This window comes from Carcharhinus amblyrhynchos, chromosome 13 (assembly GCF_965287045.1).
Source record: "Carcharhinus amblyrhynchos chromosome 13, sCarAmb.v2.hapA, whole genome shotgun sequence".
Lineage (NCBI taxonomy): Eukaryota > Metazoa > Chordata > Chondrichthyes > Carcharhiniformes > Carcharhinidae > Carcharhinus > Carcharhinus amblyrhynchos.
This window is the reverse complement of record NC_137336.1, coordinates 8,595,675-8,739,853: the sequence shown is the minus strand read 5'-3', so window position 1 is coordinate 8,739,853 and position 144,179 is coordinate 8,595,675. Positions and strand designations below refer to the sequence as shown.

The following is a 144,179-nucleotide window of genomic DNA, read 5'->3' as shown; positions in this document are numbered from 1 at the left end:
CCCACTCACCACCGGGGTGATATCTCACTGCTTCCCTCAGTCTGCTCGTCACTTTGTCTTTTTGTGCTCGGTAACAGGCGTCAGTGCTCAGGAATGCAGTGTTATTTTTCTCCATTTACTGCGCTCAGTGTCCACACAAAGGGATTGGGTTAATTGGAAGGAAAAGCTTTCTCAACACTGCCCTGTTGTGTCCTGACCCTGACCTCTGAGGAGAACACTCCACTGAGGACCCGAGGAGAACACTCCACTGAGGACACGAGGAGAACACTCCACTGAGGACACGAGGAGAACACTCCACTGAGGACACGAGGAGAACACTCCACTGAGGACACGAGGAGAACACTCCACTGAGGACACGAGGAGAACACTCCACTGAGGACACGAGGAGAACACTCCACTGAGGACACAAGGAGAACACTCCATTGAGGACACGAGGGGAACACTCCACTGAGGACACGAGGAGAACACTCCACTGAGGACACGAGGAGAACACTCCACTGAGGACACGAGGAGAACACTCCACTGAGGACACGAGGGGAACACTCCACTGAGGACAGGAGGAGAACACTCCACTGAGGACACGAGGAGAACACTCCATTGAGGACACGAGGGGAACACTCCACTGAGGACAGGAGGAGAACACTCCACTGAGGACACGAGGAGAACACTCCATTGAGGACACGAGGGGAACACTGCACTGAGGACAGGAGGAGAACACTCCATTGAGGACACGAGGGGAACACTCCACTGAGGACCCGAGGAGAACACTCCATTGAGGACACGAGGGGAACACTCCACTGAGGACACAAGGAGAACACTCCACTGAGGACACGAGGGGAACACTCCACTGAGGACAGGAGGAGAACACTCCACTGAGGACACAAGGAGAACACTCCATTGAGGACACGAGGGGAACACTCCACTGAGGACCCGAGGAGAACACTCCATTGAGGACAGGAGGAGAACACTCCACTGAGGACCCGAGGAGAACACTCCATTGAGGACACGAGGGGAACACTCCACTGAGGACCCGAGGAGAACACTCCATTGAGGACACGAGGGGAACACTCCACTGAGGACACAAGGAGAACACTCCACTGAGGACACGAGGGGAACACTCCATTGAGGACACGAGGGGAACACTCCACTGAGGACCCGAGGAGAACACTCCATTGAGGACAGGAGGAGAACACTCCACTGAGGACCCGAGGAGAACACTCCATTGAGGACACGAGGGGAACACTCCACTGAGGACACGAGGGGAACACTCCATTGAGGATACGAGGGGAACACTCCACTGAGGACCCGAGGGGAACACTCCACTGAGGACACGAGGGGAACACTCCATTGAGGATACGAGGGGAACACTCCACTGAGGACCCGAGGAGAACACTCCACTGAGGACACTGTGTCATTTCCTATAACTTCACCAACTGAAGTTTGAAAATCCTACACATTGTCTGGTTGCGCTAACATGTAAAGTGCCCAAACTACATTAATTTATTTGCACTTCCTGCCTCTGTTAAAATACCAGCCAATCAAAATGTAAGTGATGGACGGAGGCTGTGCCAACTACGAGTTGCCATCTCATGTTCAAATTCCTCTCCAGAAACATGACCGCAAAACCTCAGCTGAGCCGTCCCCCGTGTGCAGCGCTGAACAAGTGCAGCCTTGCTGCAGGTACTGCTTTTCAAATGATGTATAATCTGAGGCCCTTCCTGTCCTCTCAGACCAATTCGAAAGATCCCAGAACACTGTTTCAAAAAGGCTTCTTCCAGCCCAATAATTATCCCTTACCCAATATTCAAAAAACAAATTATCTTCTCATTATCAAGTTACTGGTTGTGGGATTTTGCTGTGTACAAATTGGCTGCTGTACAACGTACTCTCATCCACCTTCTTCCGTCGGAAAAAAGATACAAAAGTTTGAGGTCATGCACCAACTGGCTCAAGAACAGCTTCTTCCCTGCTGCTGTCAGAGTTCTGAATGGGCTTACCTCGCAGTAAGTTGATCTTTTTCTACACCCTAGCTATGACTGTAAACTTTGTTTGTTAGTCACAAGTAAGGCTTACGTTAACACTGCAATGAAGTTACTGTGAAATTCCCCTATTCGCCCCAGTGCAGCGCCTATTCGGGCCGATGCACCTAACCAGCACCTCTTTCAGAATGTGGGAGGAAGCTGGAGCACCCGGAGGAAACCCACGCAGACACGGGGAGAACATGCTAACATCACACAGACAGTGACCCAAGCTGGGAATCGAACCTGGGTCCCTGGCGCTGTGAAGCAGCAGTGCTAACCATTGTGCCACTGTACCACCCCTGACTATTACACTACATTCTGCACTGTCTCCGTTTATTCTCTATGAATGGTTGCACGCATGAAACAATAATTTTCACTGTATACTAATACATGTGACAATAATAAATCAAATCAAAGACTACACTTCAGAAGAACGTACTGTGGATGTACAGTGCCTCAGGACATCCTGAGATTGTACAAAGTGTAACAGCACTGCAAATCTTACTTTTTTTATTCATTCGTGGGACATCCCTAGTTGCCCTTGGAGGGCAGTTGGAAGTAAACCACATTGCTGTGGTTCTGGAATCACATGTAGGTCAGACCAGGCAAGGACGACAGATTTCCTTCCCTAAAGGACATTAGTGAATCAGATGGTTTTCCCAACAATCGCCAATCGTTTCACGGTCATCAGTAGATTCTTAATTCCAGATTTTTTTTATTGAATTCAAATTCCACCATCTGCCGTGGTGGGATTTGAACCTGGGTCCCCAGAACACTAGCTAAGTTTCTGGACGAATAGTCCAGTGATAATAGGCCATCACCTTCCCGTTCAAGCTAATGTTACAGCCAGCAATTTCTAGACTTGTGACCATGTTTGATGCAGTGGCAGAGCAGGAGGACTCGGCAAACAGTGCAGGAACCTCCTGTGGCCATTTCCCTGCAAAACAGATATGCCACTTTGTATACAGCTGAGGGGAATGGCCTCTGCAAGGAAAACTGTAACAACCAGATTCATTGCGCCAAGGTTGGCGCCACTGCACAGAAGAGGTGTAAAAAATGTGGGGATGTAGTAGTTATAATGGATTCAGCTGTAATGGAAAAAGGATAAGCATTTCGGTGGCAATGAGTGAGACCCCAGGATGGTGCTGGGACCAAGGATATCTCAAAGCTGGAGGGGGAGGGTGAACAGCCAGTGCTCGTGGTACACATTGGCACAAACAATATCGGTAAAAAAAAAGGGATGAGGTCCTCAAAGCAGAATATAGGGAATTAGGAAGTAAGTTGAAAAGGAGGACCTCAAAGGGTTACATGTGCCATGTGCTGGTCAGGGTAGAAATAGCAGAATATATCAGACGAATACTTGGCTGGAAAGATGGTATAAGGGGGAAGGTTTCAGACTCCTGCGACATTGGGGCTGGTTCTGGGGGTAGTGGGACCTGTACAAACTGGGCCGATTAGACCTGGGCAGGACTGGGACTGATGTCCGAGGGGCAATATTTGGAGTGGTTGGGGAAGGTTTAAACTGAAATGGCAGGAGGATGGGAACCCATGCAAGGAGTCAGAGAAGGGAGAATTAAAAACAGGAACAAAGGGGAATAAGGAAAGTCACAGGCAGAAAAATCAAAGGCCAGAATCAAACAGGGCCCCAGTGAAAAATAATGGGAATGGGACCAGTAATGTTAGAGAGACTCACAACAAAGTGGATGAATTAATCAAGCAATAGATGTAAATGGGGATGAAATGGTTTGGATTATGGAAACATGGCTGCAGGGTGAACAGGAATGGAAACTAAACATCCAGGAATATTCAACATTTGGGAAGAACAGACAAATAGGAAAATTGCTGGTTAAAAAGGAAATTAATGCCATACTGAGGAAAGAAATTAGCTCTGATGATGTGGAATCTGTCTGCTTGACACTGCTGCCTCACAGCGCCAGGGACCCAGGTTCAATTCCAGCCTTAGGCTGCTGTCTGTGTGGAGTTTGCACGTTCTCCCCATGTCTGCGTGGGTTTCCTCCGGGTGCTCCGGTTTCCTCCAACGCTCCAAAGATATGCAGGTTAGGTTGATTGGCCATGCTAAATTGACCCTTAGTGTCAGGGGGTCGAGGAGAAAAAATATGAGGGATTATGGGAAGAGAGCCTGGATGGAATTGTGGTTGGTGCAGACTTGATGGGTTGAATAGCCTCTTTCTGCAATGTATGATATAATGTATGATGTGAATCCCAGATGGCGGAGCATGGTGCTTGAATAACCGGACGATGCACACTCAGTTACACACACAGACTGAACCACTGGAATCACGGCAAGATAAGCACGTATAGATTGTTGCCCCTAAGGGGATCGGGGTTATGGGGAAAAGGCAGGAGAATGAGGATGAGAAAAATATCAGCCATGATTGAATGGCGGAGCAGACTCGATGTGTGGGTGTGGCCTAATTCTGCTCCTATGTGTTATGGTTTTATTGTCCCCTTCTAACGGAATATGGAAGCATTGCTGAAGTTATCTGCCGTTGCGATGAATTATAAAGAGCTGTGCAGACTTTCCAGGTCTTATTGGGGGGCTCCACGGCTGCAAAGAGCCCTTGTCTGGATTCATGCCTTGTTTATCTTTGATCGCTGGACTTGCTGGCAGCTTTCTGGACATGGATGACCTCTCACCTGTCCTGTCGGGATGGGTTCAGCTGAATGGGCAGCAGCAGTGTCTGAGCACTGAAACTGCCATTGGCTGCCCTGGCTCCACCCCCACCCCCCAACACACACTCGGACAAAAAAATACTCTCTCTCATGGTGTCATTGTCACAGCACTGCATGAGGCCGCTCAGCCCATCTCATCTGTGCTATCCCTGTGAATCAGCGCATGGTGCAAAAAATAGCATTGTATTCATTGGTATTTAGATGGATAAGATGTGGCTTGTTGGAAGGTTCCACCCACCTAGTTCACTAATGTCCTTTCAGGAAGGAAATCTGCCACCCTCACCCAGTATATGACCAAAGTGTGGGCAGCATGGTGATGATGCAGTGGTTAGCATTGCTGCCTCACTACACTGGGGACCCAGATTCATCTGCTCTCTCTGGTGGTGAATTCTACACTTTCACCACCCTCTGGGCGAAGAAATTTCTCCTCACCTCAGTTCTGAAAGGTTTATCCCTTATCCTCAAACTGTGATCCCTAGTTCTTTTCCTCCCCATCATTGGGAACATTCTTTCTGAATCCACCCTGTCTAATCCTGTTAGAATTTTGTAAGTTTCTATGAGATCCCCCTCTCACTCTTCTAAACTCCAGTGAATATAGAACATAGAACACTACAGCACAAACAGGCCCTTCGGCCCACAAGTTGCGCCGATCATATCCATACCTACCAGGCCATAGAGCTACCTATAACTCCCAATCCCATTAAATCCCATGTACTCATCCAGAAGTCTTTTAAAAGACCCCAGTGAGTTCGCCTCTACCACCACCGACGGCGGCCGATTCCACTCACTCACCACCCTCTGAGTGAAAAACTTACCCCTATAATCCTAATAATATAATCAGAACCGACTTAGTCTCTCCTCATATGACAGACCTGCCATGCTAGGGTCAACCTAGTAAATCTTCACTGCACAAAATATTTCAGGTCGTACCATCCTGACTTGGAAATATATCACCATTCCTTCACTGTCACTAAGGTAAAATCCTGGAACTCCCTCGCGAGCAGTTCTGTGGGTGTACCTACACCACATGAACTGCCGTTGTTCAAGAAGGCAGCTCACCAGCACCTTCTCAAGGGACAACTAGGGATGGGCAATAAATGATCCAGCCAGTAATCCAGTAAATGAGCTTAAAAATGGTCTCATCCGCTCATTGTGATATTTGTTCCGCATTCTAATCACTTTCTGGGTATACCAGTTTCTCTGGAATTCCCCTGCGGATTTATTGGTGTTTATCTTATTTTGATGGCCCTGAGTTCTGGCTCCCAGTAAGAGGAAACGTCTCTACATCTGCCTTTTCGTAACCTTGAAGATGGCAATCAGGTCATCCCTCAACTTCCCCAGACCAGGAGAAAGATCTCTAGCCTGTTCAACCTTTCGCTGCTCGCCGTTCTGAGTGCCTGTTGTCTCGCTGCTGGTAATCTGGCAGAGCTCGACGTGAAGACACCAGCTATCAAGCGTCGCATCGCTCACATTCCCTGTCTGCACTCCATCCCCTGACCCCTGGCAGCCTTTCACAATCTGCAAACCCTTCAAAAATAAACACACAGAATTCACATTTCAATCTTGGCATCTCTTCCTTGCCTAATATGGTCAATGTTTAAGATGATATAAAGGTTTTGGTAGGCTAGCGAGCGAGGAAATACTCCCTCTGGTAGTGGAATTAGGGAGCATAACCTTCAAATCCAAACTGGGTCTGTTACAAGTGTAATCAGGAAGCAGTCCTTCACCCAGAGTTGTGGAAATTTGTAACCTTTTCTCCCCAAAAGACAGTGCAAGCTGAAGGACTGTTCCAGGAGAGAATTGATAGAATCGCCATAGTACAGAAGGAGCCCATTTGGTCTATCGAGCCTGCATCAACAACAATTCTATCCTATCCCCGTAACCCCACATATTTACACTGCTAGTGCCTCTGAAACTAGGGTCAATTTGACACGGCCAATACACCAGACCAGCACAATCTTTCAGACTGTGGGAGGAAACCAGAGAACCCGAACGAAACCCACACAGACACAGGAATAACGTGCAAACTCTGCACAGGCAGTGACCCAATCTGGGAATCGAACCTGGGATCCTGGTGCTATGAGACAGCAGTGCTAACCACTGTGCCGTCATGCCGCCCCTACGTTTCTGTGGAGGGAAACGGATCAAAAGCTGGAGCTAAGGTTCAGATCAACCACTTACTTACTGAATTGTGGACCAGTCTCAAGGGACTGAATGGCTTCTTCCCTGTATAGTCTCACAGCGCCAGGGATCCAGGTTCGATTCCCGGCTCGGGTCACTGTCTGTGAAGAGTTTGCACGTTCTCCCAGTGTCTGCGTGGGTTTCCTCCGGGTGCTTCTGTTTCTACCCACAGTCCAAGGATATGTGAGTTAGGTGGATTGGCCATCCTAAATTGTCCCTTAGTGTCCAAAACTGTGTAGGTTAGGGAGATCAGTGGGGTAAATACATTGGGTCATATGGATAGAATCATAGTTTCATAGAGGTTTACAGCATGGAAACAGGCCCTTCGGCCCAACATGTCCATTCAGGGTTTGGGTAAAATGCTTTATCAGAGAGTTTGTGCAGACATGGTGGCCTCCTTCTGTACTGCAGGGATTCCAAACTAAGGATTGACGTTGAGCAAATAGGGGGATGACAGTACATGGGGAGGGGCAGGTTTTAAGGAATGTTTGAAAGGGGGAGGGAGTAAGACAAGGGCGGGAATGTTACTGTCATTCACGCTGGCGCAATTTTCCCATCCCGCTGCAGTGAACGGTGATCTGGCTGGGCGCCAAATTCTCCGGCCTTGCTGCAGCGGGGGTGTGACGTGAACCGTTGGTAAAAAAGATTGCACCCGGAGACTTTTAGAGGGGGAATCACTGTGCACAGATCCGGAATAAAAAACCATTGAGGGTGAGGTGAAGAAAATGGGAGCTGAGGCAGTTGGCCAGAGTTGGAAGAGCACACGGTTCTTAGGGGGGGGGGGTTGTGGGTCTGGGGAGAGTGACGGAGATCAGGAGGGGGGGGGCGAGGACTCTCTGATGAAGCATTTTACCCAGACCCTGCATGGGAATGTTGGGCCGAAGGGCACAGATCAGCGAGATAGTCAATCTCTTTTCCCAAAACGAGAGGGCATAGGTTTAAGGTGAGAGGGGAGAGATACAAAAGGGTCCAGAGTGGCAATTGTTTCACAAAGAGAGTGGTGAGTGTCTGGAACAAGCTGCCAAAAGTGGGCACAATTTAGTCTTTTAAAAAGCATTTAGACAGTTACATGGGCAAGATGGGTATAGAGGGATGTGGGCCAAATGTGGGCAATTGGGACCAGCTTAGGGGTTTAAAAAAAGGGGTTGGCATGGGCAAGTTGGGCTGAAGGGCTTGTTTTCATGCTGAAACCTCTATGACTCTAGGTTCTGGAGTGACTTGAACACGAGGGTGAAAATTCCTGAGGCAGAAAATTCTGAGAAAGCGCAGCAGACTGAGTCAGTGTCCGCAGTGTGAAAGACAGGCTAATGTTACGGGTGGAATGTCAAAGTCATTCTGACTATATCTCTGTCTCTGCTGAAGCCTCGAGCTAGCCTGGTGTGTGTATCTTTAGCATTTCCTGTTCGCCTGCTCTTTCCAACGTCAGGAATCTACACAGCCCAAGAGGAAGATGATTACAGCAAATTATGGACGCAGGAGATCACTGTTTAACAAACAGTGAGGTACTGATGTAATTATAATCACAGAAACATTGACATTTGCAGCACAGAAGGAGGCCATTCAGCTCATTACACCGGTGCTTACCCTTTAACACAGCAGTCGGTCTCACGTCTCTGCTGTTTGCTTGCAATCCTGTAAATTCCTTATCCATCCAGCCCCCTTTTAAAACTATTGATTGAATCAACTTCACCTCAGATCTTTGAGAGGTATTGTGGTGCAGTGTAATCATAGAATCCCTACAGTGCAGAAGGAGGCCATTCAGCCCATCAGGTTGCACCGACTCTCTGGCAGAGTTATCTTACCCAGACCCTATCACTGCTCTATTCACGTAGTGCCACGCATTTACCATGGCCAATATACCTCACCCGCACATCTTGGGACACTAAGGGGCGATTTAGCCTGGCCAATCCACCTAACCCGCACATTTTGGGATGCTAAGGGACAATTAAGCATGGCCAACCCACCTAAGCTGCATATCTTTAGGGCTGTGGGAGGAAACCGGAGCACCTGAAGGAAACCCACGCAGACACGGGGAGAACGTGCAAACTAATTACCCAAGGCTGGAGCCAAACCTGGGTCCCTGGCAACGTGAGGCAGCAGTGCTAACTACTCTAAGTCATTGCTATCTCTGACCCGGTAATTCTGGGTTTGAGTCCAACACTAGGACCACGGAAGAATCATTCGTAAGGCAGCTCAATGGGCTCATAATGAGCTCGGGAATCCTTCTCCCACCCCCTCGTCCCCCTATTCCCCAGAAGGGAAAAACAATGTGTGTGTGGAGATATGCTAATGAGAACTTCAGGCTGGGAATTCCAACACCAGCCTCTCATTGAGTGTTAATCACCTCTCCTCTGGACTGCGTTGACAATGGTTCTGAGTCTACAATCTATGGTTATTGATTCACTCACAGGAGGGAATCCTTTTTCTCCCCAGTCAATGGGTTATCAATGTTGTATTAATTTCCTCCCCCAGATGGCAGTGAATGTGTGGAATTCACTACCACAGAAAGTAGTTGAGGCCAGAACGTTGTGTTGGGGCTCTTGGGGCTAAAGATATCAAGGGATATGGAGGGAAGGGGGGAGTCAAGATATTGAATTTGATGATCAGCCATGATCAAAATGAATGACAGAGCAAGTTCAAAGGGCCGAATGGCCTACTCCTGCTTCTAGTTTCTATGTTTATTTGATAATTTTGTTACCACAGTTGAACCTTCTCTCTCTCTCTCCCTATCCAATGGGGAATCTTCATGGATACCACTAGCCAGAACATTAAATTGATGGTACATGCAATGCAGCAAGGATAGTCCAACTTCCATCATGTGCCTTATCAACATAGAAACTAGAAGCAGGAGGAGGCCATTTGGCCCATCAAGCCTGTTCTATCATTCATTTTGATCATGGCTGATTGTTGAATTCAATATCCTGATTCCCCCCTTCCTCCATATCTCTTGATCCCTTTACCACCAAGAGCGATATCTACAGAAACACGTCAATATGTTACTTCCTTATTAATCTATTCATATAACGACAACTCATGAGGCAAACCACAAACTGAAACTCATTAAAGAAAAAATATACTTCCCAAATACCTTTTATTCATTCTCTGAATGAGGCTGTCACTGGCTACACCAGCATTTATTGTCCATCCTTAATTGCCCTTGAGAAGGTGGTGATGAGCTGCCCTCTTAAACTGCTGCAGTCCATATGGTGTAGGTACACCCACAGTGTGATTAGGGAGGGCGTGCCAGGATTTTGACCCAATGACATTGAAGCAATGGCGATTTTAGTTCACAATGGCGCGTGACTTGATAGGAAATTTTAATGTATTTATGTATGAATTATACTGTTAAGGGCAGAACCCTTAGGAACATCAACATACAGCGGGATCTGAGTGTGCAGGTCCACAGTTCCCTAAAAGTGCTAACACAGGCGGCCAAGGTGATTAAGAAGGCTTTCTTGCCTTCATCAGCTGGAGCATTGAGTACAGGAGTTGGGAAATCATGTTGCAGCTATATCAAACCTTGGTTAGGCTGCATTTGGAGCATTGCGTGCAGTTCTGGATACCACACTGCCAGAAGGATGCGGAAGCTTTGGAGAGAGCGCAAAGAAGGTTCACCAGGTTATTGCCTGGTCTCGAGGGTGTTGGCTAGGGAGAGAGGTTGGACAAACTAGGATTGTTTTCACTGGAAAGACGGAAGCTGAGGGGAGACCTGATAGAGGTCTACAAAATGATGAGAGGCATAGAGAGGGTGGACAGTCAGAGGCTTTTTCCCAGGGTGCAGGTGTCAATCACAAGGGAGTACAGGCTCAAGGTGAGGGGGGGAGTTTAAAGGAGATGTGCAGGGGAAGTTTTTCATGCAGAGAGTGATGGGTGCCTGGAACGTGCTGCCAGAGGAGGTGGTGGAAGCAGGCACTTTCGTAACATTTAAGAGACATCGGGAAGGGTACGTGGGTAGGGAGGAATGTGGATTGAGTAAGGGCAGAAGGTTTTTTAGTTTAGTTAGGAAACCATGATTGGCACAGGCTTGGAGAGCCAAATGGCCTGTTCCTGTGCTGTACTTTTCTTTGTTCTTTGTTCTAAATACGTAAGTCAAAGTAAGTCTTTTTTGTTATTATAAAAAAGAATTGCATTTATGTAGCGCTTTTCATGGCCACTGAAGATCTCAAAGTGATTTCCGACCAATTAAATATCATCTGAAGTCATAGAATCTTTGAATAGAATCATAGAATCTTCATAGTGCAGAAGTACCATTTGACCCATTGAGTCTGCACTGACAACTATCCCACCTAGACCCTAAATCAGTAACCCTATATTTTTACCCTTTAGTCCCCCTGACACTGAGGTATAATTTAGCAGGGCTAATCCACCTAACCTGCACATCTTTGGATTGCGGGAGGAAACCGGAGCACCTGGGTGAAAGCCATGCAAACATGGGGAGAATGTGCCAACTCTACACAGTCCCCCAAAACCGGAACTGAACCCAGGTCCTGGCATTGTGAGGCTACATTACTAACCACTATGTCACCATGTCTCCCCGTGTTGGCGCTGTTTTTTTTACAGGATGCGGGCATCGCTGGCATGACCCATACTTAATTGCCCCTCGAGAAGGTGGTGAAGAGTTAACTTCTTGATCTCTTTATTGACCCTTAACTACCTTCTGAAAGAGCCTAGCAAGTCAATCAGTTGATGCCAATAAATTCTGGCCCAGCCTGTATTTATAGCAATTTGGTACAATTGAGTGTCTCTCTCAGCCATGTCAAGAGGGACAGCGAAGAGTCAACCACATTGCTGTAGCCCTGGAGTCACATGTAGGCCAGACCGGGTAAGGACGGCAGATTTCCTTCCCTAAAGGCCATCAGTGTTGGGTTTTCCTGACAATCGACAATGGTTTCACAGTCATCAGTAGATTCTTAATTCCGGATATTTTTTATTAAGTTCAATTTCCACCATCTGCCATGGAGGGATTTGAACCCGGGTCCCCAGAACATTAGCGACTGAATGTTTAAGAATGGAACCAGGTGAGAGCAGCCCCACCTAACTAGACAACAGTGGAGAATCCCTCCACCATGTTTCCTCACCCCTACCCTAGCTCTGTAACCTCCCCAAGCCTTACAATCCTCCAAGATTTCTGCGCTCCCCCAACTCTTACACAGTCCCTCTTTTAATCCTTCGACCATGGAGTGCCTTCAATTGCCAGGGGCTTTTAGTTCCGGATTTCCCCGCCTAATTCCCTCCACCTCACTGCCTCATCCTCCCCTTGAGGAGGAGGCTGATCTAGTCAACGGCTGCGGTCACACTGAGGAGGATGAGGAGGAGTAATGTACCCTTGTCACAGAGGATGCTGTTTGTGACTGAGTCACCCAGTCCCCGTTGATTATCCTCTAATAAGGTCTAAAGATATCTGGGAATGAGGTGAGGAGTGATTTCTTCACTCAGAGCATTGTAATTCTTTGGAAGTGTCTATCCCAGAGAGCTGTGGATACTCAGTCATTGAATATATCTTTAGATGTTAAGGGAAGCCAGAGGTATGAGGATAGTGCAGGAAATCTGACTGAAGGGATTCAAACATGGAGTTCTGGGATAGACGGGCACAGTCTTGGGAGCTGGCAACACATCTGAGGGTTCTGTAAAGGAAAGGGACGTTGAAGATGGGGGTAGCAATCTGAGGATTTGATTTGATTTGTTTTATTATTGTCACATATATTAACATACAGTGAAAAGTATTGTTTCTTGCGCGCTATGTAGACAAAGCATACCATTTTTAGAGAGGGAAAAGAGAGAGTGCAGCATGTACTGTTAGAGTTATAGCTAGGGTGAAGAGAAAGATCAGCTCAATGCAAGGTAGGTCTGTTCAAAAGTCTGACAGTAGCAGGGAAGAAGCCGTTCTTGAGTCAGTTGGTAGGTGACCTCAGAGCATCCTTTTCCCCCGATGGAAGAAGGTGGAAGAGAGAATGTCCGGGATGCGTGGGATCCTTAATTATGCTGGTTGCTTTGCCGAGGCAGTGGGAAGTGTAGACAGAGTCAATGAATGGGAGACTGGTTTGCATGATGGATTGGGCTACATTTATGTCCCAATTCACCCCTTTCTTCTACATTTATGACCTTTTGTAGTTCCTTGCGGTCTTGGGCAGAGCAGGAGCCCATACCAAGCTGTGATACAGCCAGAAAGAATGCTTTCTATGGTGCATCCGTAAAAGGAATCGAGTGTTTTCCATAGACAGCACATGGATTGATGGAGTCAGTTATAACACCAACCACAACCACACCTCAGGACAGATTCACCAATGCTGCCTGTAAATTCTAATTCCTAATTTCAAAGGAAAGACTTGTAGGTACATGGACATCTCCCACATTGACCGTGTGTTGTGTCTGAGAGTGCAACAGGATGAAAGTCATTATTTATAAACAACAAGAAGCACTTGCCAAGAACAGGACTGGTGATGTTCAGATATCAGACTGTTTACATAAGGCGTAAAGGAGCTAAACCTACATGTTAATAACTTCAATCTCCTGGGAACCACACGCACTTGTGAGAAACCTGTTTTGTCAATCCAAATTGTTTAGACTGGACTTAGCACGGATTTCAACAGGAAGTTTATAGCCTTCAACTCACTCGTTGTTGTTTTACATCCAATAGGATTTTATTTTCTGTGACATGACATATTCCCTTTTGGGCTCAGAGATTGAAGAGTGTGATGACAGTCCTGCTTTTAACTCTACCCTCCACCATGTTTCCTCACCTCCTCCCTATCTCTGTGACCTCCTCGAGCCCTGTAACCCTCCGAGACCTCTGCGCTCACCCAACTGTTGCATATTCCCGCTTTTAGTCGTTCCACCATAGCACGGCTTCAGTTGCTGGGGGCCTAAATCTCTTCACCCCTTCACCTCCCTCTCCTCCTTTAAAATCGGGTTTCCAACCCTCCAGGATTAGCCTGGAGTCTCCAGGAATAGAAGATCACTCTCCAGGACACAGTCGGGTGCCACCCTAGAGAAACCTCAAGACTTTAAAAAGACTGTGTTTGTTTTGTGATTTTCTTAGAATCTATAGTGCAGAAGGAGACCACTTGGCCCATTGAGTCTGCACTGACAACAATCCCACCCAGGCCCTATCCCAGTAACTCCACGTATTTGCCCTGCTAGTTAGCCTAACTTACACATCCAGGGACAGTGTGGGGCAATTTAGCATGGCCATTGCAGCTAACCCACACATCTTTGGACTCTGGGAGGAAGCTGGAGCACCCGGAGGAAACCCATGCAGACACGGGGAGAACATACAGACTCCACGTAGACAGTGACCCAAGTTGGGAATCGAACCCAAGTCCCTGGAACTGTGAGGCAGCAATGCTGATTAATGCACCACCATGACATTCCCTTCTTTGAATATTATTTCTTACCAGATATTAAATGTTGAAAATGGGGGGGAAAAGGCTGTTTGTCTGACAATCAAGCAGCATCCAATTGGGTAACGAGCTTTTTGCTTTCCAGTTGGTGTTGGAAGGTTAGTGTGTCACAAGGATGGACATGTTGGCCAACTGCGAGTGGTGGGCAAGTCATGTGATAAAACCTCCAAGTCACAGTTGACAACCCTAATTCAAGATGCTCAAAAACCTTAACGCCACGATTAAGATTTTGATCATCTGTCCAAATGTCACTGAATCTCTTACAGTACTGAAGGAGGCCATTCGGCCCATCGAGTCTGTACTGGCTTGCTGTTTTATCCCCGTAACCTCGCACAGTCTTTCTCTTCCGATAGCAATCCAATTTCTGTTCGAGTATCCCGATCAAACCCACCTCAAAGGAAGATCATTCCAGACTCCAACACCCTCTGAGTGAAAAGTCTTTTCCTCCCTTGCATCATTTTTATGATGGTGATTGTATGGTCACCATTACTGAGAGCCATTCTACAATTATTACTGGAATGTTAATGCTATGGTGGGTTTTGAACCTGTGCCCTCAGAGCCTGGGCTTCATGATTACTGCTGCATTGACATTTGCACAATGCCGCTACTCCACCTCGTGTATTAATGCCATTTAATAATAGCTCCTAATTCATATGTTCGTAAGCCCAAGCTTCCTTTGGACAATTGCCCTGCATTGGGAACCCTCCAAAAATGTGATTTCAATCATAAACCTTGGAAGGTTCGAACTGTGTTACATCAATAATTACCCGGAATCAGTTGGAAGAGTTACCACTTAACATCTAACTATTCACAGACCATCTCCCCCGCCCGCCCCAATGGGATTCCCATCACAGGGCACTCGCTCCCCCCCATACTCCCTCACAGGACTTGTACACTCTGACTTCCTGCTCCGCAACAGAACTCCCCACCCAGATAAGAGTGCTTCGCCCCCACAGGACAACTGGTGGAAACTCTCCATCACTAGGAAACAAACGCCAGTTTCTGACTTGCCCCCTCATGGGACCCCACCCCTCTCCTTCCTGTCCACCCCCCTTGCCCCCCCAACCCCAACCCCAACCTCACTCCCTGGGTCAAACTCCCAGCTGTCTCTAGTCACAGAATAAGGACTATTACACTACTCGTAACCCCCACCAGACCGCCTGGGTTTGCAAAGTCCTACAAATTGTTCTGGTTTGAGACAATTCACACCTCTTTAACCTCTGATTATCCCTCGCTCCACACACACGCACTGTCTGTACCTGTAAAGACTTGATTACCTGTAAAGATTCTCATTCCAACCATTCTTCACATTTCAATTTGTAATTATCCTGCAATTGTGTTATATATGCTGCGTTTGTAAACTAACCTCCACTCATCTGATGAAGGAGCTGTGCTATGAAAGCTCGTGACTCCAGATAAACCTGTTGGATTTTAACCTGTGCTTGTGAGACTTCTTACAGAATAAGGAGTTAGCCATTCAGAACTGAGTCAAGGAGAAACGTCTTCACTCGGAGAGTTGTGGACCTTTGGAATTCTCAGCCCTGCTTGTCTGCGGACGCTCAGCCGTCCAGCATATTCAGGGCAGAGATCGATAGATACTCTGGGAATCCAGGAATGCCAGGATGATGCAGGAAGGTGGAGTTATCATTGAATCCCTGTAGTGCAGAAAGCCAATCCACCTAACCCGCACATCTTTGGAGTGTGGGGGGAAACCGGAGCACCCGGAGGAAACCCACGCTGTCACTGGGAGAATGTGCAAACTCCACACGGACAGCGACCCAAGGCTGGAATTGAACTCAGATCCCTGACGCTGTGGGGCAGCAGGGCGAACCACTGTGCCACGGAATTAAGGTGGAACATCAGCCATGATCCTGTTGAGTGGTAGAGCGGGCTGACGGGGCTGAATGGCCTACTCCTTATGTCTTTATGAAACAGAAGCTCAGTGTTGCGCTCTGACTCTCTGGGGAAAGGGGAATAAATCTGTAGATATTTCCCCGAGCAGTTATACTTCTTAAACAGCAACGGTTGTTCTCTGAAATAAAGGATGGCATTGTGCTACAGATTGAAGCTGTTATGGAAGTTTATTTTGTGTTGTAATTGGTGAAATATAAATCAGCGTACCAGACTCCTTCATTCATCTGACTTTGGGCTTTACTGGTCCCCGTATGAAAAGACTAATGAACGAAGACATCCAGGCTTTGTGGGGGAGGGATAGATTTCAACTTGTCCCCACAGGGTATCACGTTGGCGCTGCACATGACCCGCTAGTTACAGAGCACAAGAACTGTGAATAGGATTAAGCCACGCTGCCCTCAAACAGCTCTGCCATTCAGTAGGTTCATAGCTGATTTGACTGTGGCCGGATGATTGGTGGCACAGTGGTTAGCACTGCTGCCCCACACAGCGCCAGGGGCCTGGGTTCGATTCCAGCCTTGGGTCTGTGCGGACTTTGCACATTCTCCCCGTGTCTGCGTGGGTTTCCTCCGGGTGCTCCAGTTTCCTCCCACAGTCCGAAAGATGTGCAGGTTAAGTGTATTGGCCACCCTAAGTTCAATGTACCCGAGCAGGCGCCGGAGTGTGGCGGCTAGGGGGTTTTCACAATAACTTCATTGCAGTCTTAATGTAAGCCTACTTGTGACACTAATAAATAAACTTTAAAACTTAACTCCACTTACCTGACCATCAAAAATCTATCTAACGCTGTGAATAAATTCAATGATCCAAGTCGCTGTCTGTCACAGTGTGAATTCCAAACACTATCGATACTCGGACAGAATTCCCCACATCTCTGTCATGAATGGGAGATGTAATAAGTCTTCGGAGGCAGAAGTCCTTCATCAAAATCCCTTTATTTACAGTTCCAACAGCAGTACACAGAGTGCTCGCAGTCAGCAGTCTACCTCCGGGAGTCTCACAGCACCAGCTTAAAGTCCAACAGGTTTATTTGTAGCAAATTCCACAAGCTTTTGGAACACGCTATTCCTTCTTCCAGTGAGTGGAAGCTCCCAGCTTTTGGAACAGCATGTTGTGGCATTTGCTACCAATAAACCTGTTGGACTTTAAACTGGTGTTGTGAGACTTCTTTTTCCATTTTTACCTCAGTGCAATGCCGGCGTCTCCACATCATGACTTCCGGGAGTGCCAGAGCAACTGGCACGCCCAGTTAAATACAAGGCAAAGACTCCCTGATTGGCCCATCAATTGGATCCTTAATCAAGGAGTTCATATTCCAATAGGCCAACCTCAATGGCCTGATTGAAGTAATTACAGGAGACCCCTAATTTTTAATCTGTGTCCCCTCATCCTTGGCTCTCCCAGAAGGAGGAACACCTTGTCAGCATCCACTCTGTGAAAGCCCCGCAGAATCTTAAATGTTTCAGTGAGGTCACCTCTCAATCTCCTAAACTCCAATAGGTGTGGACCCCAACCTGTTGCACCCAGGGTAGCACGATGAAGATTTGCCCGTGTTTTCTGGTAAGTTGATCATGTCACACCCGAATAGCAGATAATCAGCCTGTGGGGACTAACATTGTGAGCGTGCGTCATTGCATCGCTGTTATTACACTTCAGTTAACAACAGGAAACATTGGAAAAACTCAGCAGGTCAGGCAGTATCTGGAGGGAGAGAAGCAGAGTTAACGTTTTGAGTCCATATAACTCTTGTGCAGAACTGTATGGAGTCCAGGGCAGTCAGAGTCACCCTAATCTTTGTGTACGAAGGGATTTATTTGAAAGCTGATGCCAGTTTGATGTCAGCGCTGCTTCAAGTGGATTCAGCCAAACTTTAACAGTAGACGAGAACTTGGGGTTTGTGTTGTGACATGCACCGACATACTTGTGCAAACATATTAATGTTATCTGGCAAGTAACTGAAGGGAAATTAAATCAAAGGTCTCTCCCTCCCTCCTGGTAAGTAACATTTAAGATTTGACAAAACAAATGGAAAATTAATTTCCTGTAATTACCGAATCCTGCGCTCATTGTTACATCCGGATAGGCCTCGAGTGTTATGGACTGTAATTTCACATTTAATTCTTCCCCAAAGGCGTACGGGTTAGATGGATTGGCCATGGTAAATTGGCCCTTAGTGTGAGGGGGACTGGTAGGGAGTTACGTGGAGTTATGGGGAGAGGGCCTGAGTGGGATTGTTGTCAGTGAGGGCTCAATGGGCCAAATGGCCTTCTTCTGCACTGTAGGGATTCTATGATTCTGCTGCCTCACAGCGCCAGGGACACGGGTTCAATTCCGACCCCGGGTCTGTGCAGGGTCTGCACATTCTCCCCATGTCTGTGTGGGTTTCCTCCAGGGGCTTTGGTTTCCTCCCTGAAAGACGCACTGATTAGGTGCGTTGGCCGTGCTAAATTCTTCCTCAATGTACCTGAACAGGCACCGGAGTGTGGCGACTAGGGGATTTTCACCATAACTTTATTGTACTGTGTGAATGTAAGCCTGCTTGTGACACTAATAAATAAACCTTAAAAACTCTATAGGGCAGAGAGGTGGGCTGGGTAAGATGCTCTTTTGGAGAATTGATGCAGAATCGATGGGCCGAATGGCCTCTTTCTGCACTGTGGCGATTGTATGGCTCCTGGTCACCATTACTGAGACTACCTTTTATTCCAGAGATGGGGAGAGGGAGATAAAGAGATGCAAAGTAAAGTAAAATAAAGTTTATTTATTAGTCACGAGTAAGGTTTACATTAATGCTGCAATGAAGTTACTGTGAAATTCCCCTAGTCGCCACAGTCTGGCACCTGTTTGGGTCAACGTGTCCAGAGGGAATCTCAGAGCCCACCAGGCTGATGGCATCCGCGAATCACCCCCTTGCCCTCGTGCCTCACTGACCCCATCAGATTTGCAAACTTTGAAGCAAAAGCTTGGAATCTAAAAGCAGGATAAGACTGCCGACACACATAGCTGAGTCATGTCGTTATAATAGCCTCATGTCTCACCGTGTGAATCGCTATTTGTTTCAGTGGCGGATATCGTCTGAAAGACCAAAGCAGTGAGATCATTTCAACTCCGCTGAAGGGAAACGGCAACCCTCCCTCCACCCGCCAGTAGCTGAACGCAAATTCCCACCCGAGCCACTTGTTGGCATTGACCCGCAGGATTGGCAATCCTTCAGGATTGTCCAGGTTAAAAAAATTGCTTAGTCCGGGCACTGCCGTGAGCAAAAACACTGGAGCGGGGTGCAGGGGGGGTAGGTGGTGGATGGAAGTCCGAATGCTTTAAAATAAGCTGCTTAGTTATTAAAGATATTGGAACATTCAGGAGGGAAGGTTGCAGACGCAAGGTCACGTGGCAATCCAGGAGTGGGGCCAGCGAGAGTTGGCAACCCTCGATGTGGCTTCAGCCCCCCACTTCCTCCTGAGGACTGTGCAGGCTCCGGAACGGTTCCAGGCCTTTTCCAGATGGGGACCGTTATTCCTTTCTCGAAATCAGCGCTGCTACTGGTGGCGGGAGCCCCTTTGTTTCCAAGACTTTCGGACACCGGTATCGCCTTTCCCACCCCAGCCCAGCCCACCCTTCACTCCCCCCAGTTTCAGCAGTGGGAGACATTGCTTTATCCCTGTGTGTCTCCCTCTCTCTCTCTCTCTCTCTCTGACAAAATGCCACAGCACGCAGTGGCCATTTATCAAACTCTAACTAGCTTCCTGTAAGTAAAGTGTGGTTTAACCTCCTCGGTGCCGGCTTCCTGTGAGAACTGGCAGTTCATGGAATTTCGGGATGCGATGAGTCCGATTGGCTGGGCCAGGCCCAAAGCTATCCAACTCCCGGCCCATCTACAACACCGCTCTTTCTAAACATCCCCACATTTCTTTTATCTCCTTCCAAGTATTTACCCAGTTTCCCTCTTTAACGTTGCCACAGAATCTGCTTCCAGTGGCCTCTGAGGCAGCACATTCCAGATCGCAGTTCTTAAACTTCACCCCCCGAAACAATCATCTTAAATTTGCTCGTTGAACTTCAACCTTTACTATCTCAAAGCCACATAACTACCGGGGAGATGCTCCCCCTCAATTGTGGTTGCACATTCCACTACACTATGGGCTGCACTAGGCTCCTCTGTCAGGCAGCACTGCTGCCTCACAGCTCCAGGGGCCCGGGTTCGATTCCCAGCCTCGGGTGACTGTCTGCGTGGAGTTTGCATATTCTCCTCGTGTCTGCGTGGGTTTCCTCCGGGTGCTCCGGTTTCCTCCTGCAGTCCAAGAGATGTGCTGGTTAGGCTGCATTGACCGTGCTAAATTCTCCCTCGGTGTACCCGAACAGGTGCCGGAATGTGGCGACGAGGGGATTTTCACAGTAACTTCATTGCAGTGTTAATGTAAGCCTACCGGTGACACTAATAAATTGATTAAATAAATGAATACGTAAGTGCTAGAGATTGAACCATAGAATCCCTGCAGCGCAGAAAGAGGCCATTTGGCCCATTGAGTCTGCACCTACTCTCTGAAAGAGCACCCCATTGAGACTCCCCCCATCCTCTTCCCACTTACTGTGATCAATCCACTTAATCTACACATCTTTAGACACAAAGGAGCAATTTAGCATGGTCAATCCACCTAAGCTGCACATCTTTGGACTGTGGGAGGAAACCGGAGCACCCGGAGGAAACCCACGCAGACACGGGGAGAATGTGCAAACTTCACATAGACAGTCACCCAAGGCCAGAATTGAACCTGGGTCCCTGGCACTATGAGGCAGCAGTGCTAATCACTGTGCCACCGTGCCACGTAGTGGTACAGGTAAATCCAAAGGCCTATGTTGATACTCCCGGGGCGTGGGTTCAACAAGTGGAAACTCAGTTAATTTAGAAACAAAACTGGAATTGGGAGCTCGTCTCAGGAATGGTGACCAAAACTCATCTGGTTCTCCAAAAGAAAAGGAAATCTTTCATCCTTACACTGTCTGGCCTACATGTGACCCCTTATCCACAGTCATGTGTTTGATTGCCTGAAATGGCCCAGCAAGCTACTCAAAAGTAATTAGAGATGGGGAACAAAGGCTGACTTTTGAATGGACCTACCGCTCATTAAGATCTTCCTCTACACTCTAGCTATGACTGCAACACTGCATTCTGCACTCTCTCCTTTCCTTCTCTATGAACGGTATGCTTTGTCTGCATACCGTGCAAGAAACAATACTTTTCACTGTATGCTGACACATGTGACAATAATAAATCAAATCAAATCAAACAGTCCTTTCACAGGAGTATTGTTAAACAAAGTATTATCCTGAGCCACATGAGATATCAGACCAGGATTTTCCAGTCTCGTCCGCCATGCCAACGCTGCCAGTGAGAGTGGAGAATTTGGAACTCAGCTCAAACTCCATTCACTGCGGCGGGAATGGAGAATCTCAGCTGCGGGTGAGGCTTGGAGAATCCCTGTCTGGGTAAAATGAACAAACCTTTGATCATAGAAGTAAGTTTTAAAGAGTGCCTTAAAGGATGCAAATTAGATCATGAATGCAGCTGTGTGAAACTGGAAGGAATCTGCATTGATCTGGCTTCTTTCATGATTTCTGAATATTTCACAGTTCTTTATTTTTTTATTTGTTAGTGTCACAAGTCGGCTTACATTAACACTGCAATGACATTACTGCGAAAATCCTCAAGTTGCCACACTCTGATGTCTGTACCATGAGGGAGAATTTAGCATGGCCAATGCACCCAACCAGCACGTCTTTCGGACTGTGGGAGGAAACCGTGCACTTGGAAGAAACCCACGCAGACATGGGGAGAATGTACAAACTCCGCACAGACAGTGACCCAAGCCGGGAGTTGAGCCCAGGTCCCTGGCTCTGTGAGGCAGCAGTGCTAACCACTGTGTTACCCAGCTGGGAATCAAACCCGTGTCCCTGGCACTGTGAGGCAGCAGTGCTAACCACTGTGAGAAAAAAACTTTTTCACACAGCGAGTGCTTTGGGTCTGGAATGTTCCATCTGGAAGTGTGGTAGAGGCAGTTCAATTGAGGCATTCAAGAGGATATGAGATGGTTATTTGAATAGAAACAATGCTTGGGCATGCAGGGAAAAGGCGGGGCAATGGCACTAAGTCATTGTGCACATTTAGAGAGCTGGCACAGGCAAGATGGGCCAAATAGCCTCCTTCTGCACTGTAACAATTCTATGATTCTGTGATAAGACCAGCCTTAAGAACCCAGTTCCTCAGTCAGTGCTTTGGTCCTCGGTCTTGAGATCTCCTCATGTATCTCAATATTACATTTTGCTGAAACATCGTGGGACAATCAGTGCTGCGTTAAGGGCAAATTGGTGTTGTGCTTGAAGAAGGAACACACCAATCAGCCACAGCTCACTGGGTGACACTATCCCCTCAAAGCGGCTGAGGTAATGGGTTCTGTAATGCAATGCTGCACTGTCAGAGGCATTACCCTCCTTAGGAGGGGTTAAACTATAACCATGTTTTCTTGTCACATTGGTCAAGGCAGATGTTAAATGATCTCAGGGCACAATCCAGACTTGAAAAATTAACTCTGTTTCTAATTGAACATAGAACACTACAGCACAAACAGGCCCTTCGGCCCACAAGTTGCGCCGATCATATCCCTACCTACCAGGCCTACATATAACCCTCAATCCCATTAAATCCCATACACTCATCCAGAAGTCTCTTAAAAGGCCCCAGCGAGTTCGCCTCTACCACCACCGACGGCAGCCGATTCCACTCACTCACTACCCTCTGAGTGAAAAACTTACCCCTGACATATCCTCTGTACCTGCTCCCTCTTCACAGATGCTTTCAGACTTGATTTTCCAGCATTTTCTGCCTTTGAATCAAAAAGACTCCCCTGGGTGTCTCAGACACTCAGCGCTATCAGATTCAGAGGCCAGTTATCTCAATGTTGTTTCCCTCAACAACTGACCGCATTTTGACTTCCTTGCGTAACATGATAAGTCGATCGATTTTAATATTATAAAGATTCTAGTTGTTCAGTAACTCTACCACTAGCTCTGAAAACTGAAAATTGCCATCACATAAATCACAAGCTTTATAATTTAAGTTAACCTAGTATTGATTGTACGTTGATGATAAAGGTACACTGCTGAAGGGCATTGTGTAGTTAAGTACCGAGAGCAGTTATAAAGAGAGACTGCTGGACCGCAGGGATAGTAGGTGGGATGCAGACCGAGGTAGTATGACAATGCAACAGGAAAAATTGGAAAAACAGCCTGGCTGCGTTTGCGGAGACAGAAACAGAGTTAATGTCTTAAGTCTGTCTGACTCTGCTTCCATATAATTGCTCTGTCATATGCAACGATGCATTGTATAAATAAACCTATTCTCAAGGTAAGTATTAGTCTCCAGTTTCAAACTTCACCAACTGGTTTGTGATCGAGTTAACATCTGGAAGAGAGGAAATACCCGCTCCAAGAGCTGAATTTTAATTCTGGCATCGGGAAACCAGGCTTCTGGGTTCTGGCACCATGTAGCGTCTGTGTCTCTCGTGCAACATGATCTACATTGGGCTGGCAGTGAACTCGATGCCCAATTAGTGGCACCATACATCACCGGGAGTCTGGAGCTGTCCGCAGGGTACCAGCTACAAAGGCAGACGCAGCCAAGATGGAACCTGCTGTCTGTCACCTTGCAGAGGAGACGAGGTAGGAGATCAGAGGACCAGCAGCCTTGCTGAGCACAGAGAAACGGTCAAGCATCCAAACTGTATCCAAAATGGAGAGGTGATGACCGAGTAACATTATTGATAGACTATCACCATCTGGGACAACTTGATTGGCACCACATCCACATCCACCGACGCTCAGTAGCAGCAGTGTGTGCTATCGACAAGGTGCACTGCACCAATTCACCAAAGATCCTTAGACAGCATCTTCCAAACCCACAACCACTTCCATCTAGAAGGGCAAGGGCAACAGATACATAGGAATGCCACCATCGGCAAGTTCCCCTCCAAACAACTCACCATCCTGACTTGGAAATATATAGAACATAGGTCTGGTGCCGGAGATGAGGGGGTTGGACTATGAAGAGAGACTAAATAGACTGGGTCTGTACTCGTTGGAGTTTAGAAGGCTGAGGGGGGATCTTATCGAGACGTATAAGATAATGAAGGGGATGGATAGGGTAGAGGTAGAGAGATTCTTCCCATTCAGAAAGGATAGCAGGACTAGAGGGCACAGCCTCAAGATAAGGGGGTGGGCAGTTTAGAATGGAGTTGAGGAGGAACTTCTTCACTCAAAGGGTGGTGAATCTCTGGAATTCTCTGCCCGTTGAAGTGGTGGAGGCTGCCTCGCTGAATATATTTAAGTCACAGGAAAATAGGTTTCTGATAGACAAGGGAATTAAGGGTTATGGGGAGAAAGCGGGAAAGTGGAACTGACCCACTTCAGATCAGCCATGATCTTATTGAATGGCGGGGCAGGCTCGAAGGGCTAGATGGCCTACTCCTGCTCCTATTTCCTATGTTCCTATGTTCTTATTACAGCGCAGTACAGGCCCTTTGGCCCTCGATGTTGCACCAACCAGTGGAACAAATCTAATGGCCCTCTAACCTAAACTATTCCAATGTTATCCATATCGCCGTTCCTTCGCATTCGCTGGGTCAAAATCCTGACATTCCCTTCCTAACGGCATCAACCCACAGCACGTGAACTGCAGAGATTCAAGAAGGCAGCTCACCACCACCTTCTCAAGGGCAGCTAGGGATGGGCAATAAATGTTGGCCAGCCACTGACACCCATGTCCCACGAACGAGTGAAGAAGAATTATTATTTCAAACTCAGCTATTGTACTGGGGACACGGGTTCGAATCCTGACCCAGCAAATGGTGGAATTTGAATTCAATAAAAAATATCTGGAATTAAGAATCTACTGATGACCATGAAACGATTGTCGATTGTTGGAAGAACCCATCCGATTCACTAACATCCTTTAGGGAAGGAAATCTGCTGCCATTACCCAGTCTGGCCTACATTTGACTCCAGAACCACAGCAATGTGGCTGGTTCTCAACTGCCCCCCCAAGAGCAATTAGGAATGGGCAATAAATGTTGGCCAGCCAGGGATGCCCATGTCCCATGAATGAGTAAAGCAAAATCTCACACTTGTCAATGGCAAAAAAAAACTCTCAAATGAAAAAACGTTGCTCCCCACATTGAACCTCACAGCTAAGCAGCGACATGTGCCAAAGTGTTGGTGTTGAGTGACCAATGCTCTAGAAATCATCTTCCAGCTCTCCCCAACTTGTTTACAAGCTCCTCAGGAAGGAGTTTAATTTTGAGAATAATTTTGAGAACAAATTCGAGAATAGTCAGGTAATTAATGGGAATGGGTGCAATTAAGATGCACTCAAAAGATCACCTTCAAAAAAGTTAAAGTTTATTTATTAGTGTCATAAGTAAGGCTTACATTAACACTGCAATGAAGTTACTGTGAAAATCCCCTAGTCGCCACACTCCGGTGCCTGTTCGGGTACACTGAGGGAGTATTTAGCACAGCCAGTGCACCGAACCAGCACATCTTTCAGCCTGCGGGAGTAAACCGGAGCATCCGGAGGAAACCCGCGCAGACACAGAGAGAACATGCAGTCTCCGCACAGACAGTCACCCAAACCGGGAATCAAACCCAGGTCCCTGGTGCTATGAGGCAGCAATGCTAACTATTGTGCCACCGTGCCTTCCCATTGAAAAGAGGTGAGTTCCCCAACTCTACATCCCTACCCTCACTGCAGGGTGTCCAAGAAGCATCTAGTCACTGACACCCCATCCAGGCTGGTAATATGCATTGTGCGCCCATTCCTGTTCTTGACCCCATGGACAATGGAAGGTCCTGGCACTAACTGTCTAAATCTTCATTATGGCTGTCCTTTGGCACATAACATAAGGATTGCTAACCCCCCAGGACTGTGCCCCACACCCTCCAGGGATGAATCATCCCTATTTTTATTTATTCACAGGATGCGGGCATCGCTTCTTCATCATAATTAATATTGGAGCTGACAGGAAGGGGCGCAGGAATGGTTCTTCGACCAGGTGAGGTGGATGGGAACAGGAGGTCATGTGAGAATGTCCAGGAACAAGAAGAGTAGCCAGAGCCAATGGCATTAATGTGAACATGTCTCCAGGACACAGACTGATAAATACAGCATGTAGAAGGGCAGAGTGGGAGGCTATTGGTGTCAGTTCAATGACCCCAGAATTAATCATTCCTCAAGTTACTTACCTCCTTCCAAATACCCGTCTATTCTCCCCGGAAAATGAATATTCCCTGGGGGAGATATCATCAGTCAATAGAAATATAGGAACAGGAGGCCATTCAGCCCATCGCGCATGCTCCATCATTCAATAAAATCACAGCTGATCTGCAGCTGAGATCCATTTTTGGCTCTATATTCCTTAATACCTTCATCCAAATCTAGCAATCTCAGTCTTCAATGCTCCAATAAATACTTAATATTCATCTTCTTCGGGGATGGAGATGGTTTCGGATTTCCGCTAATATTAGTGTGAAGCAGTGCATCCTAATCCACTCTTAAATCAACTCCTGATTCCACTCCTAATTCCCTCCTGATTCCACCATTGAATCAACTCCGGATTTCACCCCTGGTTTCACTCCCAATTCCACTCCTGATTTCACTCCCAATTCCACTCCTGATTTCATTCCCAATTGCTCCCCCAATTTCACCCCCTATTCCACTTCTGAATCCACTCCAGAATCCACGCCAGAATCTCACTCCTGGATTCCCGATTCACCCCAGATTTCATGCCTGAATCCACTCGTGAATCCGTTGCAGAATCCCACTCCAGGATCCCATTCCAGAATCCACTCCTGATTCCATTCCCAATCCCACTGCAGAACAGCCAAGCTCTAATTTTAAGACTTTGTCCCTTTCTTCTGCCAAAGAGAATATTTTCTCCCAGCGAGCCCTGTCGAACCTTTTTAAACATTTGGCACATTTCGTGCAGAGCAGATCCCAGGAGGAAACGTCAATTTTTGGTTTTTGAAGAATTTCGAGATTATCAAAGACTGCTCGAGTATCAGGGGTCAGGAACGTGAGAAGCATCAAGCTTGATAGCCAGTGTCTGGACATTGAACTCCCCAGGGTTCTCCTGTCTGCCTCTATTCTGCTTTAATCAACTCCAGGTGTAATGTTCACTTCATGCCCTTGTGTGGAATTAGGTTTAAACCAGGCCATTGGCGCTCTCTCTGTAAGCACACTGTCGGTGTTTGTTGTGGCACCTCAGAACCCTCGCCCCATTCCTGTCAGCAGCCTGCCTATTCTCATTACATTTTCTGGCTGGAATGGTCACCATGCCAGTGGAATTGATGCTCAGCTTGCTTCTTCTCTGGACTCCAGCGATCAGAAACGCAAATCGGAACATAACAGGAGGATGGGAGTCATATCACCCCATTGAGACTGCAAGAACAGAAAGGACTAGCAATTTTTCCTGAGCTCAGAATATCCCAAAGTGGGGCAGCACGGTGACACAGCACTACTGCCTCACAACGCCAAGGACCCAGGCTCGATTCCAGACTTGGGCAACTGTGTGGAGACTGCACGTTCTCCCTGTGTCTGCGAGGTTTTCCTCCGGGTGCTCCGGTTTCGTCCCATAGTCCAGAGATGTTGATGATACAAAGATTGGAGGTGTAGCAGACAGTGAGGAAAGTTTTCAAAGCTTGCAGAGGGACTTGGACCAACAAGAAAAATGGGCTGAAAAATGGCAAATGGAATTTAACGCAGACAAGTGTGAGGTATTGCACTTTGGAAGGACAAACCAAAGTAGAACGTACAGGCTAAATGGTAGGACTCTGAAGAGTGCAGTTGAACAGAGGGATCTGGGACTACAGGTACAGAATTCCCTAAAAGTGACGTCACAGGTGGATAGGGTCGTAAAGAGTGCTTTTGGTATATTGGCCTTTATAAATCGGAGTATCGAGTATAAAAGTTGGAGTGTTATGGTAAGGTTATATAAGGCATTGGTGAGGCCGAATTTAGAGTATTGTGTACAGTTTTGGTCACCTAGTTACAGGAGGGATGTAAATAAGGTTGAAAGAGTGCAGAGAAGGTTCACAAGGATGTTTCCGGGACTTGAGAAGTTGAGTTTCAGAGAGAGATTGGATAGGTTAGGACTTTATTCCCTGGAGTGTAGAAGAATGAGGGGAGATTTGATAGAGGAGTATAAGATTTTGATGGGTATAGATAGAGTGAATGCAAGCAGGCTTTTTCCACTGAGGCTAGGGGAGAAAAAAAACCAGAGGGCATGGGTTAAGGGTGAAAGGAGAAAAGTTTAAAGGGATTATTAGGAGGGGCTTCTTCATGCAGAGAGTGGTGGGAGTGTGGAATGAGCTGCCAGATAAAGTTGTAAATGCGGGGTCACTTCTAACAGTTAAGAAAATCTTGGATGGGTTAATGGATGAGAGGGGTGTGGAGCGATATGGTCCAAGTGCAGGTCAGTGGGACTAGGCAAAAAATGGTTTGGCACAGACAAGAAAGGCCAAAAGGCCTGTTTCTGAGCTGTAATTTTCTATGGTTTCTATGTGCAGGTTAGGTTGATTGGCCATGCTAAATTGACTCTAATGTCAGGCGGATTGGTGGGGTGAATATATAGGGTTATGGGAATAGGGCCCGGGTGGGACTGTGGTCCGGGCAGACTTAAGGGGTTCTATGATCTTCTATGATCCCTGGTATGGATGGATTGTCTGATGAGGAAAGGTTAAACAGGTTAGGACTCTACTCATTGGAATTTTATAGAATCATAAAATCCCTACAATATTGTGAGCAGATTAACGCATTTGCACGATTCCATTGCATGTATTAAATGCAGAAAATGGTCAGGGAAACAAAAGTTAATCGATGAAATCTCACCCCAGTGTGTATATATCCAGACATTTATCCAATTTTATCCAAAATCACTCCAGTTACATGACGATATGAATGTCAGACTCAGTCTGGAAATGTGATCTGTCCTGTCTGAGGTAAGCAAGACCTCCGGGCAGTTGAGTTGGTTCCAAGATGGTACATTTAACAACTGGAATTGGCTCCAAATTCCACATCAGATTCGGTCTTCCAATCTTAGAGTCTTACAGCATGGGCGGAGGCCATTCAGACAGTCATTCCTGTGCTGGCTCTTTGGAAATCCTCTGCAATTTCGGCTCACACACCAGCTTTCTCCTCCAAATAAGATTGTGCTGTGCACTTCGATAACCAGTCAACTCATGGGCTTTACCATTTAACCTCCAGCTGTGAGATACAGGAACTTCCAGCCATTTGACTATTTCCATCCGTCATCCTCGATTCTCCAGACACAGGGAAGTCGGGTGTGTCCCTGCAGATAATGAAGGCAATGGACGTCTCATTAGATTAACCTGGAAGACCCTTACAGATGGCAATGTACTTACGCAATCGTAACATGAAGATTTAACTCTCAGAACAATTCCCTTGGAGTGAATACAATGACCAGTGCACCATGTTTGTACAGTATACTGGCACAGTGGCATAGTGGTTAGCACTGCTGCTTCACAGCGCCAGGGACCTGTGTTCGATTCCCAGCTTGGGTCACTGTGTGGAGTTTGCACATTCTCCCTGTGTCTGCGTGGGCTTCCTCCGGGTGTTCCGGTTTCCTCACACTCCAAAGATACACAGATCAGATGGATTGGCCATGATAAAAATTGTTCCATCATTCTCCTGTGAAGTAAATTGAAATAGTGGCAATGGTGAAAGGAATTCAACTGGCCTCGCTGTCTGGAAGTTCTGCAGGAATAAACACACAAGCCCAATGGTTAGCGCTGCTGACTCACCAAGCCAGGGCCCCGGGGTTCGATTCCCGGCTTGGGTCAGTGTCTCTGTGGAGTTTGCACGTTCTCCCCGTGTCTGTGTGAGTTTGCTCCAGTTTCCTCCCACACTCCAAAGATGTGCGTGTTAGGTGGATTGGCCATGATAAAAATTGCCCCGTGGTGTCAGGGGGACTGGCTGGGGTAAACGCATGGGTTTGTGGGAATAGGGCCTGGGTGGGATTGTGGTCAGTGAAGAGTCGATGGGCCGAATGGCCTCCTTCTGCTCTGTAGGATTCTATGATTATGGAAACCACAGTTGGCCGAGTTGGAATGTGTAAAGCTCCTTTAAGGAACAGGACGTGCTCCTTCTGCGCTGCACCACTCTCCGATCAGAACTGCTATAGAGTCTTGATCTGGCTCCAGTTGTCAAACGCAGCATCTTGGAGTTATTCCAAATTAGGGAAGTTCAGTTTAGCTCAGCCTAATCTCTCAACACGGGATGAGTGGGAATGATTTCATTATGGTCCTCAGATTTACAGACATCTTCAGGAAGCGGGTGTGTCGGGTTGTGCAGAGTTTCATTGTCGGAATGTCCTGGAGGTTAAACAAAGTGCTTCTGCTGCTAACCCATAATGTCCAAGTACTTCCTGCTTCAGGTCAGGCAAAGGCACAGGGCACAGCAGCAGGCAAAGAATGGCAACATCATAAGCACTGAACTATAGTGCACTTGTCGAGGGCTGTTTGTTTGGACAGTGTAGAGGGAGTTTTATTCTGAATCTAACCATGTGCTGTACTTATCCTGGGAGTGTTTGATGGGGGACAGTGTAGAGGCAGCTTTACTCTGTATCTAACCCCGTGCTGTCCCTGTCCTGGGAGTGTTTGATGGGGACAGTGTAGAGGGAGCTTTACTCTGTATCTAACCCCGTGCTGTACCTGTCCTGGGAGTGTTTGATGGGGGACAGTGTAGAGGGAGCTTTACTCTGTATCTAACCCCGTGCTGTCCCTGTCCTGGGAGTGTTTGATGGGGACAGTGTAGAGGGAGCTTTACTCTGTATCTAACCCCGTGCTGTACCTGTCCTGGGAGTGTTTGATGGGGACAGTGTAGGGGGAGCTTTACTCTGTATCTAACCCCGTGCTGTATGTACTTTGGGTGAGTTTGTTCAGGGGGCTGAATCTAGCATCTCCTGTTGGAAAAGCCCTCACTTTGATATCACAAAAACAAAATTATATTTTTGTCAAACTCATATTGTAAAAAATGTATTTAATTGATGAAGACATGGTGAACCTAAAACGTGCCCTACCCCGGCAGATTTTCAAAAAAGATGCTGAGGTTCCATGGTGAGTAAATTGATCTTTAAGTTGCATGCATCTTAATCTGGCTGCACGGTGGCACAGTGGTTAGCACTGCCGCCTCACAGCACCCGAGACCCGGGTTCAATTCTGGGCCTCTAGGTCGCTGTCTGTGCGGAGTTTGCATGTTCTCCCCACCTCTGCCCAGGTTTCCTCCAGGTGCTCCGGTTTCCTCCCACCTTCCAAAGACGTGCGGATTAGGTGGATTGGCCACGTTAAATTGTCTCTTCGAGTCAGGGGGACTAGTTAGAGTAAATGCGTGGAGTTATGGAAATAGGGCCTGGCTGGGATTGTTGTTGGTACAGCCTTAATGGGCTGAGTGGCCTCCTTCTGCACTGTAGGACTCTATGAATCATCCAGATAATATTTTCATCTCCATGACCAACATTCTGGTGTGTGGTAAAGACAAATAGGTTGCCTTTCGAACTAAGTTGCATCTTGCCAAATGCAAATACAAATTAAGAAAGCAAATGTAGAGAAAATTATTGATATATTTAAGAGTGGAAGTTGCTAAGCACAGCTGGTTTTACACAGGAGAATTAGCTTCGCGACCGGTAAGTAACCCAATTTGAAAACACTGGCAATGACCTTTATAAAATATACAAAATGATTTTCTAGTGAGATCGGGTTACAGTGTTCAGTCCCTAATTGAAAATTAAAATTTCATGGAAAACCTTTCATAACGTACCCATTAGTGCCCTTGTGCCAGAATAAAGCTTCATCGAGCTTGCTCCAACTCCTGAAACCAAGATCAAGTAGCAGAAACTCATTAATTTGGGGCTAATATAATCTCAGATAGCAAATGGGCAGATTACTGGGGCTGGCCAGACCAGATACTGAAGCTGCCTGCAGCTGTCGCCATCTCCCTCGGGTAATTTCATTTCTCCGAGCATTACTTTTCCCCCTTCAATATCTTAAATCTCCTTTCCCTTTCCCTGGAGATTGCTGGATGGAGAGTGGTGAAGAACAAGTGATGATGGCATGGAGAGGTTACACATGGGTTGGGGAAACATAGATGGTACAAGATGACCATGAAACCATTGTCAATGGTCGGAAAAACCCATCTGGTTCACTAATGCTCTGTAGGGAAGGAAATCTGCCGTCCTTACCCAGTCTGGCCTACATGTGACTCCAGTGCCAAAGCAAAGTGGTTCACCCTGTGTCCTGTCTGAAATAACAAGCCAGTTCAAGGACAGTTAGGTGTGGATACTGGTGAGGCCGCGGCTGGAGTACTGTGTGCAGTTTTGGTCGCCGCACTTGCACAAGGATATTTTGGCCTTGGAGGGAGTGCAGAGGAGGTTCACTAGGCTGATACCGGAGATGAGGGGGTTGGACTATGAAGAGAGAGTAAATAGACTGGGTCTGTACTCGTTGGAGTTTAGAAGGATGAGGGGGGATCTTATAGAGACGTATAAGATAATGAAAGGGATGGATAGGGTAGAGGTAGAGAGATTTTTCCCGCTTAAAAAGGATAGCAGGACTAGAGGGTACAGCCTCAAGTTAAGGGGGGACGCAGTTTAGAACGGAGTTGAGGAGGAAATTCTTCACTCAAAGAACATAAGGACATAAGAAATAGGAGCAGGAGTAGGCCATCTAGCCCCTCGAGCCTGCCCCGCCATTCAATAAGATCATGGCTGAAAGGGTGGTGAATCTCTAGAATTCTCTGCCCGTTGAAGTGGTGGAGGCTATCTCATTGAATATATTTAAGTCACGGGTAGATAGGTTTTTGACTGACAGGGGAATTAAGGGTTATAGGGAGAAAGTGGGAAAGTGGAACTGATCCACTTCAGATCAGCCATGATCTTATTGAATGGCGGAGCAGGCTCGAAGGGCTAGATGGCCTACTCCTGCTCCTATTTCTTATGTTCTTATGATACTAAATGCTTGCCGAGCTAGCAATACACACTTCCCCTAAATACACTGCTCCTTGCCTTAATAGGGCACAACTACATTTTTTAAATTATTTATTAGTGTCACAAGTAGGCTTACATTAACACTGCAATGAAGTTACTGTGAAAATCCCCTAGTTGCCACACTCTGGTGCCTGTTTGGGTACACTGAGTGAAGATGGCACCAGAGCGAGAAGACTTATTGCGAGCATACCTTCTAATTCTATCTTTTACTTTTGTTCTATGCTTCTAAAACTTCATTCTGGCTCTTTTAAAGTCTCTAACAATGATCTTGCATTAAGTTGAACTTTCTCTACACCCTAGCTATGACTGTGACACTACGTTCTGCACCCTTTCCTTTCCTTCTCTATGAACAGTTTGCTTTGTCTGCATAGCGCGCAAGAAACAATACTTTTCACTGTATGTTAATACATGTGACAATAATAAATCAAATCAAATCAATGCACCTAACCAGCACGTCTTTTGGACCATGGGAGGAAACCGGAGCACCCGGACGAAACCCACGCAGACTCCACACAGACAGTGATCCAAACCAGGTCCCTGGCACTGTGAGGCAGCAGTTCTAAATAATGTGCTAATATACATGTGATGTCAAACATTCTGTGGTGCTTCCAACCCAGGGGATTTTACACGGTGTCTGGGTGGGAGAAAGACCCTGATCTTTCCCCACCAAGTGTGCCGGCAGTCCCAAGTTTTAGTGAATCCAATAGCACACAGTCCTGGACCTTGGAATGTGCCAGTCTGCAAGACTGGCTTAGGGACAACTCTGCAGTCACCATCCTCTGGTGCCATTGCATGAGCTGGTGTAAATGTAGGTCCAGATCAACTCATGAATGGGAATGAGAGAGAGAGAAAAAAATTCTCCCAGGACAGGGAGTGTTCCAGTTATGGCCTGAAAAAACAAACAAGACCCTTTTTCTCTGCTTTCCTTCCCAGCCCATGTCATGGCGTTAATCTTTCACTGTGACAGAGCTGGAAAAGAATTTCCACTTCCTGACTCTGTGATCGGATTGGAGTGTGGCTGGCAACAGATCTCCACCAATCAGAACCTGAATTCCATTCAGAACCTAAGGCACGGGAATGATTAATCTCCAGGCTTTGTTTAAAAATAAAATAATGACTCCCTTTTTCCTGCCGAGATTAGCATATTTCCTCAACCGAGAGAGTAGGTAATTGATTCCCAGGTTTTGCACTGTTATGCTGTATTAAGAGCACTCAGGTGAATAGTTGACAGTACATTAACTTGTCCACTCCTCCATTTTCTGTCTGTCCTCAGGGAGCCTCTTTCCATTTTGCTTAGTATTTCTTGTCCTTGACTTTTCTGCTCCTGCATCTTGTCAATGGTTCCAAACTTTAATTCTTTGCTTTGTTCTATCTGCTACTGGGGGTCAGTTTAGGTCAGTTGACTGGACAGCTGGTTAGTGAGACAGAGAAAGGCCTAAATTCTCTGGAATTCTCTGCCCATTGAAGTGGTGGAGGCTGCCTCGCTAAATATTTTTAAGACGCGGGTTGATGGGTTTTTGATAAGCGAGGGGATTAAGGGTTACGGGGAGAGGGCGGGAATGTGGAACTGAGCCACGACAGATCAGCCATGATCTTACTGAATGGCGGGGCAGGCTCGAAGGGCTAGATGGCCTACTCCTGCTTCTATTTCTTATGTTCTAAAGCGCAGGTTCAACTCCCTGCTGAGGTTATACATGGAGGCCCCACCTTCTCAACCTTGCCCCTTGCCTGAGGTGTGGAGAACCTCAGGTTAAGTTAGCACCGGTCACAGCCTATGGGTCATCTGGGACTAGGGTAACTTTACCTTGCCGGTGTCCTATTCCAGAGACCAGTGACATGAACAGAAGGTCAGTTTCCAGGTGCGGCATGTAATAAAAAATGCAAATGGGATGTTGCCATTTATTGCATAGGGACTGGAGTCTAAAAGTGGAGAAGTCTTGTTGCAATTGCATGGAGTGTTGGTGAGTCCACATCTGAGTATTGTGTGCAGTTTTGGTCTCCTTTTTGGAGGAAGGATGTGGTGGTATTGAAGACAGTTCAGAGCAGGTTCACCAGACTGATTCCGGGGATGAAAGCGTTGACGTACGAGGAGAGATTAAGCAGTTTGAGCTTGTAATCGGTGAAGTTTAGGAGGATGAGAGGGGATCTGATCGAGGTATATAAAATTTTAAAAAGGATTGATAAAGTAAATGTAGATCAAATATTTCTTCTTGGGGCAACCTAGAACAAGAGGTCACAGGTAGGGGAGGAGGAATTACTTCTTGTAGACAGTGGTGAATTTGTGAAACTCACTGCCCCGTAGCACGGTGAGTCATCGAAATATAGAAACATAGAAGATAGGGGCAGGAGGAGGCCATTTGGCCCTTCGAGCCTGCTCCACCATTCATCACCATCATGGCTGATCATCCAACTCAATAGCCTAATCCTGCTTTCTCCCCACAATCTTTAATCCCCTTCGCCTCAATATCCAGCCGCCTCTCGAATACATTCAATGTTTTGGCATCAACTACTTCCTGTGGTAATGAATTCCACAGGTTCACCACTCTTTGGGGGGAAGAAATGTCTCCTCACCTCCGTCCTAAATGGTTTACCCCGAGTCTGAATCATTTTTTAAAGTTTAAAAGTTCATGTATTTATTAGTCACTTACATTCACACTGCAGTGAAGTTACTGTGAAAATCCTCTCGTCGCTACAATAGTGACCTAATGGCAAAATATTTTGTTGACTGTGACACACTTTGGAACACTGAGGTGCTGAGAGAATCTATTGAAATGCAAGTATTTCTTTACAAAGCATTATGTCATTGATAAGATTAGGCTAGGCAGCCAGGCTGTGGCTGTTTTTTTTCACGTTATTGCATTCTCACAAGATTCGGAACAAACAGGAACAATAGGTGGTTCATATAAAAATAGGAATTGTTTCCTCAGTATACTTTAGACAATAAGTGATTTACTGTTTTGTCTTGGGGTTCAAGAAAGAACCTGACAGCCATTGTTTTGGAGAGTATTTCAATTCTTTCCTGGCTGTGAATAACGAGAGATAAGACAGGGAATCAGACATAATGCCAAGACAGGTTATTAAAGGGAAAGTTATCAGGCTCTTTGCCAGGGTGCAGACATATTACAAATTATTACCAACTTTTTGCAGTACAAGGGCAGACCTTTCTCTCCATCTTAGAACAACCATAGAATCATAGAATCTCTACCGTGCAGGGGAAGGCCATTCAGCCCATCAAGTCTGCACAGACTCTCTGACAGAATATTTTACCCAGGCCCACACCCCACCCTAACCCCGTAACCCTAAGTAATCCAAGGGAAACATTGTAAGTCTAGTCTATGCTGATGTTTATGCTCAGTAAAAAGTCTGACAACACCAGGTTTTAGTCCAACCTATTTATTTGATAATATACTCACTAGCTTTCGGGGTTACCCCCTTCGTCAGGTGAATGGAGAGTTCTGGCCTCAGACAGAGCATATAAAGCACAGACAGTTTAGAGATTACTGATTAAAATGCGAATCCTTACACCTAACCTGCTGTTCAAGACCTGAAGTGGCTGATAATGTGAGTGGAAGGAGCACTGATCACAGTTTAAAGAGATGTGTATTGTCTCCAGACAGTACAGTAAGTGAGGTTCTGCAAACCCAGGCAAGTCATGGGGGTTACAGATAGTGCTCCACATGCATCCTCCTACCCTCCTTCAACTCACTCATTACATCCTTCTATCCCTTCCTCCCTCATGTGTTTATCCCTTCAATGTATCTGTGATATTCACTTCTGTTAATCCTCCAGAAGGAACTCTTCAGTTGTAGGCAATAAAATAAAACTTACTCCAACTTATAAATCAAAGAAAAAAAACGTTTTAATAAAGATACTTCATTACTCCAATACTTGAGGCCTCACCCTGGGCCATTCCAAGTTCTCCCCAATTCCCAACAGATTCTTATTGAGTCAGCTGGTCAGCTGATCATCACATCATTCTGTCATTAGTTACATTGTTTATTGGGTCAGCTGACCCTTACAGCTTGTTACCATTGGTCATACTACAACAGATCCAATGTTACCATTGGTTACATTCTAACAACCTCCACCATTCCCTGTGAATCAATCTCTGGATAAAGAGATTAGTGGTTAGCACTGCTGCCTCACAGCGCTGGGATCACGGGTTCAATTCCCAGCTTGGGCCACTATCTGTGCAGAATTTGCATGTTCTCTCCGTGTCTGCGTGGGTTTCCTCCGGGTGCTCTGATTTCCTCCCACTATCCAAAGATATGCGGGTTAGGCTGATTGACCATGATAAATTGCCTTTTAGTGTCAGGGGGATTAGTAGGTAAATGAGGGTTATGGGAATAGGGTAGGGCCTGGGTGGGATTGTGGATGGTACAGACTCAATGGCCTGAATGGCCTCCTTCTGCACTGTAGAGATTCTATTTATTCTAAATTTGTGATTAGAGTTACACATTGGCCCAAATCTTTGGGTCTCCAGAACATCAGTGACCAGTTGTAGGACACAAGCTATGGGACCCAGCACAGGTTCCGGTACTCTCCTCTGCAGAATTTGCTCGGGAAGTTGGAATTTCTGACAAGCAATTTTCCTGTTTCCCTTGGACCTCCGGTTCCTACTCTGAGTTAGACAGTTCCAATGTACTAACCTGAACAGCTATAAAGGAAGTGTTTGACAGAACAAAACATTGTCTAACACCTGGCTAACTGACCCACTCACACTGTGTCCATCACCCCTACTTTAGACCTACTACCTCATTCCCCCTGCCCCAGCAATCAGCTATCCCCTATCCTCAACTACCCCTGAGGCCATCAACCTGTCCTGACCCAGCTACCACCCAACCCAGGTACCTACTCATCCACCTGCCATCTCACTCACCTACGCACTCCACCCAGCCTTCCGACCCATTCACTCACCCACCCGCTAACAGTCACACAATGACCACAAGGCAGATTGTGCCGTAAAGATGGGGAATGATCCATGTTCCCCTTGACCCTACAGCACAGTATTGGGAATCGCCAAGAGACACATCATTCCAGTTTTCTGGAAAAGCTGGACTCAGAAGGCCTGGTTAAGGAGTAAGGAACGGTGCTGAGATGGAGAGCTCAAGTGGAAGACTCAGGACATTATACTTAGCAAGTCTAATTCTGGTTTTATCAATGTTTGGCCTTATCAATGTTTTCTACAACTTCAACAAGACGTCCCAATGCCTGTATTCAATGTTCCGACCAATGAAACCAAGCATGCTGAATGCCTTCTTCACCACTCTGTCCACCCGTGACTCCACTTTCAAGGGCCTATGAACATGTACTCCTAGATCCCTTTGTTCTGTAACTCTCCCCAACACCTTATCATTAACTGAATAAGTCCTGCCCTGGTTCAATCTACCAAAATGCATCACCTCACATTTCTCTAAATTAAACTCCATCTGCCATTTGTCAGCCCACTGGCCCAATTGATCAAGGTCTCATTGCAATTGGAGGTAACTTTCTTCACTGTCCACTATGCCACCAATCTTGGTGTCATCTGCAAACTTACTAACCATGCCTCCTATACTCTCATCCAAATCATTAATATAAATGACAAATAACAGTGGACCCGACACTGATCCCTGAGGCACACCACTGTGAGGCACTCCAGTTTGAAAACCATCAACCATCCAAGCCAATTTTGTATCCATTTAGATACCTCACCCTGGATCCTGTGAGATTTAACCTTATGCAACAACCTACCATGCGGTGCCTTGTCAAAGGCCTTGCTAAAGTCTGTGTAGACAACATTAACTGCACTGCCCTCATTACCTTCTTGGTTACCCATTCAAAAAACTCAATCTAATTTGTGAGACATGATTTTCCACTCACAAAGCCATGTTGACTGGCCCTAATCAGTCCTTACATTTCTAAATGCCTGTAGATCCTGTCTCTCAAAATATCTTCCAACAACTTACCGACCACAGATGTAAGGCTCACCGGCCTGTAGTTCCCAGGCTTTTCCCTGCAGCCCTTTTTAAACAAAGGCACAACATTTGCCACTCTCCAATCTTCAGGCACCAAACCTGTGACTATCGATCATTCAAATTTAGAACATGAGAACATAAGAACATAAGAAATAGGAGCAGGAGTAGGCCATCTAGCCCTTCGAGCCTGCCCCGCCATTCAATAAGATCATGGCTGATCTGTCGTGGCTCAGTTCCACATTCCCGCCCTCTCCCCATAACCCTTAATCCCCTCGCTTATCAAAAACCCATCAATCTGCGTCTTAAAAATATTTAGCGAGGTAGCCTGCACCACCTCAACGGGCAGTGAATTCCAGAGATTCACCACCCTTTGAGTGAAGAAGTTTCTCCTCAACTCCATTCTAAACCGCCCCCCCTTTATCTTGAGGCTGTGCCCCCTAGTCCTACTGTCCTTTCTGAGCGGGAAGAGTCTCTCCACCTCTATCCTATCCATCCCATTCATCATCTTATATGTCTCAATGAGATCTCCCCTCATTCTTCTAAACTCTAACGAGTACAAGCCTAGTTCATTCAGCCTCTTCTCATAGCTCAACCCCCTCAACTCCGGTATCAGCCTAGTAAACCTCCTCTGCACTCCCTCCAAGGCCAAAATATCCTTGCGTAAGTACGGCGACCAAAACTGCACACAGTACTCCAGCTGCGGCCTCACCAATGCCCTATACAGCCGCAGCAAGACCTCCCTACTTTTATATTCAATCCCCCTCGCTATGAAGGCCAGCATCCCATTCGCCTTCCTGACCACCTGCTGCACCTGCAGGTTGGGTTTTTGCGACTCATGCACAAGGACCCCGAGGTCCCTCTGCACCGTCGCATGCTGCAGTTTTTCGCCACGTAAGTAATAGTCCTTCCTACCATTCTTCCTACCAAAGTGGACCACCTCGCACTTGCCAACATTAAATTCCATTTGCCATTTCCTGGCCCATTCGCCCAGCCTATCTAGATCCTTCTGCAGACTCTCCACACCCTCCACGCAATTTGCCATTCCACCAATCTTGGTGTCATCAGCAAATTTCGACACCCTGCACTCGGTTCCCTCCTCCAGATCATCTATATAAATGGTAAATAGCTGAGGCCCCAGCACCGACCCCTGGGGCACTCCACTAGTCACCAACCGCCAATCTGAATAGCACCCATTGACCCCCACTCTCTGCCTCCTATTTGACAACCAATCCTCTATCCACGCTAACACCCTACCCCCAACTCCATGCCCCCTTACCTTCTGCAATAACCTCTTGTGAGGTACCTTGTCAAACGCCTTCTGAAAATCAAGAAAGACCACATTCACCGGCTCTCCTCTATCCACTGCCCTAGACACATCCTCATAGAACTCCAATAAATTTGTCAGACATGACTTCCCCTTAACGAAACCGTGCTGCGTCTGCTCTATCAAGCAATTCCCCTCAAGATGCCTTGCTATTTCCTCCTTGATGACGGATTCTAACATTTTACCTACAACAGACGTTAAACTAACCGGCCTATAATTTCCTGCCTTTTGCCTGGCACCCTTCTTAAACAAAAGCGTAACATTAGCCGCTTTCCAATCTTCCGGCACTTCCCCGGAATCCAGCGACGTTTGGAAAATAACCACCAAGGCATCCACTATCACCTCCGCCATTTCTTTCAGAACCCTCGGATGCATTCCATCCGGTCCTGGGGACTTGTCCGCAATCAGTCCCTCCAGTCTGTCGAGCACTGCCTCTCTAGTAACAATAATGTCATTGAGACCCTCCAGTCCTACCACCTTTCCATCGCTAACACCCAGCAAATTATTCACGTCTTCCTCCGTGAAGACAGAAACAAAAAAGTTATTCAAGACCTCAGCCATTTCCCCATCCCCTACCACTAAGTCCCCCCTCTCATCCTCTAAGGGTCCAACGTTCACCCTAGCCAGCCTCTTCCTTTTTATACATTTATAAAAACTCTTGCTATCCTTTTTTATATTAAGCACTAGCCCAGCTTCATAGTTAATTAAACTAATTAGCGGGGGGGGAGGGTGCGAGGGTAGGTGACATTACGGGGTCTAAAGTTAAGGAGAGGGTACAGGTAAGGGAAGAGGCCAAGGATGTCCCAATAATAAAGGGAGTAGGGGGTGTGAGTATGGTTGGTGGCGTTCTGGCAAATAGGGTCCAGGTGAAGGCTGGGATGAAGGCACTTTATCTGAATGCATGAAGCATTCGGAATAAAGTGGATGAGCTGGTGGCGCAGATCAGCACAAATGGATATGATCTGGTGGCCATTACAGAGACGTGGCTGCAAGGTGACAGGGACTGGGAGCTGAATGTCCAGGGGTATCAAGTGTTTAGGAAGGATAGGCGGGAGGAAAAAGGGGGGGGGCGTAGCTCTGCTGTTTAAGGATAGCATCAGGGTGGTAGCAAGGGATGATATAGGAACCAAAGAGCAGAAAGTGGAATCGTTGTGGGTGGAGATTAGGAACAGCAAAGGGAGGAAGACGCTGGTGGGTGTCGTCTATAGGCCCCCGAATAATGATCTGGAGGTGGGGCAGGCTGTTAACGCGCAAATAAGTGTGGCGTGCAGGAATGGAATGGCCATAATTATGGGAGATCTCAATCTACATATTGATTGGTCGACCCATGTTGGACGCGGTGGGCTCGAGGAGGAGTTCTTGGAATGCTGCCGGGATAGTTTCCTTGAACAGTGTGTGTTGGAGCCGACGAGGGAGCGAGCTATCTTGGATCTGGTGTTATGTAATGAGGCGGGTAGAATTAGGGACCTTGCGGTGAAGGATCCTCTTGGAGAGAGTGACCATTGTATGGTGGAGTTTCTGGTGCAGATGGAGGAGGAGAAAGTGGGTTCCCGGACACGTGTCCTTTGTTTGAACAGAGGGGAGTACGGTAGGATGAGAGAAGAATTGGCGAATGTGGACTGGGGGAGCGCGTTGGAAGGTAGGTCTGCTGAGGAGCAGTGGAGGATCTTTAAGGAGATCTTTCTTGGTGCTCAGCAGAAATTTATTCCGATGGTTAAAAGGGACCGTAGGAGGAGAGGTAATAAGCCGTGGATAACGAAGGAGGTGAAGGAAAGTGTTAAATTAAAAGCGGAGGTGTTTAGAGTAGCTAAGAGTAGTGGGCGAGAAGAGGATTGGGAGAGGTTAAATGTCAACAAAGATTGACAAAGAAGTTGATAAATTTCTCGGCTAGGGGACCCACAATTTCCCCCCTAGCCTCCCACAATATCCTGGAATACACTTCATCAGGTCCCAGGGATTTATCTACCGTGATGTGCTTTAAGACATCCAGCATGTCCTAGATGGATGGACAGATGGAATGGTAGATGAATGGATAGATGGATGGATGGATGGATAGATAGACAGATAGATAGACAGATAGATAGAGAGATCGATAGATAGATAGATAGATAGATAGATAGATAGATAGATAGATAGATAGATAGATAGATAGATAGATAGATTCGTCAGCCATTGGCATGTTTGGCAAAACAGCTGCCAAATTTGAACACAGTAAGATCCCATTACCACCAGTGTGACGCTGAACTGCCCTCGCCTGTCCTTGTTGGTTGGCTCGAATGTTGGGGGGTGCTGCACTGTTCCTGCCTCACAACAGCTGCTCTGCACTGGAGTAATCGAGTGTGGGTGCTGTCACTTTAACTGTTGCCGCGAGCACTGAAGGTGTTGCAAAAATGCAAGTCATGTACCTGAATAAATCTCCAGTAAATTCCATACAGCGGGTATGTCAGTGACAGTAGGGTGGGAATAGGGAGTTCCCTCGTCCATCAACATGAGTTATCGTCAATAGACTCGCTTCACCAGCATCATTCCAACTTAATCTGACTCCACCAATGTTGCCAATGGCTACGTGCTCAACTGTCTAAATAAATCCCTGACTCAGGTCAGAAGAATGAAAACAAACAGAAGGAGGCTACATCCAACTCCTAATTCAGCCGTAGTCCTCAGGGTGAAGCACTGGCACCTCTGTGTCGGAAGGTTATGGTTCAAATCCCAGTCCGGGGGAAGGAGCCCAACACTCTCGGCTGAGACCAGTGCAGGTCTGAGGGAGTGCTGCACTGTCCGAGGTGCTGGCTTTCAGATCTGACATCAAGTTGCTCACTTTGTTTGGTGGGGAAGATCTCACCGCCGCTATTTTGAAGAGTTTTTCCTCAATCTTTGTCCCTCAGACATTTAAAAGAAATGACCTGGTTATTGTTGTTTGTGGGAGCTTGCTGTGCACAAAATGGCTGCCACACTTCCTGCATTACAAAGTGATCAGTCTTCAATCATGTTCCATTGACTGTGAAACACGTTCGTGATGTCCTGTGGTCTGGAAAGGTGATACACAAGAAGGCAGACTGCTACCTGAATGGCTGTAAATTGGGAGAGGGGAGTGTGCAGAGGGACCTGGGTGTCCTTGTGCACCAGTCACTGAAGGTCAGCAGGCAGGTGTAGCAGGCGCTAAAGAAGGCAAATGGCGTGTTGGCCTTCATTGTGAGAGGTTTCGAGCACAGGAGCAGGAATGTGTTGTTGCAATTACAAAGGGCCTTGGTAAGGACACACCTAGAGTATTGTGCACAGTTTCGGTCTCCTTTTCTGAGGAAGGATGTTCTTGCTCTCGAGGCAGTGTAGCGAAGGTTTACCAGGCTGATTCCAGGATGGCAGGACTGCTGCATGAGGAGAGATTGACTAGGTTAGGATTGCTTTTGCTGGCGTTCAGATGAATGAGGAGGGAATCTCATAGAGACTTGTAAAATTCTAACAGGACTAGACAGGGAAGATGGAGGGAGGATGTTCCTGATGGCGGGAGAGTCCAGAACCAGGGGTCACAGTCTGAGGATTCAGGGTAGACCATTTAGGACGGAGGTGAGGAGATATTTCTTTATCCACAGAGTGGTGAGTCTGTGGAATTCGTTACCACAGAAAGTGATTGGTGTCAAAACATTGAATGTATTCAAGAGGCAGCCGGATGTAGCCCTTGAGGCAAATAGGATCAAAGTTCTGAGGAGAAAGCAGGATTAGGCTATTGAGATGGAGGATCAGCCATGATTGTGATGAATGGGAGAGCAGCTCAAAGGGCCAAATGGCCTCCTCCTGCTCCTATCTTCTATGCTTCTTTGCAAGCCCTTTTCATTCTTGGTTAGAACAAAGAACAAAGAAAAATTACAGCATAGGAACAGGCCCTTCGGCCCTCCAAGCCTGCACTGACCATGCTGCCCGACTTAACTAAAACCCCCCTTTCCGGGACTGTATCCCTCTATTCCCATCCTATCCATGTACTTATCAAAAACAAAGAAAATTAGTTTGGTTGGAATGTTTGGAAAGGAAAGGGAGAGGAATGTGTGTGAGGGGCTGGAGATGAATAGGAGGTGAACATAAGAAATAAATCCACAGGACTCTTAAATCGGCCTCGCAGGTGGAGGAGGTGGTCAAGAAGGCGTATGGTGTACTGGCCTTCATTAATCGAGGGATTGAGTTTAGGAGTCGGGAGGTAATGCTGCAACTTTATAAGACCCTTGTCAGGCCTCATTTAGAGTATTGTGCGCAGTTCTGGTCGCCTCACTATAGGAAAGACGTAGAAGCGATTGAAAGGGTACCGAGGAGATTTACAAGGATGTTGCCTGGACTGGGAGGCATGCCTTATGAAGTTAGGTTGAGGGAGCTGGGACTCTTTTCCCTGGAGAGACGAAGGTTGAGAGGCGACCTGATAGAAGTTTATAAAATGTTGAGAGGAATAGATAGAGTGGATTCTCAGAGGCTATTTCCCCGGGTTGAAATGGTCGCTACGAGAGGACACAGATTTAAGGTGCGGGGAGGAAAGTACAGAAGTGATGTTAGGGGTAAGTTTTTCACTCAGAGGGTGGTGAGTGAATGGAATCGGCTGCCGTCAGTGGTGGTGGAGGCGAACTTGCTGGGGTCTTTTAAAAGACTTCTGGATGAGTATATGGGGTTTAATGGGATTGGGGGTTATAGATAGGTCTATAGATTGGTAGGTGTTGATGTGTTTGGCGCAACTCGTGGGCCGAAGGGCCTGTTTGTGCTGTAGTGTTCTATGTTCTATGTTCTAAGAGCAGGAGTAGGCCATCTAGCCCTTCGAGCCTGCCCCACCATTCAATAAGATCATTGCTGATCTGAAGTGGACCAGTTCCACTTTCCTGCTTTCTCCCCATAACCCTTAATTCCCTTGTCTGTCAAAAACCTATCTACCTGTGACTTAAATATATTTAGCGAGGCAGCCTCCACCACTTCAATGGGCAGAGAATTCCAGAGATTCACCACCCTTTGAGTGAAGAAGTTCCTCCTCAACTCCGTTCTAAACTGCCCCCCCTTTATCTTGAGGCTGTGCCCTCTAGTCCTGCTATCCTTTCTAAACGGGAAGAATCTCTCTATCTCTACCCTATCCATCCCTTTCATTATCTTTTACGTCCCTATAAGATCCCCCCTCATCCTCCTAAACTCCAACGAGTACAGACCCAGTCTATTTAGTCTCTCTTCATAGTCCAACCCCCTCATCTCCGGTATCAGCCTAGTGAAACTCCTCTGCACTCCCTCCAAGGCCAAAATATCCTTGCACAAGTGCGGCGACCAAAACTGCACACAGTTTGAAAGAGGCAAAGAGGACAACAGAGAGATGGGAGAAGGAAGTATGAGGGAGAGGCATGAAGGGATGGAAGGAGTGAAGGGGAGGGTGATAAAGGAGGGGTATGCAGAGAGGGGACAGGTGGGGGAGAAAGGGAGAGGTAGATGGTTAAGGTGTGATGAGGAGCTGTGAGGGGTGAGGAGGTAGGAAGGGAGGGTGGAAGAGAGTTTTAAGTTTATATATTGGTGTCACAAGTGGGCTTACATTAACACTGCAATGAAGTTACTGTGAAAATCCCCTAGTCACCATACTCCAGCGCATGTTCGGGTACACAAAGAGAGAATTTAGCATGGCCAATGCACCTAACCAGCACAACCTTCAAACAGTGGGAGGAAACCGGAGCAACCGAAGGAAACCCATGCAGGCACGAGGAGAACGTGCAGACTCCACACACACAGCAACTGAAGCCGGGAATTGAACCCGGGTCCCTGGCGCTGTGAGGCAACAGTACTAACCACTGTGCCACCGTGCCACCCCAGGAAAAGGAAAGGAAGGTTATGAAGGAGAGGAGTTGAGGGTGAATGAAAGCAAATGGAGGGTGAAGGGGGCAATGGGAGGGTGAAGAAATGTTGTCCTGATCCTCACACCATTATGTGATGCATTGGGAACCTCTGATGGATCAGCTGATACTTTCCAATCCCTCAAATCTATCAGAGAACACCTCAACCTGCACGTTCCCCTCCAAGACACTCACCATCCTGAGTTCACTGTCACTGGGTCAAAATCCTGAAACTCTCTCCCTAACAGCACAGTGGGTGTACCTGCACCAGGGACCACAGCAGCTCAAGAAGGCAGCTCAACACCACCTTCTCACGGGCAATTAGGGATGGGTAATAAATACTGACCTAGCCAGCGATGCCCACATCTCTTGCACAGATAGGTTTAAAAAGCAATCTGAGGCATTACTGGGGATTTGATGCAGAAATTGCTCTGACTCGCCTTGGCTTGAGTCCCAGTGTTTCAGATCAGCTTCTTCCAGCCTGTGCTGAGGGACAGGTTGTGTTAAAGTTTCCACTCAATTCAGTGGAAGGTTCTCCACCTGTTTCCTCTCATCCTCACCGCATCAGTGCTCATTCGAAATAAATCACAGAAAAATAAGCTGTAAAGTAAAACCCCCTGAGGAAAAGAGTGAACAATAAAACAGCCGACACCAAACCAACTGATAATGTAATGTACAAACTCTCTATCCTCCACACTCACACTCACACACATACACTCACACACACACAGTCACATACACTCACACATATACACACACACACTCACACACACACATACATAGACACACACACATTCACATATACTCACACACATGCACACACACACACACACTCTCAGACACTCACACACATACATACACACACACACACATTCACATACACTCACACACATGCACACAAACACACACACTCTCAGACACTCACATACACTCACATACATACACACACACTCACACACATACACACACACTCACACACACGCTCACACGCACTCACACATACTCACACACACACTCTTAGACACTCACATTCACTCACACACACTCACACACACCACACACAAATACACACGCAAACACTCACACACCCACACATTCTCAGGCACTCACACACACTCACACACATACTCACACATTCTCACACACACGATAGCACAGTGGTTAGCACTGCTGCTTCACAGCTCCAGTGACCTGGGTTCAATCCCCAGCTTGGGTCACTGTCTGTGTGGAGTTTGCACATTCTCCCCATGTCTGCGTGGGTTTCCTCCGGGTGCTCCGGTTTCCTCCCACAGTCCAAAGATGTGCCGGTTAGGTTGTTTGGCCATGTTTAAATTGTCCCTTAGTGTCCAGGGATGCGTACGTTAGAGGGATTAGGGGGTAAAATATATAGGAATATGGGGGTAGGGGCTTGGATGGGATTGTGATTGGTGCAGACTCGATGGGCCGAAGGGCCTCTTTCAGCACTATGATCTATGATCATATCATCATAGTTCTATGATCTTTATTCTATGATTCACACACACACTCAGCCTTACACACATGCACTCACATGTAGAGATACATACAAACACATGCATTCATCACACATGCACGTTGATGCACATACAACCACACAAGCCGGCACAGACACATGTGCTCATGCAAAGACATGCATATACACACACAAGCACTCAGTAAGACACAGACAGATTACTGCACACAGACAGCACATTACATGCGAACACAGACACGTGTGCACACAAACATAGACACACACACAGACACTCACGCTCATGGACACAGACTCACGCATACAGGCGCACGCACACAGATGTGCGCACGCACTCGAGAACAAAGCACTTGAAGGAATTTTGTGCACAAGACTCCTCTCAAACAGCCCAGCAGTTGAAGTTTATTCAATTACCCTGCGACTTTTATCTGTCAAACTGACAGGAGATCCCCAGACCCACTGGAGAGTTTGCAAAAATACAGGATACACAGAGAAAGTTATTCATTTCATACAGATTGTACCTTCCAAGGGTAAATCCCGTTCTCTTTGAAATTCAATAGCCCCTGTAGAAATTCTCATTTGGTTTTCATTTGCAGTGCTGAGTCTGGAACTGTTCGCAAAAAGAAAAACAAGAATGCCTTGCGCTGGGTTGAAACTGGGCTTCCGAAAGACAAAGGGGATTTTTGTTGGGGGGTTTTTTTTTGAAAGTAAGGCCTCATTTGGTAGACGGAGCGTGCAGTGTGGGTAATAAGCCAGAATAACCCAGCCCGGATCCCCAGGAGGAACTCCTCGCCTCTGCTGAATGAATTGATCCGTGGGCTGGGAGGGAATGAATGCAGCTGGGAATGCTGCCCGGGGGTCAGCGTCCAGGAAAACCGGCTGGACACGGCGCACGCTTGGCTATCGAGCAGGGATAGGGTCGGTCTGGCCCGTCACACGTCTCATTTTGAAAGCCGATAGGATTGTACAGAAAGTAAAAGGCCCTAGAATTGTAACAAGCTAACAATGAGATGAAAGGGATTTAGTATTAATAATGTCGGCTGTGATAAAAAGTGGCCCTGGGGAGATCTCCGCCCAACTTTCTTTTGGAAGTGGTAGCCACAGTCTCACTTGCACGATCCTCACTGGAAGTCGGCGGGGGAAGGGGAGATTCTCCGGCTACGCACATCCCAAGGCTGGAAATTTCTGTCCAAGCTCAATGCACCTGTAAGTGGTCCGTCAAATTTTCCATCCCACCCGCTACGATTCCCGGGAGAATTTTGGCCTGGGTGTTTTACCTGAGCACCTCCAACAGTGCAGCACTCCCTCAACACTCGCACGGGAGCACCATTTTGCTCTCAGTTGTCTAGGATGGGGTTTTGGGTCACTCGGAGCGAGGGTAACTACAAGTTCGGCCGCAACTGTCCACAACAACCTCAAGTGAGGTGGACGAGGCAGATACATTAGCAACATTTAAGATTTATCTGGGTGGACACATGAACAGGTGGGGGATAGACAGATACAGACAGTTGGGTCTAGATAGGACAATGTGTTCAGCACAGGTTTGGAGGGCCGAAGGGCCTTTTCCTGTGTTTGTGTTCTGTGCTTTGGTCTTTATATTCTGGGAACTGGAAGGGGGCGGATGGGGGAGGAGGATGAAGGGCTTGAGGGAGAATTTCCTTGGATGTTCTCCCAGCTTCCAGTTGGTGGATAGCTAAGGTTCGATCAGTGTAAAGGAGCAGGGCCGATCCACGCGCCAAGGAGTGAGATTTCTCCCTCACCATATCCCCTCCCCCACCCCTACCATCCCATGCCAACCGCCCCCATGGAAACTCAAGGCGCTTGTCATCACCAATGGAGAGAATTGGGTGGGAATTCCAGCTGCTCCACAGATGGTCAAGGCTTGCCTGTTATAATTGGTGAATAGATGTGTAAACAGGAAAGCAGAATAGCCACCTATTACGGCCAAGAGGGTGCAACTGAATATGCCAACCTGTCTCTAGTGGTTACACAGATAATGCTGGGACTCCGAGAATTAAATTACGAGGAAAAGTCATACGCACTAGCATCCTTCCTGAAATTTAGTAGGTTACGCAGTTATTTGATTGAGATTTTTCCAGACATGAGAAGGAATTGATTTGATCTGATTTTGACTTGATTTATTATTGTCACATGTATTAACATACAGTGAAAAATATTGTTTCTTGTGCGCTATACCGACAAAGCATACCGTTCATAGAAAAGGAATGGAGGGAGTGCAGAATGTAGTGTTACAGTCATAGCTAGGGCGTAGAGAAAGACCAACTTAGTGCAAGATAGGTCCATTCAGAAGTCTGACAGCAGCAGGGAAGAAGCTGTTCTTGAGTCAGTAGGTACGTAACCTCAGACTTTTGTATCTTTTTCCCGACGGAAGGAGGTGGAAGAGAGGATGTCCGGGGTGTGTGGGGATTATGCTGGCTGCTTTGCCGAGGCAGCGGGAAGTGTAGACAGAGTCAATGGATGGGATAGGGGAGAGAGGAGATTTTGTTGGGGGGTGGGGGGGGTTGGGTAGCTTCCCTATTTCTGGGCCAGAAACTACATGTCCAGCTCCCACTTTTCGGAACTTGATCGCCAAGGAAGGTGTGGCCACAGAGTTGATCATCATCCTGTAAATCCTCCCAGGGCAGGCGGTAAAAGTGGGAGAGTTTAGGGTCAGTCGGGCTGCAGACGGCAATGGAAAACCACCGCAGTGATGTGCCGAGCGTAATCGTGGCCCAATCCAACTGAAGGCAAAGGTCACCTCTTTGGGCCTGGTACCTGAGGAGGATAAAGAATTTCTACTGGCTGGGTGTTTAGGACCGGTGGGAATTAACAGCAGAAAGTGCTGGAAATACTCAGCAGGTCTGCCGGCAGCTGTGGAGAGAGAAATGTTTGGAGTCTGCCTGACGCTCCTGCAGGAGGATTGGGGGATGTGGGGCTGAGAGTTGGCACATTGGACTCAGTGAGTGAAAGAACGGTGCACTGGGGGTCAGCAAGGAGTGGGGGTGGAGGGGGCGGGTGGAGGGGGGACGGAGTTAACATCACCAGTCCCTGCCGCCTTTTCTCGCCTATGGAACCAAATGCTCTCTCTCTCTCAGGGCCGAAACTCCAGAGCCATGGTTTCGGAGTCTGGGACTTAATAACTATAGCGCCTGAAGTGATTTCACATATTCGGGAGTAAAAGGAGGAGAGGTGGGAATCACTGAGGAAGGAAGGAAGGAAGGAATCGGGATGTCCAATTGATCCAAATGTTTGGATCAGATGTACATCCACGTTGATGAGATGTCAGCTCTGACTGTGTGAGGGTCTGCCTACTCCTGCCCCTAACTTGTACGTTCATAGAAATCATAGAATCATAGAAATCCTACAGTACAGAAAAAGAGGCCATTTGGCCCATCAAGTCTGCACCAACCACAATCCCACCCAGGCCCTACCCCCAGATCTCTACATCTTTACCCATTAATCCCTCTAACCTACACACCTCAAGATACTGAGGACATTTTTTTTTACACAGCCAATCAACCTAACCTGCATATCTTTGGTGTGACACGCCTGCCTCAGAGTCAGAGAGACAGTGGGTCCAAGCCTCACTCGTGAATAATATAATCCCGACACTGCAGGCTGCAGTTCTGAGGGGGCACTGCACTGTTGACAACGTCACATCTTTCACATGAGGTGTTAAATGGAAGGCATGTCTGACCTCTCAGATGGACTTAAGGGGTCCAATGGCACTGTTCTGAAGAATCATAGAATCCCTACAGTGCAGAAGAGACCATTCGGCCCATCGGGTCTGCACCAAGTCTCTGACAGTGCATCTTACCCAACCCCTACCCTAAACCCATAACCCCACATATTTCCCATAGTTAATCCATCTAATCCAGATATCTTGGGACACTAAGGGGCAACTTAGCTTGGCCAACCCCCCTAACCTGCACACCTTTGATCCCCTGATGAAGGAGCAGTGTTCCCAAAGCTCGTGTGACCAACTAACCTGCTGGGCTTTAACCTGGCGTTGTGAGACTTCTTACTGTGTCTTAGGACAAGGAGGGCAGGGGATTCTCTCTACTCCAGGGACAATAGCGATCTCTCAAATAACCCCTCTAAAACAGGTCATTATCGCGTTGTTGCCTGTGGAATCTTGCTGTGTACAAATTTATTTTCTACAATAGTGGCTCCACCTCAGAAGTATTTAATGGACCGAAAAGCTATGAAGGGTGCTAGAGAAATGCAAATTCTTTCTGGAACTAGGAATGGGTGTGTTCTAGGACCCCGATTGCAAAGTGACAGACTTTTCAATGTTTGACTTTGTTCTGAATGTGCAGGCAAGCCACGGGATGGTGCGGTCACAGTTTGATGTCAATTATATCAAACCCCAGGTTGGTTCAGTGCTCTGCGTTCAATCTGACCAGGCACTGATTAGCCAGATGGATTTAATTTGCAAATCCGACAGTTGTTTCAGGAAGAGGAAGCCTGCATGTCATCTGCAGGAGTTTCTGATTTCGTCCAGTCTCGACACAGATGCTTCCCTTGTTCTTGGTGCTTCTGACAGAGAATTGTAGTCATGCAAATTAATTCGAGTCCCACTGCTGCCTCCAAAAATAAAGCCACACAACCTTGAAATATTACATTCCGAGTGAACGCAGTTGATGTGCTGAATCACTCGCTGGCTCCTTACAGAGAGCTCAGAATCTTTTATAGTTCAGAAGGAGGGCCTTCTGCCCATTGAAGCCTAGAGGTCTATAAAATAACGAGGGGCACAGACCAGCTGGATAGTCCTTTCCCAAAGATGGGGGGGTCTAAAATTAGAGGGCTTAAGTTTAAGATGAGAGGGGAGAGATACAAAAGGGGCCAGAGGGGCAATATTTTCACACAGAGGGTGGTGAGTGTCTGCAACAAGCTGCCAGGGGTAGTAGGAGAGGCAGGTACAATTTTGTCTTCTAAAAAGCATTTAGGCAGTTACAGGGGTAAGATGGGTATAGAGGGATATGGGTCAAATGTGGGCAATTGGGATGAGCTTAGTGGTTTAAAAGAAAGGGGCGGCATGGACAAGTTGGGCTGAAGGGCCTGTAAACCTCTATGATTCTAAGCCAATTCTACCTCCACCTTTTCTGTTTATTTCGATCCCATTTGTTTCTTCTTTTATTCACTCTTGGGACATGGGCGTTGCTGGTTGGCCAGCATTTGTTGTCCATCCCTAGTTGCCCGAGGGCAGTTGGGAGTCAATGTCCCTTGAGTCACATACAGGTCAGACCGGGTAAGGATGGCAGATTTCCTTCCCTAAAGGACACCGGAGTCTGCACGTTCTCCCTGTGTGTCTGCATGGGTTTCCTCCGGGTGCTCCGGTTTCCTCCCACAGTCTGAAAGATGTGCTGATTAGATGCATTGGCTGCGCTAAATTCTCCCTCAGTGCCCCTGAACAGGCCGCCGGAGTGTGATGACTAGGGGATTTTCACAGTAACTTCATGGCAGTGTCAATGTAAGCCCACTTGTGACTGATAAATAATCTTAATGAACCAGATGGGTTTCATGGTCATCAGTAGATTCTTAATTCCAGATTTTTTTAAATTGAATTCAAATCCCACCATCTGCCGTGTATCTGGATTAATAATCTAGCGATAATACCACTAGGCCATTGCTTACCCATCTTCTTTGCCTATCTTTCCAATCATTTTCTTCAAGGTAATTACGTCTGAGTTGAAATCATAACAACATAAGAAATAAGAACATAAGAAATAGGAGCAGGAGTAGGCCATCTAGCCCTTCGAGCCTGCTCCGCCATTCAATAAGATCATGGCTGATCTGAAGTGGATCAGTTCCACTTTCCCGCTTTCTCCCCATAACCCTTAATCCCCTTGTCTACCAGAAATCTATCTACCCGTGACTTCAATATACTTAGCGAGGTAGCCTCCACCACTTCAATGGGCAGAGAATTCCAGAGATTCACCACCCTTTGAGTGAAGAAGTTCCTCCTCAACTCTGTTCTAAACTGCCCCCCCCTTATTTTGAGGCTGTGCCCTTTAGTTCTGGTTTCCTTTCGAAGTGGAAAGAATCTATCTATCTCTACCCTATCCATCCCCTTCATTATCTTGTAAGTCTCTATAAGATCCCCCCTCAGCCTTCTAAACTCTAACGAGTACAGGCCCAGTCTATTTAATCTCTCCTCATAAGCTAACCCCCTCATCTCCGGTATCAGCCTGGTGAACCTTCTCTGTACTCCCTCCAAGGCCAATATATCCTTTCACAAATAAGGGGACCAAAACTGCACACAGTACTCCAGCTGCGGCCTCACCAGTGCCCTGTACAGTTGCAGCAAGACCTCCCTGCTTTTATATTCTATCCCCCTCGCTATAAAGGCCAACATTCCATTCGCCTTCTTGATCACCTGCTGCACCCGCAGACTGGGTTTTTGCGATTCGTGCACAAGGACCCCCAGGTCCCTCTGCACCGTAGCATGCTGCAGCTTTTCACTCTTTAAATAATATTCCATCCTATTATTGTTTCTACCAAAGTGGATAACCTCACATATGCTAACGTTATACTCCATCTGCCAGGTCCTTGCCCACTCGCTCAGCCTATCCAATGGTACCCACTCTCCTCGTGTCACCATGCGTTCAATACACTATCTTTCACATGTTAGAGATGTATTCATACAGCACAAAAGGAGGCCATTTGGCCCATCACATGGCATAGACAGTAGCTTTATCCAAAAAGTTCCACTATTCTTGCTCTTTGTCCGTTACACTGCAAATTTTTCCCTAAAAATATTTATCCAATTCCCTTCCATCGCCATCGGTACTCATCACAGTTTCAGGCAGGTCCAGTCACAAGAACTCGCAGCATTAAGAAGCATCCTTCCATTTGCCACTGCAATTGCCCCCAATCTGGGTCCTGTGGTACTAACCATGCTGCCACTGGGAGCTATTCCTTCTTGTTTCCTCTTGGAAAAGTCTTAAACGCCTCCATCAAATCTGTTCCTAATCTTCTCTGCATGCAGGAAAACAGTCTATCAGAAATCTATCTACCCGTGACTTAAACATATTTTCATTCTTCATTCCGTCCATGTGAATTGGAGCACCTCATCCATGATGTCAGATCAATCCAAGGCACCTGGGAAAACTCTCATCGCCCCATCCAACCCCCAGTCCCCACCCTCCCAGCCCCCCCGCACCACCCCCCCCAACCCCCCACCATCACTGATCACTTCTTCACATTGTGAATCCTTTACATCCACCAAAGAGACCAGTTCAGCGCCTCCATCAAAGGATCCCTGACAATGCAGCACTCCTTTAGTGATGGCTTTGTGACTGGCAGTCACATTTATGAGTTCCCTGGCCTGGGACTTGAACCCACAACCACTGAGAGAAAAAAACAGGCCCAAATTGTGATGGAAATTACACCCAGGTCAACTGATATTGTAGTGGAGGACTTACCCCTGTCTACATCAACAAGGATGAAGTAGAAATGGTCAAGAGCTTCAGGTTTCTAGCTGTCTAGATCACCAACAACCTGTCCTGGTTCCCCCATGTTGACACTATAGTTAAGAAAGCCCACCAACGCCTCTACTTTTCCGAAGACTAAGGAAATTTGGCCTGTCAGCTACGATTCTCACCAACTTTTACAGATGCACCATAGAAAGCATTCTTTCGAGTTGGTATCACAGCTTGGTATGGGCTCCTGCTCTGTCCAAGATCGCAAGGAACTACAAAAGCTCGTGACTGTAGCCCAATCCATCACTCAAACCAGTCTCCCATCCATTGACTCTGTCGACACTTCCTGCTGCCTCGGAAAAGCAGCCGGCATAATTGAGGACCCCACAAGACATTCTCTCTTCCACCTTCTTCCGCCAGGAAAAAGATGCAAAAGCCTGAAGTCATGTACCAACTGATTCGAGAACAGCTTCTTCCCTGTTACCATCAGACTCTTGAATGGACCTACCTCGCACTAAGTTGATCTTTCTCTACACCCTATCTATGATTGTAACACTATGTTCCGAACCCTCTCCTTTCCTTCTCTATGAATAGTTTGCTTTGTTGGTATTGCACACAAAAAACAATATTTTTCACTGTATGCTAATACATGTGGCAATAATAAATCAGATTAAATGACATTGGTTGAAAATGGAAAATGTGGAGGGGGAAATAGCTGAGAGTTGGCTGGAATGAGTTAATTAGGAGAAAGAAAGCAAATAGAACCTTACTTATGGAATATTTTTATTTCAACATCCTGGACAGGCAACTGCAGTGTGTGGGAATATGGAACAAGCATCTCATTAAGACGGATACCTCCAGGGACCTCTAACCAGGTCTTGTGAGCAAAAACCTGGTTGAAAAAATTGTGTCAAACATCTTCAATAAATCAGAACTATGAGTCAGGATTTCTCGGCCAATTTTCCTGCTCTGCCCATATGAAAGACCAAATTAAAATGTTTAATTTGATCGGAAAAACTCCACACAGAGCTCCTGCCAAAGACGCAGCGGATACAGGGCTTGATGCCAGCGCTACACATCGTGAGCCAAACTGACTTCATGGCTGTCACATTGCCCTCGGCAAGGAAGGGCGGGATATCTGTTCTCCAGGTGCAAATCACGTGCTGAAAATGGGTGTGTGCCTTCACTAGTGGTGGCACGGTGGTTAGCACTGCTGCCTCACAGTGCCAGGGACCCGGTTTCGATTCCAGCCTTGGATGACTATCTGTGTGTAGTCTGCATGTTCTCCCCGTGGCTGCATGGGCTTCCTCCGGGTGCTCCAGTTTCCTCCCACGGTCCAAAGATGTGCCAGCTGGGTGGATTAGTCATGCATTGCCCCTTAGTGTCCAAAGATGTGCAGGTTGGGTGGATTGGCCACGTAAATTGCCCCTTAGTATCCAAAGATGTGTAGGTTAGCAGGATTAGCAGGGGTCACTGTTTAAGGATACAGGGTAAACATTTTAGGACTGAGATGAGGAGAAGTTTCTTCACCCAGAGAGTGGTGAACCTGGCATTCATTACCGCACAAAACAGTTGAGGACAAAGCATTGCATGTTTTCAAGAAGGAATTAGATAAAACTCTTGGGGAGAAGAGGGTCATAGATATGAGGGGAAGGTGGGATCAGGCTATTGAGTTGGGTGAATGGCTGAGCAAGCTCAAAGGCCGAATAGCTTCCACTTGTTCATAGAATCGTAGAACCCTACAGTGCAGAAAGAGGCCCTTCAGCCCATTGAGTCTGCTCCGAACACAATCCCACCCAGGCCCTACCTCCATATCCTACATATTTTACCCACTAATCCCTCCAACCTACGCATCTCAGGACACTAAGAGACAATTTTTTTTTAGGATGGCCAATCAACCTAACCCGCACATCTTTGGACTGTGGGAGGAAACCAGAGCACCCAGAGGAAACCCACGCAGACACGAGGAGAATGTGCAAACTCCACACAGACAGTGACCCGAGGCCGGAATCGAACCCGGGCCCCTGGCACTGTGAGGCAGCACTGCTAACCACTGTGCCACCATGCAGGACAATCCCAGATGGGTAGGCGAACCACTCTAACTGACCAGCACTGCAGACCCTCATTGATTCCCCTCTCTTGCTTTAAAATGACTGACAAAATCAGCAGTGGGGTGGGGGGAGAAAAGTGGTTAGAAAATAGAATTTATTACAAAAGAAGGTTCCAATCTGACCACTCTCCTATGATAAGTAGACATTGCACTCTTTCAAAAGTTAAAGAGGGAATTCTGCCAAGATACAGAGTGATCAGTAATATCAGAATGTGTTTTCACTGGTTTCACTCTTTCTGTAACGATGTCTATTCTGTAAACCTTGTAATTTGACCTCCACACAGGTCTGAGGCAGTTTGATTTTCTTTAATGAATAAATGTGTACAGCAATGACTTCTGCTTGAGACTTCTCAGCAGCTGTAACCAGTTTAGTCTCTTCCCTTCAGTTTGAGTCCAGCTTATGTGGGTCAACAAAAGAAATAGTGTTTCAGCAAGAACCTTAAATCCACCTCCCTCCCTCCTCCCTCCCCAGTCTGTCTCCTCCCTGCCTGTAAGTGAAACCTCCGTGCCGTGAGGTACAGAGTATTGTGAATAAGATATCTTCATTCTGACAGGAGGGCAGAGACATAACTCTCCCTTTCTCTCCCTCTCTCTCCTCCTCGCTCTCTGAGCACTGGTCAGCGCAGCCCCTTCAGTCCACAGGTAAGGATGTGCAAGACTTCTTTTCTTTGCCCTTTTCCCTCCTTGTAGTAAAATTGGGTAGCAAGAGGCGGGTGGGGAATTGAAAGATAAAAGCAGGACAAAGTATTGGAAAATAGGTGATGGGGGCTTGCCACTTGGAAGGCAAGTGAGAGAAGCAAACGACGGCAATCTGCGGAGGCACAGAGTGGAGCGGTTTTTTGAAGAGGTGACGAAGGATGTTGATGTGTGGGAACCAGACTGCGTTAGTCAGCTTCCTCCCCTCCCCCTCGCAGGTAATCCTCTCCTCGAAGGGCAGTCAGCTCCTGGGCGAGAAAGGCAACTACCAAACTGGCGATTTAGCAGGACCAAGAACGCTTCTGTCCGATGACTAAGCTGAGGGCTGAGGATCAGCCTCAGAAGCTGTGGAGAATGAGGATTGGGAGATGGGGTGAGGCGGGGGGGGGCTGTGGTGGAATGAATTGGGGATTTGTGAACTGGGACTGATAAGATTTCTGCTGGGTAAAGGCTGCGGAACCGAGGCAGGTAAATGGAGTTAAGGTGCGCCCGTGATGGAGTTGAGTGAGCCGAAGGAGGTTCGAGGAGCTGAGTGGCCTCCTCCTGTCCCCACAGCACAAGACACCAGTTAGTGGGTGGGCATTTTAAACGAATGTCTGGCATTCCTTCCTGCGCTGCAATTAGGTTAACACGTCAATGGTTACTGAGAAAGCAGGGATGAATTAAAGCTTGCTCCTGTTCTTCATTATTTATATACAGAAATGTGTTTATGTTCATGTATGGAGGCTCTGTGAACCGGGTCTGCAGCTAGGAACCAGCCGAGTTTACAGAGCAGGTCAGAGGTAATCAGTTGGAATCATCTGTAAAGGTAAACGTTAATGATTCATGGGGATGGCTGCATGGGTTTGCTGTGTCACACCTTCCCAACAATGCCAAAACCGCGCAAACCCCCACCTGGGACATCTCCCCCGTACAAAGCACGGGCTTTGTTGGACTTCCTCAGGGATTGTGTCGCAACCTGTCTGTCTGGAAGACAGCAGAATATCCGATCCTTAAAATAAAACACCCCTAACAGGGTGAAACACACCAGTTCCCTCCAACACTTCTGGCAGCATCTGTGAGGAGAGAAAAGAACTGATGTTTCAAGTCCAAATGATCCTTGATCAAAGGGTTATCTGGGCTCAAAACATCAGCACTTTTCTCTCCTTAAAGATGCTGCCAGACCTGCTGAGATTTTCCAGCATTTCCTCTTTTGGTTTCAGATCCCTGCACCCGCAGTAATTCGCTTTTATCCCTGTGACACTTGTAGTCCTGGAAGTGGGCGGCGGACACCTTGAGAGAACGGTGACCCTGAGGGTTTGAGTTTTTAGTACAGGCAGCCCCAGATTCAGGTCCGACCCTGATGATTAATAAGCTGTCACTGTTCTGGGCGGAGACTGAACGTTGCAGATCCTGGGAGCATTAGCGAGGGATTCCGTCACTTTAAGCTTCAACATTAGACTGCGGGCAAGCTTGTCATTTATTGCTCACCTTTAATTGCCCCTTGAGAGGGTGGCGGTGAACCGCTTTCGTGAACCGAAGCTGTCCGTGCGGTGAAGATGTTTGTCTCTGTATCAGTCCCTGTTTGGGTGCATGTCATTATCTTGGTGGATACGGGGCAGCACAGTGGTTAGCACTGCTGCCTCACAGCGCCAGAGACCTGGGTTCAATTCCCAGCTTGGGTCTGTGCGGAGTTTGCATGTTCTCCCCGTGTCTGCGTGGATTTCCTCTGGGTGCTCCGGTTTCCTCCCACAGTCCGAAAGATGCACTGGTTAGGTGCTTTGGTGATGCTAAATTCTCCCTCAGTGTACCCAAACAGGAGCCAGAGTGTGGCAACTAGGGGATTTTCACAGTCACTTCATTGCAGTGTTAATATAAGCCTACTAGTGACACTAATAAATAAACTTGAAGTTCAAACTTAAACTGAAGAGTCTCTCTCTGACATTCACTGTTTGGGTCATTTTAACGTAACCTGCATTCCTGGATCTGAATCCCAGTTAAAATCAGTGCAGTTATCCGATAAGAAGAGGGTAAGATCTTGGAGGATTTTTCTCTCTCGCATCACCCTTCAAGGGTCACGATAGGTTTCGGCCATCTTATTATAATGCAGATGCCAGCTGGAGTGATAGTGTGAGTCCGGTATGAGTCTAAGTCAGTGTTGTGTATGAACTTTGAGGAGATGGTGTTTCTAATACTTTTGCAGTCTGTGTCCTGCTCAGGAAGGGTTACTTTGTCCACATGTAGACAGAACTCTGATCACCAAATCTCAGACGTGAAGATGTGGAGAGTTCCGGCATTTCAGCTGCTGCAGTGCCAATATTTTGCTCAGGCCAATGAAGTGTGGCTCCTTCCTCTGCCTCTCAGGAACAAGCAGCATTAATGAGGCTTTCGGAGTAGGCCCATGCAGCAGCCATTTTGGGCACAACATGCTCCCATGAGATGAGTGACCTGTTATTCTGGCGATGTTGACTGAGAGATGGATGTCGGACAGGTCTCCCCCCGCCCCCGATCTTCCGACATTGCCTGGCTGTCTTCCATGTCCATCCAGAACATCCTTGGACGTGCATAAACCAGTTAAAAGAAAATCTGACGCAGGCCCATTGAGATCGTGATAGCCAGGCCTAAAAAAACCTATCCAAACCCAGGCCATCAGACGCAGTTCAGGAGGTCACAAGAGTAACCTTTATGTTGACTGTTAATCTATTTAACCTGGCCAGACTCCATTGCAGCCTAGAATCAGTCCAGTGTCCTCTCAAAGATCTAAACAGGGAAATGGAACCTTGACTGAATGTCTTCTTTGGATGGTGGCACTGGATAATTTATCCAGGCTAATGCTCTCAGGACTTGGGTTCAAATCCCACCATGGGAGCTGGTGGAATTTGAATTCAATTATTAAATTCTAGAATTGAACGCTAGCCTAAGTAATGATCATGGAACTGTCATTGATTGTTGTAAAAACCCATCCAGCCCCTTAAGGGAGATGAATCTTCCAACCTTACTGGGTCTGATTTACATGATACTCTTGACCCATTCTTAACTGCCCCTCTGAAATGGCCTCACAAGCCACTCAGTTCAAGGACAGTTAGGGATAGGCAATAAATACTGTATCTAAAGTGTCACAGGTGTGCCTCAGGGATCTGTTTTGGGGCCACTGCTGTTTGTAATTTTTATTAATGATCTGGATGAGGGTATAGTTGGGTGGATTAGTAAGTTTGCTGATGACACCAAAGTCGGTGGTGTGGTAGATTGTGAGGAAGGGTGTCATAGTTTGCAGGGTGACTTAGACAGGTTGCAGAGCTGGGCCGCGAGGTGGCGGATGGAGTTTAATGTGGAGAAGTGTGAGGTAATTCATTTCGGTAGGAGTAACAGATGTGTTCAGTATAGGGCTAACGGGAGGACTTTGAATAGTGTGGAGGAGCAGAGGGGTCTAGGTGTATGTGTACATAGATCCCTGAAGGTTGGGAATCAAGTAGATAAGGTAGTTAAGAAGGCATACGGTGTCTTGGCGTTTATTGGTAGGGGGATTGAATTTAGGAGTCGCAGTGTCATGTTGCAACTGTACACAACTCTGGTGCGGCCGCACTTGGAGTACTGTGTGCAGTTCTGGTCCCCACATTACAGGAAGGACGTTGAGGCTTTGGAGAGGGTGCAGAGGAGGTTTACCAGGATGTTGCCTGGTATGGAGGGGAGGTCATATGAGGAGAGACTGAGGGATTTGGGGTTGTTTTCGCTGGAAAGAAGGAGGCTAAGAGGGGATCTTATTGAAACATATAAGATGATTAGAGGTTTAGATAGGGTGGATAGTGATAGCCTTTTTCCTCAGATGGAGAATGCTAGCACGAGGGGGCATGGCTTTAAATTAAGGGGTGGTAGTTATAGGACGGATGTCAGGGGTAGGTTCTTTACCCAGAGGGTGGTGAGGGATTGGAATGCCCTGCCTGCTGCGGTTGTAAATGCGCCTAGTTTGGGGGCGTTTAAGAGATCTATGGATAGGTTTATGGACGAAAAGGGATTGGTTTAGATTAGTGGGTCAGTGTTTTTTTTAAAAAAAACTGGTCGGCGCAACATCGTGGGCCGAAGGGCCTGTTCTGTGCTGTAATGTTCTATGTTCTATGTATGACACCCACATCCCATGAAAGAATAATGAATGTCCATCTCTTGCTATGGATAATCCATCTAACCTGCATATCCTGAGATACCAAGGGGCATTTTCTTTATCCCATGGCCAATCCATCTAATCCACACATCTTTGGACTGTGAACCCAGAGGAAACCCACGCAGATACGGGGAGAACATGTATACTCCACGCAGATAGCCACCCAAGGCCAGAGTTGAACTCAGGTCCCTGGCACTATGAGACAGCAGTGCTAAGCACTGTGCCACCCTGCAGCACTCCCCTGGTACTGGTGGGTGCTGGTCTAGGTTATCAACTCAGACTGCAGGATCAGCAGTCTTGCAAATTGGCCACTTGACCACAAGATCACCTGACCTCTTGATCATCACCGTTACCACAGGGCCAGCCTGCAAGACCAGGGGTGCGGATGCTGTTTGGCAGTACGGCTGAACCATCCACCAGTGACCCTGCCAAGATCCATCATGTTGATCATTCATGGAATTCTAAGCAATTCCTGATGTCACTTACCCTTTCCAGGGGAGGGGGGAGGTTGGGGGAGTGGGGGTTAAGAGTAAAACCAATCACTGAATAATTGACATTTCAACAAAATTAGCTGGCGGGAATCTAAAACCTTTAACTTAATAAAAGGTCCCAAGGTGATTAATATGAGTGATTATCAAGTAACTGTCACCTCATTTGGAGATAATAGGGTGGATGGCCAAAAGATTGGTCAAAGAGGGAGTTTGAGGAACAGCTTAAAGGAGGAAGGTGAGATGAAGAGATCAAAGGGGAGGTTTAGTGAGGGAACTCCCAAGCTCAAGACTCAGACTGTACACCCATAGGATGTAGATGGTGAAAATCGGGAACACTCAAAAGACCAAAAGAGCGCAGAAACCCTAGAGAGATGGGAGTCTGGAGGAGATTACAGCAATAGAGAAAAGGCGAGGCCATGGGGGGGATTTGGAGACAAGGATGTGAATTTTAACTTTGGTGTAGCTTGACTGGGGGCCAGTGTGGGTCGGCAAACACAAAGACGATAGGCGAATGGGACACAGCAGGTTTTGGATTAGCTACAGAGAGCGCAGAAAGTGGCAGGTGGGCTAGAAGAGAACTGGAACAGATTACAGAAGGTTTTTGAGAGTAAATAGCTCTTCCCATTGGCGAGTGAACAATGAATGTGCAGGCACGGACAGGATTAGCAGTTACAAGAGATATATTTTTTACACAGAGGGTTATTAGAACATAGCCAGGAGGCATCTTGGAAACAGATGGCTGAAACACCTTCCGGAAGGAATTGGAATAAGTTTTTAAAAGTAAACTCATAAAAGGATACTGGTAAAAGGAAGAAAATCAAAACTTACAGCTCAAAGGAGGCCATTCAGCCCATTGTTTCCCCTTTGTACCCCTCTCTGAAGGAACAGTCATGCCCCATTCACATCCCACTGTTAGTCTGTTTGATTTGATTTATTATTGTCACATGTATTAGTATACAGTGAAAAGTATTGTTTCTTGCGCGCTATACAGACAAAGCATGCCATTCATAGAGAAGGAAAGGAGACGGCACAAAATATAGTGTTACAGTCACAGCTAGGGTGTAGAGAAAGATCAATTTAATGTGAGGTAGGTTCATTCAAAAGTCTGATGGCAGCAGGGAAGAAGCTGTCCTTGAGTCAGTTGGTTCGTGACCTCAGACTTTTGTATCTTTTTCCAGATGGAGGAAGGTGAAGGAGTGAATGTCCAGGGTGTGTGGGGTCCTTAATTAGGCTGGCTGCTTTGCCGAGACAGCGAGAAATGTACACAGAGTCAATGGGTGGGAATAAAGATTGTACAGTCTTTATTTTTAAGTCTCTTTGAAAACTAGTTATGGAATAAGCTTCCAGCATTCTTTCATGCAGAATATTCCAGATCACGGCAGTTCCCTGCGTGAAAGAGGAATCACCTCTTCACCCCCTGAGATATCTCATTGACACTTACAGAATACTGAAAGGCCTGGATGGGGAAGATGTTTCCATTAGTGGGAGAGACAAGGACCCGAGGGCACAGCCTCAGAGTAAAGGGTCGATCCTTTAGAACAGAGATGAGGAGGAATTTCTTCAGCCAGAGGGTGGTGAATCCAAGGAATTCATTGCCACAGAAGGTTGTGGAGGCCAGATCATTGGGTGGTATTTAAGACAGAGATAGATAGGTTTTGATTGGTAAGGGCATCAAAGGTTATGGGGGTCGAGAATGGGGTTGAGAAACTTATCAGCCATGATTGAATGGTGGAGCAAACTCGATGGCCCGAATGGCCTAATTGTGCTCCTATATCTTATGGTCTTATATTGCGGTGATGATCTGAAGTCCATGAGCTCTGGTTGTTGACCAAGTTTCAAGTTTCAATCTGTGGTCAAAGGCCTAGCAGCAACTTGGATGATGGGCCAAATGGCCTCCCCTGCGCTGTAAATAGTTCTCAGAAACTTACGGAGTTTTCGTCCTATTGTTAATTTATAATTTAAGCAAAGCGCTTTAGGATACAGACTGCACTAGTGGGAAGTTCAGACAGCTTAGAAGCCCGGCACTGAAAGTGTTAATGCCACAGCCAGGCATCTGGAAGAATAATTTCGCGAACAAAAATAGCTTAAGAATGAGATGTTGTGGAACTGTGTACATTACCACTCAAAGGAATACTGGGAGATCTGATTCCAGGCTGCATAAGATCAGCCTGAATATATCTTTCAAAATAAGAGGGTAGCTTTCCATAAACTCCTCTCTCTGACAGAGAAATGCAGGAGAGAACCGGGATGGAATGATGTATTACTGACCGGGGTCTGTTTATTGTGAAAGGTGGATGAAAGGTGCTGATTGATACTCCGGGCCCTGTGCCATTCCCTTCACTAGCTCCAGAAAGCACTGAAAATCTGCAGAAAGAGTTCAATTTGCCAGGTGTAAACACCCAGGACAGCCAGGAGTGTCACACGACACTGTCTGACTCACCTTCACCCCTTCCATTTTCCATTGTGTTTGACTGCATATCTGTGAGCTGTGAGATAGTATAACTGAGGAATGAAACCACCCAATATTTCATACTCCCAGGGCAGGTACAGCACGGGATTAGATAGAGGAAAGCTCCCTCTACACTGTCCCCCATCAAACACTCCCAGGACAGGTACAGCACAGGGTTAGATACAGAGTAAAGCTCCCTCTACACTGTCCCCCATCAAACACTCCCAGGACAGGTACAGCACAGGGTTAGATACAGAGTAAAGCTCCCTCTACACTGTCCCCCCATCAAACACTCCCAGGACAGGTACAGCACAGGGTTAGATACAGAGTAAAGCTCCCTCTACACTGTCCCCCCATCAAACACTCCCAGGACAGGTACAGCACAGGGTTAGATACAGAGTAAAGCTCCCTCTACACTGTCCCCATCAAGCACTCCCAGGACAGGTACAGCACAGGGTTAGATACAGAGTAAAGCTCCCTCTGCACTGTCCCCATCAAGCACTCCCAGGACAGGTACAGCACAGGGTTAGATACAGAGTAAAGCTCCCTCTACACTGTCCCCATCAAGCACTCCCAGGACAGGTACAGCACGGGGTTAGATACAGAGTAAAGCTCCCTCTACACTGTCCCCATCAAACACTCCCAGGACAGGTACAGCACAGGGTTAGATAGAGAGTAAAGCTCCCTCTACACACATACAGCACAGAGTTAGACATAAAGTAAAGCTCCCTCTACACCGTCCCCACCAAATACTCCCAGGACAGGTCCACTATGTAGTAAAGTGTTTATGGTGGGCTATGGTAGGCAGGGGTCAGGTAGGTATCTTAGGGAAGGAGGTACAGGGAAGACCACAGGATCTGGAGCTCTCTGCTTTCCTTCACTTCATCCTGGCTCACAGGGAAAAAAGGTTCCCTTATTCCGTCAGCCTCTTCCAAGCAGGTTTCCTCTGTCCAAGGGTGGAATCTGGGATGGTTTAGTTTGTGTGCGCCTTAGTTTTGAAGTATATTTAAAGAAGACGGGCACAGCCTTCTGACAGATGTTCCTCTCATTTGCTCAAAAGAGCAGGTTAAAGTTACAGCCCATGGGATGGTCAGGGGGAGGTCGCTCTGACCATTTTAACCAACCGAGTTCCCATGGGCAGGCAGCGATCATACCTGCCAGCACTCTTGGAATAACATTGCAGGAGGGAATCTGTCCCTTAGGAACCCAGGAATAGTAGGAAGCCGCTTAGAGCAGTTCTGTTATTCAGTTGGATCGTGGCTGAGCTGTACCTCTCCATGGTCCTATCTTGCTCTCATCTCCTTCAATACCCCTTACCAAACAAAGATCTATCAATCCTAGTGTGAACCCTTCCACTGATTCCCCACAGCAACAGACTTTTGGTGGAGAGAGTTCTACATTTGCACTCCCCCATGTGTGAAGGAGTGGTTCCTCACAACACCCCAGGACTAATTTTAAGGTTAATGCCCCCTTGTTCTGGACTGCTCCACCCTCCAAAACCCAGGGGAAGTTGTTTCACTCTCTCTACTCCATCAAATCCTTTAATCATCTTTCAATTCGGTCATCATTGAGAACTCAAGGGAATGCATTTTGATCGGGAAAAATGGGAAGGTGACTTATTGTCTAAATGGGGAGAGACTTTGGGGTGCTCCAGTGCAGAGGGATCTGGGTGTCCTCATTCATGAGTCTCAGGAAACTAGCATGTAGCTCCAGCAGACAGCAAAGAAAGCAAAAGGAATGTTGGCCTTTATAGCTAAAGGAATAGAATATAAAGGTAAGAAAGTATTGCTGTAACTATACAAGGCATTGATGAGACCGCACCCGGTCCCCTTATTTGAGGAAAGATGTAGTGGGATTGGAAGCAGTTCAGAGGAGGTTCACTGGATTGATTCCAGAGATAAGGGGCTTGTTGTGTGAAGCAAGACTGAACAGTTTTGGCCTATTCTCGCTGGAATGTAGAAGAATGGGGGGAGATCAAGTTGAGGCATACAAGATGATAAAAGGTATGGATAAAATAGACTTGGAAGGAGCGTTTCCTCTTCTGGGACATTCTAGGACAAGAGGTCATAGTCTTATGATAAGGGGTAGCAAATTTAGAACAGCGTTGAGGAGAAATTACTTCTCCCAGAGTTGTGAATCTGTGGAATTCGCTCCCCCAAAGTGGGGTGGATGCTGGGACAGCGAGTAAATTTAAGGAGGACTTAGATTTTTAATTGGGAATGGGTTGAAGGGTCTGGGGAGAAGGCAGGAAAATGGGGATGGATATCAGCCATGATCGAATGGTGGAGCAGACTCGATGGGCTGAATGGCCTAATCCTGCTCCTATATCTTATGAATATAAGAATAGTCAGTGCAAACTATGCTCATAATCCAGCCTTGTGTCATTCTGTTGTGGCAGAGGCTGAAATAAAGGAACAAAGAAAAGCCCAAGTTCTTTGCACAGACAATGCAGGTAGATAGGGTGAACCTGAGTGAACAGGAGCGAGGTTCAGTCCAACTGAACTCTCTGTGAGTCCCGGGAGACAAATCTAATCTGCTTCACTAAGGTCCTTTAGGGAAGGAAATCTGTCGTCCTTACCCGGTCTGGCCTACATGTGACTCCAGAGACACAACAATGTGGCTGACTCTCAACTGCCCTCTGAAATGGCAAGCCACACAGTTCGAGGGCAATTAGGGATGGGTAACAAATGCAGACCCAACCAGCGAATCTACCGAGGGAGTGCTGCTCTGTCAGAGGTGCAATATTTTAGGCAGGACAGTCAGGTAGTTAATGGGAATGGATGGAATTAAGATGCACTCAAAAGATCACCTTCATAAAAAGTTAGAGTTTATTTATTAGTCACAAGTAGGCTTACATTAACACTGCAATGAAGTTACTATGAAAATCCCCTAGTTGCCACAATCCGGCACCTGTTTGGGTACGCTAAGAGAGAATTTAACATGGCCAGTGCAACTAACCAGTATGCCTTTCAGACTGTGGGAGGAAACTGGAGCACCCAGGGGAAACCCACGCAGACACGGGGAGAATGTGCAAACTCCACACAGATGGTAACCCAAGCTGGGAATTGAACCCTGGTCCCTGGTGCTGTGAGGCAGCAGTGCTAACCCACCGTGCCCACCATCGCTATTGATGATTCTGCGAAAGTGTTACCAGGAGAACCACAGATGCATGCAGGAACCCTGTTCCAGGTCATAAACAGATAGGAATGGTTCCCAATCACGTGGGCCGTCAGTTGACTGGCTGTCATATCGTGGTCTAAGTGTAATTGGTTGCCTAACTTTCGCAGGGTTTTGCATTAGCAAAATAATTCTCAGGCGGGCAGGACACAGGCTCAGAGGGGCATTGTTTTTATGTTTCGCTTCCACCAGAATCTGTGGACCAGCAGCATAAACAGCTCTTTCCTGCAATGATGGTGAGCTTCAAGTGACAGCTCACTCACACAAAAGACCATCTGGCTCTTTCACACTCAACCATGAACACACATCCATAACGTCGACACGTGTGATCCGCTTCCCAGTTCACCCGGAGTGCAGGATAATAACTGTCCCTTTGTTGAGGAACCAGGAGAAAGGGGAGGCCTCCTCGCAGCACCCCCCCACCTCCCCACAAACCCCCCCGAACCTCCTCCCCCCCCCCGCCCCCCCCCCCCCACCCCAGTCAAATACTAATATCCATTCCAGACACAAGACTCAGGGTAGAATGCTAACTCTGGTTGGGTGTATTTCATTGCTTGACCTCCTGCCTTCAGCCACCCCCTAGCATGCTTCTGTTGGAGTTTTCTATCGCCCACATCAATGTTCTAGACATGAAATTATTTTTTTCCTCCATGGTTGGTAACCCTGGCCGCCATTTCTCCTTTGACCCTCATCACAATTGGCCCATTCTCCTCACTGCTTTCGACTATTGGAATTGTTCACATGCACTGAGTGGGATTTTACAGCCTCGCTCGACCCAAGACTGGAAAATACCTCCCCCCCCGCAGTGGACCTTCCCATTGTCCGACCCTCGCCCGCTCCGATTCCGTGGCAGATGGTAGAATTCCAGCAAGTACCAACAAAAGTAATTAATTTCCTGATACTATCTGAGAACAATTCTCCCTGTGTGATAAGGCAATACTTACCTCCAGTGAGAAAATGCTGGAAAATCTCAGCAGGTCTGGCAGCATCTGTAAGGAGAGAAAAGAGCTGACAGATACTGCCAGACCTGCTGAGATTTTCCAACATTTTCTGTTTTGGTTTCAGATTCCAGCATCCGCATACAATCACTTGCAGTTATCTCCAGTGGTCAGGTAGCATTAAACTAGGGGTGGCACCATGGTTAGCACTACTATTTCACAGCACCAGGCACCCCGGGTTCAATTCCAGCCTCGGGTCACTGTCTGTGCGGAGTTTGCACATTCTCCCCACATCCGTGTGGGCTTTCTCTGGGTGCTCCGGTTTCCTCCCACAGTCCAAGGATGTGCAGGTTAGATGGATTAGTCATGCTAAATTGCCTCTAAGAAGTAGCCAAAGATGTGTAGTAGATGGATTCGCCTTGATAAATGTGTGGGGCTCTGGGGATAGGGCAGGGGGAGAGGGTCTGGGTACCATACGCTGTCAGAGAATCAGTGCAGACTCGATGGGCCGAATGGCCTCCTTCTGAGCTGTAGGGATTCTATGATAAAGTCAGGTTTTAAAAGCTGGCAGATTGGAGAATGATGGAAGGTCTAAGGCAGTTGTAGGGATCCAGTTTTAAAACTGGAGGGCAACAGTGCTAATCACTGTGCCACCGTGCTACCCTCATCGCTGTTTGCGATAGTTACTTGATTGGATGTCAAGTGCTTTGTCATGTCGTGAACAGCAGAGCATAAATGTAAATCTTTCGAAACCAAACTTAGGAATTTTCAAGTATTCATCATTTCACATTAACTGGGCCCAGGCGAGCGGGGGAGCTGGGTGACAGGTGGGTGAAGTCAAAGGTAGGCAACTCAAATCCTCCCTTTTACCATGTATCTGGTTGCTGTCTCAACTTCTTGTACTGTTTAATGCAACCGCCTACCCTGATACATTCCATATGTCTGACACACCTCATGCAAAATAGTTCGACCTGAGGGCTCTGTTTAGTGCTTGATAAATTAAAGAGTCTTTTATAAAGACTCCCTACCAGCCTCCTTAGTACAGCATTGATGGAGCATGCCGCTCCATGGGAGGGCACAGTTAAGAGTAGCTGGAGCTTGGACAACTTCCGCCATGATGCTACATTCCATCCAGTTTGAGGAGCAGCCTATCTTTCTACATCATTCAGTCCCGTCTCCTCAGTCTCCGATCTGTCGCTGGGATGCACACCATTCCATCGCCCTCGCCACCCTCCTGTACCCAATTCCATAGCCAATTCCTGCAACCAATGCAGAAATAGTCCAGGCCTTGATGTGTGGGCAATAGGTGTCAGACATTTAGCCATCTGGACACCATCTGGACAGCCAAACATAATCTCCGTCTTCATCCAACAAAGTGTCACTAGGTAGCGAGATCGGAATGTGCGCTTTGATGTAATTTCCCTTTCTCTCAAGCCTGGGAATGCCAAGGGTCAGTTGTGAAACCTTGCTCCGTTCCCATCTGCCTTCAGTTGTGGGCACTGTTCCTCGGTGGTTATATTCCACTGGAGATCTCCGGCTGTACATGCCAGCGGAATTATCTGGTCTCGCCGCCAGCGCACCTCCTCTACCCGTGGGTTTCCTAGCAGGCAGTGTAGGGTGGCTCGTTGACAGCAGCGGAACCAGGGAATGCCTCTGTCGCCAGCGAATGGAGCGCCACGTCCCTCCACCGAGAAGCACATGACTGGAGAATCCCTGCCCTTAGTCTATGGGACGGTGCAGATTCGCCAGGCCTGAGAGGGTTAAAATTATGAGGAAAGGCTGCACAGACTAGGTTTGCGTTCCCTCGCATTTCACAGGTTAACGTGATGATTTAATTGCAATGTTTAAGATAATGAAAGGAGTCGACAAGGGGAGATACAGAGGAGGAAGAATCCAGAACAAGGTGGAAGAAGGTTAAAGTGAGAGCCAGGTTGTACAGGGGCTGATGACAGGAAGCACATCATCACTCAAAGGACAGTAGGAATCTGAAGCAGTCTCTTCCAAAAAGAGATAGGGGTTGCAATTAAAAATGCAGATTGATAGAATTTTCTTGAATAAGGGTAATGGGATCAAGGTGGGCGGAATTATAGAACAGCTACCGTGCTGAAGAAACCATTCAGCCCTGTGAGTCTGAGGAGGAGTCTGACTCTCTAACAGAGTACCTTACCCAGGCCCTCTCCCCTGCCTTATCCCTATAACCCCATTCATTTATCATGGCTAACCCCCCCCCCTAACCTACACATCTTGGGACACTAAGGAGCAATTCAGCATGGCCAATCCACCTAACTAGCACATCTTTGGGCTGTGGGTGAAAACTGGAGCACCCGGAGGAAACCTACGCAGGCATGGTTTAATTTCAAGGGTGGCACGGTAGCGCAGCGGTTAGCACTGCTGCTTCACAGCTCCAGAGTGCTGGGTTCGATTCCCAGCTTGGGTCACTGTCTGTGTGGAGTTTGCACATTCTCCTCGTGTCTGCGTGGGTTTCCTCCGTGCACTCCCACAGTCCAAAGATGTGCAAGTTAGGTTGATTGGCCAGGCTAAGAAATTGCCCCTTAGTGTCCAGGGATGCGTAGGTTAGGGGGATTAGTGGGTATAATATGTAGGGATGTGGAGGTAGGGCCTGGGTGGGATTGTGGTCGGTGCAGACTCGATGGGCTGAAGGGCCTCTTTCTGCACTGGAGGGTTCTATGATCTATGGGGAGAACATGCAAACTCCACACAGACAATAACCCGAGGACAGAATTGAACCCGGGTCCCTGGCACTATGAGGCAGCAGTGCTAACCACTGCGACACTATGCCAGAAATCAGGCAAGGTCTAATTGAATGATTGGGACAGGTTCAAGGGGCTGAATGGCCTCCTCCTGTTCCTGTGTAGTAACCTCACAGGGTTGTGTGGCCTCTGTTATTTTACAGATGGGGAGGGATAGAACTTGAATCTGTCTCTGTACACTTTTAGAAGCATTTATTTCCAGGGATTATAAACAGGCACCACAAATTCAATCAAATTTCAATCCATTCTTACATAATTCTAATTCTAATTGACAAACTAACCATTTGTAGAAATCCCTATCTAGTGAGGCTGAGCAGTTGAGGCCATTTAATGTTTTTAAGGCAAGAATAGATAAATTTTTGAACAGTAAGGAATGAAAGGTTATGGTGAGCGGGTGGGTAAGTGGAGCTGAGTCTACATAAAGATCAGTCATGAACTTATTGAATGACGGGGCAGGCTCACGGGGCCAGATAGCCTACTCCTGCTCCTAGTTCTTATGTTCTTATGCAATTCAACAGATTTAAGGAGGTTCCATTCCTATTTATAGGTGCACAAGTGAATCCCCACCACCTGAATACAATTAAATAAAACCAAATACACAATATCAATTTATCTCCTCCTGTCCCTATGTAACAGCCTCCTGCTATTCCCAGAACTTCAGCAGCTAACTCAGCTAAGGGTGAGAATGGGATCTGGGATCCCTTGCTCGATATGGTTCTACAAAGTCCCCTATTGTGGTGATTGTCCTTTTAATACCAATACAGCAGAGAAAGGGTCATATGGCCTGTGTGACTAATCAGGACTCTTACGTTGGGACTCAGTCCAGGAGGTAGAGCCTTCTTAGGCAAAAAGACTGTTTGGGAGCTGGCTACAGCCTATCCAGCTGCTGTACAATTCTTATTAATAAATACCTTTTGCGTTCACTAATGAAAGCTGTGAAAGTGTAACTTTATTATTGGCGACGAGGATAAATTCTCCTGAGACTGTCATTGGCCCGACACCAGTGAGTATCCTGTTTTACTCAAAGTCTAAAAGAAAAACTACTCGCCAGAATGCGAATAGACCACAGAGCGCTGGACACAATATGTTGAGCGTCTTGGCTATTATTTCCAAGCAAACAAAATAGGGGAGGAGGCAAAATACAAAACAGCTCCCCTCAGTGTTTCTGTAACTCAGACCTATAACCTTATTCGCATTCTTACAGCCCCAAGTGCATCTGGCTCCAAATCTTTTAACGAGCTTGTGGATTTAGTGAAAAGTCAATTGCAACCACAACCATCAGTCATAGATCATAGAACCCTTCAGTAGAGAAAGAGGCCCTTCGGCCCATCAAGTTTGCACCGAACACAATCCCACCCAGGCCCTACCCCCATATCCCTACGTATTATACCCACTAATCCCCGCTACCCTAGACACTAAGGGGCAATTTCTTAGCATGGCCAATCAATCTAACCCGCACATCTTTGGACTGTGGGAGAAAACCGGAGCACCCAGAGGAAACCCACGCAGACACAAGGAGAACGTGCAAACTCCACACAGACAGTGACCTGAGCTGAAGATCGAACCCAGGACCCTGGAGCTGTGAAGAAGCAGTGCTAACCACTGTGCTACCATGCCATCATACTTCAGGAATTCAAAATTAATTTGATGGTGAGAGCCCCAGGTGAATGACCGTGACTTATATTGCTAAACTGAAGCAATTATCAGAGTATTGTGATTTTGGAGCCGCCCTAAATGACATGGTATGGGATAGGTTCGCATGTGGCATAAACAACAATGCTATTCAATGCAGGTTGCTTCCAGAGTTTGACATGAATTTTAATCAAGCATTGGAGATAGCACTGGCCTTGAAAAGCACTAAAAAAAAGTGCACAAGAGCTACAGAGCGCACAAAACGGGGCTATTCACCAGTTAGGGCGGGAACCTGCAGCCAGCCGTGGCAACAGAACCATTGAAGCAGCCACAAAGTGCGAAACAATTTCAGCCGCCAACAAAACAAAATAGAATAGGCAATCAGTCAGTAAGGTGGAATGCCACCAATGTGGAGGTAACCACATTCCTGAATCATGTTGGTTTAAGGAGGCTGAGTGTTTTTATTGTAATGAAACAGGACATTTGATAATGTGGAGCTAAGACAAGGTTTCTGAGCAATCAGTCAATTCTGATGTTACAAGTGTACAATGTGGAAGAGCCTGGCACCAATGATCCCAGTATCCACTCCCTGTTTAATCGAAAAGCAGCAAGAGAATCCTATTACTGTAACACTTCAGGTAAATAGAAAGCCTTTTCAGATGGAACTGGATTCATGGGGAATCAATCACTGTGCATACATTTTAGCATCGAAGAGAAGGAGCCCAACCATTGAACTTGAAGAACACTTCTGCTGTGTTGAAAACTTGTACGGGAGAAGGAACAGAAATAGAAGGCAGCACAATGGTACCTGTAAGCAACGGACGGCAGTCTACGCAGCACCCAGTCAGTGATCATCGTGACAGGTGAAAGACCAACCCTGCTCGGACACAATTGGCTTGAGGAAATCAAGTGGGACGGGGGCTTCCTGAACTTATAAGAAAATACAAGAATGTCCCCTGTGATGAATGAGGCAAAATCAAAGGGCTATAAACTCAAGTGGATCCAGAGGTAACTGCCTGATTTTTTAGGGCAAGACCAGTTTGCCTTGAAAGAATTAGGCATTCTCAGCTAACATTCTGGGGACCCGGGTTCAAATCCCGCCACGGCAGATTGGTGGAATTTGCATTCAATAAAAAAAATCTGGAATTAAGAATCTACTGATGACCATGAAACCCCATCCACAGCTCCAGGGTCCTGGGTTCAATTCCTGGCTCAGGTCATTGTCTGTGTGGAGTTTGCACATTCTCCTCGTGTCCGCGTGGGTTTCCTCCGGGTGTTCCAGTTTCCTCCCACAATCCAAAGATGTGCGGGTTAGGTTGATTGGCCAGGCTAAGAAATTGCCCCTTAGTGTCCAGGGATGCGTAGGTTAGAGGGATTAGTGGGTATAATATGTAGGGATGTGGGGGTAGGGCCTGGGTGGGATTGTGTTCGGTGCAGACTCGATGGGCCGAAGGGCCTCTTTCTGCATTGTAGGGTTCTATGGTTCTATGGTTAAAAACCCATCTGGTTCAGTAATGTCCTTTAGGGAAGGAAATCAGCCGTCCTTATCTGGTCTAGCCTACATGTGGCTCCAGTGTCACAGCAATGTGGTTGACTCTCAACTGCCTTCCAAGGGGATCTAGAAATGGGCAATAAATGCTGGCCAGACACATCCCATTAATGAATAAATAAACAAGCCAGTTCAGTTATCTGAATGGGCAGCACCGGTAGTCCCTGTATTGAAACCAGACAAGACTCTTAGCATTTGCAGCCATTATAAGCTAACAGTTAATTAGACTGCAAAGCTGGATAAATATCCAGCCCTGAGAATTGAAGAACTGTATGGAAAGCTGGCAGAAGGTTAATCGTACATGAAGCTGGATATGAATCACATGTACCAGCAACTCAAATTAGATGAAGTTCCCCCGGGGTATATCACGATAAACACCCACAAAGGCCTATTCCAGTACATGCGCCTGCCTTTTACCATGTCTTCAGCATGTGCTATACTCTAAAGGATAATGGAAGATCTGCTACAGAGGCTACAACCAGTTGGGGTACACCTTGATGACACCCTTATAATTGGATTGACAGAGGCTGAGCATCTAGTAAAATAGAACAGTTGTTAAAGAGGTGTCAAGGGTTCGCCTCAAGAGTGAAGTGTACCCTTCAAGACACTGAGGTGAACCTACCTGGCATACTGTGTAGATGCACAAGGATTACACCCCATGGAAGTCAAGGTCAAGATCCTATAAAGAACAGAAAACCCCCTCATAAATTTGATTTATAATTGTCCAACTCATGTACAGAATGGTTGGTTAATATTTAGGACTGAGAAAATTAGTTAATCGTAGAGGTTTACAGCATGGAAACAGACCCTTTGGCCCAACTTGTCCATGCCACCCTTTTTTTTAACCACTAAGCTAGTCCCAATTGCCCGCATTTGGCCCATATCCCTCTATACCCATCTTACCCATGTAACTGTCTACATGCTTTTCAAAAGACAAAATTATACCCACCTCTACTACTACCTCTGGCAGCTTGTTCCAGACACTCACCACCCTCTGTGTGAAAAAATTGTCCCTCTGGACACTTTTGAATCACTCGCTTCTCACCTTAAGCCTATGCCCTCTAGTTTTAGACTCCCCTACCCTTGGGAAAAGATGTTGACTATCTACATTATCTATGCCCCTCATTATTTTATAGACCTCTATAAGATCACCCCAAGTCTCCTACGCTCCAGGGAAGAAAGTCCTAGTCTATCCAACCTCTCCTTATAACTCCATCAGACCGTAAGACATCAGAGCAGACGAGGCCACTCGGCCCACTGAGCCTGCTCTGCCATTCAATCATGGCTGACATTTTTCTCATCCCCATTCTCCTGCCTTTTCACGATAACCCCTGATCCCCTTATTAATCAAGAACCCATCCATCTCTACCTTAAAGATACTCAATGACCTGGCCTCTATAGTCTTCTACTTAGTCTTAAGAGCCTTACCACCTTGACTATGATTGGTTGGTGAACTCTAAGATCTCCTTTCGGTGTTCCCAAGTAGGACGTAACATCCAAACCAAGTGAAAGCAAAACACTGAGGACTCTGGAAAACTGAGTTCAAAACAGAAAATGCTAAGAAAACCCCAGGCAATCTGGCAGCATCTGTGGAGAGAGAAGCAGTTACTTTGTACCTCGGCCAACGGTGTAGGCTTGATGGACTGAATGGCCTCTTTCTGCACTATAGAGGTTCTATGATACACTGATATATTGGGAGGTGTGGGAGGTCGTTCTCTCCGCTGTCCTGGGACAGTTAAGTTTATTTATTAGTGTCTCAAGTAGGATTACATTAACACTGCAATGAAGTTACTGCTAAAATCCCCTAGTCGCCACACTCCAGCGCCCGTCCAGGACACTGAGGGAGAATTTAGCATGGCTAATACACCGAAACAGCACGTCTATCGGATCGTGGGAGCATCCGGGGCGAACCCACGCAGACACGGGGAGAACATGTAGACTCCACACAGACGGTGACCCGAGCCAGGAATCAAACCCAGGTCCCTAGCGCAGTGAGGCAGCAGTGCTATCCACTGTGCCACTGTAACCTTTAAATAATACTTCTAAAATAAAACAAAGATTAGCCGGTCCAGTTTTCAGGTTTGTGGGATCTTGCTGTGCAAATATTGACAGCTACTTTTCCCACAGTCACTACACTTCAAGTAGGTACCTCATTGGCTGTAAGGTACCCTGGCCCTTCCTGGGGTTGTAAAAGGCGCTAGAGAAATGTAGGGTCTTTCTTCTGACCTGGAGATATTAAAAACAGGGACAGAGCCTGCAGGAGGACTTTAAAAATCAAGAGGATTGCAGGGGCGAACGTTTAAATTCTTTGTCTTCTGCCCACCCTTTCGGAAGAAGCCAAGGCAAACACTGAGCTGTGTCACACCTGCGATCTGCAGCCTGACTATTGGTCACCAGGGAGCTGTCTTTCTCGGGAAGTCAGGCCCAAGCTCTCAAAGGTAAACCCGAGCCTTCGCTCAACTCAAGGCAGGAGGCAAAGTCGACGGAAGCCGACAGGCCCCGGTGCTAGGCTCTCAGCTTTGCGAGGCTTCAGATCCTGGACAGGATGGGCATGTGACTTCACTGATGGAAACCTGAGGGTTGTATTTTAACTGAACAGCGGTCAGATATGTTAAGGGTTGGGGGAGAGGAAGAGAGAGAGAGAGGAGCATCTGTCAGCCTTGTCTAAAAGAAAGACCTATAGCCCATGTGGAACGGTTTAGAATGCATTAACAAGCTGGGATTAGCATGGCTACATCTGGGGTAAATATGAGGCATTTAGTGCACGACACAAGCCTTTATAGGTGCTGTATTTCATCAAGCTGAAGCCTGGCTTGATCCTTTCACAGGTTTAAAACGAGACAGGATTAGCATGAGGAATTCCTGATCTACAAACCAGCCAACGCAGCGGCTGACTGTGAGCACAGCTGCAAATCTAACTTGCTCAATAGCTGAGCCTTTTCAGCTGAGTCTCCAGTGGTGGGTCCGTCGCGCAGAATGTGTTCCTAGCACAATAAACGATCCCCCTGTCTGCCAACTGGGCCAGTCCAGAGTTGCCGAGATTTCCTTGCCAATCCCACTAAAAATGACATGCCTCGCTCTGTTTCTTTGCTTTTAACCCTCTCCTTTCTGGCAAAATTGCCCGTGGATTTACAGCTATGGGCTGTGTTCCACTGGGTGGCACTCTATCCTCCTGAGGGCCAGATGGCTGAGGGTCCACATCTCAAAAATGGAGACTCGAGCACAAGATCTACACGCGGCACTCCAGCGCAGCACTGGAGGGGGTGCTGCACAGTCAGAGGCACCACCTTCTGCATGAGGCATTAAACCGATTCTCCGTTTCCATCCCAGGCAGGTGGCTCCAATTTCAAAGGAGGGGAGCTCTCCTCAGCACTCTGAGCTAAAATTTATCCTTCAACATTCAGCAAAATATATGTATATCATCTAGCTATCTAATTGGTTGTGGAAGGTTGTTGCGCACACAATGCCTGCCACATTCCCAACATTGCAATAGGAGCCAAATTTCACAAAAATATCCCATTGACAGTAAGTGTCATAGATGCCTTTAAGGGATAACAACATGACATCACCAGAAGGGAAGTGTGTTATGTGATCCATTCTTAGTCTCACTTTAGCCTGTGAACAGAACATACCACAAACAGCTCTGCTACTGATATCATCATGCTTTCTATCCAGATAAACATGTTCTCAAGTGTCTTAACTAAATAAATGACCCCACAATCTGTTTACGCAGTCCCTTGTGAGAAACTGATGCCTGTTTTTATTCATTCGTGGGACACGGGCATCGCTGGTGAGGCCAATATTTGTTACCCATCATTAGTTGCCCTTGACACTCAAAGGGTGGTGAATCTCTGGAATTCTCTGCCCGTTGAAGTGGTGGAGGCTACCTCGCTAAATATATTTAAGTCACGGGTAGATAGGTTTCTGATAGACAGGGGAATTAAGGGTTACGGGGAGAAAGCGGGAAAGTAGAACTGATCCACTTCAGATCAGCCATGATCTTATTGAATGGCGGGGCAGGCTCGAAGGGCTAGATGGCCTACTCCTGCTCCTATTTCTTATGTTCTTATGACAAGGTGACGGTGAGGTGCTTTCTTAAACTGCTGCAGTCCCGGAGGTGTAGCTAACACCCATGATGCTGTTAGGAAGGAATTTCCAGGATTTTGACCCAGCAACAGTGAAAAGATGAATGATGTATTTTCAGGTCAGGGTGGTGTATGGCTTGGAGGGGAACTTCCAGGTGGTGCTGCTCTCCAGGTATCTGCTTGCCTTTCCAGATGGTAAAGTTTGTAGATTTGGAAGGTGCTGTCTAAGACACCTTTTGAAATCCTGCAGTACATTTTGTAGATGATACACAACACTGCCACTGTACATCAGTGATGAAGGGATGGAATGTTTGTGGAAGGGATACCAGTCAAGTGGGGCTGCTTTGTTCTGGGTGGTGTTGAGGTTTTTGAGTGTTGTTGGAGCTGCACTCATCCAGGCCAGTGAGGAGTATTCCGTCACACTCCTGACTTGTGACTTGTAGATGATGGAAAGGCTTTGGGAAGTCAGGAGCTGAGTTACTCGCTCAGTATTCCCAGCCTTTGACCCATTCTTGTAGCAGCAGTAGTTATATGGCTAGTCCAGATTCTGGTCAATGGTAATGCTGATGGGGGATTATATTATTTTTAAAACACAACATGGTGGCAGCGGTGATTTAACAGTGTAGCAGCAAGATTCAGTACAGGCACTTAACCTGATGAAGATTCCTGGATCATGCTGTACTTTTACAACACTCGAGTCATAATTTGCATTACTGCACCTGCTTAAACTGCAGATTTATTAATTGAATTTAAAGTCCACCAGCTCCCATGGTGGGATTTAAATACATATTACATGTGAGATTACCATTACCACCCTCGACCCAACACCCTCACCCAGCATCCACACCTCAGCACTGTCACCCAAGATATTGCTCTGGGGACCTGGGTTAGAATCCCACCATGGCAGATGGTAAAATTTAAATTCAATAAGAATATGGATTTAAAAATCTGCTGATCACCATGAAACCATTTCGATTGTCGTAAAGAAAACCATCTGGTTCACTAATGTCCTTTAGGGAAGGAAATCTACAGTCTTTACCTGGTCTGGCCTATATGTGACTCCAGATCCGCAACAATGTGGTTGACTCATAAATGTCCCCTGTATTGGCCAAGTGAGACCCCCAATCAATTCAAGGGTAATTAGGGATGGGCAATAAATGCTGGCCTTGCTAGTGATGCCCAGATCCCATGAACGAATAAAAAAACCCACCTCAATTAAATTACCCCCGTTAATCCTCTATAATCAAGGAATACAGCTCCAGGCAACATTTCCAATCTTCATAGTTGAACCTCCTTAGCTCCGGTATCATGTTGATGAATCTTTATTGCAGCCTCTCTAAGGTGAGTTCCAGTACACAGACCTGAAGGCACTGTTTGGAATGGGGACCCTTCAAGGCCTCAGTTAATCACTCCACCACCCCCTCCTTTAACCTTCCCTTTTCCTTCCGCTCTCTCGGCTCTCCACAGAACTGGAGTAGTTCATCCCTGGGTAGAGTTGAGTAGAAGTCAGTAGCAGAGGTAACCAAGGAGCTGGGATGCTGATAGCTGACACTCAGTAAGTACAAAGCAACAGGCCACTATCGAAGATGTCATTCACCACCTGTGAGGATCAGTGACAGTTATTGAAGCCTGGACACATTTCAACAGACAAAAGCCTTTTACCATCAAATATTTAAGGTGGAAAGAAAGCGTCCTCAGGTTTTATTGAAGGCCTACAGTCTGCTCACACATTGTTGTGGGTCGGAGGGATTGGTGGGGAGTGGCATTGAGCCAGCAGAGTCATGTGGAGCTGGTCACAGCAGAGGTGTCAAAGCTCATTAAGGAAGCTTAACCAGCTGTAATAAGATCATAGAATCCTGACAGTACAGAAGGAGGCCATTCGGCCCATCGCATCCTCACCGACCACAATCCCACCCAGGCACTATCCCTGTAACCCCACACATTTACCCCCTCTAATCCCCCTGACACCTTGGTCAGATTAACATGGCCAATCCACCCAACCAGACTGTGGGAGGAAACCGGACCACCAGAGGAAACCCACGCAGGCACAGGGAGAATGTGCAAACTCCATGCAGTCACCCAAGGCTGGAATTGAACCCGGGTCCTTGGCGCTTTGAGGCAGCAGTGCTAATCACTGTGCCACCATGCTGCCCTTAATACAGTTCCCTTCTAAATTTAAGAAGGCAGAATAAATGAATGAAGCAATGTCACCGCATCTCAGAACTTGACATCGCCATTAGTTCCTGTTAAAACTGACTTTATAGGAAGTTTTAAGGTTAACTCCCGACAGGTGAACCAATCAGTATATTGAATGGAATTGAACCAATAACCTCTGGCATCTACCTGACGAAGGAACTGCACTCCAAAAGCTAGTGGTGTTTGCTACCAAATAAACCTGTTGGACTGTAACCTGCTGTTTTGAGATTTCTTACTGTGTTTAGATGATTGACAGGTGACCTCATTGAAACATACAAAGTCCTCATGTGTCTAGTTTAACTAAATCCACCCACAACATGTTTACACAATCCCTTACAGATAATTAGTGTCTCTATATCATTATAAAACACAACATGGTGGCAGCAGCTATTTCCATTGACTGGACAGTCCAGAACACAGGCCCACATCCTCAAGATAAGGGACCAGCCGTTTAGGACTGAGCAGAGGAAAAATTCTTAACTCAGTGGATTGTGAATCTATGGAATTTTCTACCCCAAAAGAATGATTTCTCAGTCATTGAGTATATTCAGAGTAGCCTTTGATTGATTTTAGAACCTCAAGAATCAATGGGAATGGGAATAGGGTGGGAGTGTAGTGTTGAGACAGAAGTTCATCATGATCTTATTGAATGGTGGGAGAGGCTTAAAGGCTCAAATATCCTACACCTGCTCCCATTTCTTACTTTCCAATTTTTACGCTTTCCTGCAATATTTTTCATCAGACGTTGCAGCATTTCAATCAGTCACTCAGTAACGCAGAACATTAATACTGCTGAGAACAAAGACGTGTTGTTGAAGCTTTTTATCTTGCACTCACCAGGACAAACAAAAGAATGCCAAATTTTAAACAATCACAGTAATTTATACTACAGTAGAAAATGGTGCTGATTGGTTGGCAAGTTGATTTTGATTGGCCAAAGTTTTGCCGTGGAGAAGGAAATGGGAAGTTATAATTAAAGTAAAGTTTATTTATTAGTCACAAGTAGGCTTACATTAACATAATTAAGTTACTGTGAAAACCCCCTAGTCGCCATACTCCTGTCCGGGGACACTGAGGGAGAATTTTAGCATGACCAATTCATATAACCTGCACATCTTTGGACAAATAGTTGTCTACATGGATTTCAGTAAGACATTTGACAAGGTTCCACATGTCAGACTGATCAGAAAAGGGAGATCCTTTTATGTGGCGTAATCTCTGTCTCTGGCTCAGCCAATATTCATTTCCCATTCCTAATTGCCCCTCGAGAAGATGGTGGTGAGCTGCCTTCTTGAACCGCTGCAGTCCATATGGTGTAGGTACACCCAGAGTGCTGTTAGGGATGGAGTTCCAGGATTTTGACCCAGCGACAGTGAAAGAACGGTGATATATTTCCAAGTCAGGATGGTGAGTGAATTGAAGGGGAACGTGTAGGTTTCATAACAGTTTGATACAACTGAGTGGATTACTGGGCCATCTCAGAGTCAACCCCTTTACTGTGCAATTAGAACAGGCAATAAAGGGCAGGAGTGAACCAGATGGGTTTCTGCACCAATGGTTTTGTGGTCACCATTACTCAGATTAATCTTAAATTTCAAATTTAAAAAATTTGAATTCCTGCTGTGGTGAGATTTGAACCTGAGAATCAACCTAGCTCAGTAGTATTGCCGCTGTCGCTCCTTCAGACCATCTAAAACTCAGCTGCCTGGGTCTTAATTCATAAGGTCCATTCATCTTACACCCCTGTGCTCACTGACCTTCATCGGTTCCCAGTAAGTACTATCTTGACTTTGAAGTTCTCATCCTTGTTTTCAAACCCCTCCGTGTCCTGGTTAATCTCTGTGTCTCTGTAATCTCCTTCAACCCCACGACCCTCTGAGATCTCTGCACTCCTCTAATTCTCGCCTCTCGCACCTCTTTGACCAAGATTCTCATCCATTTTTCATCCATTATCTCCTTATGTGCCTGAGCAGAGAGTCGATGCTGAGCGATGTCAATAGCGGGGGTTCAATTCACTGTACAGATCCAGGTTATTCACGATGACCCCGCCTTCTCCATCTTGTGCCTTGTCTGAGATGTGGTGACCCTGGGATCAAATCACCTCCTGTTAGCTTTCTCCCTCAAAGGAGGGAGCAGCCTATGGTCATCTGGGACTACGGCGACCTTACCTTAGTGTTATTCTATCTTACCTAACGCTCCTATTAAGTATCTTGGGATGTGCCTTAATGTTAAAAGGAACTCTCAAAATATAAATTATTGCTCATAGAATCATAGAAACCCTACAGTGCAGAAGGAGGCCATTCAGGCCATCGAGTCTACACCAACAACAATGCAAACCCCAGGCCCTATCCCCACAACCCCACACCTTTACCCCGCTAATCCCCCTAATCTACACATCCCAGGACACTACGGGCAATCTAGCATGGCCACTGAACCTAACCATACATTTTTCAGACTGTGGGGGGAAATCGGAGCACCTGTAGGAAACCCATGCAGACACAGGGAGAATGTGCAGACTCCGCACAGACAGTGGCCCAAGCCGAGAATCGAACCTGGGTCCCTGGCGCTGTGAGGCAGCAGTGCTAAACACTGCGCCACCGTGTTGTTTTTGATAATGCCGTCCCATCAGAATGGGAGTGAACTTTCAAGCCCTTCCCGCCACCTTGCGCTGGTCTCAGAGGAAAGATCGAATGGTGCGACTAAAAATACGCGTGCAGGATTGACGGAGTGCAAGCTGTCAGACTGCGAACGGGCCCATAGGCCCCATGGGCCCCCCTGCAGCGCTCAAAGCCCATCTCGTGTCATTCCCAGCTTGTTGAACCAATTATCCAGTAGGCAACGTGCCAACACCAATCGGGATTCAGCACATTCCAGCCCCAGATTTAGGCCCCATAACCGCCGGGGGAAAGGGTTTTGTTTTCAGTGTCACCGGCTACAGATGACACAAATCGTTTTCAGTTTTATTTTCTCCCTCTCACCAGGGCCCGGTGGGGGGCCGTGTGGGTTCTGTCAATTCAGATTTCTCCAAACATGCCTCAGCCCCAATCACAAAACACGCCCAGGAAGTTGTGTTTAAGCTGCATCAAATCATGTTATGTGGATCATAACTCACAAGTGATTAGTGATCACAATTCAGTTTAGATTTAGCCTGCTTGCGCTCAAGGGTAAGGATTGGCCCAGGAGCGCAGGCTCCCAATTGGGGAAAGGCCAATTTTACTGATGTGGTTTTGCAAAGTGGATTGGAAGTAGTTACTTGGAGCTAAATCAGTGTCAAAATAGTTGAAGCATTCAAGGGGAAAATAGAATGGGTTCATCATTGCTCCCAGTGTGCCAGCTCAACCTCTAACTGGCTGTGGAAAAGGATATTTAGAGTCATTGAGGTTTACAGCATGGAAACAAGCCCTTCAGCCCAATTTGTCCATGCCGCCCTTTGTTTTAAATCCGAAAGCTAGTCCTAATTGCCTGCATTTGGCCCATATCCCTCTATGTCCATCTTATCCAACGCCTTTTAAAAGTCAAAGTTGTACCCACCCCTACTATTACCCCTGGCAGCTTGTTCCAGACACTCATCACCCTCAGTGAAAAAATTGCCCCGATGGACACTTTTGTGTCTCTCCCCTCTCACCTTAAACCTATGCCCTCTAGTTTTAGACTCCCCTACCTTTGGGAAAAGGCATTGACTATCTCGCTGATCTGTGCCCCTCATTATTTTATAGACCTCTATCAGATCACCCCTCAGCCTCTGACGCTCCAGAGAAAAACGTCCCAGAGTATCCAGCCTCTCCTTCTAACTCAAACCATCAAGTCCTGGTAGCATCCTAGTAAATCTTTTCTGCACTTTTTCTAGTTTGACGACTAGGTTCAAAGAATCTTAGAATCCCTACAGTGCAGAAGGAGGCCATTCAGCCCACTGAGCCTGCACCAAATACAATCCCGCCTAGGCCCTATCCCCGTATTCCCGTATATTTACTCTGCATCCCCTTGATACTAAGGGGCAGATTATCATGGCCAATCAACCGTTACTGTCTGTGTGGAGTTTGCACATTCTCCCCGTATCTGCATGGGTTTCCTCTGGGTGCTCTGGTTTCCCCCCATACTCCAAAGATGTGCAGGTCAGGTGCGTTGGCCATGCTACATTCTTCTTCAGTGTACCTGGACAGGCACTGGAGTGTGGCGACGAGGAGATTTTCATAGTACCTTCACCACAGTGTGAATGCAAGTCCACGAGTGACTAATAAACTTTAAATCTAACCCGCGTAAAGAAATTGGATAATCTGGAGGAAATTCGCGCAGGCAACATGAGAACTCTACACAGACAGTCACCCAAGACTGGAGTCTGACCTTGGAGAACTGTGGGGAGGCACGGTGGCACCCAGAGGAAACCCATGCAGACATGGGGAGAATGTACAAACTCCACACAGAGTGACCTAAGGCAGAATTGAACCCGGGTCCCTGGCACTGTGAAGCAGCAGTGTTAATCACTGTGCCACCATACCACCCACAGCACAGCAGCACAGTAGACCTAGAAAAATTACTTAACACTCAGAGGCCAGGGTTGCAGTTGAGTTTTAATCCTGAGCTTGTGTATTCCTGGAAGGGGAAAACACAGAAACATGTCTTTTACACAAAAACTGTTTTATTTCAAGTCATATGATGTCCACATTATGGGATATGTCTCATAGGGGATGGCTTCTGCTGAGAAGCTAATAAGTGTCCATTATCTCCACAGGAGATTACAGTTCAATTTTTGCATTGCTCTTTTCTACTTTTGAAGTATCTTTGTCTGAAGTTCCTTGTCACCCTTCAGGTGTCTCTCAGGACTATGTATAATCCCCAAAGGAACTTTCCAGAAAGTCACTGAATTACATTTCCAGAACTTATATCCTCAGCCCTCTTGGGTTGTATGTCTGCTTTTTAAAAAAGGCGTCTTTCTTAAAAGCTCAATATGTCCATAAGTAATTTGGGCTATGATCCGTTGCCATGACAAAAGTCAACGTGGATTTGTCAAGGGAAGGTCATGTCTGACTAAATTAATTGAATGCTTGAGGGGGTATCAAAGGAGGTCAATGATGGTAGCACATTTAATGTAGTCCACGTGGCTTTTGAAAATGTTTCATGTGGCGGATTGGTCAGTAATTAAAAACCCACCGGATCTAAGAGAAAGTGGCAAGTAGGATCTAAACTGATTGAGTGGGAGAAAGCTGAGGACAATGGATGGCAGGTGATTTTATGACAAGAGGGCTTTCCCCAGTTGGAGATCTGCCATCCTGTTTTTGGGATTATTTTTCAATGATTTGGACCTACGTATAGAGGGCTAATTCTGAAGTTTGCAAATGGCAGAGAAATCTGCCCATGTGGTTGATGGAGGCAGGATAGCTGTAGACAGTAGGAAGATAGCAATGGACTAACCAGGTGGTCAGAAATGTGGCAATGGAACTCAGTATGAAGATGTGTGAGGTAAAGCATTTGGACAGGATAAACCAGGCAAAGGAATCCGCAATAAATGGGAAGATTCTGAGAGGAAAGGATGAACCTTGGAGATTCCTGAAGGTAGAAGGACAGGCAGATAAAGTGATTAAGGAGGCGTGTGGGATGTTTAGTTTTATTAGATGATGCACAGAATCACCACCAATGCCTCTACTTTCTCAGAAGGCTCAGGAAATTTGGCATGTCAGCTACAACTCTCAACAACCTTTACAGGTGCACTGTAGAAAGCATTCTTGTATCACAGCTTGGTATAGTTCCTGCTCTGCCCAAGATACAAGGAACAACAAAAGGTCATGAATGTAGCCCAATCCATCACGCAAACCAGCCTCCCACCCATTGACTCTGTCCATACTTCTTACTGCCTCGGCAAAGTAGCCAGCATAATTAAGGACCCCATGCACCCCGGACATTCTCTCTTCCACCTTCTTCCGTCAACAAAAAGATACAAAAATCTGAGGTCACATACCAACTGAACGAAGAACAGCTTCTTCCCTGCTGCTGTCAGACTTTTGAATGGACCTACCTTGCATTAAGGTGATCTTTCTCTACACCCTAGCTATGACTGTAACACTACATTCTGCATTCTCTCCTTTCTTTCTCTGTGAACGGTATGCTTTGTGTGTATAGTGCACAAGAAACAATACTTTTCACTGCTTACCAGTATATGACAATAATAAATCAAATCAAAATAAGAGCAGAGACATAAGAACATAAGAACATAAGAAATAGGAGCAGGAGTAGGCCATCTAGCCCTTCGAGCCTGCCCAGCCATTCAATAAGATCATGGCTGATCTGTCGTGGCTCAGTTCCACTTTCCCGCCCTCTCCCCGTAACCCTTAATCCCCTCTCTTATCAAAAACCCATCAACCCGCTTCTTAAAAATATTTAGCGAGGCAGCCTCCACCACTTCAACGGGCAGAGAATTCCAGAGATTCACCACCCTTTGAGTGAAGAAGTTCCTCCTCAACTCCGTTCTAAACCGCCCCCCCTTTATCTTGAGGCTGTGCCCCCTAGTCCTACTGTCTTTTTTGAGCGGGAAGAGTCTCTCCACCTCTATCCTATCCATCCCATTCATCATCTTATACGTCTCAATGAGATCTCCCCTCATTCTTCTAAACTCTAACGAGTACAAGCCTAGTTTATTCAGCCTCTCCTCATAGCTCAACCCCCTCAACTCCGGTATCAGCCTAGTAAACCTCCTCTGCACTCCCTCCAAGGCCAAAATATCCTTGCGCAGGTGCGGCGCCCAAAACTGCACACAGTACTCCAGCTGCAGCCTCACCAATGCCCTATACAGCTGCAGCAAGACATCCCTACTTTTATATTCAATCCCCCTCGCTATGAAGGCCAGCATCCCATTCGCCTTCCTGACCACCTGCTGCACCTGCAGGCTGGGTTTTTGCGACTCATGCACAAGGACCCCGAGGTCCCTCTGCACCGTCGCCTGCTGCAGTTTTTCGCCACATAAGTAATAGTCCTTCCTACCATTCTTCCTACCAAAGTGGACCACCTCACACTTGCCAACATTAAATTCCATTTGCCATTTCCTGGCCCATTCGCCCAGCCTATCTAGATCCTTCTGCAGACTCTCCACACCCTCCGCACAATTTGCCTTTCCCCCAATCTTGGTGTCATCAGCTGTTGGGGTATTTTTCTTTGGAACAGAGGAGCTAGGATGGGTGAATGGATTTAGAGTACAGAATCATAGGGTCATAGATTCCAGGTATGGTTCCAATAGATTGGCGGAACAGGAGCAAAGGGCTGAATGTTCCCCAGGCTCCTCTCATTGTGATGTCCCTCCTTCTGAATAATGTTAATGAAAAGCCATTTTTTTCATTGGCGTCCTGGATGACATCCTCATTTCATACTAACCCTTTCTCTCAGCCAGCCCACCTGAAAGGGAATGAGGGGAATGGCACATGCTATCACTTCAGATTCAAGCCCTATTCATTGGCTGCCAAGGGGTTAATGATTGAAAATGGAGAAAGGCGCGACTGATGGGGGCACAGACAAGATTATGAGGGGCATGGACAGGGTGGATAGGGAGCAGCTGTTCCCCTGAGTTGAAGGGTCAGTGAGGGGTGGGAGGTGTAGAGGGGAATTTGAGGAAAGGTCTTTTTACTCAGAGGGTGGTGAGGGTCTGGAGTGCGCTGCCTGGAAGGGTGGTGGAGGCAGGATGCCTCACAACCTTTAAAAAGTACTTGGATGAGTACAGGGCACATTCAAGGCTATGGGCCAAGTGCTGGCAAGTGGGATTAGGTGGGCAGATCAGGACCTTTCATGAGTCGGTGCAGATCCGATGGGCCGAAGGGCCTCTCCTGCACTGTAGTATTCTGCGATAGTAGTGTGGGTCAGTCACGGGTAGAATGGACCAAACGGGGTCATTCTCCGATTTGAAGACTACAAGGATCATTCTCGAAGGAAGCAACAGGCAGTAGATGACTTCCCAAGCAAATCTGTCACACAGATGGGCAAATTACCTTTGTGCTTTCCGACTCGCAAATTAAATGGCCCACCAGTCAAGATGTTATAATTTCTTCTTTAGAGCAAGTATGATCAGAGGGATTGGGAGACCACATCAGACACAATCTGTCACAAATATGGATCCCATTAAACATTTCATCTCCTTTTCCCCATTCCTCCCTTCCATTGGAGCCTGGTCTCTCGCTGCATGGAAAAAGAGGCCTTTCAGTCCATCATTGCTCCTGCCAGCCCTTTAAAGAAACTGTTCAATTCGTATAAATTTCCCCAAAAAACAGAGGTGGTGGCGCAGTAATCCAGACACTCAGAGAAATGTCCTGGGGACCCAGGTTCGAATCCCACCACAGCAGATGTTGAAAATTGAATTCAATAAAAATCTGGAATTAAGAGTCTAATATCTGAAAGGCATGCTGGTTAGCTGCATTGACTTGAAGTGTGCCAACTGGAGGAATTTCACAGTAACTTCATTGCAGTGTTAATGTAAGCTTTACTTGTGACTAAATAAACTTTACTTTAAAAACCATGAAACTATTGTCAATTATCATAAAAATCCATCTGTTTCACTCATGTCCTTTAGGATAGGAAATCTGCTGTCCTCACCTGGTCTGGCCCACATGTGATTCCAAACCTATAGCAATGTGATTGACTCTGGGTGGCACAATGGCACAGTGGTTAGCACTGCTGCCTCACCAGGCACCCAGGTTCAATTCCGGCCTCAGGTCACTGTCTGTGTGGAGTTTGCACAGTCCCCCCATGTCTGCATGGGTTTCCTCCTACAGTCCAAAAGTATGCGGATTAGATTGATTGAAGGTGATACATTGACCCTGACTGTCAGGGGGATTAGCCGGGTAAATGTGTGGGGTTACGGGAATAGGGTGGCATTGTTGGCGGTGCAGACTCGATGAGTTGAATGACCTCCTTCTTCACGGTAGGGATTCTAAGATTCTTAACAGCCCTCTGAAAAGCCAATGAGTTCAAGGGCAACTAGGGATGGGCTACAAATGTTGGCCTAGTCAGCAACACTCACACCTCCTGAATAAATAAAATAAAAATAAATGCATTCTTACAACAATTGACAATGGTTTCACCAGTCTTCTAACTCCAGATTTTTATGAATTCATATTTCAGTACGTGTTGTGGTGGGATTTGAACCCAACTCCTCAGAACATTGCCCTGGATTACTAGCCCAGTGACAATACCACTATGCCACCTCCTTAATAAGAGCTTTGGGGAATGGAGGAAACACTTGATGCAGACATACACTTTACTCTCACCAATGTATCTCTTCCATGTTTGTTTTTAGGTGGCTATACAGAAAAACATCTCGCAAGAAGAGGGAAGCCATGGCTGGATGACAGGCGGAGGGATAGACGAGGAAGGGAATGTGAGGAACTTCCTGCCCACTGCCCAGCACCCTCCCATCTTCTGAACACCAGCGAAGGCCCTGTCTGGGTGAGGATGGCAGGTCTCCATTAACAATGCCAAACGGTGGACAGTCCCTGACCGGCTCAAAGCTCTGTTGACTGGAATTTGTTGAGCGCATTTTGGGGGAAGCTCAAGACTAATTGAAACCTGAATGGCTGTTTGCTATTGGAAGAGAAATGCCCTTTCGCCTTTCGCCAGCTTCCTTACCGTAACTAGGCAGTGCGACCTGCCCAGGGAGTGAAGAAAACCAGTCAAACACTGCTTCCGGAAGAGAATACACAAATATACAATTGCAAACAAGGTTTCCTGGAAACATAAAGGGAATATTATTCAAATCCCATTCCTTTTTTTACCCTCCTTCTGAAAATACTTAAAGCAGAATCTCTCTTATCCACAACTTTTTCTAAGAAATAGGACTTACTTTTTAACTAAATCTTCCAAAAGTCGGGGCTTTATCGGAGGTTAAAGATTAAAGTCAAAACATATACAATACGTGACACATTGGGGGATTTAATTTGTGTTTTAGGTTACCCTTTAATGTCCTCCTTAAAGTGGGAGGACACTCCATTGAGCTGGACTTGCTAAGACCTTCAGTGCCCAGTCCGGAGAGGCGGATTCCAGCCAGATGCAGGTGGAGACAGATGTGCATTCCTGTGGCTATTTCACCCAGGCCCCGGTTAAGCCAGATGCAAGATGGTCTGCGGGGAAGGCTGACTCACCGCTGCCCAGCTCAAACCCGCAGAGGCAGGAGAATCACCTGGGAGGCTGGGGAGATGGGGAGGAAGGCCCAGCCGGAGACGCGGTGGAGGGCACTGATCAAAAAAACGGCGTCACCGGGACCTCGGCGCCAAACTCCACGTTCAGCGAGGTGGCTGCCGGGCCGCTGCCCTGTGCCCTGAGAGAGGGCGACTGTCCCTTTAACATTCTCGCAGGACAATGTGCCCCAAGCAAGCCTGAGTCAAGGGGCAAAGGTCGATGCAGAACTCCGAAGGTGGTGTCACCGGCAATGACAACTGTTGCTCCACATCACAGACCAGCAAGTAAGGAAACTAATTTTATTTTCTCTTTGCTAACACCGACCTTTAGCAGCTCTTGGTATCATTTATTATTGTCAATAAAACCGTGCCAACCACGCAAATCAAATACGTTTGGAACAGGGAAACTAGCTCCATGTTAATATCTAGACACATAACACAGGCACTCTCAGTGCAGTTACTGAGGGAGTGCTGCACTGTCAGAGGGTCAGTGCTGAGAGAGTGCCGCACTGTCAGAGGGTCAGTGCTGAGGGAGTGCCGCACTGTCAGAGGGTCAGTGCTGAGGGAGTGCCGCACTGTCAGAGGGTCAGTGCTGAGGGAGTGCCGCACTGTCAGAGGGTCAGTGCTGAGGGAGTGCCGCACTGTCAGAGGGTCAGTGCTGAGGGAGTGCCGCACTGTCAGAGGGTCAGTGCTGAGGGAGTGCCGCACTGTCAGAGGGTCAGTGCTGAGGGAGTGCCGCACTGTCAGAGGGTCAGTGCTGAGGGAGTGCTGCACTGTCAAAGGGTCAGTGCTGAGGGAGTGCCGCACTGTCAGAGGGTCAGTGTTGAGGGAGTGCTGCACTGTCAGAGGGTCAATACTGAGGGAGTGCTGCACTGTCAGAGGGTCAGTATTAAGGGAGTGCCGCACTGAGAGATGCTCAGTACTGAGGGAGTGCCACACTGTCAGAGGGTCAGTACTGAGGGAGTGCTGCACTGTCAGAGGGTCAGTACTGAGGGGGTGCCGCACTGTTGGAGAGTCAGTGTTGAGGGAGTGCCGCACTGTCAGAGGGTCAGTTCTGAGGGAGTGCCGCACTATCAAAAGGGGAGTACTGAGGGAGTGCCACACTGTCAGAGGGGCAGTACTGAGGGAGTGTCACACTATCAGAGGTGCTGTCTTTTGGATCCAGTATTACTTGGCACATGGCTTCCCTGCTCCATTGATTCAGCTCTGTACTGAAAAAGGAAACATCCCCAGTTCCTGATCAACCATTATCCCTCCAGCAATCCTTGAAAATGTCACTGTAAATCTTGCGGAAGAGTTAAATAAATGCAGTTTCTGGTTTGGAACATGCCTGCGAATTCTCAATGCACCAGGCAGTGTGTTCACTCAGAGTGATAAACTGCTGCCAACCTCCCAGCTTCCACTGTCTGCAAATCTCTGCTCACCCAAACCTCTGCTGTCCGTCTGCGTGTCAGCTCACACGAGTTTCCGTCCCCCCATTGTTCTGCTTCTCTCTGACTAATACTGTCTCCCAAACGTGCAAAATCTCCAATTTACAATTCTCATTCTCGTTATCAAATCCACAATGGCCTTGCCCCTACCATATCTCCTAATCTGCTCCAGGCCTATAACCCTCTCAGATCTCTGCCCCATTCTAATTCTGGCCTCCTAAGGGTCCCCCAATTTCATTGATCCACTATCGGTGGCCATGCCTCCTGCTGCCAAGACCCAAGGTTCTGGAATCATCTCCCTAACCTTCTCCAACTGGTTCTTTTCCTCCAGGATTCATTTTCAAATTACGCTACGATCAAGCTTTGATCTCACATTGTCCCATGCAGCGCAGTGTCAAATATTGTCCTGTGAAGTCCTATGAAGGGAATTTTAGCACCGAAACGATGCTATACAAATGTAAATCGTTGTTCTTGCAGTCTAAAGCGATTGCTGTGCCGGTCCTGAACTTGGAGACATCAGTGATCTGATGTGATTGGAATCCAGGGTCATCTGACTGACCTGTCAGCCGCATCTACAGTCAGTGGACAGGGCAGATTAATAGACTGATTGGCGCAGCTGGTAAATATTTCCGTTAACATTCCCACTCTTTGGAAACAACAAGAACCATCCGCATTTAATAGCGACTTTAAAACGACAAAGAGAAACTCCCAAAGGCTCGTCGCCAGAGCAAACACAACTGGATAATGAGCCACATATCATCGAAACATAGAATGTCACTGAGAAAAGAGAGGTGTTGCTGAAGTTTTTCATCTTGTGCTCATCAGGACAAACACAAGAACTCCAAATTTTAAATCACTACAATTTAGCATTTATAGAATCCTACAGTGCAGAAAGAGGCCATTCAGCCCATTGAATCTGCAGCACCCAATCCTGTTCACGTAACCCCACATAGTTACCGTGTAAATTCCCCCTGACACTAAGGGCAATTTAGCATGGCCAATCCACCTAACCCGCACACCTTTGGAGTGTGGGAGGAAACCGGAGCACCCGGAAGAAATGGGGAGAATGCGCAAACTCCCCACACACAGCGGCTGAGAGGTGATCTTATAGAGGTCTATAAAATAATGAGGGACATAGACCAGCTAGATAGTCAATATCTTTTCCCAAAGACAGGGGGGTCAAAAACTAGAGGGCATAAGTTTAAGGTGAGAGGGAAGAGATGCAAAAGGGTCCAGAGGGGCAATTGTTTCCCACAGAGGGTGGTGAGTGTTTGGAATTAGCTGCCCGTGGTAGTAATAAAGGTGGGTATAATTTTGTCTTTTATAAAGTATTTAGATGTTTACATGGGTAAGATGGCTATCGAGGGATATGGGCCAAATGCGGGTAATTGGGACTAGCTTAGTGATTAATAACAAAAGGGGTGGCATGGACAAGTTGGGCCGAATGGCCTGTTTCCATGCTGTAAACCTCTATGACTCTATGACTTGAGGCTAGAATTGAACCTGAGTCCCTGGCACTGTGAGGCAGTTGTGCTCACCACTATGCCACTGTGCCACCCTCCAAAGATGTGTGGGGTAAGTTGATTGGCCATGCTAAATTGTCCCTCAAAGTTAGGGGGACTAGCAGAGTAAATAGATGGGGTTAAGGGGATAGGGACTGGGTGGGATTGTGGTCGGTGCAGACTTGATGGGCTGAATGGCCTCCTTCTGCACTGTAGAGAGTCTACGACTTATGGTGCTGTGAGTTCATATCCCTGCCTCTGAAAAGTTCTGAGTTCGAGCCCCACCCCGGAATTTGATGTCCAAGGAAAGTGTGCTCATAACACGGCCAAACAGGCCAAGTGTCATCCTGCAAAAATTCTTCCAAACACACCAATGACTGGCGGCAAGAGTGGGAGAAACTCCTGGTCAGCCACGTTTGACGTGGAGTGATGCCCCTCAAGCTATAAGCCCCTGGCACCAGACTACTGACCTGTTCCAGGAATTAGTAGCTATGGAAACAGGCGAACGTAGTGGAAAATTGGAACAATATTTGGAGAGAAGGGTGTCGATTGGTTGGCAAGTTGACTTTGATTGGCCGAGCCATTGCCACGGAGAATGCACTGGGGAACTAGAAGACTCCCGGGTAATTTAGAAAAAGGCACAAGGCTTGAATTATAGAATGCCACAGCACAAAAGGGGGCCATTCAGCCCATCGAATTTATGCAGCTGCTTCAGTGGCGCTGTCCAATTATTCCGATTATTATCAGGGCGTTTGGCCAAATATTTGGGCGAGGAAGGAGGGTTTTTGAGGAGGGTCTTGAGGAAGGAGAGAAAGGAATAGAAAAATGCCCCTTATCATCTTCTCCAGCTTACAGACCCTCTGTAAAGCTTGCACTCTGGGTGTTGCTGTGATCTGCACCACTGAGGCCGAGATTGCAGGAGGTGTCACTGGGGCTGGTTCCCCACCTCCTCCTGCCAGATACTGCGCAACCAATCATGTTCAAATGAAACATTTCAGCATTGGAAGGCAGCAGACGAGGGAGCGGGGGCTGATTAACCATAGGGAAGAGGGTGAATGAGTTCAAAGTGCACTCAGTCCCACAACAGAACATGCTGCAATAATAGTTACAACCATTCATTGATTGAGGGTGGTTAAGGGTAACAAGGAACAGGAATTTGAACTTTGTCAGTGACGTTTTCACAGGAACAGAGAAGATAGGAGCAGGAGGAGGCCATTTGGCCCTTCGAGCCTGCTCCACCATTCATCACAATCATGTCCAACTCAATAGCTTCATCCTGCTTTCTCCCTGCTTTCCACCCGCTCAACACTTTTAAACTCAGGACCTCTCCTTGTGCACATTTCATTTTCACTCGGGAAAGTTAAAAAAGCAATCTGCTCCATCCTGACCAATGAGGCTTTTCTTATGAGGAGAGGCTGATTAAACTGGGCTTGTACTCGTTAGAGTTTAGAAGAATGAGGGGAGATCTCATTGAGATGTATAAGATGATGAATGGGATGGATAGGATAGAGGTGGAAAGACTCTTCCCGCTCAAAAAAGACAGTAGGACTAGGGGGCACAGCCTCAAGATAAAAGGGGGGCGGTTTAGAACGGAGTTGAGGAGGAACTTCTTCACTCAAAGGGTGGTGAATCTCTGGAATTCTCTGCCCGTTGAAGTGGTGGAGGCTGCCTCGCTAAATATTTTTAAGACGCGGGTTGATGGGCTTTTGATAGGAGAGGGGATTAAGGGTTATGGGGAGAGGGCGGGAAAGTGGAACTGAGCAGCGACAGATCAGCCATGATCTTATTGAATGGCGGGGCAGGCTCGAAGGGCTGGATGGCCTACTCCTGCTCCTATTTCTTATTATGTTCTTATTAAATCTAGTCACTTGCGTCACGTAGAAAATGCAGCAACCAATTTATGCACTTCTTCAGCCAAAAGATTATGGATCTGTAGAATTCCCTGCCCAGTGAAGCAGTTGAGGCTACCTCATTGAATGTTTTTAAAGGCAAAGATAAATTTTTGAACAGTAAAGGAATTAAGGGTTATGGTGAGCGGGCGGGTAAGTGGAGCTGAGTCCATGAAAAGATCAGCCATGATCTTAATGAATGGCGGAGCAGGCTCGAGAGGCCTACTCCTGCTCCTAGTTCTTATCATCTTACCGGTCATTTATGCCACGCTCCCAGTGAGGCAAGTTTGGAAAATTTGACGGCCGGACAAATCTCTGTTTGTTGCAACGTTTCAGGATGGGAAAATCCCACCAGCGTGAACGGTGAGAAGATTCTGACCTTAGAGTAGACAACGCCTGAAACAGTGGGGGAAGAATCCAAACGAGTTTTCAAAAGGGAAATGGATGGAGCTTTACAACAGAGAGATGTTTGGGGGTGGAGGGGGAGCAGGGGAGGGGGGGAAACGGAAGGAAGTGATCTATCAGAGAGTCGTCACAGGCACAACATTGCCGCCTCGAGATTCCAAATTAGCCACACACTCCTGGCGGGCCTTGAACGCTGCTTGGGGTCAAAGGTCAGCACCCTTCCCACTCTTTTAATCATTAAACTGGTCACATATAAAAAAAAAAGTTGCAGGAGATAATTGCGCTTTGCAGGAACCATTTACGACCAACCCTGCGAAAGCTCGATTAAAGGTCACAGGATCCTGCGGGAGGTTGCGTTGAATATTTTTCTTCCAGGAGCGGTCGTCGGGTGGACAACACCAGCCGAGAGGGCCAGGTATGGAAAAAGGTCAGCATTGTCAAATGTCGCCAAGTGCGGATTTTGGCGAGGTTGCCGGAGGGAAAAGGCTGAGATTGAGGGGGATCAACAGCCCCTCGGTTTGGAGGGGAGTCCGGGGGAGAAGGGAAAAGGCTTCTTCTGGGGTGGACGGGAGCAGATTGAAGTGGAGAGGAGTTCCACAGTTTGAAGGGGAGTTAGGGAGCCCTGGAGGAACCGGGTGAGAATGGATTAAATTAGATTGTTCAGTCTCATCAGGTGGACTGCAACCATTCAAGATGGCGGCTCCCACCACCTTCTCAAGAGCAATTATGGCATATAAATGGACAATAAATGCTGATCTAGCCAGCGATGCCCGTAACCCATAAAATAAGGGATGAGATGACAAATCTTGATTCAATGTAATGAAGATTCACAGGGGGAAACAGGGAATTAGCAAGGGAAGGATTTAGAAGGACAGATTTAAGGGAGAAATGCAACTGTGAAATTAATTTTCCAGGTACCTTCCAATGTCGGAATGGAAAGATATCAGAGGATATGACTGAAAGTAGAATTAGATAGCGCGCTAGATCCTTAATTGTGATGTAATGGAACACTGTAAATGATTTGCAAGACACCCTTTCAAAGCTTCTGCCACTTTTCTTGGATATTTTTAGAAACATAGAACATTACAGCGCAGAACAGGCCCTTCGGCCCACGATGTTGCGCCGACCAATTAAGAAAAAAGCAATGACCCTCTAACCTAAACCAATCCCTTTCCATCCATAAACCTATCCACAGATCTCTTAAACGCCCCCAGACTAGGCGCATCTACAACTGCAGCAGGCAGGGCATTCCAATCCCTCACCACCCTCGGGGTAAAGAACCTACCCCTGACATCCGTCCTATAACTACCACCCCTTAATTTAAAGCTATGTCCCCTCGTGCTAGCTTTCTCCATCCGAGGAAAAAGGCTATCACTGTCCACCCTATCTAAACCTCTAATCATCTTGTATGTTTCAATAAGGTCTCCTCTTAGCCGCCTTCTTTCCAACGAAAACAACCCCAAATCCCTCAGTCTCTCCTCATAGGACCTTCCCTCCATACCAGGCAACATCCTGGTAAACCTCCTCTGCACCCTCTCCAATGCCTCCACATCCTTCCTATAATGTGGGGACCAGAACTGTACACAATACTCCAAGTGCGGCCGCACCAGAGTTTTGTACAGTTGCAACATGACGTTGCGGTTCCTAAATTCAATCCCCCTACCAATAAACGCCAAGACGCCGTATGCCTTCCTAACAACCTTATCGACTTGATTTCCAACTTTCAGGGATCTATGCACATATACACCTAGATCCCTCTGTTCGTCAACACTATTCAGAGTCCTACCGTTAGTCCTATACTCTACACATCTGTTATTCCTGCCAAAGTGAATTACCTCACACTTTTTCGCATTAAACTCCATCCGCCACCTCTCAGCCCAGCTCTGCAACTTGTCCAAGTCTCTCTGTAAACTATGATACCCCTCTTCACTATCTACCACTCCTCCGACTTTGGTGTCATCAGCAAATTTACTAATCCATCCTTCTATACCCTCATCCAGATCATTTATAAAAATTACAAACAGCAGTGGCCCCAAAACAGACCCCTGAGGCACACCACTAGTAACCGAACTCCATGACGAATATTTTCCATCAACCACCACCCTCTGTCTTCTATCAGCTAGCCAATTCCTGATCCAATTAACTAAATCACCCTCAATCCCATACATCTGCATTTTCTGCAGAAGCCTTCCATGGTGAACCTTATCAAACGCCTTACTAAAGTCCATATATACCACATCAACTGCCTTACCCCCATCCACCTCTTTGGTCACTTTTTCAAAAAACTTAATAAGCTTAGTAAGGCACGACCTACCCTCCACAAAACCATGCTGACTATCTCCAATCAATCCATTACTCTCTAAATAACTATAAATCCTATCCCTAATAATTTTTTCTAATACTTTGCCCACAACAGAAGTAAGACTCACTGGTCTATAATTCCCGGGGCAGTCTCTATTCCCCTTCTTAAACAATGGGACAACGTTCGCTATCCTCCTTTATTTTTGGATCAAGGTCTCTTGTCTTGTGAGTGACTTGAGCTCTCCATAATTTTTAACATTTGATTTGTCACATGAGTATCCTCCCCAGTGTGCCCCTCCTTAGTGGTCTGGCAGAGAGCCAGCCAGCACCCAAACTCCACACACTGCTCCCTGGTCAGGGGTGCCAACATTGATTCACACCAAGAGGAAAGAGCCATAGAAAGGTTACGGTGCAGAAAGAGGCCATTCAGCCCATTGCATCTGCACCAAGCAAAAAAAGAGAAAAAAATTAACTAGCCGCTCATTTTAATTGCACTTTCCAGCATCCAGTCTGTAGCCTTGCAGGTTCCAGCACTTCAGACACAGGTCCAGAAACCTCCTAAATGAGTTGACCATCACCAATTTAGGCAGTGAATTCCAAAAGCCCACCACCCTTCTGGGTGAAAAAGGTTTTCCTCATGTCCCTTCTAATCCTTTCACCAGTCACCTTAAATCTTTGTCCCCCTGGTAACTGACCCCTTTGCTCACTACCCTGTCTAGGCCCCTCACGTACACCTCAATGAGGTCACCCCTTAGCCTCCTCTGTTCTACGACAGCAACCTATCCAATCTCTCGTCATAGCTTCAATTCTCAAGAGATATCACCTCATTGAAACGCATAACATTGTCAGTGGGCTTGACAGATTGGGTGCTGGGAGGCTGTTTCCCTGATGAGAATCATAGAATGTACAGTGCAGAAGGAGGCCATTTGGCCCATCGAGCCTGCACCGACCACAATCCCACTCTGGTCCTATCCCCATAACCCCATGCACTAACCCTAGCTAGTCCTCCTGACACTCGGATCAATTTAGCATGGCCAAGATTTAGTGGTCAATTTAGCACCACCACTCAGAGGGTGGTGAGTGAGTGGTTTTCACTCAGAGGGTGGTGAGTGAGTGGAATCGGCTGCCGTCAGTGGTGGTGGAGGCAAACTCATTGGGGCCTTTTAAGAGACTTCTGGATGAGTACATGGGATTTAATGGGATTGGGGGTTATAGATTGGCCTGTTACGTAGGGATATGATCAGCGCAACTTGAGGGCCGAAGGGCCTGTTTGTGCTGTAGTGTTCTGCCCGTTGAAGTGGTGGAGGCTACCTCGCTGAACATATTTAAGTCACGGGTGGATCGGTTTCTGATAGACAGGGGAATTAAGGGTTATGGGGAGAAAGCGGGAAAGTGGAACTGATCCACTTCAGATCAGCCATGATCTTATTGAATGGCGGGGCAAGCTCGAAGGGCTAGATGGCCTACTCCTGCTCCTATTTCTTATGTTCTTATGTTCTTAATCCATCTAACCTGCATATCTTTGGAGTGTGGGAGGAAACCGGAGTACCTGGAGGAAATCCATGCAGACACTGGGAGAATGTGCAAACTCCACACAGACAGTGACCCAAGCTGGGAATCGAACCTGGATCCCTGGCGCTGTGAGGCAGCAGTGCTCACCTTTGGGTCACTGTGCATCTTCTCTCACCAGGGCCTTGCACGTGACTGATGATGTGTCAGGATACACATTACCTTAATGGGGAACAGACAGAGACCGAAATGTGCTCAATGTTCTCAATTGCTCCCTGTGGACATTCTTTTCGAGCACAGGCATTGGGGAGGATAGTATTGTTCTCGCACCTTTACCATTCTTTATTGCATCCAGCTGACTCTAAAATCAGGTAGGACTCTTGAATCACGATCACGGATAGGCTGATGTCAGAAATGTGCCATAAACTATAAAGTATCGGAGCAGAATTAGGCCATTCGGCCCATAGATCATGCCTGATATATTTCTCAGCCCCATTCTCCTGCCTTTTCCCTGTAACCTTTGATCCCGTTATTGATCAAACACCTATCTATCTCTGTCTTAAAGACACTCAATGACCTGGCCTCTCTACAGACTTTTGCGACAATGAATTCCATAAATTCACCACCCTCTGGCTAAAGAAATTCCTCCTTATCTCGGTTCTAAAGGGTCGTTCCTTTATTCTGAGGCTGTTCCCTCGGAACCTAGTCTCTCCGACCAATGGAAACATCTTCCCCACGTCCAGTTTATCCAGGGCCTTTCAGTATTCAGCTAGTTTTGAACCTGGTGCCTAGTCCAGTGGCTGTGGGCAGGCAGAGGATGAGGAAGTCAGTTTGTCCATCGGGTTGTCAGAATCTTCAAAATGCATTTCCCAGAGGAACACATTCTTCCCGGGAACCAATGGCTTCCAGCGTGTTTCTGCGGCGTGCAGCTGGAGCTAACATCTGGCAACCATTGTGAACAGAACAAGGGTTCCAGCTGATCTCTCCTCAAGTAAGCCCCTCGGAGTAGAAGCGAGAGGCCCAGACAACTGACAAAGTGCCTGCTGTTACTGATGAAGAAAAGTAGCCGTAGTGAGATTAAAGTCTTTAAATAATTTAAAACAATTTGGTGAAAGAGGGGCTAGAGTTTCCACAGCGCTATTTGTGACCGCAGAACTTCCCAAAGCACTTTACAGTGAATGAAGTAATTTGCTTGAAGTGCATTCACTGTCATAACGCAGGAAATGTGAAGCCTGCGCAGAAAGAGCAAGATCCCACAAACCAATGAGATAAGTGACTACTTAATCTGTTTTAATGATGTTAGCTGAGGAATAAGTATTGCATCAGGACACATAAAAGAACTCACCTGTTCTTAGAACCATAGAAAATTACAGCTCAGAAACAGGCCTTTTGGCCCTTCTGGTCTGTGCCGAACCATTTTTTGCCAAGTCCCACTGACCTGCACTTGAACCCTATCCCTCCACACCCCTCTCGTCCATGAACCCATCCAAGTTTTTCTTAAATGTTAGAAGTAACCCTGCATTTACCACTTTATCCGGCACCTCATTCCACACTCCCACCACTCTCTGCGTGAAGAATCCCTCCCCAATATTCCCTTTAAATTTTTCTCCTTTCACCCTTAACCCATGTCCTCTGGTTTTTTTTTCTCCTCTAGCCTCAGTGGAAAAAGCCTGCTTGCATTCACTCTATCTATACCCATCAAAATCTTATCAAATCCCCCCTTATTCTTCTACGCTCCAGGGAATAAAGTCCTAACCTATTCAATCTCTCTCTGTAACTCAGCTTCTCAAGTCCCGGAAACATCCTTGTGAACCTTCTCTGCACTCTTTCAACCTTATTTACATCCTTCCTGTAACTAGGTGACCAAAACTGTACACAATACTCTAAATTCAGCCTCACCAATGCCTTATATAACCTTACCATAACACTCCAACTTTTATACTTCTATAATTTCTTAATGTTTTTCTTTTTTCTGTTCATTTTCTATTCTGGGCTGTGGCTGTTACAGACAAGGCCAAGATTTATGGCCCATCCCTTGGATGGCATTTGACAGTCAACCACATTGTTATGGCTTTGGGTTCACATGTAGGCCAGACCAGGTAAGAACGGCAGATTCCCTTCCCTAAAGGACATTAGTGAACCAGATGGTTTTTCCGACAATTAACAATGGTTTCATGGTCATCAGTAGATTCTTAATTCCAGATATTTTTTATTGAATTCATGTTACACCGTCTGCCGTGGCGAGATTCGAACCCGGGTTCTCAGAATATTAGCTGAGTTTCTGGATTAATAGACCGTTGTTTATGGTAGTGCTGGTGGATGTAGTGCCAATCAAGTGGGTGGCTTTGACCTGATGATGACTGGCTAGTCCTGGCATAGGGTAAGGTGCAGTTTCAGAGCAGTCGATGGGCCGAATGGCTTCCTTCTGTAATGTTGGGATTTGATGAGTTCTCTGTCAGGTGATGTCTTCTTCTTTCTACAGATAAGAGTCCAAACCTGTTCAATTTTCTGGATTATTCCGGCATCATTCTCAGAAAAGTTTTGTGCACCTGTCTCAGTGTCTCTATATCCTTTGTACGATATAGAGAACCAAACGAGTTCACAGAGATCCAACCTAGGCATCAGGCAAGCTCAGGATAATGTCACTGCTTTTCAGTTCCTGCTCTCTAGAAATGAATACACTGAGAAGGCTTTTTTTTTGATTCATTCCTGGGACATGGGCCTCACTGGCTGGCCAGCATTTATTGCCCATCCCCAGTTGCCCCTTGAGAAGGTGGTGGTGAGCTGCCTTCTTGAATCGCTGCAGTCCCCATGCTTTGGGCTGACCCACAATGCCGTTAGGGAGGGAATTCCAGGATTTTGACCCAGCGACTGTGAAGGAACGGCGATGTAATTCCAAGTCAGGGTGGTGCGTGGCTTGGAGGGGAAGTTGCAGGTAGTGGTGTTCCCATGTACCTGCTGCCCTTGTCCTTCTAGACGGAAGTGATTTTGTGTTTGGAAGGTGCTGCCTAAGGATCCTTGGTGAATTGCTGTAGTGCATGTTGTAGATAGTACACTATCTGCTGTGACTGAGCGTTGGTGATGGAAGGGTGGATGTTTGTGGTGCCAGTCAAGCAGGCTGCTTTGCCCTACATCTAAAGATGGAGAGGGCAGACAAAGCTCAGACTTGAGGATATTCTTGTTCCTTGTTTTTCCTGGAACATTCTGCTGGCCTGAAGCCAGAGAACATAGAACATTACAGCACAGTACAGGCCCTTCGGCCCTCAATGTTGCACCAACCGGTGGAACCAATCTAATGACCCTCTAACCTAAACTATTCCAATGTTACCCATATGCCTATCCACTGACCTTTTGAACGCCCTTAAAGTTATAGAACTTTAGCTTGAGAAGCTGTAACTTGAGAGAGGCTAACCGGGGGCCTATCCCAATCTTACCATCTGTTAGGATTTGCAGATTGCCACATCACAAACACACATTTTAATTAGTTCAGTGTCATGAGTAGACTTACATTAACCCTGCAATGATGTGGAGATGTCAGCGCTGGACTGGGGTGGGCATTAAGAAGTCTCACAACACCAGGTTAAAGTCCAACAGGTTTATTTGGAATCATACGCTTCCGGAGCGCTGCTCCTTCATCAGGTCAATCAATGAAGTTACTGTGAAAATCCCCTAGTCGCCACACTCTGGCACCTGTTCAGGTACACCGAGGGAGAATTTAGCATGGCCAATGCACCTAATTAGTGCGTCTTTTGGACTGTGGGAGGAAACCGGAGTACCCGGAGGAAACTGCGCAGACACAGGGAGAACGTGCAGACTTCACACAGACAGTCACCCAAGCTGGGAATCGAACTCAGGTCCCTGGCATTGTGAGACAGCAGTGCTACCGCTGTGCCACTGCCATTCCTTGGTCGCTAAATGGCAGGACTCGAACCCTGATCTCCTGGCTCAGAGGCAGGGGTGCTAATCCCCTGCACCACAGGACCCCCCTCTTGCAATGGTTCACCTGTGCTAAATCTGCCTTTGTTATTTCTGGCCTTGTTATCCTGCATTGCTACTTTTGGGGATTTGTGCATTCACCCCAGTAAAACTCATATTTTCCAAGGACCATGTGACCTCCTTATTAATCCTCCCAGAATCTATTACCGCGCCCTAATTTCCATTGAACTTCATTGGAAGATCTTACGCCCATTCTGCAAGTTTATTCATGTCTTCCTGTGTTTAGTCACTGTCCTGTACCGTAAGAGCCAACACATTCTCAAACTGTACTTCTGATTCCCAAGTTGCTATCATGAACATAAACAGCAACCAGCCCCTGTCTCCAGCTATGATCCTTGGAACAGCCCTGCCCACTTTTAGCCGATCTCACCTCCTGTTCTCCGCTGTTTCTCTGGCCCGCTTGCTCCCCAAGATGACAAAGGTAAACACAATCTAGTCCTTTTGCATTTTAATGAGGTCTTTTCTGTAGCAATCGCTTCCACATAACATGGGGCAGCACAGTGGCACAGGGGCAGCAGGGTGGCACAGCGGTTAGCACCGCTGCCTCACAGTGCCAGGGACCGGGCTTGGGTCACTGTCTGTGTGTAGAGTTTGCATATTCTCCCCCCCGTGTCTGTGTGGGTTTCCTCCGGGTGCTCCGGTTTCCTCCCACAGTCCAAAGATACCTGAATTGGCCAAGCTAAATTGTCCCTGAGTGTCAGTGGGACTAGATAGGGTAAATGCATGGGGTTAGGGGGATAGGGACTGGGTGGTCGTTGCAGACTCGAATGGCCTCCTTCTGCACTGTCGGGATTCTATGATTCTATAACAGTGACCCCACTTTAAAAGGTTTCTGCATTGGCCTTGGACCCCCTTGGGGGGTTTTCTGAGATGAGAAAGGCGCCGCATAAATGCAGGTTCTCTTTTCTGTTCTGCCTTCCCTTCCTCTAATAGTGAGAGTAACCAGTCCGCTGGAAAGGATATAAACTTTTTATACGCATCCGAGTTTACAGAGTCCGAGCATTTTTTCCACAGGCGGGAGGCTTTAACTGGATAGAAAACAAACAGCACAGCTTGCGAAAATGTCTCCAGCAGATGGGATATAAAGTGGTGGAGAAAATTCCTTTTATTTTTTTTTGTCCTCCTTCAGCCAGAAGCAGTTTAAGGGGTTGAGGGGATTGGATGGCAGAGTTAGAATCTAATGGGCTCTCTGCCTGTGCTGCCCCACCTTCACCCGCAGCACCCCCACCGTCACCCGCAGCACCCCCACCTTCACCCGTGGCAACCCCCACTTCCCTCACCTCCACCTGCAGCAACCTTCACCCCACACACCTACCCGCAGCAGCCCCCGCCCCCACCCCCACCTCCTCAGCCTTACCCCCACCCCGCAGCACACCACAACCCCGGCACACACCACCCCCCCCCCCCCCCCCCCCCGCCGCAGCAGCATCCCCCATCTCCCTCCATCCACACCCTCACCCGCAGCACCCCTCCACCCCACCTCCACCCGCAGCAACCCCCTCACTCCCTCCCTGCAGCACCTCCCGGCATCCCCCATCCACACCCCCAGCACCCCCAGCTTAGCCCTCCACACCCGGCACCCCGCCCCGTTCCCACTTGTTCCCACCTGAGATGGGACAGCATGCTGGCACAGTGGTTAGCGCTGCTGCCTCACAGCGCCAAGGACCTGCATTCGATCCTGGCCTCAGGTCACTGTCTGTGTTGAGTCTGCACATTCTCCCCACGTCTCCTCCGGATGCTCTGTTTCCTCCCACAGTCCAAAGTTGTGCAAGTTTGGTGCAATGGCTGTGCTAAATTGCCCCTTAGTGTCCCAAGATGCGCAGGTTAGGTGGATTAGCAATGCTAAGTTACCCCTTGGTGTCAGAGGAATTAGCAGGGTAAATATTTGGGGTAATGGGGATAGGGCCTAGGTGGGATTGTTGTTGGGAGAAACCACAGCACCCAGAGGAAACCCATGCAAACATGGGGAGAACATGCAAACTCCACACACACAGCGACCCAAGGCTAGAATTGAACCTGGGTCCCTGGCGCTGTGAGGCTGTGGTGCTAACAACTGTGCCACCCTTCATCATTAACAACTAATTCCAAAAATCAAACTCTTGAAATGACTCTGCGGGGTTTAGGAATATCGCAGCTTTAATGGACTGATATTAAATTGTACTCTCTGATTTTGTGATGTTGGGAGAGGTTTCACCAGGATTAGAAAGGGTTAAATGATGGCGACCGCTGCAATAAACCTAGCCTTGCATTCCCTTGAGGGCAGAGATTAATGGGGTGTCTAATTGAAGCGTTTTAGATGATTAAAGGGTAGACCGAAAGAAGCTATTTTCTCCGCTGGGTGAGTGCTGAGCCAAGGGGAAAGAGCTTTTCAAGTTGAATCGGGCTGTTCAGGGTAACGTTAAGAAGCGCTTCATCACACAGAAGTGTAAATGTGGGACTCTCGTCCCCAAAGCACGGGGGTCAAGGGGAAAGGTGAGGTGCAAGAGGCTAGAATTAGTAGACTAGCAACACCTAGCGATGGCCTAGTGGTATTAGACTATTAATCTAGAAACTCAGCTAATGTTCTGGGGACCTGGGTTCAAATCTCACCACGGCAGATGGTAGAATTTGAATTCAATCTGGAATTAAGAATCTACTGATGACCGTGAAAACATTGTCGATTGTCGAAAAGACCCTTCTGGTTCACTAATGTCCTTCAGGGGAGGAAATCTGCCATCCTTACCCGGTCTGGCCTACATGTGACTCCAGAGCCACAGCAATGTGGTTTTCCCTCAACTGCCCTCTAAGGGCAAGTAGGGATGGGCCAGCCAGCGACGCCCATGTCCCACGGATGAAAACCTCTGAGGTTTTTTGGGCCAGAGGAAGTTACAGGGGTCAGCTTGGGTGGGGTTTGCAAACAAGAATTTTTAACGTGAGGATACAAAAAAAAGACTTCGTTCAAAATGAAAGAAAATGAAAGATGAAAAACAAAGACACTTCCTCCATAATGTTCTCGGAAATGAATTTAATAAGACTTTTTTTTCAGAAAAAAACCCACAAAAATAGTCCCTTTGTAACACAGCCATGAGTCACCTACAGCAACGGAAAGTTTCTAAGAAATCTCCTTCAAGGTTTAAAGGGCGAGGAGAGAGATTGCCCAATCATGGTTTGTATTCCCCGGAGTCTCAAAGATGAAGGAGTGATCTAATTGAGGTTTAGGATGATTAAAGGACTCGATAGGATAAAGGGAGAGAAAGTATTTCCTCTGGTTCAGAGCCTCGTGAGATGCAGGCTGTCCGGGAAAGGGGGGGTGGTGGGAGGGTGAGCGACTTAAGGACGTCCTTCTTCACACGAAGGGAGTGAATATCTGGAACTCCGACCCCACTCCCGAAACAGCTGCGGAGGCCAAGAGGCCATTAAAATTCCAAATTTCTGAGCATTGGATATTTTTTTGGGAGGGTTTCTGTGAGATAAGGAGGAAAGAAACAAATTAAACTGGAGATCGGTCACAATCTAACTGAACAGCAACCTGGTTTGAGCAGCTGGATAGTCTATTCTTTCGCCAGTGACTCTGTGAAGGAGCAGAGAACAAAGATCAAAGCACAGGAACAGGCCCATCGGCCCTCCAAACCTGCAGACACCATGATGCCTGCCGAAACTAAAACAGTATGCACTTACAGAGTCCGCATCCTTCCATTCCCGTCTTATTCATGTATTTGTGTAGATGCCCCTTAAATGCTGCTATTGTACCTGCTCCCACCAACTCCCTGGGCAGCGCATTCCAGATATTCACCACCCTCTGTGTAAAAAAACTTGCCACGCACATCTCCTCCAAACTTATTCCCATGGCACCTTGAACCTGTGTCCCCTTGTACGTGACTTTTCTACCCTCGGAAAGAGCATCTGACTATCCCCATCTGTCCATGCCACTCGTAATCTTGCAAACCTCTTACCAGGTCACCCCTCAACCTTTGTCATTCCAGTGAGAACAAACCAAGTTTATCCAACCTCTCCTCATAGTTAATACCCTCCAGACCAGGCAGTATCCTGGTAAATCTTTTCCGTGAGGATAGATGTGGGTGGCTATCGTAGTTCAGTAAGGTACAAAAAGACTGGGACACAAATGTTATGCAGGATTGTTGGAGAGTTCTTTATTTGATTCAGTGCCTTGCCTGGAAGGGTGGTGGGAGCAGATTCAATAAAAATTCCTTTGGGAAAGGAATTCGATAAATAAACTTGATGAAGGAGCTTAGGATAAACAGCAGGGGGAGTGGGAGTAATTGCATATCAACACCGTGGGGGTTACCCTTGACCACAAACGGAACTGGAACAGCCATATAAATACTGCAGTCACCAGATTAGGTCAGAGACTGGGAATCCTACAATGAATAACTCACCTCCTGACCCCCCAACACTTGTCCATCTACAAGGCACAAGGAGACTCTAAGGGGGGGTAATGGAGAGCGTTGGCTTTCAGATAGATGACCATCCATGGTCATGTTGAATGGTGGAGCAGGCTCGAAGGGCCGAACAGCCTCCTCCTGCTCCTATCCTCTATGTTTTTAAGCCAGAAGTGTGATGGAATACTCCCCACTTGCCTGGATGGGTGCAGTTCCAACAGCACCCAAGAAACTCAATACCATCCAGGACAAAGCAGCCCATTCGAAAGTTACCCCACCCACAAACATTCACTCCCGCCATCAGCGACAGTGGCTGCCGTGTGTCCCAAAGATGCACTGCAACAACTCACCAAGGTGGCATCTTTCAAACCCACGATCACTTCCTTCCGGGAGGACAAGGGCAGCAGATACCTGGGGGTTCCCCTCCAAGCCACTCACCATCCTGGTTTGGAAATATATCACCGTTCCTTCACTGTCGCTGGGTCAAAATCCTTGAACTCCCTCCCTAACAGCACCGAGGGTGTACCTACACCACATAGACTGCAGTGGTTCAAGAAGGCAGCTCACCACCACCTTCTCAAGGGGCAATTAGAGATGGGCAATAAACGATGGCCCAGCCAGTGATGCCCTGATCCAAAGAACAAAAGGACAAAGAACAAAGAAAATTACAGCACAGGAACAGGCCCTTTGGCCCTCCAAGCCTACACCAACCATGCTGCAAGACTTAATTAAAACCCCCTACCCTTCCGGGAACCATATCCCTCTACTCCCATCCAATTCATGTATTTGTCAAGATGCCCCTTAAAAGTCACTCCCATATCCGTTTCCACTACCTCCCCTGGCAATGAGTTCCAGGTACCCACTACTCTCTGTGTGAAAAAATCTGCCTTGTACATCTCCTTTAAACCTTGCCCCTTGCACCTTAAGAGAAAGAGCTTCTGACTATCCAGTAAATGAACTTTAAAATAGGTTTAGCTCTTACCTGTGGTAAACAGAAGGTGGGCTGAATGGTCTCCAGCTGCACTGCTTCATTTTACAATTCAACGTCAATAGATTTGAAAACAGGTTTTGTTTATGTTTCCCGGAGAACTCTCACAATTAAGTATCAGTGGAATGAGTAAGCAACTTCCCAAAATGTAGCAGATATTGCCTCTAGCCTGCAGGTTAGGCTATTACTAACAGGCCTGTACTCGTGGGTGGGATTAAGATCTAGCCTCTCCCTGTCACGCATTGCTGCACAATTGGGATAGATCCTATCTCCAAAGCAATGATACGAAGAAAAGGAAGACTTGTATTCATCTAGCACCTTTTGCAATCCTGGGATTCCCCAGAGCCAAACTTTGAAGCATGGTCATGGTTACAATGTAGAAAACGTGGCAGCCATTCTGTGCACAGCAAGATCCCACAAACCAGTAAGAGGAACATAGAACTTTGGAATGGGAGTAGGCCGTTTGGCCATAGAACCATAGCGTCCCTGAAGAGCAGAAAGAGGCCATTCGGCCCATTGAGTTTGTGCCAACTCTTTGAAAGAGCAATGCACCCAGGCCACCCCCTCGTAACCCTCTGCTTTTACCATGGCCAATCTACCTAACCTACACACCTTGGGACATTAAGGGGCAATTTGTGGGAGGAAACCCACACAGACAGAGGGAGAATGTGCAGACCATGTGCAGACAGACACCTTTTTAGCTTGAAGTGCCATTCACTAAGATCATATTGATGTGGATGTGGGCCTTAACTCCATTTTCCTGCCTGTCTCCCTTAACCCTCGAATCCCTTGTTGATCAAAAATCTAGCTCACTCTGCCTTGAATAAATTCAGTGACCCTCAGCCTCCAAGACTCTCCACGGAATAGGATTCCACAGACGAACAACACTCATTATCCATCTTTCCAATGGGAGACCTCCTTATTCTGAAACTGTGTCCGTTCATTCTAGCCTCCCTCACAACTGAGAACATCTTTTTCACGTGACCAGTGAGTTGGGGGATAAATAATGGCCAAGATACTGAGGAGAACTCACCTGCTCTCTGTCAGAGGAATAGTGCGGGATCTCCTATGTTCACTTGTGGGGTGGGGAGGATGTGGGTGTGTGTTGGGGGGGGGAGCAGATGGAGCCTTGGTTTCACGAAAGACGACACACTGAGAGTGCAGTGTTCCGTCAGTGCCTGCACTGGGTGGGCCCAGGGCCACTCTGAAGGAGGGACATTTCTCCCCCTGTTGTGCAGTAAGAGCTGTCTGGCTGAGCGCCTGGTGTAGGCCTCGCCTACACCACTGCTTAAAGCACAGAATCTGACCCTTATATGGCCAGTGGGTGTGGTGGGCCGGCTGTCCAATGTCTTCCACGTTGCTGGAGGAATTGAGAAGATGGGGCAGAGACATGTAGTGGGCATGGCAACCCTGGCATTTCAGAGTGTGCCACCTCTCCATGACGCTGCTTGATTTGATTTGATTTATTATTGTCACATGTATTAATATACAGTGAAAAGTAGTGTTTCTTGCACGCTATACAGACAAAACATACCATTCATAGAGAATAGTAAGTAGTCCCACAACACCAGGTTAAAGTCCAACAGGTTTATTTTGGTAGCACGAACTTTTGGAGCATTGCCCCTTCAAAGGGAAGGAAAGGAGAGAGTGCAGAATGTAGTGTTAAAGTCATAGCTAGGATGTAGAGAAAGATCAACTTAATGCGAGATAAGTCCATTTAAAAGTCTGATGGCAGTAGGGAAGAAGCTGTTCTTGAGTCAGTTGGTGCATAACCTCAGACTTTTGTATCTTCTTCCCAACGGAAGAAGGTGGAAGAGAGAATGTCCGGGGTGCGTGGGGTCCTTAATTATAAGAACATAAGAACATAAGAAATAGGAGCAGGAGTAGGCCATCTAGCCCTTCGAGCCTGCCCCGCCATTCAATAAGATCATGGCTGATCTGTTGTGGCTCAGTTCCACTTTCCCGCCCTCTCCCCATAACCCTTAATCCCCTCTCTTATCAAGAACCCATCAACCCACTTCTTAAAAATATTTAGCGAGGCAGCCTCCACCACTTCAACGGGCAGAGAATTCCAGAGATTCACCACCCTTTGAGTGAAGAAGTTCCTCCTCAACTCCGTTCTAAACCGCCTTTGCCGAGGCAGCGGGAAGGGTAGACAGAATGGATGGGAGGCTGGTTTGTGTGATGGATTGAGCTACATTCATGAACTTTTGTAATTCTTTGCGGTCTTGGACAGAGCAGGAACCATGTCAAGCTCCAATGTCCATAAGGATGTCCAGCCCATAGGAATCACTGGAAAAGCTCATCCAGAGTGCCTTCTCCTGGCACTCGAATGGTGCAACTCTAATAATGTTGCTGGCTAATTTCAGCAATCCATCTCCAGCAGTGAGTCTAGAACAGAGCTAGTCACATGAGGTGAGGAAATCCCCAATGGCAGAAAGATCCAAATTCACCCATTCTTTCAAAACTCCATCTTCCCCACTGTGTCACATCTCAACATGTCCCACATTCTACAGCCTAAAATATTATTCCCGGACAGAAATCATTAACATTTGAGCCAATTAATCTAATCTGCCTCCACTGTTTCCCTATGGGAGCTTATTCCATAGACTGACAACTCACTGGGATACTGTTTCCACAGATTCCTTTTGAATTTAACCCAGCTGAAGCTCAGGCTGTGTCCTCTGCATGTTCTGTTTCCTCCCAGAGTTTGTATCATCAAACTTGACTTCATGTCCTCTGACAGGAACATAAGACGTGAAGGCAGGAGGAGGCTACTCGGCCCTTCAGCCTCGCTTGGCCGTTCAACAAGACCACAAATCATCTACTATTCCGCCGTCCCACCCTATCCTCCAAGTCTCTTTAGGTTCCAACATTTCCTGAGGCACATCATCAAAGGATAGTCACATGATCCAAGTACTGAGGACAATCTGATCTTGTAATAAATTGAGGGCAACTCAAAGTTACAAAGGATTTATTGCCAACGATAAACAGCTATTGATGATGAATTTATAGACAGAATTCACTACGCGACTGTACACCCCTCCTCCCTGACTTCAACTTGTGGATCCTTCACTACCCGGGATATATGCTCTCGCACCTGATTGGATCTGCTTCCCACCTCAACACTCCATAGGATCCACTTGGCCCTCAGGGAACGCCCCCTTAAAGGGGTCACATTCCCACAGATCTGAACCCAGCAAGGTCACAGTTTCAACTGAAAGGAACAATTGAACCTAATAGGGGGCATTCCCCGATGCAGGGCATTCTGGGGAAGTCCCACCTCCATAGCATGATCCTTGTTTCTCTTGCTTCCATTGAAAGAAGCAAAGGGAACAGCCATGATTTACCAAAACATCAGCAAATGTACTTGGGTGTGACACTTAGCCAACACACTAGCGTTCTGGCCTAGAGATACAGGCTGACAAAGCGAGGTAGCATGAGAAAGAGTAAACAAGGTAAAGAGACAAAGAGACTGAGAAAAGAAAATGAACACTTGGAGAGGGAGAAGGAGATAGTGATAGAAAATCAGGGTGAGAAAGAGAGGTGCACAGAGCCACAGAGAGAGCAGGCAGGTAAGTAAAGACCAAAACTTGCAAACACAAGTGATAAATGAAGAGAGGGAGAGACGGACAGAATGACACAGGTAGATGGGCAGCACGGTAGCGCAGGGGTTAGCACTGCTGCCTCACAGAGACAGGGACTTTTGTTCGATTCCCGACTTGGTCACTGTCTGTGTGGAGTTTCCACATTCTCCCCATGTCTGCGTGGGTTTCCTACAGCAGCTCCGGTTTCCTCCCACAGTCCAAAGATGTGCGGGTTAGGTGGATTAGCCAAGCTAAATATACAGGGTTACAGGGATAAGGCAGAGGGGTTAGCCTGGATAATATGTCCTTTTGGTAAATGAGTGCACAATCAGTGGGCTGAATGGCCTCCTTCTGCACTGTAGAGATTCTGTGGTTCTAAATTTAAGAAGGCAATGGAATGTTTACCTTTTTTGCAAGGAGAAATGGAGTATAAAAGTAGGGAAATCTTGCTAGAACTGTACAGGGCTTTGATGACACCTTGAGGACTGTTCTCATTTCTGGTTACCTGACTTAAAGAGGGTCATATTTGCATTGGGGGAGTTCAGAGAAGAGTCACGAGTCTGATTCCTGGGATGAAAGGGTTTGCCTTGTGAGGGAGGGTTCAGCAGGTTGGGCCTATTCTCATTGGAGTTTAGAAGAGCGAGAGGTGATCTTATTGAAACGGGTAAAGAGGTTTGACGGGGTAAATACTGAGAGGATCTTTTCCCAGTGGGGAAGTGTGTACCTAGGGTCAATTGTTTCAGAAGAAGGGCCAGAATTGTTCAGATGATGAGGGCTCAGCCTTGCCCCCATTGGAAGAGTCAGTGGGGAGCATATCCCGCCCACTGCCCCTTAGCGAATATATATTTGAATAAATGCTGATCGGCATCAGGCGGACTTCTGGCCCTCATTCAGGAGAAATCTGATTGGCTGGCTGCTCTCCAAAGACAGCGCTGCGGTGGCCCGGAGAGGAATTGCAAACAAGAGCCCTGTGACCTTGTCTGGAAAGTTGAATCCCAGGGCAGGGAAGGCCTTGGGGGGAGTGGGGTTAGAAAGGAGACGAACAGGGGGCGGAGGGTGAGGCGAGAGGTTCTGGAAGTGAACGAGCCTCAAAGAGTGATCAGAAGGGGGTTCCTGATGGAGACACCTCTTCCCTGCCCTTCCTGCCTTGGATCTAACTTTTGGGGGGTGCTGGGGTGAGGGATCTCCCAGTATGCCAGGGATGAGGAGGAATTTTGTCTGTCAGTGTCACTAGCGTTTGGAATTCTCTTCCCCGGTGAGCTGGGGGGGAGGGAGTTGCTGGTTTGTTGAATATGTTCTAGGGCGAGTTTGATCAATTTTTGCCTGATAAGGGAACTAGGAGTTATGGGGGGTGGTGCGGTGGTGGTCAGCGGGCAGGAATGTAGAGTTAAGGCCTCATCAGATCAGGCATGACCTTATTAACCACAGTGGCACAGTGGTTAGCAGTGCTGCCTTACAACACCAGGGACCCGGGTTCAATTCTGGCCTCGGGTCATTGTCTGTGTGGAGTTTGCACAATCTCCCCGTGCCTGCGTGGGTTTCCTCCGGGTGCTCCGATTTCCTCCCACAGTCCAAAGATGTGCGGGTTAGGTTGATTAGCTATGGTAAATTGCCCTACAATGTCAGGGGGCGGACAGTAGAGTAAATGCGTGGGGTTAAGGAGATCGGGCCTGGGTGGGATCGAGTTCGGTGCGGACTTGATGGGCTGAGTGGCCTCCTCTGCACTGTAAGGACTCTATGGTGAACAGTGGAGCAGATTTAAGGAGCCGAATGGCATTCTGTCCTACTTCTAATGTCTAATCTGCCAATGTGGAGTCCCAAGTCTCTGGAATGGCAGCTTGAAACACAGTGACATTGTGGGATGGAGTGGGTGCTAAGGAGAGAGGGATAAACGCAGAGAGAGAGAGAGAGAGAGGAAAGACTGCCACAGCTGCTAATGCAAGCCACTTGTACTCATGTATCACCCAGTGTGACACCAGTAATAAACAGCCCCGATCTCTGCCCACCATCTGCTAAGTGAAGCTGAGAGCTAAACACTGAGTGGCTGCAGATCTTGGAGTGCGTATACTCGACAGGTCATGCGGCTCCAGCACTCGATGACGGGGGACAGGTTGGGAATTGTGGGGATTTGTTCCTGTTAAACGCGGGTCAGCAAAATGTCAACATTTTTGACTTTTAAACAAATGGGTCACATGTCCTATATATAAAGCCAGCAATTAAACGGGAATGGTGACTCGCAGTGAGCCAAGATCCCGCGTGTCCAAATTTTTTTACAGCAGCTCAGTTCGGAACACAGAAGCAGGAGGAGGCCACTCAGCCCACCGAGCTCGTGCTGCCCTTATGAATTTGATCGTGGCTGATCTACACCTGACCTCCGCCCACCCACCTTGGTTGGTTCTGGAACACTCAATCCCCTTTCACCCGACAGACACCAGTCAATCTCAGTTTTGACCTTGTCAATTGTCACCCCTCCCCCAACGCCGTCGCTTTTTTGGGGGGAAAGAGTCCCAGAATTCCATTGCCCTTTGTGTGAAGAAGTTCTTCCCGACATCACCCCACAAAAGTTTAAAGTTTATTTATTAGCGTCACAAGTAAGGCTTACATTAACACTGCGATGAAGTTACTGTGAAAATCCCCTAGCTGCCACACTCCAGCGCCTGTTTGGGTACACTGAGGAAGAATTTAGCATTGCCAATGCATCTAACCAGCACGTCTTTCAGACTGTGGGGAGAAACTGGAGCACCCAGAGGAAACCCACACAGACATGGGGAGAATGTGCAAATTCAACACAGACGGTGACTCAAGACGGGAATTGAACCTGGGTGCATGGCACTGTGGGACAGCAGTGCTAACCACTGTGCCACCTTGTTATTCACAACCTGGCTCTTGTTCTGGACTCCATCCTGCCCCCTTCCCCCCATAACCCCAGCAGAGGAAATTGTTTTTCTCTCTCTCTCTACTCCAGCAAATTCTTTAATCATTTTAAACATTTCAATTAGATAAACATAAGAACATAAGGAGTAGGCCACCCAGCCCTTCAAGCCTGTTCCACCAGTCAATAAAATCATGTCTCATCTGTTTAAGACCTTAATTCCACTTCCCTGTCTGCCAATCACATATCTTGTTAGATGGTCATTGCCTGGCGCTATGTGGCATGAATATTATTTGCCTCTTGTCAGCCCGAGCCTGGATTTTGTCCAAACCCTGAATTTGGAAATAAACTGCTTAGTATCAGAGGAGTTGTGAATGGTGCTGAACATTGTGCAATCGTTAGTGAACATCTCCATTTCTGACCTTATGATGGAGGGAAGGTCATTGATGAAGCAGCTGAGGATGGTTGGGCCGAGGACACTAACCCTGATGGACCCCACAGTGTATGTCCTGGAGCTGAGATGGTTAACCTTCAACCACCACAACCATCCTCCTATGTGAGAGGTCCCACTAGCTGAGAGTCTTCCCCCTGATTCCCATTGACTCCAGTTTTGCTCAGGCTTCTTGATGCCTCACTTGTCAAATGCTGCCTTGATATCAAGGGCTGTCGCTCTCACCTCACCTCTGAGGTTCAGCTCTTAGTTTGAACTAAGGCTGTCTGAGGTCAAGATCTGAGTGACTCTGGCGAAACCCAAACTGGCTGTCACTGAGCAGGTTATTGCTGAGTAAGTGTCATTTGATAGCGCTGTTAATGATTCTTTCCATCACTCTACTGATGATTGAGAATAGACTGATGGGGTGATAATTGGCTGGGCTGGATTTGTCCTTGTGTACAGGACATACCTGGGCAATCTTTCACATTGTTGGATAGATGCCAATGTTGTAACTGTACTGGAACAGCTTGGCTAGGGGTAGGGCAAATTCTGGAGCACCAGTCTTCAGTACTATTGTCGGAGTGTTATCGGGGCCCATTGCCTTTGCAGTATCCAGTGCCTCCAACTATTTCTTGATATCACCTGGAGTGAATCGAATTGGTTGAAGTTTGACATCTCAGATGCTGGGGACCACTGGAGGAGCCGAGATGGATCATCCACTCAGCACTTCTGGCTGAAGGTTATTGCAAATGCTTCAGCCTTATCTTTTGCACTGAAATGCTGTGTTCCCCCATCATTAGCTTGGGGATTTGCGGAACCTCCTCCTCCAGTGAGTTATTTAATCACCTACCATCATTCTCGACTGAGTGTGGTAGGACTGCAGAACTTAGGTCTGACCTGATGGTTGTGGGATCGCTTATGATGTTTGGCATGCAAGTAGTCCTGTTTGATAGCTTCACCAGGTTGACACCTCATTTTTGGGTATGTCCGGTGCTGCTCCCAACGTGTCCTCCTGGATCTCCATTGGACAGGGAACATTATAGAGATATGAAGGAGTGAGGCCTTCATGCTGGGGTTTCCAAACAGAAATTAGAACTTTGAAATCCAGGTAGAATCATAAAATCCCTACAGTGCAGAAGGAGGCCATTCAGCCCATCGAATCTGCACCGACCACAACCCCACCCAGGCTCTATCCCCATAACCCCATGTATTTACCTTAGCTAATCCCTCTGACACTAAGGGGCAACTTAGCATGGCTAGTCAACCTAACCAGCAAGTCTTTCGGACTGTGGGAGGAAACTGGAGCACCCGGAGGAAACACATACAGATCATAGAACCATTGAATATTACAGCACGGAAACAGGCCTTTTGGCCCTTCTTGTCTGTGCCGAACCATTTTTCTGCCTAGTCTCACTGACTTGCACTTGAACCCTATCCCTCCACACCCTTCTCATCCATGTACCTGTCCAAGTTTTTCTTAAATGTTAAAACTGACCCCGCATTTACCACTTTATCCGGCAGCTCATTCCACACTCCCACCATTCTCTGTGTGAAGAAGCCCCCCACTAATATTCCCTTTAAACTTTTCCCCCTTAACCCATGTCCTCTAGTTTTTTTCTCCCCTAGCCTCAGTGGAAAAAGCCTGCTTGTATTCACTCTATCTATACCCAGAAAAATTTTATACATCTCCATCAAATCTCCCCTCGTTCTTCTACGTTCCAGGGAATAAAGTCCTAAGCTTTCTCTGTAACTCGGTTTCTCAAGTCCCAGCAACATCTTTGGAATGACATGGGGAGAAAGTGCAGACTCCGCACAAACAGTGACCCAAGGCAGGAATTGAACCCGGGTCCCTGGCACTGTGAGACAGCTAACCACTGTGCCACTGTGCCACCCTTGACATGTTACTGGACTTAGAGCCAATGTAAGTCGACAAGTATGGGAGTGATAGGTGAGAGGGATTTTGTCAGAGTCAGATACAGGGAGCTCAGATTTGGAGGGAGACCAGCCAGGACAGCTTTGGATTAATCGAATCTAAAGGTGAGGACGGCCTGAATCGACGTTGAGGCAGGGGTGAAGTCGGGCGTCTGAAAGGAGGAAAGCGAGGTGGAGAAAGCAGAGGGAGGAATTTGCAGAGTTTGGGGCTTAGGTAACTGAAGGTGCAGCCACAATTAGAGGGGTACAGATGTCTCCAAGGCTTGTGAGACTAGAGGAGATTACAGCGGTGGGGGGCGCGAGGTCTGGAAGAGATTTGAAAACAAAGACGAGAATTTTAAAATCAAGATTGTAGGGGAGTCTAAAACTAGAGGGCATAGGTTTAAGGTGAGAGGGGAGAGATACAGAAGTGTCCACAGGGCAATTTTTTCATACAGATGGTGGTGAGTGTCTGGAACAAACTGCCAGAGGCAGTAGTGGAGCCAGGAATAATTTTGCCTTTTAAAAAGCATTTAGACAGTTACATGGGTACAATGGGTATAGAGGGATATGTGCCAAATGCAGGCAATTGGGACTAGTTTCAGGGTTTGAAAAAAGAGATGGCATGGACAAGTTGGGCCGAAGGGCCTGTTTCCATGATGTAAACCTCTATGACTCTGAGACACGGTGGGGGTGGGGGTTGGGGGGGTTGTTGTAGGTCAGTGAGCACAGGGTGACAGGGAAATGGAACTTGGTGCGAGTTTAGACACATGAAGAACTGCCCAATAAATCCCACATTCCAGCTGTTCCCATGTCACACTGCAAATTAGTTCCCTTTTTAAAAGAATATCCAATTGCCTTTTGAAAGCCTCTATCTGCTTCCTGCAAAAATCCCTTTCCAGATCTTGACAACTCCTTGTGTGAAAGAATTTCACTTCCCTCCACTAACTGAGATTGACCAACTTTGCACAATAAATCCTGTGAGATAGTTTGTCCCTATCGCCTCCATTAAGCCCGTGGATACGTGGGTGCTCCTGGTCTGAATAACCTGCAGGGTCATGAGAAGACAGCTTCCACCCTGCTGCTGTCAGACTTTTGAACGGACCTACCTCGCATTAAGTTGATCTTTCTCTACACCCTAGCTATGAGTGTGACAGCACATTCTGCACTCTCTCCTTTCCTTCTCTATGAACGGTATGCTTTCTCGGTACAGCGCACAAAAACAATACTTTTCACTGTACGCTAATACGTGTGACAATAATAAATCAAATCAAATCCATGGCAAATTAGCCATTGCGTGGCCTGGCAACTGAAAAGATGGACCACAAGAACTTGACAGATATTGGTTCAGGGGTGTCATTCAGAAGGCAAGAACATGCATTAACACAGGGCTTTTCTGGAGAAGGGCCAGAGCACTGAACAGCCAAGGAAGTACTTTCTGGTGTGCAGTCACTGTTGCAATGTAGAGAAACGTAGCCGGTAATGAGTGCACAGGAAGATCCCATAAGCAGCAATGAGTTAACATTGCTGGCTGTGCCTTCGCTGGCAAGGATGCAGGTTCTGAAATACCACCCCACCCGCCCCTCCCCCCATCCCCCCTCCCCAGAATCCCTATCTCCCTCCTTTTAGAAACTCCTTATCTTTGACTCCGTAGAATCCCTGTAGTGCAGTATCCAGTGCCTCCAGCCATTCAGCCCATTGAGTCAGCACTGGCCATAATCCCACCCAGGTCCCATCCCTGTTACCCATGTATTTACCCTGCTAATTCCCCTGACACTAGGGGCAGTCTAGCATGGCCAATCCACCTAACCCGCACATCTTTGGACTGTGGGAGGAAACCGGAGCACCCGGAGGAAACCCAGGCAGAGAACGTGTGGACTCTACACGGACAGTGACCCGAGGCCAGAACCGAACATGGGTCCCTGGCACTGTGAGGCAGCGGCGCTAACCCACTGTGCCACCGCGCCGTCCAAGCTGTCTGCAGCCTGGTTGTCTGAAAGAATTGCTGTGAAAACTACCTAGGGACATCTTTTGTGGAAAAAAAACCCAGATAAAGGCGCTACGTAAATGCAAGTCAGTGTTGTTAGAGAAAGTCTGCACCAGTCAGGCATGAGGGGCGGGAGCAGGAATCACTTTACAAAGCCTATAGGGGCAGATTAACAAGAAGAGAGGGAGAAAAAAATCTAACTGGTAAGCCTCCTGGTAGTTGTTGCTTTCAGAAGGTGAGTGGAACCACAGAGGGCGTTATGACCCAGCGGGGGAACGTACGCTGTGCTAGCAGCAAGCCTGGGCTGTGTGTACAGAATGAGCTGCTATTTAATCCGCTCTGGCGACTTCAGTGCGCTGTTGCAGAAAGTTAAAGTTAGTTTGACAGACACATGCATTTGCTGTTCGACACCCGATAGCGGCACTGGCAGGGGAAAAGGGCGTTGCAATCCTTTCAGTTAAATTGCAATAAAGCAGACGGCAACTTTACAGTCTGGTCTCAGCTATTGAGAAAACGGTAAGATCAAATATTCAAAGCCTGGGAGAGTGAGTGATTAATCTTTATACTTAATCCCCAAAAATGTCAAAAGATTGTTGTCGTGTTTTTAAATGAAAAAAGCAGTGAATAGTGCGGATTTATTTAAAAGTTAACATTTAAAATCAAAAATGTATTTTTTTCCCCCAAAGAGAATACAGAAACTTTTTTTAAAAAAAAAGTTAGATGGAAATTTGGAGATAATACAAATTGAATTGAAATCTGAGCTGTAAAGTTTCTTTGAATATTTGGGGGAAATGTAGATGTATTTTTTATGTTTAAGAACATCAGATAGGAAGATAGATTGATTGCGATAGGCGTGCTGTACTTAGTGATGGAGTTTATGGAACCCCAGCCTAGGAGAGTTGGTCAATTTTAATTTTAAAATCGGACTATTCAGGTTTTGGAGATCAGGGAGTGTCTGCAGGGAGAGAGCCAAGTGGAGATTGATTCTGTTGTCTGTTTCTCCTGGGGACAGTGTGAGGTTTTGGTCTGGTTCTGAATGTTGTACTTTGGGGTCTGACAGGTTCAGAAGGGTTTCTTATCCGGCTCGCTGTTCCTGCTCAGTTCACTGTGAAGGAACACACTAACTAACTCGGTGCTACCTGCCCCAGGCTGGGTTTTGCATGATGTGGCGCCACCTCCTGTTAACACAGTTTAGACTTTAGGTGCAGGGGAGAGCCCTGCCTTTGTATAGCGCCTTTCGCGTTCTCAGGGCGCCCTGAATTACTTTCATGCCCGGTGGATGTTCACTTTTATTTTCCTTTGGAAGTCTGGTCACTACTTATTCATAGACCCCTGGAGGTGGCAGAGAAGTTGATTTGATTTATTGTCACGAGGGGGCTTCTTTCACAACTTGTATAGTTTCTTACACATTAAGTTGATCTTTCTCTACACCCTAGCTGTGACTGTAACACTACATTCTGCACCCTCTCCTTTCCTTCTCTGTGAACGGTATGCTTTATCTGTACAGCGGGCAAGAAACAATACTTTTCACTGCATCCCAATACATGTGACAATAATAAATCAAACATGTTTTAATATACGGTGTTTCTTGTGTGCTATACAGACTACGCATACCATTCATAGAGAAGGAAAGAGCGTAGAATATTGTGTTGCAGCTACAGATGGGGTAAAGAGAAAGATCAACTTAAAAATGGTGGGTCCATTCAAAAGTCTAACGGCAGCAGGGAAGAAGCTGTTCTTGAGTCGGTCGGTACGTGATCTCAGACTTCTGTATCTTTTTTCCCGATGGAAGAGGGTGGAAGAGAGAATGTTTGGGGTGGGTGGGGTTTTTAATTACGCTGGCTGCTTTTCCGAGGCAACGGGAAGTGTAGACAGAGTCAATGAATGGGAGGCTGGTTTGAGTGATGGACTGGGCTGTGTTCACAACGCCTTGTTCCTTGCGGTTTTGGTCAGAGCAGGAGCCGTACCAAAATGTGGTACTTCAGGAAAGAATGCTTTCTGTGCTAAATGTTGGTGAGAGTGGTGGCAGACGTGCCGAATTTCCTTAGCCTTCCAAGAAAGTAGAGGCGTTGATGGACTTTCTTCACTATATCATCACTGTGGAGCGACCAGGACAGGTTGTTGGTAATCTGAACACTTAGAAACTTGAAACTCTTGATCATTTCCACTTCATCCCCGTTGATGTAGACAGGGGCACGTCCTCCACTATGCTTCCTGAAGTGAATAGGATAGACAGGGAGGTATATGGGCCACTTGCTTTTATCAGTCATAGTATAGAGTCTAAGAGCAAGGAGGTAATGTCGGAGCTGTACAGAGAATTGGTGAGGTCACAGCTGGTATGCAGTTCTGGTCACCTCACTATAGGAAGGATGTGATTGCATTAGAGGGCGTACGGATGAGGTTCACCAGGATGTTACCTGGAATGGAGTATTTGAGCGTTAGGGAGAGACTGGATAGGCTTGGATTGTTTTCTTTAGAACACAGAAGGTGGAGGGGGGGCAGGGGGGGGAACATGATTGAAGTGTGTAAGATGATGAGGAGCGTGGACAGAGTGAGTAGGGAACAGCTGGTTCCCCTTGGTTGAGGGGGTCAGTCACAAGGGGGCAGAGTGTGAGGGGCAGGAGATTCGGAGGGGAATTGAGAAAAAACTTTTTCACTCAGAGGGTGGTGGGAATCTGGAATGCGCTGCCTGGGAAGGTCGTGGAGGCCGGAAACCTTCTAAAAAAAAATTTGAATGAGCACTTAGAAATATCATCACGCTTAAGGATATGGGGCAAGTGCAGGAAAATGGGATTAGCGCGACTTTAGTGGCAGTTATTGTTAGTGCAGTCTTGATGGGCTGAAGGGCCTCTTCTGCACTGTCTGACTCTCTGACCGTTGGGATGTGGGAAAGGCAGCACAGCAAGATCCCACTGTATAAAACATTGGTTGGGCCACAGCTAGAGTATTGCGTGCAGTTCTGGAACCCATGTTAAAAGGGTGATGTGATAGCACTGGAAAAGCAGAGGAGATTTACCCGGATGTTGCATGGGCTGGAGAGATTTCCATACGAAGGGAGATTGGATAGACTGGAGTTGTTTTCCTTGGAGCAGTGGAGACTGAGGGGGGGTCATTACTGACATGGAGTAAATTACAAAGGGTGTAGATAAACTGGAAGAAATGTATCCCGTTGGTGGAAGGATCGGGGGTACAGATTAAAGGCAAGGGGCAGGAAGTTTAGGGGGGATGTGAGGAAAAGCTTTTTCACCCAAAGGGGGATAGGAGTCTGGAATTCACTGCGTGAAAGAGTGGTGGAGGCAGAGACACTGATAACGTTTAAGAAGTATTTAGATGTGCACTTGCGATGCCAAGACACGCAAGGCTATGGGTTAAGAGCTGGAAAACGGGATTAGAATAGTTAGGTGGTTTGTCATTGACCAGTGCAGATGCGATGGGCTGAAGGGCCTTTTCCTGTGTTGTAGTCCTCTATACCTCAGTGATACAAAGAGCACTGCCATGGTAAGTTTGTGTTGCTGAATACTAGTCAAGGGCTAAGTATTGACCCTATTGCCCAGGAAGATTCCCCGGATCCCCTTTGCAAATAATGGATCTTTATCTCCCACCTGAGAGGGGCAGGTGGAACCTCAGTTTATCGGCTTATCCATAAGACAGCACCTCTGGCAGTGCGGCACTCCCTCAGTACTGGACTTAGGGTGTCTGTCTGGACTTTGTGCTCAACTCTCTGGAATAGGGCTTAAAATTCACAACTCGACATAGAGGCAAAGAATATAACTGACTGAGGTATGGCTTAGCACTTCTTACAGTGAATGTAACACCCCTCATCATCACTATGATACCATTCATCGCCCATCCCTTTGGACAGCATGGTGGCCTGGTGGTTAGCACTGCTGCCTTATAGCACCGGGGGCCCAGGTTCGATTCTTGCCTTGGGTCACTGTCTGTGTGGAGTCTGCATGTTCTTCCCATGTCTGTGTGGGTTTCCTCCAGGTGCTCCGGTTTCCTCCCACAGTCTGAAAGATGTGCTGGTTGGGAGCATTGGCCACGCTAAATTCTCCCTCAGTGTACCCGAACAGGCGTTGGAGTGTGGCGAGTAGGGGATTTTCACAGTAACTTCACTGCAGTGTTAATGTTGATCTACTTGTGACGATAATAAATAAACTTTAAGCTAAACTCCATCTTTCCACCTCTTCACCTCTCTCTCTTCACTTCTCTCTCTCTCTGGAATTTGCTCAGTAAAGTTCACTTTTTTGTTCGGACTGCTGGTTACCTCTCCTCGTATCACCTTTTGTCTTTTGGTATCAGGTTTTTTCTGATAATCACTGAAGCACCACAGGACAGTTTAACAATGTTATTGTATCATTGAATCAAAAGAGGCCATTTGGCCAACTTTATCTGTTCTGTCCCTTTGGGAAAACCAATCCCACATCCGCTCCTCGAGCCCAATCCCATGTACATTTCTCATTCCCAATCACTCCCTTTTAAAATAATTCATAAAGACAGCTCCCACCACCTTTTCAGATTGGGATTTCTGGATATCTCTTTACGAAAAACATCAACCAGGTCATAACAAGTCCGCACATTTAAACATTGCCTGAGAACTGACCTGTCAAGTGTTAACCACTGAAGGGATATTACGCCACAGATATAGAGCAAAACATTGAGTGAAATGGGTTTCTGCATCAACAGGGCTCTGGGGATTTGTGCTGTGCTATTCTGTAACAATCTTTCCCCTCGCTCTGCAGGTATCTCTCGTAGCCTCAGCCTGAGCGAGCAAGAAGCAAAAGACGCAAGGATCCAGAGCCAGAGGATCGCTGCCCAGTTGACCACGCCGCCAAGCACCAACTCCAAGGGGGTTCTGCTCTTCAACAAGCGCAAGAAGAGAGTTAATGAGTTCACCTTAACGAGCTACGGCCAGCAGCAGCAGTCCCCGGGATTGAGGGTCAGCGGACCTGTTGATGGAGAGGGCCGGGCAGACCGTCTAGACAGGACGCCAGGCTCGGCAAACTCTTCGTCTGAGCAAAGCAGCACCCCGTCCTTCGAGCAGAGGGTCAAGGGGGGCAACATGGAGGCGACGTTAACCGTAGGAAACCACGAGTACGCGGGGGCCCTCGAAGAAGAGGCAGTCGGCTGTGCGTCTGAGGGTGAGAGGGAGGAGCAACACAGCGAAGGCGGGGCAGGGGAGACGGAGGCTGCAGAAGAACATGTGCGAGGCATGACGAACGCGACAGGGAACCATTTGCTGGAGACCAGCGATGTGGCGAAACCAACCAGAACAACAATGGAAGTCCATCTGAAGTCTTCCCATTCTGTCGGTGGCACAGATAACAAGGTCTACATGGATCTGCCAAGGGAGATCAATCATCAAACTGATGGAGGTAAAAGTAGAGAGATCCAGGTGGGGTATGTACCTGAGGAAAAACCAGCGTTGGTGGCAAACAGGACCCCCAGACCCTTTCTCTCTGAAGGTGCCTCTCCAAAACCCTACAAGTCACCAGTTGGACCTCCCGAGGGCACTGCTAACTCCCCGGTTTACTCCCACCCTCCCCCCGTATCCCGAATGACCTCCCCGCCACCCTGTGCCACCTCCAATCTGTCGCCTGTTGGGCAAGGGGCCAGGCCACCAGTGATGTGGGCCAACAAGACGGGTATTTTGGAGGAATCGAGGATGCGCAGAGCTGGGAGGAAGCCCATGTTCACCTTCTACGAGAAACCGAAAGTGGCGCCCAACCCCGAGCTCCTGTCGCTGGTGCAAGGGATAGACATCAAGAAGAAGAGTGGCCAGGGGGAGGCGCTCACCGAGGAGGACTACCTTGGCCTGGGGGCTGAGGCTGCCACCTTTACCCAGCAGAAGACTGCACCCCCTGTTGCCCCCAAGCCCATAGTTTCCAGCCAAGCTGACCCCCCCATTCCAGAGTGGGCATCGTGCTTGAAGCCACCAGAACTGAGAGCGCCCCGCAGGTCAGGTGCCACACAGGCGCTGGCAGAGGTCAAAGGGAAGGGGGCGGAGCTGTTTGCCCGTCGGCAGTCGCGAATGGAGAGGTACACCATTGAGTCGTCACCAGCCAAAGAGAACCAGCCCCGGCCCCCCTCCCCTACCATGTCCCTGCCGCCGTCTTGGAAGTGCCACGAGGAGCAGCGTAGCCCGCCGTCATTCAACCACAAGAGTCTTCACCTCAGCTCCAGATCGCCGTCTTCTGCCTTCGCCCAAGTCGACAGGGCAAACAGCAACCACCGGCCACTGGGAGACGCGGCGAAGCACCAGCCTCACCAGCTGAGCTCCTCGCACTTCATCATCTCCCCGGAGAAGAGCCCGCTGACCTCCCTGCCCCGGGGAGCGCCCTCGCCGCCTCGCCCCATCTTCCCCGCCACCGCTGCCTACGTCAGGCAAACCTCGGCGCCGGCTCCCTTCTGTCCCCCCACGGCCGCCAAACCACCACCGCCGCCCCCCTCCGGGCTTAACGGATTCGCCAACCACAGCTCCGGCCTCGACCTCGGAGCTCCGAGCTTCCAGCCAACCCCAGCCCCTCCCAGCAGCTCACCGGCACCCAGGTCCCGGGATGTGCCACAGGCTCCGAGACCATCATTCTCCACACGGAAAGCAGGACTCGAAGCTCAGGTGTGGAAGCCTTTTGGTCTGTTTTTCTGAAGGTGCAGCCAGAAATCTGGAGAAAAGCGCACATCTCTTAGAAGCTGAAAAGGGCCAAGTCCCACTGTCAAATGTAAATGTTAGTACAGGATTGATGGGCTGAATGGCGTATACGAGAGCCAGTGTTACTTCTTATTTTCCCAGTTTTTTTTTTCCCCCCTTTTTAGTTAACACGACTAATGCACCTTCACCTTACCCCAGGCTCCAGGAGGATTTCCCCACCGCTGCCCCGCTACGTCCGACCTCTCCCACTCACTCACACCATCATCCTCTTCAAATATCCCACCACCTCCTCTCAACTCCAAATGGCCAAGTTCGGGCACAGCCAAATACAACCAAAAGTGTTGGCCTTGGGGGTTGGACCTGGGTAAGATGCTCTGTTGGAGACTCAGTGCAGACTCGATGTCAGAGGGTCAGCGCTGAGGGAGTGCCGCACTGTCAGAGGGGCAGTTCCTCCCTCTGTTTGTCTCTCCACAAATCTGCCATACTATTTCCCCCACCACTCCTCCGCTCGGAACTCCAGATATTTTCCTGTTGCTTACTAACCCTGTTTCCTCTTTAATATTTTCCCCCTTTTTAATATTTTCCCTCATTTTGGAATATCTCATTCTGCTTCAGCAAGTTTCCAATTCAGGATGAGTTAATGTAACTGGATTTTCTACTCGACTTGTGAGGAGGAGTTCCCTGTCCAACTCTGGATTCTTTGCGTGATCTGCTGTTAGCACCGTGGGTGTGGACACTAGTTTCCCACAGAATCCACGAAGGAAACAGCACCAAGCACTTCTATGACTCAGCTAGTCAAACCATGTGGTCCTGAGACAAGCACCCGGGTTCGATTCCTGGCTTGGGTGACTGTGTGGAGTCTGCATGTTCTCCCCGTGTCTGCGTGGGTTTCCTCTGGGTGCTCCGGTTACCTCCCACGCTCCAAAGATGTGCGGGTTAGGTGGATTGGCCGTGCTAAATTGCCGCTTAGCATCAAGGGGATTAGCAGGGTAAATGTGTGAGGTTGCAGGGATAGGCCTCGGATGGGATTGTTGATGGGCTGAATGGCCTCCTGCGCTGTATGGATTCATGATTAACATAGAACACTACAGCACAAACAGGCCCTTTGGCCCACAAGTTGCACTGATCATATCCATACCTACCAGGCCTCTCTATAACTCCCAATCCCATTAAATCCCATGTACTCATCCAGAAGTCCCTTAAAAGACCCCAACGAGTTCGCCTCCACCACCACCGACGGCAGCCGATTCCACTCGCTCACCACCCTCTGAGTGATTTTTAAGTGGCTTCACAGGAGATTCACTCTCCCTGCCCCCTTCCCCACCAAGCTCATCTTGCTTTAACCCTGGGCTTGTTCCCATCACAGTCTGACAGTGTGGGCAGGGATCCTGGGCTGAAGGAGGGTGAATTAAAACTGGGGTGAGGTAGGATGAGGAGGGGTGAACTCACTCTCCAGTCTTGCCCATTGCACTCAGGAAAGTGAGCCAGTGTGCACTGGAACCGTGGGTTAAGCCAGTGGGTGTCATTTTCTGGACGCAGGGCGAATCATTGGGAATGATGTGCGATGCCGCTGCGGTGGAACAGCCACTCACCAATCCCACCCTTTGCCTTGGCTGCGGGAAACTCTCACGGGACACTGCGTGGTCTCACACTCCTCCGCCCTCCCCACCCCCCCCGCTTGCTGCCCACGAAACACATTGCTCAGATGTCACTGCCCAGCCCTCAAGGGGAGGGGAAGAAAGCTGGGGAGCAGGAGAAGATTGGGGGTGGGACAGAGGGGGAAAAGGGAATGCTGTCCATTTCCGAGCAGTCCAGCTGGTTAATCAGCCGCTAGAGAGTGGAGCAGGGAATGATCCGGAACCATGCTGTGAGGTTCAGAAGGAGATCCCTGCTTTCCCTCACAAATCATCATCCTGACCTCCGCTAACTAGTCTCACATTTTAGTGACCAGTGAGAAGCACTCGTGAGCGAGAGAGAGAGAGACAGGAACTTGTAGATTTGTTCCCACAATGCATCTGCAACTGGGATGTCAACAGATCCATTTCTCCTCAACTGATTGATCTGGAAGTTAACTGGACTAACGCTATTTGTGTGGTCTCTCTCTCTCTCTTTCCCTCTAATTTACTACATATATTGCCAAAGATAATCAAGAATTGTATGCTCCTCTCTTCTTTCTTGTCTCCTGTAGCCTGTTGAGATGCACTGTACTTATGCTTGGATTGTGTCCTACACTTTAATAAAGCTCCTTTTTTCCCGCTTTCTGAACACTCTCTCTTCTCCTCTCTCTCTCCCCCTCCTCCCCACCTCTCCCTTTCTCTCTCTCTCTTTCTCTGTGTCATTTGTTCAAAGGTTTGCTCTTCTGCTCAGCCCAGGCTTTAACAGGCCATCCTACAACCATTATATCAAATCCCAGAACTTCCAAGGCCACCATGAATGAGCTAGCCCTGAGCTTAGGCCACAAGCCCAGACTAGGCCTTCCTTGAACCACCAGAATGGCGCGAGATGTGAGGGAACTTCAGTTAATGTAGCAGAGACCAGAGGACCTGGGATAGGTTCTCCTGAGGACAGAGAAGATTAGGGAGAGATATAATGCAAGAGTTCAAAATCGAGGGATGTTTTCAATAAGAGGAGAGTCGGTAACTTGAAGGCCACAGATTTAAGATAATTGGCGAAAGAAACAGAGGGGGAGTTGGGATGACACAGTGGTTAGCACTGTGTGGAGTCTGCACATTCTCCCCGTGTCTGCGTGGGTTTCCTCCGGGTGCTCCGGTTTTCCCCCCACAGTCCAAAGATGTGCGGGTTAGGTTGATTGGCCATGCTAAATTCTCCCTTAGGTGTATAGGTTAGGGGGATTATCAGGGTAAATACGCAAGGTTACAGGGAGAGGGCCTAGATGGGATTGTTGTTGATGCAGTCTCAATGGGCCAAATGGCCTCTTTCTGCACTGTAGGGTTCTATGAGGGAAAACCTTTTTTTTTTACTCAGTGTAGTTTTCATGATCTGGAATATTCTACCCGAAAGGGCAGGGGCAAGAAATTCATTATCAACTTTCAAAAAGAAATTGGATGAATATTTTAAAAGGAACACTTTACAAGGATGTGGGAATTTGTTCCAGATGTTTCTGTGTTATGGGAGAAAGCAGAATCAGGCTATTGAGTTGGATGATTGGCCATGATCGTGATGAGTGGCAGAGGAGGCTCGGATGGCCTCCTCCTGCTCCTATGTTTTTTTTTAAAAAGCCAGCACAGACATTGTGGGCTGAATGGCATCCCCCAGTGCTGTAATTAATTGTAAACAGTCAGGTGTGGGCCTGAGATTTTCATCCCAAGAAGTCAGCTCCTGAATTCAGTCAAGTATTTGCAAAATGGGAGACCGAGCCAAGGGACAGATTGTCCAGTTTGATTGAGGCATGGCCTCCTGTTCAGTGGGGACGGGAAAGGTCTGAATCCCAGATTGGGTCACAGCCATGCAACTAACACCACAGGCCGGACCCAACACCTCAAAATATCAAGGCTGTGAGATTGCCCCTGTTGCCGTAGTAACGGGAGATCTGGCCCAAGGTGGCCGCCGCGGTTTATGAGTGCAAAAAAAACCGAAACATCCCAATCACCATTTGTGAGGAACCAGATTCGTTCTTGAATTCTCACAGGCGTTTATTGAATAATCTGATCGCACAAATCAGTCACCAGTGAACCTTGTTGGGCAGAATAAGTAAAAAAAGGTTGTGAGAACCTAAAAGTTTTGGAGCATAGAGCAGCCTCTGAATGCCTCGCCAACTTGCTTCTCCCAACTCCCTCAGCAAATTCCCACAATTTCCCATCAACTGAAATGTCTTGCCGGGGCCTCGGAGTAAATTATTTCAGTCAGGAAAGGTTTCGGAGGTTTGATTCTGAGATTGTGTGAAGCAGATTGCTGTGGACCCTGTGAATCAGAGTCACTGGTTTGCAAAACCTGCACACAATGGTGCCAAAACGAAAGGCCAGACATTCCAAGGAAATCGAGGCTCAAATGATTTGGGCACCCGGAGAAAGCTGGGATCAAAGGTTCCCGAATCTGGGATCGTTTGGAAAGAGGCTGACGTAAACAGCAGAGAAGCCATGTTGAAGTTGAATGGATGGTGCTCAGTGAACAGTTTTGGTTTCCATATTAACCAAATTGAGGTAGAGGCACTGGGAAAGGGACGGCAGACATTTGCCCTAAGGATATCAGTCATTCTAGCGTGCAGGAAAGGTGGAGCAGACTGGAGAAATGTGTGCAGTTCTGGTCGCCACGTTACCAGAAGGATGTGATTGCACGGGAGGGGGCGCAGAGGAGATTCACCTGGACGCTGCCTGGGACGGAGCATTTTAAGTTATGAAGAGAGGTTGAAGAGGGTTGGGTTACTTTCGTTGGAGCAGAGAAGACTGAGGGGGACCTGATGGACGTGTACAAGATTATGAGGGGCATGGAGAGGTTGGATAGGGAGCAGCTATTCCCCTTAGTTGTAGGGTCAGTCACGAGGGGGCATAGGTTCGGGGTGAGGTGCGGGGGGTTTAAGGGGGGATTTCATGAAAAACTTTTTTTTAACCCAGAGGGTGGTGACAGACTGGAATGAGCTGCCTGGGAGGGTGCCTCATATCCTTCAAGAAGTACCTGGGTGAGCTCTGGGCACCATCATAACATTCAGGGCTATGGCAGATGGGATTAGATGGGAGTTCAGGTGTTTATAATGTGTCAGTGTGGACTCAGAGGGCTGAAGGGCCTCTTTTGCACTCTATAATTCTAAGAATATCGTCAGGATGGTAGAAAGGTTTAATGGTGAATGGAGATCTCTCCATATGCAGGAGAATCCAACAGTAAAGGTCATTAATGTAGAATTTCAGCAAGACATTAGTAAGGATTCAGCAGAAAATTCTTCACAGAGTATTGAGAATGTGGAACCCATTACCACAGAGAGCAGCTGAGATGAATATTTGAATAAGTTTAAGGGGAGGTTAGATGAACAGTGAGAAATACAAAGTAATGTGATTGGGTGAAATGAAGCAGGGTGGGAGGAGCTTGTGTGAAGCATCAACATCAGCATAGACCAATAACCTGTCTCTGTGCATTTTACAGTAAAAAGTCTGACAACACCAGGTTTTAGTCCAACCTATTTATTTGATAATATTCTCACTAGCTTTCGAGGGGACAGCCTCTTCATCAGGTGAATGGAGAGTTCTGGCCTCAGACAGAGCATATAAAGCACAGCCAGAACTCTCCATTCACCTGATGAAGAGGCTGTCCCCTCGAAAGCTAGTGAGAATATTATCAAATAAATAGGTTGGACTAAAACCTGGTGTTGTCAGACTTTTTACTGTGTTTACGCCAGTCCAACGCCGGCATACCCACATCATTTTACAGCACAGGGTTAGATACAGAGTAAAGCTCCCTCTACACTGTCCCCCATCAAACACTCCCAGGTCAGGTACAGCACGGGGTTAGATACAGAGTAAAGCTCCCTCTACACTGTCCCCCCCATCAAACACTCCCAGGACAGGTACAGCACGGGGTTAGATACAGAGTAAAGCTCCCTCTACACTGTCCCCCATCAAACACTCCCAGGACAGGTACAGCCCGGGGTTAGATACAGAGTAAAGCTCCCTCTGCACCAGAACCGTACATAGTATTCCAGATGTGGTCTCATCATGCCCTGTACAACTGAAGCAAAATTAGATAAATTCCAAATATCCCAATCCCCTTGCAATAAATAACAACGTTCCATGAGCTTTCCTAATCGCCTACTGGACTGACGACCTAATTTTAGTTGGAGAGCTGAAAGATCTGGCACTGACACAGTTGGCTGGATGGTCTCTGTCCACGCTGTCTGGTTCTATTCTCTGATTTAAGCTGCTACTTCGTTGCTAATTTCTTTTCTCTCTCCACTAACCTTACACCCCACCCTCTGCCCAGTCAGATCCGGTTCCTGAGCTCTGCACCTCAGACCTTGCAGAAAGTGGGTAGTAATATTGAGGAGAATATTCCTCTTGGGAATGCTGTACCCTGCTCCCTCCTGCTGTCTCATTGTGTTACACTGCCCGCTGTAACTCCACAACTGGCTTATTCTTGGGGTCATAGTTTTTTCATTCTTTCACGAGTGTCACCAGCAAGGTCAGCATTTTGTTACCGGTCCCCAATTGTCCTTGAACTGAGTGTCTCACTGAGCCATTCCAGAGGGCAATTGAGAGTTAACCGTGGGTTTGGAGTCACATGTAGGCCAGACCAGGTAAGGACGGCAGATTTCCTTCCCTAAAGGACATTAGTGAACCAGATGAAAATCAGTGACAGTTTCATGGTCACATGACTGCGACCAGCCTGATTCCCGATTTATTTTTAAATCTTTCCAATGTTGGGATTTGATTCCATGCCCCAGAGTATTAACCTGGTCTCCTGGATTACCAATCCGCACTATACTGCCACCTCCCCATCAATGACAATTCAACGAGTCCAAACCCGAAACATTAGATCCTCTCTCCCCCTCCCCTCACTCCCCAACACTGTCACCTCTTCTCGTGCCAAATTATTTCTTACTCAATCTTGAGTCAAACCGCAGAGGTTTGGTGGGAAATTCAGGCTGGCCCCCGTTATAGAAGCAAAGTCCGGCAGATGCTGGGGGTCTGAAATAAAAACAGAAAATGCTGCAAATACTCAGCTGGCTGGTAATGGAAGAAAATCACTTCCTCTTCTCTCCCCACAGATGCTGCCTGACCTGTCAATTCATTGTTGCATTGTCTTTCTATGTTCAGGGATGGCACTCCTTGTGCAGTGCTGAGGGGGAGCTGCACAGTCAGAGCGCCATCGAGGTTTACAGCATGGAAACAAGCCCTTCAGCCCAACTTGTCCATGCCACCCAGTTTTTAACCACTAAACTAGTCCCAATTGCCCACATTTGGTCCATATCCCTCTGTAACCATCTTACCCGTGTAACTGTCTAAATGCTTTTTAAAAGACAAAATTGTACCCGCCTCTATTACTGTCTCTGGCTGTTCATTCCAGACATTCACCACCCTCTGTGAAAATATTGCCCCTCTGGACTCTTTTGTATCTCTCCCCTCTCTCCTTAAACCTATGCCCTCTAGTTTTAGACTCCCCTCCCTTTGGGAAAAAATGGTGACTATCTAGCTGACCTATGACCCTCATTATTTTATAGATCTCTGTAAGATCACCTCTAAGCCTCATACGCTCCAGGGAAAGAAGTCCCAGTCTATCCGGCCTCTCAATATAAATCAAACCATCAATTCTACCCCCCCCTCTCCTCCCCTCTCCCCTCCCTTTCCCCTCATCCTAGTAAATCTTTTCTGCAGTCCTTCTAGTTTAATAATATATTTTCTGTAATAAGGTGACCAGAACTGTGCACAGTATTCCAACTGTGGCCTTACCAATGTCTTGTACAACTTCAATAAGACGTCCCAACTCCTGTATTCAATGTTCTGACCAATGAAACCAAGCATGCTGAATGCCTTCCTCACCACTCTGTCCTACTGAGACTCCACTTTCAAGGAGCTATGAACATGTACCCCGAGATCTCTTCGTTCTACAACTCTCCCCAATGCCCTACCATTAACTAAGTCCTGCCCAAATTCGTTCTGTCAAAATGCATCATCTCACATTTATCTAAATTAAAGTCCATCTGCCATTTATCAGCCCAATTGATCAAGATCCCCTGGAATCGAAAATAACCTCCTTCACTGTCCACTATGCCACCAATCTTATTGCCATTTGAAAACTTACTAACCATGCCCCATAAATTCTCATCCAAATCATTGATATAAATAACAAATAACAGTGGACCCAACACCAATCCCTGAGGCACATCGCTGACCACAGGCCTCCAGTTTGAAAAACAACCCTCTACAACCATCCTCTGTCTTCTGTCGTCAAGCCAATTTTGTATCCAATTGGCTACCTGACTCTGGATGCCATGACATTTAAACTTTTGCAACAACCTACCATGTGATACCTTGTCAAAGGCCTTGCTAAAGTCCATGTAGACAACGTCAACTGCACTGCCCTCATCTACCTTCTTTGTTACCCCTTCAAAAAACTCAAATTCGTGAGACATAATTTTCACTCTCGTAGCCATGCTGACTGCCCCTAATCAGTCCTGGTGTCTCTAAATGCCTGTAACCCTAACAACTTACCCACTACAGATGTTGTGCTCACTGGCCTGTAGTTCCAAGCTTTTCCCTGCAGCCTTTCTTTAACAAAGTCACAACATTTGCCACCCTCCAATCGTCAGGCACCTCACCTGTGTCCGTCAATGGTTCAAATATCTCTGCTAGGGGACCCACAATTTCCCCCCTAGCCTCCCACAGTGTCCTGGGATACAGTTCATTAGGTCCCGGGGATTTATCTACCTCGACGAGCTTTAAGACTTCCAGCACCCCCTTCTCTGTAATATGTACTCCTCAAGATATCACTATTTATTTCCCCAAGTTCCCTAACATCCATGCTTTTCTCAACAGTAAATACCGATGAGAAATATCCATCTCTTGTGGATCCGCACATAGATAAGAACATAAGAAATAGGAGCAGGAGTAGGCCATCTAGCACTTCGAGCCTGCCCCGCCATTCAACAAGATCATGGCTGATCTGAAGTGGATCAGTTCCACTTTCCCGCTCTCTCCCCATAACCCTTAATTCCCTTGTCTGTCAGAAACCTATCCACCCGTGACTTAAATATATTCAGTGACGTAGTCTCCACCACTTCAATGGGCAGAGAATTCCAGAGATTCACCACCCTTTGAGTGAAGAAGTTCCTCCTCAACTCCGATCTAAACTGCACCCCCCCCCCCCACCCCCATTATTTTGAGGCTGTGCCCTCTAGTTCTGCTATCCTTTCTAAGCGGGAAGAATCTCTCTACCTCCACCCTATCCTTCCCTTTCATTATCTTATATGTCTCTATAAGATCCCCCCTCAGCCTTCTAAACTCCACTGAGTACAGATCCAGTCTATTCAATCTCTCCTCATAGGCTAACCCCCTCATCTCCGGTATCAGCCTAGTGAACCTCCTCTGCACTCCCTCCAAGGCCAATATATCCTTTCTCAAATGCGGCGACCAAAACTGCACACAGTACTCCAGTTACAGATGATCTTGTTGATCCTTAAGAGGTCCTACTCACTTCTTAGTTACTCTTTTGCCCTTTATGTATTTGTAGCTGTTGACCATTTCTGCTTTGTCCTCTTTGATGTAGACAGGGGCATGTCTTCCACTGCACTTCCTGAAGTCAATGACAATTTCCTTCATTTTGTTGACATTGAGGGAGAGATTATTGTTGTCGCACCAGTTCACCAGATTCACTATCTCTTTCCTGCTCGCTATCTCATCATTGTTTGAGATCCGACCCGCTATGGTGGCTGGATCAGCTGAGGGTGATTCACTTGAGGTGAGGCGGTTGGTTCACCTGAGGGTTGTAGATGTTCATTGGTTGAATATGTTTCAGCCTGAGGTGACAGATTTTTGGTCTCGGGGGATTAAGGGATGTGGGGATTGGGGGGAAAATGGAGTTGAAGATCAATCAAGGGCAGTCATGATTGTATTGGACAATGGAGCAGACTCGATGGGCCGAATGGTCTACCCCCGCTCCTGCTCTTGCGATAATTGAGAGACTGTGGAACTCGAGGCAGGATTTTTTTATGCCAGAGGGGAATGCATCCCTGCCAATCACAGCAGCCCTACAGCTCGGTCAAGCTCTAAGATGTTGGGACCCCTCTCCTCACCCCGCCCCCAATCTCCACCCCCCCCCCCCATCCAATCCAATCCACTCCATCCCCACACCGTGCCACCCCCCACCCCCATCCCAACTAGGATAGAGGTCCCGGACAATCTGATTGGTCAAAGCTCTGCAGTCCCATCTATACCAGCGGCAGGACTATCACCACAGGCCTGCCTGGAGGCCGGGGGGGGGGGGGGGGGGGGGTGGGGAAGTGCGGGTTGGTGTTGGGGGGGTGGGGGGAGTGAGGCCCAGATGGCGTGGGGAGGGAGGGCTAGGTGTCCTGATCGAAAGGCCAGAGATGGGGAGGGAACAGGTGCAGAGGTTGTCATTGGGGTGGGGTGGGATGGGGGCATCTGTCCCCTTCCACGCCCCCCCCCCCTCCCCAAAGCCCTGCCATCTCCCCCTCCCCCACCCACTCACGCCCAAAGACTTGCTGGGCTTCCCCTCACCCCTGAACTCCCTCCCGACTGCCTCGAGATCGAGGCAGGAAGCGGCCCAATATCCGTCCACTTCGAAGCCTCAACTGGGGTGAAGGCCAGACATCCTAGACCCTGCCCAGCTCTCGAAAATGGTGGGCAGCTGGGAAGTGGCAGGCAGCGGGGGGGGGGGGCACCAGGGAGGCACTAGAACAGTCCACCCAGCCTGGGGGGGGTAAACATAACCAACTCGTGAAGCGAGTTAAAGGAAGAAGGTTATGCTGAGGGCATTCAACAAAGAGAAATGGAAACAGAATCATTTGAAGCAGGAACAGTACAGGAGCGGTTGGGCTGAATGGCCTGTCTCTGGGCTGTATTTTGATAGAATGGTGAGCAGGGTTTCTGTTTGGTGGAGAATCTCAGAGACAGAGTTTACAGCAAGAATCCTGTGGGGGGAGTGTAAGGCCCATGTTACATTCCTACAATCTCAGATACTTCAACACTGTAACTGTCCACCGTGTTAACACCAGCAGTCCTGCTACAATCCTCAGCGCAAAGGGAGATTCCCACACATCTGTGATGACAGGGTTGACTTTGAGGAGAGATTAAGTAGTTTGGGCTTGTACTCGCTGGAGTTTAGGAGAATGAGAGAGGATCTGATCGAGGTATATAAAATTTTAAAAGGGATTGATAAAGTAAATGTAGACCGAATGTTTCCTCTTATGGGGAAATCTGGAACAAGGGATCACAGGTATAGGTTGAGAGGTGGTAGATTTAAAATTGAGATGCAGAGAAACTTCTTCTCACAGAGAGTGGTAAATTTGTGGAACTCGCTGCCCCAGAGTGTGGTGGAGTTTGAATCATTGAATGGTTTCAAGAAGGAGATAGATATATTTATAATAAAAAAGGGATATGGGGAAGAGGTGGGGAGGTGGATTTGAGACCATGGAGAGATCAGCCATGATCTGATTGAATGGCAGATCAGACTTGAAGGGCTGAACTTTCCTACTTCCGCTCCTAATTCCTGTGTTCCTATGTCTGTTCACACTCAATTCTTGTTATGGCTTTAAGACTCGCTCCAGAGAAATGCATGGTGGAATTCAGTAGGACAAATTCCAGTGCCGCACTGTCAGAGGGTCAGTACTGAGGGAATGCTGCACTGTCAGAGGGTCAGTACTGAGGGAGTGCTGCACCATCAGAGGGTTAGTACTGAGGGAATGCTGCACTGTCAGAGGGACAGTACTGAGGGAGTGCTGAACTGTCAGAGGGACAGTACTGAGGGAGTGCTGCACTGTCAAAGGGTCAGTACTGAGGGAATGCTGCACTGTCAGAGGGTCAGTACTGAGGGAGTGCTGCACTGTCAGAGGGACAGTACTGAGGGAATGCTGCACTGTCAGAGGGTCAGTACTGAGGGAATGCTGCACTGTCAGAGGGTCAGTACTGAGGGAGTGCTGCACTGTCAGAGGGTCAGTGCTGAGGGAGTGCCGCACTGTCAGAGGGTCAGTACTGAGGGAGTGCCGCACTGTCAGAGGGTCAGTACTGAGGGAGTGCTGCACTGTCAGAGGGTCAGTGCTGAGGGAGTGCCGCACTGTCAGAGGGTCAGTACTGAGGGAGTGCCGCACTGTCAGAGGGTCAGTACTGAGGGAGTGCCGCACTGTCAGTGGGTCAGTACTGAGGGAGCGCCGCACTGTCAGAGGGTCAGTACTGAGGGAGCGCCGCACTGTCAGAGGGTCAGTACTGAGGGAGTGCCGCACTGTCAGAGGGTCAGTACTGAGGGAGCGCCGCACTGTCAGAGGGTCAGTGCTGAGGGAGCGCTGCACTGTCAGAGGGTCAGTGCTGAGGGAGTGCTGCACTGTCAGAGGGTCAGTACTGAGGGAGTGCCGCACTGTCAGAGGGACAGTACTGAGGGAGTGCCGCACTGTCAGAGGGACAGTGCTGAGGGAGTGCTGCACTGTCAGAGGGTCAGTGCTGAGGGAGTGCTGCACTGTCAGAGGGTCAGTACTGAGGGAGTGCTGCACTGTCAGAGGGACAGTGCTGAGGGAGTGCTGCACTGTCAGAGGGACAGTACTGAGGGAGTGCTGCACTGTCAGAGGGTCAGTACTGAGGGAATGCTGTACCGTCAAAGGGGCAGAACGTCACATGTGTTAAAAACAGAAAGCTGGACGAACCCTATAGGTGTGGCAGCAGAAGCAGAGCTAACGTTTTGTGTCTGTGTGCCTGTCTTTCAGACACATCCTCCACAGTTAGATTTTATTCAGATGAGGTAATGAGTTTGGGGCCAATTTGCTCCCTTGGGCTGAACTGGAAGCTTCTACGGGCACGATTCTGGAGAAGGGCAGGGGCTGTTAGTTAGCGTCCTGGGCAATGATTCTCCATCAATATCAGAATAACACGTGGCCTGGCCTTTGTCACGTTGCTGTTTGTGGGATCTTGCTGTGCGCAGCTGGGCTGTTGCATTTCCTGCCTTACGGGAACTTCACTGGGTGCAGAGGGCTTTGGGATGTCCAGTCTTGGCGAAAGGTGCACCGGAATCGTGTGTCTTTGTTTAAAACCCCTCGAGAGGTGGGAACCGAATTCATGTTTTTGTTTTCTGCGCAGGGGCTGACGTCTCCCACGGCCTGGAAGCCCAGCATGGAGCGAAGGATGAGCAGCCCACGGCTCTACACAGACACCTTCCGGACTTCGTCAGCGAGCGAGTTCCGGCCTGGCAGCCCCAAGTCCCCCTTCTACCCCATCAGTCCGCCATCCACCGCACTCTTCAACAATTGGTCTCCGCTGAGGGAAGCCAGGGCTGGTTCGCCCAGCAGGCCCGGGGGGGACAGCCCGGAGAACCGCCGCCTGAAGGATCTGCTAGCCAAGAACGTGGTCAGTGCAGCCCGTCGCAAGAAGCTGTCCAGCCCCACTGCCTCCCCCGTCAGCCCCGGGGACCTCCCCCCTGCCCCGAGTCCCCGCGCCGGCTGCCTCTCCCCCCTGTCACCTCTGTCACCCGGTGTTGCCTCTCCGGACACTCCAGCCAATTCTGTCCGCTCACCGCTCCGCGTCTACCGCCGCTCGCTGACCGACTCAGAGTTCTCGCTGGGATCGGATGATTCTGGGCCCAGGTCCCCCAGTTATTATAATTTCTGTCCAAGAGGATGGACTGGGAGCAAACTGAAACAGAGCGAGCAGTTATAAACACGGAGCAACATAGTGTCTGTGTGTGAGAGTGAGGGGGTGAGTAAATATGAGTGACTCAGTGAGTGGGTGATTCAATGAATGGGTGAGTGACTCAGTGATGAGTGACTCAATGAATGAATGAGTGAGTGAGTGTGTCAGTGAGTGAGTGACTCAGTAAGTGAGCGACTCAGTGAGTGAGCGACTCAGTGAGTGAGTGAATGAGTGAGTGAATGAGTGAGTGAATGAGTGAGTGATTCAGTGAGAGAGTGACTCAGTGAGTAACTCAGTGAATGAGTGAGTGACTCAGTGAGTGAGTGAGTAACTGAGTGAGTGAATCAGTGAATGAGTGAGTGAGTGAACGACTCAATGAGTGGAAGTAATCCAGTGAGTGAGTGAATGTGTCAGTGAGGAGTGACTCAGTGAGTGAGTGACTCTGAGTGAGAGTGATTCAGTGAGTGTGAGTTTCTGTAGGGGGGAGAATGGGATTGGGCTTCTGCAAGACGTGAATTTCAGTTTATTTTTTGCACATTGCACGCTTTACAAACTGTGAGCACTATTTCTGAGGAAAGAGTTCGGGTTTGGAGGGAACGGACTCACTGGCTGCCCCTCAGTTTGACTAAAGACCAGCCGGATATTGTCCCGAGGGAACCTTCCCTTCCGGAGCGAGGCTGGACCGGAATTATTTGGGGAAAAAAGTCTTTCTCTTTCAGGATTTCTATTATACTCTTTGCAACCAGTCAGAGTTGCTAACTCTCGTTATTGTTGGGTCGGTTCCTTTATCACATGACTACCCAATCCTCATCCCACCCCCCTCACCCGCTCCCATTCCCAAACATTGCTGTCATTGGTCCAATCTCCAAGTGCGCTCTGTTCTAGTCCAAGATGGCACCCTGTCACCCTAGGGTGAGGCAAGAGGGGTGCCCTGAATCTATCAATCAGTCAAGCTCCAGGGCACCTTGGCAATGGACCAATGTCCCGCTAGCAAATATTAGCCAATTCCAGTGCCTACTGTGGATTGCCCATGCACCCAGGAATGTGTCCTCACCACCCCTCCCCCTTTGCAATGCCACCTTCTTTGGGGTGTCTTAGGGGTTGCATGTCATTAATAAGGCTACTCTTATGAGCAGGAAAAGCCATAGAGGATATGAGGCCATATTTAAAAATGCGCTCCCAGTTTCTACACCTTGTGAACCATGTACACAGCAATGGGTTGGCACGTCTGAAAGCAACTCGCTGGGCACAGGTCCTGGGCCCAGTTCCCCACCTGCAGAGGCTTAACTGATCTCGGTTAGGGCAGTGAATCATTTGGAGGCATACTGTTGGCCTGGAGAATGCACTATCCTCCCCAATGCCACCCCTCCATTGTCTCCCACACCAGCACAGTGGCACAGTGGGTTAGCACTGCTGCCTCACAGCACCAGGATCCAGGTTCAATTCCGGCCTCGGGTCACTGTCTGTGTGGAGTTTGCGCATTCTCCCCGTGTCTGCGTGGGTTTCCTCCAGGTGCTCCGGTTTCCTCCCACGGTCCTAAGATGCACAGGTAAGGTGGATTGGCCAAGATAAATTGCCCCTTAGCATCAGGGGGACTAGCTAGGGTAAATGTGTGGGGTTACAAGGATCAGGCCTGGGTGGGATTGTGGTCAGTACAGACTCAATGGGCTGAATGGCCTCCTTCTGCTCTGTAGGGATTCTATGATTCTATTCCATGATACCAACACTGTCCAGTCAGAGTGTGGGGTTGAATGGGGGGAGGCGGGGTGGAGGGAAATGAGGGGATAACACCTCCTGCAGATTGAAGCCCCCTTATCTGCAGGGTGCATCGGCAATCAGCGGCTGAGGGCAAAGAACAGCATGTGATGCCTCTGCAGTTGAATAGTCGGACACCACCCATTGCCTGGATTCCAACAGCGAGGCCTTGCAGGAGGAAAATGACAGGATGGGTGGGGGGAGGTGGAAGGGCGAGGGGAGAAGGAGTGGGGGCAAGCATACAGATGTTGGGAAACGGAAGCAAATGAAAACTCCCACACCCTCCCCACCTCCCTCTTGCCCTCACCCCAACCCCAAACCCTCCACCTCAACAATCCTGAAATGAGGACCCTTTAATCGATTGCAACACATCTTAACGCCACTGCCCTCAGTTAACCTGTAACAACAACCAAAAATACCCTGTATGAGAAACATTCCTTTACACTCTGCTCTGTAGCAATTTTTTTTTTGGAATTATGAAAGATTGCTATCCTTTTTTTAAATATCACAATGTAAATGAACTGTAATTGATAATGGTATATATAAAAACTCAATACAGATGTGAAACCCTTCAACTGTGTGTTCCTTCCTTTCAAAGTGCCAGCATGCGCGATGGGCTGAATGGCCTCCTTCTGTACTGTCGCTTTCCACGAATGTTTTATCAGTTTATTCCCACCGGGGAGAGTTTATTCATAGACACAAGGATCTGTCTCGTTGTACTTCCCGACAACACACACACCCATCGCTTTCTGACTCCGGATTTTGTCACCCCCATCCTGGTCTTCCCTGCCTCTGGGGGCGGCAGAGATTCACCAGTGTGGGATTGTTGACGCTCCAGGATTGTATCAGATATTCAGGAATTGAGGATCGCTCTTCAAAACACTGCAGGGTGCAAAAATCGCAGAGGATTTGGAAGAAATGTCCTGTGTCTGTTTTATTCTCTCATGTGGCGTGGGCATTTATCTACAAGCTGGCATTTGCCATTGGCTAGAAACTGCGCTGGATTCACCATATAAATACGATGGCTACAAGAGTAGGTCAGAGATTGGGAATTCTGTGATGAGAAACTCACCTCCAGACTTCTCAAAGCTTGTCCACTATCTACAAGGCACAAGTCAGGAGTGTGATGGAATACTCCCCACTTGCCTGGATGGGTGCAGCTCCAACAACACTCAAGAATCTTAACACCAACCAGAATAGAACAGCCCACTTGATTAGCCATCCACCACCTTCAACATTCACTCCCGTCATGATGACACACAGAAGTAACAGGATATATCATCTACTCTATTGGATACACTGCAGCAACTGACCAAGGCTTTATTGACAGCTCCTTCCAGACCAGAAGCCTCTAGCACCTAGAAGGATAAGGACAGTGGACACATGGGAACACCTCTACCTGCAAGTTCCCATCCAACTTACCATCCTGACTTGGAAATATATCCACCGTTCCTACACTGTCACTGGGTCAAAATCCTAGAACTCCCTCCCTAACAGCACTGTGGGTTTACCTACACCTCGTGGACTGCAGTGGCAGCTCACCACCGCCTTCTCAGGAGGTAATGAGG

At 47.6% G+C, this 144,179-nt stretch overlaps 1 protein-coding gene across 2 annotated transcripts; it reads left to right on the top strand.

Annotated features, from left to right (window-relative positions):
- The first annotated feature begins 57,973 nt into the window (after positions 1 to 57,973).
- synpo (synaptopodin) lies at positions 57,974 to 143,186 on the top strand. Of its 2 annotated transcripts, XM_080201262.1 has the most exons (4): positions 57,974 to 58,098; positions 90,847 to 92,008; positions 125,655 to 127,528; positions 140,308 to 143,186. In XM_080201262.1, the coding sequence occupies exons 2-4, from the start codon at positions 91,594 to 91,596 to the stop codon at positions 140,881 to 140,883; spliced, it is 2,865 nt and encodes a 954-aa protein (XP_080057388.1). In that variant the 5' UTR covers positions 57,974 to 58,098; positions 90,847 to 91,593; the 3' UTR covers positions 140,884 to 143,186. The 2 variants fall into 2 exon arrangements, 1 of the variants encoding a protein (XP_080057388.1); XR_013888441.1 differs by lacking the exons at positions 57,974 to 58,098; positions 90,847 to 92,008; positions 140,308 to 143,186 and adding an exon at positions 121,167 to 121,428 and having other exon boundaries at positions 125,655 to 125,764.
- Positions 143,187 to 144,179: the final 993 nt, after the last annotated feature.

What these genes read in the sequence shown, in the direction of transcription:
- synpo (XM_080201262.1), top strand. Translation starts at nt 91,594, where the DNA reads ATGCAGGTGGAGACAGATGTGCATTCCTGTGGCTATTTCACCCAGGCC. An exon ending in TCCACATCACAGACCAGCAA is followed by an intron (nt 92,009 to 125,654) that starts GTAAGGAAACTA and finishes CTCGCTCTGCAG; the next exon opens with GTATCTCTCGTAGCCTCAGC. An exon ending in AAGCAGGACTCGAAGCTCAG is followed by an intron (nt 127,529 to 140,307) that starts GTGTGGAAGCCT and finishes TTTTCTGCGCAG; the next exon opens with GGGCTGACGTCTCCCACGGC.